At 63.6% G+C, this 137641-nt stretch overlaps 4 protein-coding genes across 9 annotated transcripts; 2 read left to right on the forward strand and 2 right to left on the reverse strand.

The window, feature by feature from the left end:
• Positions 1 to 20808: 20808 nt before the first annotated feature.
• RNF144A (ring finger protein 144A) lies at positions 20809 to 91053 on the reverse strand. 6 transcript variants are annotated; one of them, XM_045844399.1, is made up of 8 exons: positions 90897 to 91053; positions 44649 to 44794; positions 39442 to 39546; positions 39267 to 39327; positions 35293 to 35500; positions 32716 to 32869; positions 30307 to 30396; positions 20809 to 24848 (listed from the first exon to the last, which is right to left on the reverse strand). In XM_045844399.1, the coding sequence occupies exons 2-8, from the start codon at positions 44781 to 44783 to the stop codon at positions 24717 to 24719; spliced, it is 885 nt and encodes a 294-aa protein (XP_045700355.1). In that variant the 5' UTR covers positions 44784 to 44794; positions 90897 to 91053; the 3' UTR covers positions 20809 to 24716. The 6 variants fall into 6 exon arrangements, with proteins under 6 accessions (XP_045700355.1, XP_045700359.1, XP_045700361.1 ...); XM_045844403.1 differs by lacking the exon at positions 90897 to 91053 and adding an exon at positions 78584 to 78689; XM_045844405.1 differs by lacking the exon at positions 90897 to 91053 and adding an exon at positions 71754 to 71775.
• Positions 84464 to 90887, forward strand: LOC123822430. Its single transcript, XM_045844342.1, has 4 exons — positions 84464 to 84537; positions 86876 to 87231; positions 88436 to 88551; positions 88942 to 90887. The coding sequence occupies exons 1-4, from the start codon at positions 84464 to 84466 to the stop codon at positions 89164 to 89166; spliced, it is 771 nt and encodes a 256-aa protein (XP_045700298.1). The 3' UTR covers positions 89167 to 90887.
• Positions 91054 to 94622: 3569 nt separating the features above from the next.
• On the reverse strand, positions 94623 to 110657 carry RSAD2 (radical S-adenosyl methionine domain containing 2). The gene is made up of 6 exons (XM_045844516.1): positions 110213 to 110657; positions 104263 to 104424; positions 102569 to 102798; positions 99377 to 99526; positions 98689 to 98721; positions 94623 to 97190 (listed from the first exon to the last, which is right to left on the reverse strand). Exons 1-6 carry the CDS (start codon positions 110640 to 110642, stop codon positions 97026 to 97028), a joined length of 1170 nt encoding a protein of 389 aa, XP_045700472.1. The 5' UTR covers positions 110643 to 110657; the 3' UTR covers positions 94623 to 97025.
• Positions 110658 to 116736: 6079 nt separating this feature from the next.
• On the forward strand, positions 116737 to 128653 carry CMPK2 (cytidine/uridine monophosphate kinase 2). Its single transcript, XM_045844457.1, has 5 exons — positions 116737 to 117482; positions 118640 to 118754; positions 119653 to 119854; positions 125380 to 125613; positions 127010 to 128653. The coding sequence occupies exons 1-5, from the start codon at positions 116808 to 116810 to the stop codon at positions 127125 to 127127; spliced, it is 1344 nt and encodes a 447-aa protein (XP_045700413.1). The 5' UTR covers positions 116737 to 116807; the 3' UTR covers positions 127128 to 128653.
• The last annotated feature ends 8988 nt before the right edge of the window (positions 128654 to 137641 follow it).

Consider the following 137641-nt stretch of genomic DNA (forward strand, 5'->3'; position numbering starts at 1 on the left):
CGGCCGGCCAGCTGCTGGGAGCGTCGTCGGGCCGCAAATGGGCGAGGCACGTCGGCGAGGATGGTAAGTAGACACGAACGTGCCGCCCACCTCCACCCTTTTTCAGGCGGGAAAAACTCCGGGTAAGATTTTTATCCCACGTGCCCCCCCCCCACCCCACCAGCGCCTTCCTGCTGCGTCAGCATCGCGCTAGTCAAGGGCAGCCGGCACTAATGAGTCACGATTCTTTTGCAGCCCCCAGACGGGCCACACTTGCCTGTCCCGCCCCCAGGCAGGCGCGCCGGCCGGCCAGGAGGGCCTCCCACCGGGACCTCGTCCCACGGACGCCCAGCGGAGCCGCGGTTCAAAGCCCCGTGTGCCTCCACGCCATCGCCTCCACGAGACCTGTGCTCTCGGGCGGAGGGTGACACCTCAGAGCTGCCGCTTCCCCCTGCCCCCTGCAGGGACAACGTGCAGCCTGCTAAACCCTGCTTCTCAGAAACGCTCTGCCGTGTCTTTCGGGGTGACGGCGCGCCCCCCGCCCCTCGACAGAGCGAAGCGTCTGCTGAGACGCGCCTCTGGTTCTCAGAGCGGATGCTCTGACCACGTCTCACGCCGCCGAACAAAGCCGCCGAACACTGTCAACTCCGGCAACGGACTTCCCAGCAGAGAGAACCGGCACTTGAATAGCATTTCTGTGGAGAGGGGTTCGCTCTCTGCTCTGCGTCCGAGGCCGAAGCAACACAGCGCCGGTCGGTAGAAACGGACGGACAGCTGCGTCCCGAGAGGACCGGGGCCGCCGAACTGTCTCTCCCCGAGAAGCCGAACCCCAGCGCTGCTCTCGCGTGGTTCTCGGGACAGGGTCCTCATGGGGGGGGGGGTGCAGGTGACAGTGTTCTGAGGGCTCTGAACCATCCACGTGTTTATTCTTCTTAGAGGTTCTTCGGTGCGTCCACATCTGCACTGCCAGAAAACAAAATTTCTTCAGAGTTGTACTGGGTCCGGCCCGGGACGCCACCCGTAGGTGGCTCACGGTCAGGTGCAGCTGGGACTTGAACTCCTGTGGCCGGTTCCACGCTCGCCCGCCGCGTCCTCGGGTTCAGTGAGGGCGTGGCGCCACCTGCGGGCCGGCCGCCAGCAGTTCTCGTCCTTCCGTCAGAAGACAGCGCTGCCCGTGTGTGTCCTGAGAACTGGGCGCTTTTTGAGGACCGTCAAGGTTTCACAGCGTGTGGGCGAAAACGAGCAAAACGTTGTTTTCGTTAAATTGCTTTCTCTGCAGTCCCCGGAAAGGCATCAGGCTTCCACGGAAGACCTGGGGCTCGGGGACTTAGCAGACAACTACGAAGAAGTGTGTGTGTTTCTCACCGGCCTTCCCCTCCCCTGAACGAGTTCCCCTGGCATTCTCTCTCTGAGCCATCGTCCCTCGGGAAAGTCCAGGCCGTGTCCCCGTTCGTGAGACACGGAGAAGTCCCTGTCGCTGAAGGGCAGACGGTAACCCACCCCGGGACAGGCAGGAGCAGCCTCCGCCGTGCTCCTCCGCCAGCACGGGGAGGTGCCCACGGTGCAAAGACGGAGCCCGGCCTGTCCGCGGGGGCCCAGGGGCGATCCCACGGACATGGTTCTGGCGCAGGAACTGGCTTTCGGCAAACAGAGCTCTCGAGAGCCGTGGGCGGCGTCCGCCTGTCCTGGGCCCCACTCACAGCCCCCCCCCCACTCCGTGGCTGCGACTCCTCACTCCCCCCCCCCCGTGCAGCAAGGGCACACCTCGCACGGCAGAGAAGCGTGGAGCCCTGCCAATTCGTGCACACGAAGAAAAATCCACCAGCGCGAAAATGCTACTAACCCCACGGGCGCTAAAGACTCTGATCCAACCAAAGCATCGCAGGTTCGATTCCCAGCCAGGGCACATGCCTGGGTTGCAGGCCACGGCCCCCAGCAACCTCACATTGATGTTTCTCTCTCTCTCTCCCTCCCTTCCCTCTCTGAAAATAAATAAATAAAATCCTTAAAAAAAGACTCTGATTCACATCTCCCTTGAGCCTTGACGCGATGAAAATCCGGGGCTTGGGAACAGTTCCGAATGTTTCTGTGGGTCCGTCTGCCCGAGGGACGGATGGCCACGCCGGCCCTTCCCCGGGCTCAGGCTAACAAAGAATGCCGGGCAGCCCTCGGTGGCGCCGTGCAGCCGTCAGCCACCGTGTGCGTCAGAAGCCGTGGCTGTGACAACGGGTTTCTGCATCCCCGGGAGCGGCGCGTGTGCCTGCCTTGTAAATTTAATTAAACAGCAGGTGCGAAAATCAGGTCGTATGGCTTTGACGCGCCCCGTGCGAGGATGACAACCAGACAATGATTCCGATGCGAGGACATTTGCATACATTTACATACATTTGCATCGGGGAGCAGAGGGCTGGGCGGCTCTCACCGGCTTCCACGTTTCATCTCCAGGAAGTCGGCTCGGACCGGAGTGAACGGTTTCCACGCAGACCTCGCAGGAGGCCCCAGGACGCCGCTGCCCCGGACGCGGGCGGGGCGGGGCGAAGGCTCAGGGTCCCAGCGCAGACGGGGAGGAGTCCCCGCCCTCCCCGGAGACGGGGGCGGCGCAGGAGTGGGGGGGAACGGGGCTCGCGGAGAGGGGGGCACAGACACTCACGTCCTGTTTCTTCTGTTCCCGCTGCTGTCTCACCCCCATGGTCAGTGTGACTGTGAGGAAGCTCTCCCTTCCTGGGGACCCGTCTGGGTGTGATCATGGTTCCCTTTGCTCCGTGGTCAGGACCCGGAATTCTGAAGGGGCCCACAATGGCAGGGGGACTTTCCACAGAGGGCGAGGAGCGTTCTACATCCCTTTCACCGCGGTGGCCCTCCCTGCCTCGCTGGGCCTGCTGGGCCTTCGACGGCAGCAGGCCAGGAGGGTTAGGACGCACGCCGCCCCTCCCTTGTCCCAGGGGGCGACCACAGCCAGCAAACAGTCCCTGTCGGAGCCCGTGCTGCCCCCAGGGTGGTGCCCGGAGGCCGGAGAATTCGCCCGGCCCCTCCCGCCCCTGTTTTCGCAAACCTCCTCGCCCACCTCCCGAGCCGCCCCCACCACGCACCGCAGACACAGTCCGGGCCGGCGCCTGAGACGGCCCCTCGCCCAGGGGCCCCTGTCGCTCGGGCCCAGCAGGCGCACCGGCCGCCGAGGGAGCCTCCCGGACGCCGTGCGGGTTCTGATGTGACGCCCGAAGCAGAGGCGCCGCTGGGGGCTGCCGGCCCGACGGGGCGGACTGTTGTCTGCGGAAACCGAGCCCTCCCCCGGTGTGTCCTGGGCACTCCCAGAACGCCGCCCCGTAGCTCGCAGTTCTTCCGCCGTGACGTCATACAAGGTGTTCTTCGTTCTGACCACCTTGCTAACAGTTCGCAGTGTTCTCCACCGGGGTCTCGCTGTCCGTCTCTGAGTAACACTCCAGGTTCCGCCCATCCTCCCTCCGCATGGCCCAGCCCGGCCGCTGGCTCGCACGACGGCGACCCTGTCAGCGGGACTGTTCTGACGTCTGGGGAACCGTGCGGAGCTCTGTCTTCTACGGAGAAGCCGCCGCTGCTCTGGGGCGAGGGTGGGGTGGGGGGCTCCCACCCGCAGCACTAAGGCCGTGTGTGCGGGGCCTGGGAGAAGGGGGAGGAAACCCCAAAGGCAGCTACAGCCCCGGGAACGGGCACGCAGCCGGAGCCGTGGCCTCTGTGGGGACTCCTGCGCTCGCCCTGTGTTGTGATGTTTCAGACTGTACCACTGCTCTCCGGCTCCGTGGACAGCTGCAGCAGGGTGCCGTGTGCCGTGTGCCGGGTGCCGTGTGCTGGGTGCCGTGTGCCGTGTGCCGGGTGCTGGGTGCCAGGTGCCGTGTGCTGGGTGCGTTGGAGCCGGGGAACGGGGAAGATCAAAGTGCAGGGAAGAGGTTCAAGCTGAGTCCGGACACAGGGACGAGATGGAGCCGGCACGAGAGTGTGGTGGACCACCCCCACCGCCTGGTTCCAACCTCCTTCCCTGGTGGCGCAGCTCGCGCCGCCGGGTCCCCGTGGCTGAGCTCAGGTGGCCGTGCAGCCTGAAGCCCGGAAGCTTCTAGGAGACCCACTCACTGCTCGCTCTCCCCAACAAACAAACGTCTCCCACCGGACTGCTCTGGGCCCTGCAGACTCGCGACGGTGAGGACACACCCTGGTGCTCACGCGGCAGTGTTCTGGCGGGGGCGGGGGCGGGGGTGGGGGCAAGACAGGAAATGGTTAACACCAGGGACACAGCAGACGGTATTGTCACGAAGAACAATAAGGCGACATGCGGGAGAATGAACGTCCAGACGAGGCAAAGGAGGGGCATGACTACTGCTCCAGTGTCCGAGGCTGGGCCTCTGTAATACAGGGTTATTTTGGCAGAGGCCGGAAGGAGGAGAGAAAGGAAGGGGCGGGGGTGGGGGTGGGGAGGGGGCCACAGGAAGCCGCCCTGGGGTGGGCGCCTGCTGCATGCATCGAAGGACGAGGAAGGACGAGGAAGCACGAGGAAGCGAGGCTGGAAGGAGAGGAGGGGGCCGGCCGACGGGGCCCAGGGGTTGGGCCGGGAGCTGCAGCTGCTCCTCAGGGAGAAAGGGAGACCACCGCCAGCGAGTCGTGAGCAGAGGACCAGGTGATGGGACTCCCCTGTGAAACGCCCCTCCCCTCCTGTGGTTTTCGAGAACAGACCGCGTGTGCCGGCAAGAGGAGGAGAAGCTTGGGTGGGTTGAAGCGATCGCTGGTGATCCCCGTGAGAGATGCGGGTCGAGTGCACCAGTGTGTGGGGCTGGAAAGGGTGAGGGACCCTGGTTCCGGGTGTACTTTGAGCGTGGGTCCCGTAGGGTTGGCCGTGCACGTGAACTCTGAGGCGCAGAGGGAAGGGCGAGGCGGCCGGCTTCCAGGGCCGTGGACCAGGCAGCTGGGAGCGTTGATCGGATGGCCACCCGTTTGTTGGCCGGCGGGGGGGGGGGGGGCGCAGCTGGGTGTGCGTGCGGAAGGGGCCGGTCCTGGACGTGCGACGTGGCGAGCCCGTGAAGTCTCCGAGGGAGTCATCCCGCAGGTGGGTAGCTCCAGAAGGCGGGGCGTCAGGGGAGGGGGGCAGGTTCGTATTTGGGGGCACACGAGCCATTTAAAGCAATGGCACTGGAGGAGAGCAGTGTCCCCAGAGCCGAGGGCGGGTCTGAGGGCGGCGCCAACAGTGACGCCTGCTGTGAGGGCGTCCCCGGAGCCGAGGTGAAACCGAGCATCTGGGACTCTGGGAGCCTGTGCATGGTTAACGAGTTAACTCTGCCCTTTGTGACGCGCAGACCACCCAGCAGTCCCATACGCACGGGGTGCAGTGGCAGCTTCCACCGTGGACCAGCGTTGTGACCTCGGGCACGACGATGAGTCCCTACTGTCTCGATGTTTCCATCTGTAAAATGGGGACAATAGCACCACCTTCCCAAGTCCGCAGATCTTGCAAGAGAACTACATGAGTTGAATCTCTCTGGGCAAGGCCAGACACAAGATGCGTGTTGCAAAAGGGTTGGGCATTGTTATACGTTTTATATCTCGGGGTCATAAACACAATTTCATTAGAACCAAGGGTTTGGCTGCAACAATAGAAGCTGTCTCATAAAAAAAAACAGCGGTAGATGCCTATAAACACAAGTTTACAGGCAAAGGCAAACTTTTACGTGCACACAATGATGCGTTAACCTTGGGAAGACAGAGCTTTGTACGTGAATTACGACAGAAGAATAGGGAATGATGTTGGGGAAGATGAGTGTCTCAGCTGAGGGGGTTTACTGCTGAAACGGGGGAAGATGTGAATGTGTGTGAGTGTGGGCAGCACAAGGCTGCCCCGCTGGCGACACTCTGAGTGTGATCCTTCCATCGTCAGCTCCTGCAGCGTGCGCGTGAGCCCCGTGAGGGTGAGCTGTTGCTAACTCCTCAAAGCGCGTGTGCAATAGTGTCTAAAGCTGCTTATTTCTTTATTGAGCGAGAGGCTTCCGATGCAGACCTAGGCGTGGGGAAATCTTCTCTCTGGACAGCGGGGGGGGGGCGGGGGGGGGCGGGGTGAGCGGGTGGGGACCTGAGACAGACCTGCAGATGGCGAACTGCCCCGGGCGGGAGCGTGCCTGGCCCCAGGTGCCCTGGACGCCGCCCACAGAGCGGGCACAGACCCCACACCCCGGCGCCCCTGATCGGGCTGATTTAACCAGCGTGGCGCTGCCACCCAGGCCCTGGACCGCCTCCTGCCTCAATGTGGATGGACTCTGGGCGTGAGAACTGGGTCCCCTGTGGACAGGAGCAACAAGTCTTGTGAAGTCCCGGCAGCTCCCTGCCCGGGTTTCTGAGCTGTGTGACTGTGCGCGTGTCGGGCGGCCAAACACACTGCAGGAAACTTCAGTCCAAAGGCCCCGACTGTGGGGGCGCGGGCGCCGGGAGACGCACGCCCCGGGCCGTGTGGCAGGGCTGTCGCACACACCAGGGTGACCCGAGTGCTCGCTGAGTCACTGTTCTGGAGACGAGCACCTCTCTGTCTTTGGCAGGTCCCTGGTGACTGTCGGTGGCCAGCTAGTGATTGATAATCACTAGTGATAATCACTAACCAGCTAGTGATTGATAATGAGAGGGAGACACAGGGAACTGGGCATGGAGCTTAGTGACCTGGGGGCAGGGCCTGTCCTTCCCCGGGAAGCTGCAGCTTCACGCCCAGGGTCCACAGCACTGGGCTCCTCCGAGGGGATCAACACTGCTCCCTCCCCTCCCCCTCCAATACGGAACTGTTGGGGTATGGGGGGAGGAGCCGGACCACAGGGGCCTGTCAGTCTAATGAGGGGGCTGGCCCATCAAAAAGCCTGAGAAAGCTGGGCAAGTTGATTGGTTCTTTTGAAAAAGCGCCTGGTGCATCCCAAACCCAAGCTAATATTCAAATGGATCAAAGCAGCTAATATTCAAATGGATCAAAGCAACTCTCTCTCTCTCTCTCTCTCTCTCTCTCTCTCTCTCTCTCACTTACCCAGGAGCATGAGGCCATGTGGCTCTAGCCACCACCAGGGCCCGCGGCAGACCAGCTGGTCTCCGAAAGACTCAGCTCTGACATGAGGCAGGAACTCTGCTCCTGGCTTTTGTTTGCTGAGGACACGGTGGGGCGTTTCCATGATGAGACAGAGCAGGACGGGACGCGGAAACCCAGGGGCAGCCTCCCACGAGCATAAACCACGCCGCACCGCAATGCCCGTGGGGTGCTGGCCCCGTGGCCCCGTGGAAGAGCCCGCTGTCCGCCGACAGCACCTGCCGGAAGCCTCTGAGAGCTCCGAGTCTCTCTACGTATTGTTTGTGGGTGAAAAGGTGGCAGTCGGGAACAGAACCGGCACCTGAGCCTTTTTTTCTCTTTCCAACAATAGTTACTTGACAAAAGTGCATGCATATAGATTTGCGGTCGCATCAGCTGCATGTAATACCTAGGATAAAAGAAACTGCATGCCACCGTGGGGGGCCGCTGTGTCCCAGCACATCCCTCACGCTCACTTGGCCAACCCTCTCTGCTAAGAAAAGTCCCCAGCACCCCACGCGCCCCGAGCTCGCACGCTCACGTGGGCAGGTAGAGGTCAGTACAGGCTTATTTAAATTCACGGTCTCGGCTTTTCAACGCAGCTTCTGAGAGGGGTCATCGGGGTGGATTTGTGCATCTCCCCCGTACTCACCAGGAAGCACCGAGTAACCGGGCCACCGTCCCGCCGGCGCTGCACCCTAAGGGCTGACGCGGGGGATGCCGCCCGTGGCGGAACGCACGGGCCGCTGAAATCAAACCCAAACATGGGCCGGTGTCTGGTCTCAGGCCCCCAGCGAGACTGCGCCCCTTACACGCTCGCCTGGAGGGGGCTCTGCCAATCACACAGACATCACGAAAGACGTCAAAGCAGAGCTCGCGAAATCAGCGCATTTTCCCAAACCCGCGGAGGCCTGACTGAGTCAGTGAGAATGTCTCCTTCGCACAAGTCGCTGTCGCCGCTCTCGGCTCCGGGGGGGTGGGGGGGGCCTTCGTGACAAATTCGCAAGGTGCAACTGTCTCGTGGCCAGGGGACACGCTGGCGCGCCGACACCAGCCCCCTGACCTGCTTCTCGCCAGACTGCTAATTAGTGTTCGCGCCGGCTGCAGAATGAGCTCGCGCTTCTGGGTTATTTCACAGTAAAAGTCTTCCTCCCCGTGCAGCAGGTTTCCATCTGCAAGCTGGCTTTATCTGCCCCGTGTCTTACTCGTGCTGTCGGTGGGAACTCCTGTGGATCATGGATCTGCGCTTGCCGGACCACGAAGGCTCTTCGCAGGCCTCGTATTATCTCAAATGGGGGGGGTGACCATCGGGCAAATCCCGTCACCCCCACTTTGCGGTTTAGCAGACGGAGCCTCAGAAGGTAAAACAGTTTTCCCAAGGACAAGGGGTTGATGAGGGCTGCATCCGAGCGTCCAGCCCCTTCTGTCCCAGCCCGAAGAGGCTCTGATCCAGAGCGACATCCACCGTCACACGGACGCGGGCCGGCCGGACAGAGTGGAAATCAGCGCGAATTCCCAGGCGAGCAGCGCCGCAGCGGGGCCCGCGTTGCTGCAGCCCCTCCTGCTGCGACCAGCGGCTGTGCCAAACCGGCGGTCTAACGGGAAGTGACGTGGGCACACCGGGACCCCAGAAACACAGACGGCGTGCACGCGGGGGACTGCAGGTACCGTTTTGTCTGTTCGCGCGGATCCGTCCGCACCGGGAGCCGCTCCAGACATTAAATACGTATCCACCCGCCCCGGGGGGCTGCCCGGGTCTCCTCTCGAGAGCAGGGCTGGTGCGGGCTCAGACTGTGTGTGAAGTCTCGCGATTCTCCCCCGAAGCGCAGTGCCGTTTCCCCTGCGGTGGAGGGTCACAGCTGGTGGCTGGGCGTCTCCAGCCCGCAGCGCGGAGAGAACCGGGGGAAGACCCAAGGGTGCCCAACCCAACGTCACTCCTAACACAAAGACCAATCCTGTGCCTGTTGGCTGCTTCTTCCAATGTCAAGTTGGCATTTTACACATTTTTATTTTAACCTCGATTAATTTTAGTGTACAAATAATGCGTGCTTTGTTTGGAAAAGTAGAAAATAGAAGAAAAATAGGAGAGAAAAGGAAAAAGAGTGTGTGTAATCTCAGAGATAAGGGGGAGTTAAGACCGAATTGCTTTGACTTCTGTTACCTCACGTGGGGGGAGGTTTCCCTTTATTTCCTCTCATGTTTCCGGAGCTCGCCTTCCTATTTCCTATAGATTCACAGTACACCTACTTATGTCACAGAGTGCAGCCACACTGTATATGCTCTGCATGAAGTGCCACCACCTTTTTCACATGAACAATGTCACCGTAGTCACTATAATATTCATGTCATGTTCCTTTTTGTCTCATGGGCTCCCACGCCCTCACACGGTTCAATCCTGTTATTTGCTAACAGCCTGAAATGATTAAGATCATAGTCGATTAACATTTATCGCTTTTTACTCTAAGAAACGCCTGATGAACATCTTCATGCATGCACATCTTGGTGCTTGGCTAGTAGTTCCCTTCATGCAAACCCCTAGCAGCTCCCAGCGAGGGTCGTTTTTAAGTCTTGGGTGTTGCCTGCAGAGAGGCCACAACCGCGTGTTTCCACACCAGCCACAGCCTCGTGCGAGCAGCGCGCACCCTCCCCCTTCCACACTCTGTATTGTTACTGCGTTTCGTGGGCGTCCGTCCCGGCGACGCCGGGAAGCAGCAGCTCATCCCCAGCTCCCCCTACTGCTGGCGGGCCGTGTTCGACCCACAGACGACATCCGGCCCCAAACTTCAGGAGATTTGAACCCTCTGCAATGCTTTTTTCAAACCACCACTTTACATTTTTTCTTTCCCAGTTTCTCCCCATTTCCTGCCTCACTCTGCCTTCCAGACGCCCAGCATCTACTCCAGAAAGGGCCAGCAGAACACAGCTCGAGAGCTGGGAGCTTCCTGGCCCTTCTCTGCTCAGAAGCACCGCCCAGGGAGCCCAGGGCCCGGCAGTGTGCACAGTGTCGGCCTCCTGCTGAGAATTCCCGGGGGGGGGGGCTGCTCCCCGGGCACCCGAGGCTCTGCAGGCTGGACGGCAGCTGCCCGGGGGGCATCTTGTTTGCAGTGATCGCCGTTTTCATTTTCCGTCAGTGGTCATCCGCTCAGAATGGACGGTCGGCGGCTTCGACGACACACCGTCCTCTCCCGGAAGACAACGCCGTGACGTGCGGACTGCAGGGAGCCGGCGACAGTCCCCTCGCTCGGGGCGGATGAAGAGTCCGTCCTCGGTGGGACGTGCCTCCGCAGGGACCTCCCCAGCCGATGGGGAGGACGCGGGGGCCTCAGGCCTGTGAGGCTCATGGGGTCTGTACAGACAGCCTCGGCCCCCCAAGACCAGCCAGCTGGGTGGGTGGGGGCTCCGTGGGAAGGGGGACTCGGGGTGCTGAGTGGGCTGCTCCTCCCGGAGTGGAAGAAACTAGAAGAAACCCCAGCGGACCTGTCCGGCGACCCCTGGGCGGTCCATCACCCGACAGGAAGTGGCTTAGCATTAGCGTCCGGAGCCGCCCCCACTGGGGAGCCGGTTCAAGGTCAACGACGTGGGGATGGACAGCTCAGAGCCAGACCTGGAAGTCACCGTCCAAACAGCAGTGCAGATAAACAAAGCAAACCCTAGGTATTTAATAATAATAAAAACAAAACAAAACAAAAACAGAAAACCTCTTCCTATATTTAAGGAAACAGAGTGTTTAAAATGGGTCAGGTGAAACCACGTGGGCAGAGACTACGCTGGCACCGCCCCGATAGAAAGAGAAATAATCGCTCCCCCACCTGACCCCCCGCCACTCCGCCCCGTCACCCACCGAGGTCTGCAAAGCAGAAGGAGGGACAGGGGCCTTTACAGCTACCCCAGTGATAAGAACGAGCTGTTTACGGGGACATTTTACCGGTGAGAGCAGAAGCCAAGGACTTTCTGGACATTATTTAGAAAAATAGTGGAAGGAAGCAGCACCCCTGTGCCTGCTCGGGTGGGACCCGGAGGCAGGCGCCCGCAGAGGCCGACCGCAGAGCTGGCTGAGAGCGCGGGGGGCCCCGCGCGGACAGCTCCGGCCGCTGACCGGCACGGCCGCGCCTGGCTGCGGACACCGCGTCAGGAACCCCCCCCCACGGAGACGGCCGTGTGCAGCGTGAGCGTGGCCTCTCTCACCACTCCGCGTGATTTTCAGGTATTGGGGGCTGAGGAACCCCGGAGTACTGTGAGAAATAATTTTTTTAATGGGCTAGAAAGGGAACTTGGAGCAATGCAGTCAAACTCCTGGTGACCAGCCAGGGGAGACCTGGGCTCGAAGGAGGGGTGAGTCTGGGACGTTTGGGGACCGGGACGCGCCTGCCTGGGGGGTCTGTGCTGGGAGGACCACGGTGCCGTGTTTCTCACCCACAGAGAACCACACGGCACCAAGGGGAGCGCCCCCCCCACACTTCCGTCACTACTGGTTCGGCGTCACTTTCATTCTAACAAACACGCTGCACGGAAGAAAGACGTTCACGGCCGGGGAGACCGTGACAGAGAACCGGGGGCGCGGGGGGACCCCTTAGCCAGCCCCGCCGTCGTCTGGGCCACGCACACTGTCCAAACAAGTGGGGGTGAAGTGACGGTGTGCGTGTTCACCCCGAGAGGCAGGGGGGCGGGTGGGAGACCCCGCTGGAGGGGCGCGGGGCCCGGGCAAGCCGGCTCTTTAAACGACAGCACGGACTGCGTCTGCAGAACCGGCTTCACCATAAAAACCGTGACGGCGGTTTCTGAAGTGAAAGTCCGCACCGGCCGGGTCAGACTCGGAGCCCCCGTCTGTGGGTGGAGCGGGAACTCTCCGCCCAGCACGGCCGCGTCTCCGGCCACGGCTGCCCCTCCGGCCCCGGAGGCGTCCCGGCCCGGCGCACCTCGGAGTTCACAAACACTCTGGCTTCTCTGCCCCCGACGCCAGAGCCAAATGACCCCCCGTCCCCACGAGCGACACCCGGGGGCTGCTGCGAGGCGTCCCGGGAAGCCGGGCTCCTCTGAAGAATGAGCCCCTCCCCTACCTGTCAATCACAGACCGCGCCGGCCCCCCGGGCTGCCCGGTGGGGACCGCAGGTCCTGTTTGGGAAGATGAGGGATCACACTGCCTGAGCACCAGCTCGGCCTCTCTGGGTTTCGCTGCCACTATTTCGTTTTCCCCATTTGGTAGGAGGACGGTCTCCTTACGCCCTTGGGTGATGCTCAAAGCTGCCCGGCAGCACTGGAAGCCCCACCGCTGACCGAAATCGGCAGGCGAACTCGGACTTCGTGTCCGCGTTCCACAGTGCTGGACTTTACAGGGCCGGCCGTGTGGCTAACAGCAGCATGAATGTCCAGAGAAGGTCTGGCTTTGAGCTGCGTCATCTGTGCCAGTGAGCGGTCCTGGCCCAGCCACACCGAGTCCCCGAAGAGCCACCAAGGCCTGTCTGTCCTGGAGTCACCGACGCCCCGGTGCTGTGTGCCCGGGAGAGGTCAAAGGGGCGTGCGTGCGCTGGGAAGGACCAGCCGGGGCCAGCTCCGCCCTCCCTGGGCGTCCCTGGGGGGATGAGGCCGACTGGAGCCTTCGGGTGCGCAGCTCCCAGCGACACCGTCCTGGGGAACCTGGGCCTCCGGTGTCAGCACACTGGTTGGTGTCTGGTCCTCCCTGTCCCTCCCGGGCAAGGACAGCAGCGCTGGGCCTCGAGGACCTGGTCAGGGTGCTGAGTTTGGGGAGAGCACTGGGGTTGCCCGTCACTGCCCCTGCTCCAGAAGAGGGAGGCCCCAGGCCCACCACCATCAGCCCCTGAAGGCAGGCAGGCCCTTTGCAGCCGGTTGGGAGGTGGGCTTGTTGGGAGGCGGGCGGGCCAGACCCCGGCGGGGATTTCTGCTGCGACAGCGACACCTGCTGTTCGGGCAGAGCTGGTGACTTCTCAGAGAGAAGGCAGTGCCGGCCACGCTTGCTCCCGATTCCCAGCATCCAGGCGGATCTGCGGGCTTCCTCTGCCGGGAACGGGAACTGCTGTGCTGAACCAGCAACATCTAGGGGGCGGCCAGGTCGGGGGGGGGGGGACCAGGAGGAAGTGGGTTCTGAGCCGGAACACAAAGAACCGAGGGCCCTCTGGCGTGGCGCAGGGCCCCTGGCCAGACCGGCTCCCGCGGCAGCTGAGGCTGAAGCAGAGGGGCCCGTGACCCCGGGGTTTCTGAGGTCAGAGGGCCGTGCTCTGGGTGGCGGCCAAGGCCAGACCCCCGAGAGCCCACCCTGACCCAGCCAGGAGCGGACGGGTTTCTCCAAGGAGCCCTCCCCCAGCAAAGGACCCCCGGGGTTCGCAGTCCCCTCTCCGCAGAGCCAGGGGCGAGGGGGGCCCTTCTCCCTTCTGTCCTCCCCCGTGCTGCGACGTGAGCTCACGTTACATCCGATCCCCTCAGAGCCCAGTCTCCTGGTGTCTTCACAGCCCTGGCAATCACGACAGGAAACGTTTCTCATCAGTGCCCGCTCCCGTTTGCGTTCCCTCGCGGGCAACAACTGGGTGTCACTGACTTCACGATGTGTCAAATCCTTACCTCATACTGAACAGCAATAGACACGACTTTAAACGACCTGCTCTCCGAAGAGTTGTGGAAATACTTTCAGAATGGTTAGTTTCGGGTCCCTAAAGCACCTCCTCACCCCCGGGGCTGCGAAGGTCAGCTTCCATTTCGACGCCCACGGGGACCCACGCGTCCCCTGAAGGGAAGCTCTGCCATTGGGAGGGGGGGGGTGTCAGTGCTGGCCTTGGGGTGGGCGCAGGCCCCGGGGAGGAAGAGGGGCCGGGCGTCCTCTGGGGAGGTCTCCAGCTCCCGGGGTCACCGTTCTCTCTGTGTCTGGTCAGGGGACCCGCACAACCGGAGTCAGAGTCAGGCTGGCGAAGAAACCCGCTTAGGCCTGTTCGCGTCGACCACAGATCGGAGCAGAAGCCTCGTTCTAAAACCGGACAAGGTGGGGATCCTTCCTTTCCCCCAAAGCAGGCCTCGGAAAGGCTCCTCGGCAACTCAGGGGCCTCCCTCAAGGGGGCGGTTTGCCAAGCACGAGGGGAGCTGCGGTGGGAGGCCTTGTTCCGGCCCCGGGGTGTGGGGGTCCGCAGGTAACGGCCCCCTCCTGCGAGGAAGGCAGACCCCAGGCCCGCGGGCACGCCCTCCCACGGGCTGCCGGAGAGCAGCTCAGCCCGCCTCGGCGTTCCCTGACCACAGGGACCACTCACCTGAAAACACCTTAAGTAACGCAAAAAGCTGAACAATGACCGTTTTAAAGGAAAATGCTAAGGTGACTTCCTGGGGCTTCCCTTCCCCCGGCTAGAAAAGGAGAGGTCAGGCCAGGCGATCATGCGCAGTTCAGAACGGCGCCCGGCGACCTGACGGTGATGCACGAGACTCTGGGTGTCCCCGCCCCCCCGCACCCCTGCTCTGTGGCACCACCCGCAGCTCCGCTGCAGCCGGACCACCAGCCCCAGGGGGCCTCCGGAGCCCACCGCCAGCTCCCACGGGGCGGCTCTGTGCTTCCCGGCCCAGTGCTCCCGCGGCACCCTGCCCCCTCCGGCAGCCGCGCTCTGGCGTCCAGCGCCCCCCGATGGTTCCCTGAAACACTGTCCCCGTGTGCTCCCCACGGAGAGTGGCAGCCCCGCACACGGAGGAGGACCCGCCAGCGTAGGGACCCCGCCGGCAGCGGGGGTCGGCTGCACCCCCGCCCCAGGCCGGCGCACGTAAAACCCGAGCGTCCCTCCCACGCGGCCGCCGGGCCAGGCGCCGCAGCGGCTCCTCCGGCGGCTCCTCGAGGCGCTTTTGGCCTGTCTCCGGGGCCGTCCGGCCCCTCCGCCCACACGCGGGGGCGTCCGCAGCTCCGCCAGCACCCCTCAGGGAGGGGCTCCCGCTCCCCCCCACACCTGGGCTGGGCGTGACAGCCAGACCCAGTGGGGTTCCGTCTCCCAGCCCCCCTGCTGCTCCCTGCCCCTTCTCATCCCGCCGACCGCCCCCCCCCCCACATCACTTCCTACGTCTTCCCCCTTCCTGGCGCCCGCCGAGAGACCACATCCAGATCTGAAAAAAGTTTTTTTAGAAAAGAGCAAAATATCCCCATTTCAGATGGAGAAGCGGATGGGGATCTTGGCCCTCCCGAGGCTGGGAGCTGACCCCCCCGAGCCCGCTGGGGAGGCAGGGCCTCGCTGCTGAGCAGGTGGTGGAGTCCAGTCTCATCCCGGCCGCGGGGGCCGGGGGAGCTCTGAGCTGCAGCGTGACTCGTGGGGGTCCCGAAAACGCAGCCGCAGGCCCAAGGCAGCCTTGGGCACAGGCTCTGCTCTCCCCGCTGCATGCTCGTGGTCCGATCTGGGCCCTCCAGCCTCCGAGCCCCGCCTCTGCCACTTGAAGATGGTAGTAAAGCCCCCTGCCTATCACCATCGAGGCCCGAAGGGAGGCCACCGCAGGTTGAAGGGCCCAGCATGTGGCGCCTTGCACGGAATAAGGTGGCGCGTATGCCTGGCTCCCTCCTCCGTTTTGATCGTGCGGAACCAGAGACGTGAGTGTCTCTGGAAGCTCCCTCCACAGCTGGGAGGGGGAAGGGCCGGGCGGGCCCCGCCAGCCCCCCTGCGGATGACATCCGTCCCACAAACGCTGTCGACACATAGGACGAGTGCCATCGGCGCTTCAGGCAGAAGCCCCTTCTTTTGGGCGGGGCTGGAGCCTGCCTCCAAGTCTGGAAGAGAAGGGGGTCTTGGGCAACCCTCCGTCGCGAGTCCTGAAGCGGCCCCTCCTGCCCAGTCACCGAACCGGTCCCAGGTCCCCGTCTGCGCGGGCTCTGCTGTTCTGAGCGCCGGCTCCTCCGAGTGGCGCCAACTGTTCGTTTCAATGACACAGCCGCCTGCCTCCGCCGGATCGGATGCTGCGCGAGCCGCTGGAAAAGAAGCGGCGTTCACCAAGACAAGGTAAATGAAAGGGTCCCGATTCAACGCCTCAAGCCCAAAGACAGCGGGCCCACTTGGGAGGTTTATAAACGCAAGCGTCTGTGATCAGAAAGATTTGCGGGACGACCAGGGACACGGCGAGGAAAGAAATGAAGAGAGAGAGAGGGAGGGAGGGAGGGCGGGAGAGAAATTTGGTTAAGGGGCCCTCTTCCGGCGCTGGCAGACCCCTCCACGGCTCCATGCCCGGCACAGGCGCTGCGCCCTCCGCAAAACAAACTCGGCCTCCAGGGCACGGTGCAGGGCGACCTCCCCGGGGAGTCTGCGCTGACCTCGCTGACCCAGCCCGCAGAGACCCCCTGCCTGCCCCCCAGGCACGGGTCCCCTGCCTCACGGAACTGCCCACCTGGCACGTGGCACCTGGTAGCTGGCACCTGGCACCTGCTCACTGTTCTGTATCCAAACAAAAAGAATTAACCACCGTCGTGCGCAAAAGTCAGTCGTTTCGTAAGGAGACAGAAAATCCCAGGTAAAGAAGCTGCCCCTTGTCGCCAGAAGCAAGAGCAGGGGCAGAGGCTGGACACAAGGACTGGGAGACACCCAGACAGGCAGCAGGACCCCAGATGCACCCCCACCCCAGGGCCGCAAGGCAGCGGCAGCCCCAGCCCCGCCCAGCTCCTCCTGGGCGTTCCCGGACGGAGGAATCCGGGTGCTCTCCAGACCAGGGCACGAGGAAACGCGAGGACGAGGCTGACGGCACAGGGACGGAAGGAGGCCACGCAGTCCGGAGCGCGTCCTGCCGCGTGCCCGGGCCAACGCCACACGCTCGCCAGCACACACCTGCACGCCCGCCCGCACGGCACCAGAGGCCGCCCGCAGCCCACGGGGGTGCACGCACAGCCTGCCGCAGTGGCCGTCAGAGGGGGGCCGGCCCCTTGCTGACCCGAGTCGGGGTGCTCGGGCCACGGGGGTCAGAGGCCCAGAGCATCCTGGCTGAAGCCAGTCGCACCTGCGCGCCGCCGCTCTGGAGCCGCGTAAACCAGGCACAGGGTGCGTCGAGAGGGACCCTTCCCTCGTCTGTGGAGGTTTAAGGTTACACAGCACCAGTGCCGAGCCCTGGCCGGGTGGCTCAGCGGGTGAGAGCGTCGTCCCCGCACACCAAGGTTGCGGGTTCGATCTCCGGTCAGGGCACGTTCAAGAAGCCATCAGCAGATGCATCAATGAGTGAAACCCCAAATCCATATTTCTTGCTCTCCCTTCCTGTCTCAAAAATCAATCAATAAACACTTAACAGTCAGAGAACACATATTGCATCTGCCTAAACATTGGCCTGCAGGTTCGCTGAGCTGTAACAGTTGTGCTGTGCCCCACAGATGAGCCCTGGGAACAAGGCAGTCATGGGTGGGGTTCACAAAGGTCAAGGTGCAGCCCCCTCCCTCTGTCACCCTCCTCAGCTGTCCGCTGGTCCCCGTGTGCCGCTCCCACCCCTGCCCCGTCACCGACACCCTCCGCTGACCTGGGACGAAGGTGGTCGGTCGTCCCAGCCGAACCTGTTCCGCCCTTGGCGCACTGTGACTCCCTGGACACCACGGGGACGGTGGCCTCTCCAGGGCGTCTGGGCTGCTTCCTCACTCTGGTCCTGTGACCCCCCCCACACCCATAATCACCTGGTTTAACGTACACACCTGAGCTCAGACACCTCTCCGGAGTAGTTCTCCCACCTGCCACCTCAGAGTTCAACAACTCTCTCCAGCCCACCTGCCGCCCACCCCCTGGGCCCCCGTCCTCCCACTGCTGGGAGCCTGAACAGCCCCGGGGCCGGAGGCTGGCCCAACCCAAGGACACTGCCTGAGACCGCTCCCCTTGCCCCGGCCCCTCAGAGCGGGGGCAGGGGCAGCCGCTGGACTCCCGCCCGGGGCCTCCTTGCAGCCAGCCGCAGCCGCACGGCACTCGCATGAGTGCGTGTGCACACATCACAGCCGCCCGGTGCCCCCCCCCCCCCCGCCCCGGTTACTCTTCCCCGCTCTCGCGGGCACTCCGCTCTCTCCCGCCGGCGGCCCGCACACCGTCTGTTTTCCCGCTCAACCTCGTCCCTCCGGGCAGGAAGGAACAGGTGCCGTCCCCAAAACACGCCAGGCCGGTGGGCGCCCCCGCAGGGTGGAGATTATCACACCCCTCAGTTGCACACTCACTGTGGGTGCCGGTTGTTTGCTCACACACGTCACAGATGCGAGAGCGAGGAACACCCGGAGGGGCATGGCTGGGCCACCCGGGGCCGTGGGCCCTTACTCACTCAGGACCCGGCCCCGGCCCCCGCGGGGGCTGCAGGAGCGCAGACACGGGATCCTTCCCCCCTGCCGCTGGGGAGGCCTGGAGACGGCTCGCCTGCGTGTGTCTTTGGGCTTGTCAGGGACTCGGACCCCCAGCCCCAGTGGAAACTGCACGCGACCCGTCTCACAAGAACGGTGCCCTGGGGCGTGCAGCCCCCTGCCCGCCCGGACCCCTGGGCGGCAGCCCCCTCCCTGGCCTCTCTCAGGAGAAAATGGGTGTCGGGGCTTACTCCGGGCTGCTGTGCCCGCGGACCCGTGTTGTCCCCTCGGACGCAGTGCAGCCGTCACTGGAGACCGGAGGCCCACGGTTCTGAAGGGCGGGGGCCGCTGACCTCGGCTCGGCTCGGCTCGGCTCGGGGTGTCTGGGGAACCCGCCGCCCAGCCCGACCCGCCCCCTCCGCGTGAGGAGTGTACTTGACCGGGGCCGAGAGGCGGAAAGCAAGGCACTCGCGCCTCGCGCCTCTGAGAGAGAGAAGCAAGGACCTGCTGCGCCTGCGTCCCGACGGGGCCGACCTGCCCTGCCCAGGGCTCGAGTGTCCTGCTGGGGTGTCACTCGGGGGCAGCGAGGACAGGAGCCCAGCACCGCGCTCAGGGCCCCTGGAAGGGCTGGAGTGACCGGCAGCCTGGGCGGGCGGCGGCACAGAGGCCGGAGCCCCGCTCAGGCGGTGCCCGAGGCAGCCCCCTCCCTCCCTCTACTGCGAGGAGAAGCCACCGACCGAGTGGGCTGGTCTCTCGTCCTCAGGGCCCCGGTGGAGCATCCTGAGGACTGCTCCAGCGAAGATTGGTTTTGTGTCGTCCAGAGCAGGCGGGGGGCCGCCCAGGACCCCTGAGGAAGTGGGCCAGTGCGTGGTGGAGGGGCGCTGGTCCGCCTCTGGCTGCCCGAGCCTGGCTTGCCCCTGCCTGAGGTCCCGGGTGCCGGCAGTGATGACCCCTCCGCCCGGGGGTGGGCAGTGGCCACAGAGGGCTGTCCTCCCCCCAGCGCGCAGGTGCAAAGTGGGCACTGCGCTGCCCCAAACGCCACCAGCTCCTTTCTGAGACCGAGCACTTGTGGAACCTGTCTGCTGCTCTGTCTTATTCCGATTCATCTCGGGGCGGATGTACTGTAAATGACGTTGGGTGCAGGGTGGGAGGGCAGGAGGCAGACACAAAACTCCAAGCAGCATGAAAAACAAAACAATACACCAGCATGAAAAAATAGTAACAAAAACTGCCCAGGCGGAAACCGGATACAGGCAGTGTTGGGGTGCCACCTGCTGGCCGCCCTCTGGCACTGCATGCTGGCCAGCTTCCACCAGGTCCTGGGTCCACAGCCCCAGGCCCTCCGACGCCCCAGCAACCCTGCAGTCAGTCTGGTCCGCTCCCACCCAGGGGCGGGGAAGTCTTTCTAACTGCCACTGCCCACCCCGAATGACTCCTTCTCTGAGAGAGAGAGAGAGAGAGAGAGAGAGAGAGAGAGAGAGAGAGAGAGAGACTGGTTGCCTCCTGTACACGCCCCAACCAGGGATCAAACCTGCAACCTAGGCATGTGTCCTGACCAGGAATCGAACCTGTGCGTGCTTGAAACGATGCTCCAGCCAGCCGAGCCACACGGCCAAGGCTGATTGCTGGGTTTTAAAGTCTAACCTTCTCCTGTGAGTGAGTGAGTGGGGTGTCTGTCCGTCCCAGAGCTAATGGAAGTCGAGGCCACCCACTGTAACGGTAGCGTCCCTGTCGTGTCTCCCACCTAACAAGAGGCATCCGTGTGTAATAACACACTGCCTGCCCAGCAGAGAAAGAACACTCACGGATCTTCAAGAAAAGCGAACCCCCGTGGCCCGGGAGAGGTGTTTAAGCGCTGGGGTTTGCAGGGTGAGGGGGGCGGGGAGAGGGGACGGGACGCACAGCTCCCGATGCGGAGACCCTGCCTGGAGCTGGCGCAGGGCGGTGCAGACGAAGCAGGCGCGAGGGTGCGGGCTTCTCCAGGACCCAGCTCCCGCGGGGGAACACCCAGGGTGAGGAAACCCTAGGATGCGGAGGCTGCCTTCCCAGCTGGGGACGCCCCCTGCCCCGCCCACAGAGCCTAAGGCTCCGCCCTGCTCCCTGCCCCGCCCACAGGGTCTAAGGCTCCACCCTGCCCCCGCCCCACCCACAGAGTCTAAGGCTCCACCCTGCCCCCGCCCCGCCCACAGAGCCTAAGGCTCCGCCCTGCTCCCTGCCCCGCCCACAGGGTCTAAGGCTCCACCCTGCCCCCGCCCCGCCCACAGAGTCTAAGGCTCCGCCCTGTCTCCCCACCCCCGCCCACAGGGTCTAAGGCTCCGCCCCACCCCGCCCACAGAGTCTAAGGCTCCGCCCCTGCCCCCTCCCCCGCCCACAGGGTCTAAGGCTCCGCCCTGCCCCCACCCCGCCCACAGAGTCTAAGGCTCCGCCCTGCCCCCCGCCCCGCCCACAGGGTCTCCTTCCGCCTCCCACCCCGCCCATCACGTCTGCGGTCTCCCCGCCCGAACAAAAGATGCATCCAGACAGAATGTACAAAAGTAACCTGTATTCCAGCCAAAATATCTTTAAAAAGAAATCCCTTCCAAAGGGGGGACAAACTACATAAGACACAATACATTTAAAATATGTATTGAAATTACAAATCACACTTTCCCATAGGATCGCAAAGTACAAAACACGACGGACGCGAAAAGGCATTCGGACAGCGCCCCTGTACATCACAGTGTTCGCGGCGCGGACGCGCGGCCGCGGCCTCGGGCTGCCGCGCTCCCACCGCCCGTCAAACGCGTCACGTCTACAAGCGCGTGGCCCACTCATGCAGGTTTGATACAAGGTTACGACGACGAGCAGGGACGGCAGGGGCCGTCGGGGTGCGCGGGCGCGCCCCCGAAGGCCCCTGCGGGGGATGCGATGGCACGGCAGAAGGGCGACCGGGACCGTGGGCTGGACTCGGACGGCAGGGCTCCCGGTTCCCAGCCGCACCTGCCGCTCTCAGTGAGCCCAGGCCGCGCGGCCGCTGCTCTTCACGTCAGCTCCCTCGGGGCTCGGGGTCATGCCGAGGAAGCAACAAGCTTTGGTATTTCTTTTAACCAGACCTTCCTGGAGCTCTACACATGCACCAAGCGCTCCCTCCGTGAATTCGCTACGATGTGTCTATGTCTATGTACAAGGGTGCTCATTAACGCAAGAGAATCTGAGAACCACACAGAAAGCTCGCCCTGGTTCCTCCCAATCCCCTCCTGTTCTAAAGACCACCCAGGGGAAACCGCCCATTCCAGTTTGTGAAATAACCTTTTAATTTTTGTCGTTTAGGGGGAAAAAAAAGATAAACTCGTCTCGAAGTAGTTCTTGCATCTGTGATGACCCCTTTCCCCGTGAGCCTGGGGCTTGAATCAGGAATCGGCCTGGTCCCTCAGCTGGTTTCCGGGAACAACATGGGGTTAGCAGACGTGCCCCCCCCCACACACACCCCTGGCGGAGAAGTGACGAGTGTGGGTTCCGGCGGCTGCTGCCCGGGGGCGGGGAGAGTGGACCCGGGCAGGTTCGTGCAGCGGAGGCCTCGTCTGGGCTCAGCCCTGACTCCGTCTCCGCTGCGTGACACGCACAGTGACCCCTTCTCTGAGGCACGGGCCGCTGGTGACAATGGCAGTGCTCGGCTCCCGGCTGCAGGACACGCGACGGAGCCGGCCGGACAGAGGGTCACACCCATCCGATCTCAGGAGGCGGTCAGGTTCCCACGGGACTCGGATCACCTTCGGGCTGGCGGGGCCTCTGTCGCAGCCCTGGTCAGTCTGGGGGGGCTCTTCTTCCCCGTCCCCTGGACTTCAAGGCCTCTGGTGGGATCAGTGAGCACGTGGTTCCAGAGGGTCGGTCGGCGTGACAACCGTCTGTGACGGGGGTGTCATGTCACCTGAGCAGGAAGGAGTCCACCCCCACAGTGGAGAACTCCCCAAGGTTTCTCGGGGACGGATGGCGAGCTTCAAATCCAAGCGCAGGCCCGCTCCCCACGCTCCGCCCACATTTTACATCCAGCCTGGTTGGTGTCCCCTCCCCACGGACAAGGGGGCGGCGTTCCCGACTGACAGACGGTGGAGGAGGGGAAACGCAGGGTGACGTGAGGACCTGGGGCGGCCCGCTCGTGTCTTTCCGGGGGATGGACGGTTTCGGTTTTGTCGTCGCTGAAACACACCGGGGCTCGCTTGCTCGGGGCCAAACCTCAGGGCAGGCAGGTGCCGCTTCGCCCCCCGCCCCCAGTCTCGGTGGGTGGTCCCACAGGGGGTCGGATGACGTGCTTGTGAAACGCGCCAGTGGCAAAGGCACAGGCGGGCAGGGTTTGGCCTCGGACTACTCAGGACAGACGGACGGCCTGCCCGCTGGGAGCAGAGACAGCGGAGCACTTGCTCCAGGAATGCGATCTTTCTGAGGCTCTGGCCCCCACCCCGGTGGACAGAGGAGGGCCGGTCCCTGTGCAGGGAGCAGTGAGCAGCAGCCAGGAGAGACAGAACGGACTGGGGTGAGGGTGCAGCCCCCCAACTGTGGGCCCCTGGACACAGGGCCACGCGCCGGCTGCTCCCACACACACACCAAAGCACAGCGGCCAGAGGGAGGCGGTCACCGATCCCCCCACGCGGCCTCAAACGCAGGCCACCGGCTTCAGCTCCGGGCCTCACGGAGCCGCTGGCCTCTCGGAAAAGCCAGTGGCCACCAGACCCCAGCGCCCCTGCTCCGGCACTGAGACTCGCGCCCAGGCCTCTGTCCCCCAAGGGCGGGGGCAGGCACGTCCGTTCATGTAGACACTGAGCTTCTAAACTACAGTTACACGGGGAAGCTTTGACACGGACCGGACTCCTGAATGGCTTGTTTGATAAAAGAAATAAACACCAGAAGGAAACAATGAGGTGATCCTGTTTCTTCTCGCCCACGGACCCTTCAGGAAGAGAGAAGCGGCTTCTCCGCGGGGAGGTGACCCAGACCTGAGATGACACACACGCCGCCCCTCCCGTCTGCACAGGGCCCCCCACGGGCGGGCGAGCGGCGGAGCGCAGAGTCCGACTTTGTCTCCCGTCGGTCCCCGGTGGAAAGCTCACGAGTAGGCTTCCGTGAGTTCCACTGTAGGGAACCTGCGGCATCCGCCCCTCCGCCGTGTTTGGAAGCCCCGCGTCGATGCAGCCGGCTCCCTCTGTCCAAGCGCACGGGACTTCGGCGGCCGCACGGACACCCGCTCTCTGCAGATAACGCGCGCTCCCCGCTTTTCAAGGTTAATCGGTGGGGTGACGCGTCTCGCCGACCCGTGCACGCCGCTGCTGCCGCGGGAGGGAGCAGTCCCACGGCCCGGAGACGACCTAGTGGTTGGCCCGGTCAGGATGAATGGAAGGGGCTTCAGCGGGGGCAGATGGTTAGGGGCGGGGCCTGATGGCTGGGGGCGGGGCCTGATGGTTGGGGGAGGGGCCGGGAGCTCAAGACAGTAACCAGGTTATGAACAATCTGCAGAAACCCAGGAAGCGCCCCCACCAGCCCCCAGGGCCCCCCTGAGGACCCAGGGCCCCGCTCCCTGCCTCCTGTCCACGAGGGGAGACACAGGCCAGCGCCAAGCCGTGGCGACGCCCAGCACAGCCACGTCCGAGCAGACCCGTGGTTTCTGAAGACACGAGGGGTGTCTGCAGACAGCCGGGTGAGGAGACATAAGCTGATGACGAGCGGAGTTGGCTCGGCCAAGAGCGAAGAAAGGAAAGGCAAGCCGATGGCGGCGAGGGTCCTCCCAGCACGGCCGCGTTCCCGGAGGGAGGCCGGGGCGCCCGGGGCTACCCCCCGGGGCTCGCTGGGCACAGCTTCTCAACCTGCACGTCTCACAGAGAGAAAGGCATTGGGTGGCGTGGACGCACCTTGTTGATTTTCCACTACTCCGCTGGGGAAGGAATGCCTTCTGAAAAGGGTGCTACTAAATGCCATTAGGAATAAAAACGGTTGTCCCAAACAGTGCTCTTCCCAAGTCAGAATCCCCGGAGTCTGTCCGAAGCGAGTGGCGATCCTTCCAAGGTTTCCCTCGGCCACATGGCGCCACCTGGAGGCCGAGGGCGGGACAACAACGCCCGCCCGAGAAGGTCTCTGGTGCACCTGCCAGACACTCCCAGTCCGTCAGTCACCACAGGGAGAAAGCCGCCCGCGTGCTTCCCGCAGCAGCACCTCCCGGGTCGAGTCTGCGGAGCCAGGTTCTGCCGGGACGTGCCCTCTGCCCGCCGGCCCCGGCGACGGCACTGGGGCCCCGGCGAAGGTGCTGACGTTGGTCCCTGAAACCACGGCGTCCAGCGTGACACTGTGAAGCTCAATGGGGCACATAAGGCAAGACCGATGTTTAGTGGGGGGGCGGGGAGGGGGGAGGGGGAGGGGGGCACCACGCTTCCCGGAGGCAGGGGTCCCGTGCTGGCGTCTCGCCTTCCTCTAGGTGGGTAAGGGGTCGTCGTCGCCTTTGCTGCACTTGCACTTGCAGCAGAGCACGAACGGGGTGGCCAGGAGCAGGAACGGCGAGGCCACCAAGAGCAGGAGCCCGAATCCGGCAAAGATGCCCACGACCTGTGAGGAGGAAGCACCAGAGCAGAGGGTAAGGCGGCTGGTCTGCGGGTGCCACGGCTGAAGTATGAACCATGCAGCCACCCCACCCATCCCGCATCCACCTGCACCTCATCCTCCCATCCTTCCATCCATCATCCATCCATGCACGCGACCATCCATCCATCCATCCATCATCCATCTATCCATCCATACATCCCACATCCTCCCACACCTCATCCATCCATCCATCCATCTATCCATCCATCCGTCCATCCATCTATCCATCCATCTGTCCATCATCCACCCACACCTCATCCTCCCATCTGTCCATCCATCCATTATTCATGCAACATCCCACCATACAGTTTTTCATCCACCCTTCCACCCTTTCATCCATCCATCCATCCGTCCATCACCCACCCTCCTTTCCACCCATCCACCCATCCATCACCCATCCTTCCATCCACCCATCTACTCATCCATCCGTCATCCACCCCATTTCCTTCCCTTCACTTTCTTCCCCTCGCTCCTCCTACTTCTCCTTTTCCTTCGTCATTCTCACTTCTCTTCCCCTCCCTCTTCCCCCCGAGCACCCGAACACCCGCCCATTCACACAGCCAGTTAGCCCGGCAGCCTCGCCTGAGCCAGACGCTGCCCTGGGGGTTGCAGACACAGAGATGCTTACGACCTCGGCCCCCAAGCAGCGGCCAGTCTGGGGGAAGGAGACCACACAGTCTGACCAGCAATGACAGTGCGGCGAAGAAGCCCTCCCAAATTGGGTCTGGGTGTGGAGGGGGCGCGAGGAAGGAGGAAGGTTTTCTCAGGGGGTGACGTGAAGGGAGGAGGTGGCTGGTGGGCTGGGGCTGGGGCGCTCCGGGTAGGAGAACGGGAGAGGCGTGAGCACAGAGCATCGGGGATGGCCAGACCCGTGCGACCTTGTTTTAACACACACAGTTTATTTTCACAACCTGTGTTACTTTGTTTTGGTGCATATCTTTACCCCCAGGTGTGAGTAAACGCTGGGAGAGATAAGCCTCGAATGTAGACCTGGGGCCGTCCAGAGTAGGCAGGGGGGCTGGTCAGAGGAGCAGGAGTCTGCTTCGGACAGGCGTCCTCCCTCCCCGGCAGCCAGAGCCCGGGACGGAGACCTGACGATGGAGTCACAGCGCCACCTAGTGCTCGCTCAGAGGGGTCACTGCACAAACGCCTCGCACCTGGTTCCAATCCTGACTCAGGTGTTACTTCTCTCTGGGCCTCAATCATACAGCCATCGTCTCAGTTATACAATGAACAAACGAGGGGAAGATCTCTAAGGACTGCCAAGAGCTCTGAAACACTGCAGTGTGCAAAGCATCCCAGACGTGTGGAGGAAATACGGGCTCTGTGCGGAAGAAGTCCAGCCGTTGTTAATACAACCAGAACCGTTTGTGCAAATCGGTGTCACCTGGCAGCCAAGGAGAGGGGACTGGAATGCACACGTGTGGACAGTGACGACTTCACTGTGCTGGTCAGTGGGGGCGGTGCACTGAGTGAGCGTGTGCACTGTGTGGCTGTCACATTAAAGTGACCAAGCGAGTACAGCAATGCATCTGCATCCAATTTTGCATGAAGTTTGAACATCCCTCCACAGAAACTATTCAGATGACTCAGAAGGCCGCAGCTGTGGGCAGCTGGTGACCGGCAGTTTCATCACAACCACGCCCCCGCTCATGCATCACGTCTCGTGCAGAGTTTTTTGGCAAAACAGCAAATCACCCAGGTGACTCAGCCTCCCCCCCCTCCATAGCCCAGATTTGGCGCCCTGCAACTTCTGGCTTTCCCCAACATAGGGAACCGATCCACGTGGCAGTGGCGGATGCAGCCCAGCCCCTGGTTCAGAAGACCGACAGGCGCGAGGCGGCACAGAGAAGCCGGTCCTACAGATTAGCGCTCCCGTGGGCAACCAGGCTGCATGCACCTGGGCTGCTCTGAGGCCTGCTTTTGCTCAAACTCCCTCACCCTGAGTTGAGGCAGCAAATATTTACCGCATATCTTAAAGTAACTTCCTGAAGTCTGTGCTAATCCTCCCAAGGATGAGTGTAACCAGTTTGACCGCTTCTCCCCTTGCATTTGCAACATTCTTTTCTTTGTTATCTGTACGAAGTAAACAGCAACATCTTCTCCTGTGCATAATAAATGAGGACCATCCTCCATGTAATGTGCCCAGAAAGGCAATGAAAGCCTGTCCAGGCAGGGATCGGGGTGCTCTCTCACTCAGAGAGTGGCTGTGCCGTCCCTTTTTCTCCACAGGACTTCTGCAGTCCGTGCGATTTGGTCGTCGCAGCCACAACACAAGGACCCCGCTGGTCGGAGCCTGTGTCATCCCAAAACTGAAATCCCCTTTGAAAGGGAGGAGATTTCAGACCATCAGAGTCAGGAAATTACGACGGGGCAGCTGATGGCGACTGGGAGAACAGTGGGAGGTCCCGAGGGGCCTGCTTTGAAGGGGACTGAGACCTCGTTGTCCTGTGCACACTGCTTCCTGTGCCTTGCATCTTCCTCAGCCAACGTCTCTGTTTCTCACGGCGCATGGCTGGGCACCTTCTGGGCAGACCCCGTGCACCTGGACTCGGATTTCTGCCCGAAACCACCGCCCACACTCGCGCACGTCCACGACGCTGCGTCAGTGAGTCACACTGTGCCGGTGCTGAGGACCCAGCGTCTGCCCAGCTGGCCGAGCCCTCGGTCTGAATACCCGCGGGGGATGACACGCTGTGAACTCACACCGCGCTTTGTCAAAACCGCAAGCACACTGCCACCCCAGACGCCGCGAGAACACCCAGGGGGTGTCACTCCCCCAGGGGGCGCTCATGAGCACTCCCCACTCCTGTTAGTCCCACAGGAGCCCGGGACTCAAAAACGTGCCAAAATCGCAGCCGAATGCTCCCATGCCCAGCCAGGTAATCTCCGTCCTCGTCCGCCTTGTCTGTTTCGTGAGCGCCAGTTAGTGACCAAGGTGACCCAGCGTCTCACCCACGGGTCCGGGCGATGTCGGAACTGCACAGGACGGGAGAATGCGCCTGTGTCTGCCCTCAAGGAGGGGGCTCTCCTGTTGAGGCGGGGGGCAGGGCGGCAGACACAGCTCATCGCAAACCTCTGGAGCAAACTCCCACCCGCCCTTCAGCGCGGCCTCGGGGGAGGCGGGGCGCAGCTCCATGGGTGCGTGCACGCACACACGCCACCGTCCGGCTAACAGCGGGACCCCCTTCCCTGTGCGGCAGCCCAAGGTTCAAGCGTCTGCTCCCTGCTCAGAGGAGCAGGAGGACCAGTGGGTAGGACTCCCCCCAGTCAGGGGGCGGCTCCCTACGGAAGCGGCAGCACCCCACGAGAGAGAAGCACCCCTCCTGCCTCTTGCACGGGACGGCTGGTCTCCGGAACAGCCCTGGGAAAGGCGCGCGGCCCCGTCACAGTGACGGTGTCTGCAGGGGGGTGAGCGGAGGGCAGGTGAGGGGCCCGGCGGCAGCATCTGCGGGGGGCGGGGGGCAGGTCCAGGCTCGGCTGGGAGTCGTGAGGGAGACCTATCTGCACAGCCCCCTGGGGACCCACGCAACCGCCCGCCACTTCTCACAACAGTCTGCTGCAGCTCCGTCTCAGCAAGAGACCTGCTGCCCCGAGGGACAGTCACGCCGCCTGGCACAAAGTAAAAGAGCACAGAACCTCTGCGTGACAAAGACTGAACATTTCTGTTGCCAGCATGACGTTCTCGCCAGACAAGTCCTCTGAAAGCACGCTCGGTACAAGGCGCGTGGCAGAGGACACTCTCACTCCCACGCAGGCGTGACAGCCGCCTGCTGGAACAGCAGGGGAGGGCACCGCAGTCCTCAGACACCCTCGGAGCCGTGCTACCCGGCGTCACAGCGGACGGCAGGAGGAGCCGGGGGCAGGGACCTCGTGAATCGACAAACCACACACCAGGCGGTGGGTGGCGGACCGCAGCCCGGACACGCTGGGAGCCACAGGACTCAGAGGCAGCTCCTGGGCGTGGGCAGGTCTGAGCCGGACGGGTCCCGAGGGCAGGTGGGGGCTCATGTCCCCGGGGAGCTTGTGACCCAATGCCAGGCAGACCTGTAAGCCATGGGCCGCTCGGTACAGGGGAGCAGTGTATGTGACCCGTGGGGGGCAGTGCCGGAGCGAGGACGGAAGGGAAGGAGAGCTCCAGTCAGCTCTCCGGGCCAGGGCCGCTCCTGGCCGGGCTCCTGTTGGTTTGGTTTCCCAGGGTGGCCTCGCTGAGCTCCAGTCCCCACACCTTCCCAGTCACCCCTTCAAGCGCAGGAGTCCGTGGTTTCTCGAGGTTCCAGACAGGGTGGCCCTCGCCCGTCAGCCCTCCCCACCCCCACCCCCATCTCTAAGGAGCTTTCGAGAATGCGGCGGCCACTGCTCTCTGCTGGCCCACCCTGGGCAGCTGCCTCTTCCCCGCCAGGAACAGGGAGGGCTGGGACGGAGACCTCCCCGCCCGCAAAGCCACACGACCCACCGTCACTGTCCCAGGAAGCACTCCCTCCCGGGCCCTGACCCCCAGGACCTGCCAGCTGGGCCGTGGGGCCCACAGTGGATTGTCAAGGACGCACACACCTGGAGGGGGGGACAGCAACCTTTCTCACGCACCTGCCTGGGGACGGGCTCCCATGCCTCCCGGGTCGGGTGGCGGCCTGCTCCGTGGCTCCGAGTGCAGGGTCCTCACGCCGGCCACCGGCCCCCGGGGTCTGGCCTCTGAGGCCTCTGAGGCCCCTCCGACCCTCTCCGCCCCACTCCTTCCTGCCTGAGCGGGGACCTTGGTGGAACCATCCTACCCCGGACCTGTCCCCGTCCCCTCGGCCCGTCCTCATGTCCTCGCAGCCAGCCCCCCACCCGGCGCTCAGCCTGGGACCCCTCCCGTGGGCCTCCCTGCCGCACCCGCTGAAAGACCCCTCCCCCGCCACAGGCCCTGCACGGTGGAGGTCCCCCGGGTGCCCGTTGCTGGTCTATCGCCTCGTCCGGAAGCGGGGTGTGGGCCCCACGCGAGGAGGGCGGTGCCAGGCACCCAGCAGGAACATGGGTGTGTGGGGAGCGTGCAAACCCGTGTTAGCGACGGGCCCTCCGCAGCCTCCACGGGCGCACACTTCCATCGGAGACGAAGTCCCTCGCCCCGGGGCCTCTGCGGGGGCTCCCTCCTCCAGGGCCGGGAGAACACCAGCTGAGAGACCGTGACCCAGGCCGAGACCTCGGGTGGGAGTGAGGAGCCCCCTCAGGCCCGGGGCCTGCGTGCTCCGTGCGCGCTGCTCTGGCCTCGGCCGCCAGAGCCCGCCCCCCGCCCAAGACCGGGGACCGCGTGTCCTACCTCTGTGTCTCTACGGAACCGGCGAGTCCGCTGAAGCCACCCTCACACGTGCACACGCGTGCACACACACTCGCACACACACGTGCCCGCCCCGAGCCCCAAGCCCAGGTGGCTCGGCCCTACCTGTGTCCGGTGCCAGATGACGGAAGCCCTGGAGTGGCCCAGCTTGTCCCGGCAGGGCCCCTTGTCGTAGTGGATGAGCAGGAAGTCGTCCTGGGGAGCGAGAGAGGGCGGGGGGAGTTAGTGCCGGGGTCCGGCCCCATTCCCCAGGGCCGCGGGGGGCAGTGTGGGGCGGCAGAGGGCGAGCAGGTGCCACCCCAGGCCGCCATCCCGGACTCCGACCTCCCCCGAAGCCGGCGGCCCTGGGCTCAGCGGCTTTCTAGATTTTGGGAGGAGGAGAGAATCGAGTGATGCGGGGTGCTCATCAAGGGCAGGGCGGCCCCTGCTGCCCCCAGGCTGCCCCAGGCCCTGGCTGGGCGCTGTCCTCCCGGGGTCCCTCTCCCTTTGCGGCTCCCACTCCTCCGGGCAGGACCATCCCGGGAGGCAAAGGTCTCCTTTCTCTCTGGCCACCCTCCTGCCCGGGGCAGACGGACCACCCACGTTCTCGTCTCTGAGAACCAGCCTCTGCAATGCCTCCGACTGTCCAGGAAGGGGCAGTCACTCCCTCTGACTCTCAGGGAGAAGGACAACTTGGCCGACTGCCTCCCTCCGCTGCTCACCGCCCAGCTGGACCCCGACCGCCTTCCCGCGGCCTCTCCCGGACTGTCGGGCTCCCCTCACGGAGCCTCCGGTCTGTTCACGAGGACCCCGGCCCCGTGCCTGGCACCCCAAACCTCAACAAGCCCTGACTGAGAGGGCAGGGGGTGTCTCTAGACACAACCCTCGGCTCCGCCATGAGCGGAAGCTGCTGTTCCCCCGTAGTCACCCGTCAAAGGAGCAGCTCCGTGAAGAGCAGAAGGGGGGCTGGTGGCTGTGCATTCTCCGACGACGAGGGTGCAAACAGCTGCTTTCGGAGAGCAGAGGGACCCGCCTGGGCCCGGTGTGTCTGCGGGGACCGCAAGCCCTTCTCCGGAGGGCCCGGGAGACGAGGTGCAGTGACTCTCGTCTGGGCCCACAGCCCGCTCTGCTGGGAGCGCCCGGGGGTGGGGGGTGCAGCCGGGGAGCCCCCCCTCCTCCTGGAGTTTGCTGACGGTTCAGGTCCCCGCCTAGTGCCTGAATGCATGCAGCTGCATCATTACCCTGGATTTCCCGGGGTGGGGGAGGGGTGGCGAGAAGCCATGGAGGGAGGTCGGGAGTCCCTGCAGCCGCCACTGCCCCGCACCCTCACCCCACCCCTCAGGGAGGAGGCCAGCGCGGGCACCGATGGACACACACCCTCCCCCCCGGCCAGACCCCTGTCTCCCGTGAGGCTGTGGCTGAGGCTTCCGTCCACTGGGAGGAACCGCGAGGACACCCTCCCTCCCACCGAGGTTGGGGGCTCGCCCCGGAACCAGCCTCCCCACGTATCGCCCCTCTTCCCAGACTGCCCGTCGCAAGGCCCTGCACTGCAGGCTCCTGAACAGGTTTTGAACTTCTTTTCCCGAAAAACACACCAAACCGTGTGGCACGACCCAGTGCAGACAGGGACAAATCGACCTCATGTGAGTCACCTGGACGGCTGATGGAAAATGCCGATTCCTGGGCCCGTGGGGCTAGGGAGGGCCCAGCTCACCACCCCCCGTGGCTGGGCCAGAGCCTGGGGGGCTGGGTCCCCGTGCTAGAGGCCACCCTCTGAGCTCAGCACAGAGACCCTCGTCACGGCCCCAAGTTCACGGTCTGGCCGAGCTCAGCCCCGGACCCTCTTTGCTCCTCCTCACTGCGTCCTGTTCTGTTCTCTTCGCCTGGTGAAGGGACGCCGCGTCCCCTGTCACCTTGCTGTCACCGTGCCCCAATCAGCCCAGACCAGTCCCTGCTCCTCCCCGGGGCTGCCAGCGGGCTTCACACCCAGCGACCCGCAGCGCGCTCCACAGGGCCGCCGCCCCCAGGGCCAGGGCTCCTCCTCTCCCTGGCGCTCACCCGCTGCCCTGTGGTGTCCGGACCTTGCCCGCCTCCCCGGCAGCACAGCGGGGACACGGGACGTGTCTCTGAGCGGGATGAACATGTGTTTAAACAGGACCTTTCTTCTCCCTCCAGACACGCTCTCAGTGGCTTTTACAATGTGTAAACAATGGTGGAACCAAAAAGCATTGGAATACGGTGACATGCAAAGTCATACACGTCCCTTATATGTGTAAGACATGGACAGACTGTACGCACACGGACTGTCTATGTGCATGAGTATGTACATTATACATGCATAGGATGTACATGGCTACACGTAAATATGTACATCACACAGACGCTGTGTGTGTGAGTCCCGGGGAGCTGTCCCGGGCTCCCAGGCGCGGGCCGGCCCCCGTCCCCCGTCCCCCGCGCGCGCCCGCCCGTCGGCCCTGGGATGCGCCCGCCCGCCCGCCGGCCCGCCCGGCCCGCCCGCCCGCGCGGCGCACTCACGTCCAGGGACTCGAGGCAGTACCAGCAGAAGGCGTGCTTGCAGCTCTTGCACATCATCTGGGCGCAGCCCTCGTCCCGCTCTATGTAGACCTTGCACTTGGGGCAGCGCTTGATGGGCGCGTCGTCCTCCTCCTCGGGCCTGAAGGCCGCCGAGCTGCGGGGACACGTCCGTCAGGGCCCCGCCCGCCGCAGCCCCCGGCGCTGCCCCGCCCCCACTCCCCGTCCCGGGAGCGTGGGCCCGCCTGGAGCGGCCGGGCTGCTCGTTGTTCAGTGAGATAAAGCAAAACCAGAGAGGCCGGAACTCCGGAAAACCACACCAAAACCTGTGACCCGGCCCCTTCGGTCTGGGGGGAAAGGGCAACATTTGCACACACATCCCGAGTTGGCGAGAAGTGCAGGCAAGCAAAGAGCACGCGGCGAACGGCGCGGGGCGGAGGGATCCGAGGGGCGGAGTCGCGGTGGGAGTCTGGGTCCGGGTGCTCGTGTTTGCATACTCCCCGAAGGGCCGATCGTCTTATACTCTCTCTCCCTTTCAGAAACAAAGCGCCCAGAAACGCAGGGGGCGCTTCGCTAGCTCCCCCTGGCCTGTCCCTGTAGCCTGCCTCCGGGCCTGGAAGTCCAGCGCTGCAGGGCGTGCAGGGGTCAGCACACGCCCGCCGTGCCACCGCCCCTCTGGGCTCCGTGTCCTCGCGAGAGCGGGGAGGAGCGCAGGCCCGGGTGCGAGCGCCGGGCGGGGCAGCAGGCGGGGGAGGTGCCGACACGACACGCGCAGCAGCGGCGGTCTGCGCTGCTCAGGGGGAGGTCACGCAGGCGGTCAGGTGTGGCGACGGGACGGTGTCCGTGCCACGCAGCTCGCGTCCAACCACGGCCGGACGGTGCGCAGGGCGCACGCCGCGCTGGCGGCGGCCACCGGAGGTGACCGGGCTCCTGCGCAGTCGGCAGGCACCCACCCCGGCCAGCGAGGCGACGCTCAGCCCCGATCACACTGCTCTGGCGGGGAGGTGCGGCCTTAAAGCGAAGGAGCCGGTTTTCTGGCGGGACTCACAGCGGCTCCGAAGGGAATGCTGGGGACAGAGGCCACGTCAGGGACCGCGTCTCCCCGGGAGCCGGTCCAGACAGAAACAGGGAGGCCGGGGGAGCTCGGGGCCTCCTGGCATGCAGACATTCAGCTGGCACGCACTTCCTGGCCCGGGAACTACACTCGGAATACGACGACGGTAAAGGTTACGGGGGCGGAAGGGACTCTGGGGGGTCGTGGTCCACAAGCTGCACGTCTCTGACTCGGGCGCGTGCGCTGAGCAGGCGCTGCTCGGTGAACCGGCGCAGGGAGGCTGGGTTCTGCAGAAACGGGCTGTGTCACAGACAAGGAGCTGAGCGCACTGTCCGTCCGGAGTGGCACCCGGCCGGGGCCTCAGGCCCAGGGACACCGGCGGGGGTGCTGAGCCCCGCAGCAGCCCAGGGTGGCGCCCTTCCCCCGGCCAAGGGCTGGGGTGACAAAGGTTGGACCAAGGCGGGCCGCGGATTCCAGAAGGACCAGCCAAGTAGACAGAGGGGCTGGACACGGTGCGGCTGGCGCTGCCGTCAGCACAGACGGCTCCTGCCCTGGGGACCGGGAGGGTGGGGTCGGCAGCCCTGCCCTGGGGACTGAGGAGCTGAATGAAGGTGGGGACCTGAGCCGGCCTCAGGGTGGCAAGGAGCCCCAGAACAGGATGGGGTGGGGCCAGGCATGCCAGGCACAAGGGCCAGTGTGGGCTTGGGACAGAACAGGATGTGCCCCAGGACACCCAGGGGTCTCTGTGGGGGTGGGGCGGTGGGGGTGGGGCAGCCGAAAGGGGGGGGCGGAGGGAAATGGGGACCAGCTGGTCACACCTTCCAACCACACGTGGGGGTGGACGGTGGTGGGAGTTTGTCTGTTAGAAATGGGGTCTCGGCGAGTGCAAGGCCGACTCTTAATGGAACCATAGGCCATGGCAGCCTTTTAGGACGAGAAAAGGTGAGCGTTATGCCTTCCCTATGGTTCAGCCCACCACCTTTCCAGGTGCAGGGAATGGTGGCAGTGCCCACCGGGGCACCGGCTGCAGAGCCGGGAGGGGCAGGCGGGCAGGAGCGCAGCAGGGACTGACCAGGTTCTCCTGACGGGCTCGGCCTTGCAGGGGATGTGGCCCCCCGGGACCCGTTGTCGGGGATCCTTCCGATATTCGGAGCCACCCCGCACCCACGGCGTCCGGCTCCTGCACCCACCCTGTTTCGGGTCACCTTCTGCAGCGGAGTCTTAGAAAAATCTCGGGACGTAGAACCCCTCACAGGAACTGACCGTCCACACGTCTGTCTTTCTGGGCGGATAGTGTGGCTTGGTTCCCAGGCCCCTTCTGGTCTCCAGGGTCCTGCCCAGCGCCCCACCCATAAATAGTTCTCAAAATTAAAGAACAAACGAACCAGCCAACCCAGGTGTGAACGAGACTCAGCAGAGGGGCTGACCTGGGTGCAGCCAAGTCTGCCCCGTGGCAGCTGGAGAGGAAGCCCCCGTCCCCACCCCCACCCTCCGAGCCCCACCTCCGCCCCATGCACCGCGCCTACCTGGTCTCCCCGGGGAGGAAGGTGACCGGCACGGCCTCGGGGCAGCCCTGGCCGGGGTGCCAGCTGGCCTTGCAGGCGGAGCAGAACTCCGTGTTGCAGGCTTTGCACTGCACCAGCTGGGGCGTCTGCAGTCCCCTCTCCTGCAGCTGACACACGGCTTGGCAGGTGGACGTGGGGCACCAGGTCCGACAGGGGTCCAGGAGCACCTCTGGCACAGGGGACGAGAGGGACGGGTCAGATCCGGGGAGGGACGGGTCTCGGAGGAGGGCATCCAGTCAGCACGGTCATCGGCAGGCGCCCGCCAGGCTTTCTCCTCCTCACCAGGCAGCCCTGCCTCCAGCCCTGCTCCAGACACCCCGGGGTCCCCTCGGGATGCTGCTGCTGCTGCTGCACCCCGCATGCCTGTGGCCCCTGCTGACCCTCCGAGAGCCCACACACACCGTGGTCCAGGGACCACCTGCTCCGTCCGCCTCCCCCAGGACACGGACAGCTGAGGCTGGCCTGTGCCTGGGCCGGGCGGCCTCACAGCCCGGCCCAGAGCGAGACGCACCGCAGACGCTCGGGCACACGTCCGATGGCCCGTCCCCCTGGGCCGGCCTCCCGCCCAGGGCGCACCTCAGCTGCGTGCTAACTCTGTGTGCGGGGCGCTGGGGTCCTCCCTCCCGCGGAGGCCAAGCTGCTAAGGAGCCGGATTTGCCGAAACGAGCCAGGAGGGCGGTTTGGAAAACAGGATGCCCGGGTGCTGCCGTTTCCCCACATCCTTGCTGGGGGCTGCTCGCGCTCCTTCACACAACGGTCCCCGGCCGCCCTCCCTGTGAGCCTGGCTTTGCGTTCCACTCAGCCCCCGTGCACGTGAGTTCTCGGTGCGGGGCAGTGGGCGGGCGGTGACAGGAAACCTCGGAATGCGGGTGCCCCGCCAAAGCATCCAGGCCGTTTCCAGGGCCTGCAAGGGGGCCACGGGTGTCCACGCTCTGCAGCAGGGCGGCTCGGGGGAGGGGACCCGGGACGACTAAACTCTGCCGGGGAGACTCGGAGGCCGTGAAAGGCCGTGCGTCTGGGCCGTGGGGCCGACCGGCAGCCAGGGCGGACTCCGCTCCCCCACATAAAAAGGGGATCTGTCCTCCCTGGGGACCTGCGGGGGCTGGGGCTGCAGCCCAGCAGGCTGCCACAGGACACGCGTGTTCGCCACATGCCCCAGTTCAGTGGGGAAGCCGGAGTCAGCCACCTAGGAAAAGCTGGAAGCAATCTCGTCGTCGGCTGCAGGGGCGGGCAAGCCTTCCCTGCAAAGGGCAGGCGGCGAGCATCCCAGCCTGGGAGGGCCTTTGGGACTTGGTCCCGTGCTCAGCTCTGCCGCTGCAGCACAGAGGCGGCCATGCTGATCCCGAAGTGGGTGTGCCAATAAAACTTTATTGACAGCACCGGGCCAGGGGCTGGGGGTACTTGGCCCACTGGTCTTGGCTGACTGACTCCTGATCTAACAGCTCCCCACTCTGCCTTATTTACTAACATGCACTGATCAATGGCATCAAACTATTGAATCCGTAGGCCTGGCAGAATATTAGAACAACGTGATAATATAAAGAAACCCTGGAATCCAGAGAAATGTGCTTCTCTTTCATCGACCTGCCTTGTAACAACGGAAAACCCTGATGCGCCCCCTAGTGAGTCAACGAGGAAAAGCTGCCCGTTGTTAGCCGTTCCCAGTTCCAGCGTCTGCTTTCCCGGGACTGGTTCTGGCCGTCAGGCCCCAGGAGGTGGCTCCGTGGGAGAACGCAGCTTCTGCCTCCGGAGAACCCTGCACACGGCAGCTCCCCGCCGCCGGCCTGAGCTCAGGGCACAGGGGACAGGAGGGCGGGCTGCCCAGGCTGGGTGCTGGGGGAGTGCTGGGAGTGCCGGGGGCATCTCGGTGCAGGGGAGACGCCACATGCCCCTCGGGAACCAGAGTCCCGTGATTCCAGAGTGCCTAGCAGTCCTGTCCCCCCTTCTCCCATTCACCCCGAGAACTTCCCTACACAGCCCCCCCTTCCCTGCTCTGCCTGACGGGACCACTGGGTGCACGTGCCCAGGGAGGGCCCTGCCAGCTGCGGGTGCTGCGTGCCCCCGAGAGAAGAGCGTCCCTCGCACGCCTGCCCGGCTGCCTGCTTGCCCAAGACCGGGCCGGGAGGGTGGGGAATCACGTTCAAGTTGAGGCTTCTCCACCAGCTCAGGCGTTCCAGACCACAGGGAGTCGGCATTTGTGACTTGCACCGGCCACAGGTCGTGTGGAGAAACCAGTGTGTTCAGAGAACCCCGGAGCCGCCCGAGTTTCCTTCCTGGGCATTTCAAAGGGGCAGCACGAGCCCACGCGTGTTTTTTTTCTGACCCGATCTCAGAAACCTCCCGACGGTGGCCGTAAACCGTCGCTGTGTTTGAGCTCCGCCGACAAGAGAACGTACAGACGCATCTTCAGTCGCATTGATTGTGGGTCCATTTGCTTTTAGTGTGGCAGAACATTTCACAGTAACAGGTTTGACGGTGTATTGTTTAACCTGAGTCAAATTTGCTTCATTTTTATGCAAAAGAAAAAAAAAACTTTCCAACAACGCCAAGGTACCGCAGAAATCAGAGTTGAAACGGGGCAGGAATATTTACCCAGCTGCATTTTTAAATTAAAGTCAATGTCACCGAAAGGTCACTTTCTTACAGTCCAAATAACTGCCACTTTCTGTTCAGATTCTCTCGGGAAAATGTTTTCCGAAGGGCCCGAAAGTCTCAGAAATCCAAATTCATCAACTTTATAGCCGCACAGACTGACCTGTGTATCGCACGGCCTTATATTTAAGTTATAAACAGTCAGAACCAAATGATATACGCCGTTTAAACAAACAAGCTCTGGAAAAGAAATTGTAACGCCATCAAAAATGTTGCTTTCTGTTTTCTTAAGCTGGCCACTCCTTCCTTTTTTTTTCTGAGAAGTAATCCTCCATGGGAAGTATCTTTAGCGTTTCTTTAAAAAACCACATGCACACTCGGAAATTTTCCACATTCAGCTCAACAGGAGGCCCCTGACCCTCTCCTCGGCCGACTCCTCGCTCACTCCCACGTGGGTGGTTTTCGTGGAAACCGGAGCGCGGGCCGGATCTCGGGAGGGAGCGTCTGACGCCTGCCCTCCTGCGCCCTGAGCTGGAAACCTCGGGATCCGGCCTGTTCACCCCGAGGTTCCACCTACTCGCATGTGTCCTCCAGAGGAGCCCCAGGCCCCCCGTTACAAGTCTGTAAGCAAGGCCGCAGGGGACCCGCAGACTCTGGAAACGGCGTGGCGTGGCCCTGGTGCCACCCGAGGACCAAGGGGAAGAACCCCAGGGCCTGGGCAGGCGGGCTCCAGCCTGGAGGGCTGTGCAGAGTGGGGTGGGAGGGGATGGAGCCCACACCCCACCCCGCCCCCACCACCCCCTGGAGCTGGGGACCAGGGTGAGCCCGCTAGCCTCCGGGGTGTCAGTGTGCAGATAAGGACAACCTGGAAGGGCTGATGTAAAGGACTGAGATAAGACACCCCGCCCCCAGGAGGCCAGGCTTGGGGGGGGGGGGACTTGAGTTCAGGGAAAGGTCGCGCTTTGCATAGGGGGAGGCAGGGTGCGCACCCCCTCCTCCTGGGCTCAGCCCCGGGCCTCCCGCCAGGCCTCCCGCCAGGCCTCAGCGTCTCTTCAACTCGGTGCAGGTCTGAGAGTTCGGCCCTCCAGCTGCCGGGCTGAGGACGAATGCCTCTCTTTAAACCTCCCCCATGAGGACACATCCCTGTAACCCTTGCGTTTCAGGGACCATTCCTGCCACCACCCAGGTCCCCCACAAAGGCCCCCCGACTCTGAGCTAGCTCTTCGGAGAATTCAGATTGCTGTCGCCCAACGATACCCCCTCCCCTCTCCCGAAAACACTCCCGCCGGCTGCCTGGATTCTGTCCCGCGACGTGTAACCGGCGAACCCGCCGGGGCACCTACCTCTTTCAAACTGGAGCTTCTTGTATCTCTGCATAATTTCAGCTGCAACCATGCACTCGATCTGAGGGAGGAAACGCAGAAACAAGGAGCGTGACGAGCTGGAACACGGCGCACACTCGGCCAACACGGAACCCAGTTCCCCCCCCCCCCGCCCCCCACCGGTCCCGGCACGTGCCTCGCTCTCCTGCAGGCGGCCCTGCTTGGGGCAGGCTGCGTCCGGGCAGCTGATGGCGGTCTCCAGGCCTTCCTTGATCAAGAGCTCCACGTACTGTTTCAGGCACTGCAGACAACACACGAGAGAGGGGTCTGTAAACACTTGCTGGTCCCTAAGGCTCGATGCACAGTGATGCGTTAAAAAAAAAAAAAGAGCCACCCCTCAGGCACACTGTCCCAGTGCGGGCTGGTGTCTTCACCCTGCAGCCCAGAGCCACCGTCCAATTGGAGGGTTAATTCACTCACTCGCACGGACAGGGCGACCCTCTGAGCCAGGGACCACATTCTCGGGCCCGGGCGGGATCCCCGCTCACAGCCCCAGCAAGGGGACGGCCGGGGGCTGCCCTGCTCAAGTGCACGCTACTGCCCATTGCGACAGGAACAGTGTGACCCTTTCATGGGTCAGAGGTGAAAGCGCAGTCCCCGGCTCAGCCAGAGAGCCAGGGCCCACCCTGGGTGCAGCCCAGCCCCGCGCCCTGCAGGGAGCCGCCCACACTGGCCCCTCGCCGGCCGGACCCCTCACCACAGCTGCAGGCCTGGAGCCCAGAGGCCCAGGTCAGTCACAGAGGTCAAGGGGGAGGCTGGTCCCCTGTCAGAGATAACGAGGCCCTTTACTCACTCCCTCTCGCATTGCAGCTGTTAGTCTGAGGGCCCAGGCTCCCCGAGAAGTGTTTGCGTTGGAGGTCACGGTCAGAGGGGAAGACACCACCCTCCCCAGGCGAGCTCGCCACCTAAAGGGGCTGAGACACAAACTCTGGGGACCCAGGGGGCACAGGAAGCTGGGCCACGGCATGGAAGTTCTCCCTGCCCAGCACCCCCAGATGCACGTCTGATCAGAGCCCCAGGCGCTCTCGTGTGGGGTAACACCCACACTGTCGTAATCCCACTGCGAAACACTGTCAGAGCAATTCACCAGGAAGAGCCTAAAGCTGTCTCCCAAGCTTCCACCCCCCAAACTGCATGACCATTCATCGCATCTCAGGAAGCCCTGCCCCCGCTCCCAGGGGCTCCATGGCGAGAACAAGTCGGTCTCTCGTAGCCTCGCTGCCCCCACCTACAGTTTGGGTGACCTCACCTGCTCACAGCGGAGGGGTGAGAACTGTACGCCAGACAAGCAGTCTGGGAAATTACCCTGCATTTTGCCGTGTATCATGCGTACCTTTCCCTCCAAACTTTTGAGGGAAAAATAAGGATGTACAGTATACACGGGTAGTACCTGAAATACGTGGGTTGTATCTGTTCTTGTATTTTGTGATTGTTCGTTACATAAAATTTCTTGTATCGTAGTATGTTTAAAAACCCCTCAAATAAGCACCAAAATTCTGTTATAATACAAAAAACAAGTATCTAAATACAAATAAACTAAAAATTGAATTAAGTAGGGGGCATACAAGAGGCAACCACACATTGATGTTTCTCTCCCTCATTTTCTCTCTCCTTTCCCCTCTCTAAAAATAAAAAAAATAAAATCTTTAAAAAATTAAAATGAAAGGTTTTTTTTTTCCTGCAAGTTTGGGCCAGAAACGTGGGTACACATTATACGTGGCAAAATACAGTAGTGCCCGATCAATACAGAAATAGTAACTTGTATATTTTATTTACGCAGGTAATTTGGTAATTCTCACCATTCTATCAAACTAAAAAAAAAAAGTGTCACTCGTGGAAGACCCGAGATGGCCATTTCTCTAAAAATGGAAACCCAAGGACTCCTCCGAGGGAGCGTTCCCAGCGCTCTGCTCGCTCAGGGCCCTGAGCGGAGCGCCGTGACGTCACACGCCGGTGGTGGTGGCGGCGGCGGCGCGTACGACCCAGGCCCCCGCGTGGCAGCCCGTCCCGTTGTCCGGCCAGAGGTCCGGGGACGCAGGGACCCTGAACTGAGCCTGTCCTCCGACCACCTGCGTTTCGCCAACCCGAGAACCGCGAAGAGAGCCCCGGAGGAGCCGGGACGAGCGAGGCAGCCGGGAGCCCGGTCTGGGGTGGGGGAAGGCGGCGCTTCGAAACCAGCCCCAGGTCTCAGGGCAGGAGGCGAGCAGGAGGGGGTCCCGCGGAGCCTCCATCGGGCCTGCGCCCCCTCTGGCGGCACCGGGCGACCTGCGTGGGGACACAGCGCTGAGCCCCTGCACCAGGGGTCCGTTTGCTGCCGGAGAGGTCACGGGGATGTCCTAGTTGTGGCCTCGTGCAACACTCGGAAAGAAAGAGCGAGGCCACGGTCCCTGGAGCTCTGCAGACACGTGGAGCCCTCGTCCTCCCCGGCGGAGGTCCCAGCGGTCCCAGCGGGTCTGGGCCACGGTTCTCTCCACCACAAAGGGGGGGGAGCGGGCTCTCCACCTGGCGCCCCGCCCAGGACGGGGCGCCGGCTCACCGAGTGTGACCGGTGCGCTCTGCGGTCGGTCTGTCTGTGTGTGTCACCTGCTTCTTGCCGTCACGGGCAAACGATACAAATAAAGATAGAAACCTCAGCAACAAGGTCATTGTTCTGCTTCCTGTAATTAAGTTTGTCTACATGGGGTGTCTGGGGGCCACGGGCGCCGTCCCCCGAGAAAGCGCCGACGGCTCTCTCCGTGCCGCGCAGAACATGCAAAACATGCAGAACGTGCGGTGCGTCCCGACGTTTGGGGGGCGCTCATTCGCCCCAGAATGACACACAGCGATTGCACTGGCGGAGGCGTGCGCCCAGGGGGCGCCGACGAGCCTGCACGTCACCACGCCAGGTCGCCACGCAAGCACGCAAGCACGTGCACGGGACAGGCGGCGGGCAAATCTGGCGGAGAGCCACCCGAAGGCGCCAGCAGGTGCCGACACCGTTTACGCAATGACTCTGCTCCGGGAGCGCCTGTCTGTTCGCCGGGCAGCCGGGGAGCACGAACCCGGTCTTCCCCCAGAGAGCAAGGGGCCAGGACGCCCAGGACGCCCAGGCTGCGCTTTCCAATCTCGGTCTCGCAGTGAAAAGGCGTCCGGAAAGGCGCGGAAGGAAACGGGCTAACCGAAGCGTCTGGGAAAGCGAGCGCCCTGTACCTATCCCCCCATCCCCCCAGTCACAAGTGTCCTCCATCAACTCTCAAAGCGCCCCTTAACCCCTCGCCCCCCCCCCCAACACAGCACGAGGCTCGCGGGAGCGGCCACGCCACCAGCCAATGCGCAAACCCAGAGGCTGTTTGTCTTACGTCCCAAGAATCAGAGGGGCTTGGGAGACCCACACGTGCGCCCCTTGGGGTATCTTGCCAGTACGGGGGCGGGGGCGGGGGCGGGTTCCAGGCCCTCGCTGCTGCAGGGCCTGCGCAGCCTCCGGGAAGGGGCGGGGAGGGCAGCTTTGGAATGCAGAGGCGAGCGCTCAGGACCCAGAACGGACAGAGTGTGGGTCCCAAGGGCCCTTCCCTAGGAGGGAGAGGCTGGGGCCCAGGGCAGATGACGCAGGAAGCCCTCGGCCCTTGACCTAGGGGGCAGGGTAGAAACGGCCTCCCAGACGCCCTCCGCCCTTCCTGGAGTCCTTGGCAAGCGTTTCCTTAAGGGGCTTGAACAGGTAATTACGCGGTGGTAAGGCAGGGAGGGAGAGCCCCGGAGCGCAGGCCCCTTCCTTCCAGGCACAGTCCGCACCCAGGGGCCTCCTCCCCCCGCCCCCCCCCCGCAGCGGGAAGAGTCAGGAAGGCCTGCAACATTGTAACTTTTCACAAAGGGTCTCAGAAGCATCACAGCGGCCCTGCTGCTTCCCGGAAGCCCCTCTCTGAGCAAACAGTCCTCTTGTCTCCTTTCACTGCCCTGGTTTCAATGAAGCACTTGACCTGAATTAAGTTGCTTATTTACTTTTAAGACTATTTTCTACAAACAGGAAGCCAAAACCACAACAAAAAGTGAAGGCCCCGGTTAAAAGCCTGGGTGCATGGACTCGCCGAGGGGAAGAGGACACAGCCACGGCACCCGAGGCCCGCCCGCCAGGACGGCAGGGGACCGGCGGGCAGCAGACTGCATGGGGGCACCGGGACGGGGGCCCGGCCTCCACGGGGGGGGCGTGAGGGGGGCCTGGGCACGAAGCTGATCCCTGGGTGCACAGACCTGGACCAGCTGGCTTCACCCTCCGGACAGGGACAGGGGCCCCTTCCGTGCCGATGGCTGCCGCCCTGTCCCCACACCTGCCCGGGCGCTCTCTCCTCCCAGCCTTCCTCAGCTCCCACGCCTGCCCAGCCCGTCCTGCCCTCCAGGGAAGTCCCTCCCCCAGGCCCTCAGGAGGGACCCTTCCTGGCCTGTCGCTGCAACACGGGATCCAATCCCGTGGGCGTCACTGATGGGCTCTTATGAGACCGGGGCGTGGGGGGGGCAAGGATTCGGCCCCGCAGCACACCGAATCAGGCACTGGCAGAAGGCGGGGGCGTACATGTTCCCCAAACCCCGTCTCCTTGTTGTAAAACGGAGACGATGACACCGGATGTGCTGGCTGTGTCCCAAGGAGACCACGGAACACGCGGAGTGGGCTCTGTGGCACATGGGCGTGAACGGAGAGCACGTCTCGTGCCGACGGCAGGAAGGCAGATGGCCGTAACTCGAACATGGACATGCCCACACAGGCGGCCAGCCTGGTTACAACGGGGACACTCCGGAGAGACGGTTTTGGTATTTTTAAGTTTAAAGAAAGTGGTTCGCCCTGGGTGGTATGGCTCAGTGGATGGAGAAATGGCCTGCGAAGCAAAAGGTCACCAGTTCGATTCCCAGTCAGGGCATGAGCCTGGGTTGCGGGCCAGGTCCCCAGTAGGGGGCGCACAAGAGGCAACCACACACTGATGTCTCTCTCCCTTTCTTTCTCACTCCCTTCTCTCTCTAAAAATAAATAAAATATTTTTTTTAAAGTGGTTCTTGTTTGGACTTTTTTTTTTTGCATTCCTTGAATGGAAAGAAAAATTAAATAAACTGAACTGAAAATACACCCAACACCCTCCTCCTCCCTCTCTGAGGGGTCGGCATTGGGTCGGAGTCGGCCGACAAAACAGGCAACCGTCACCAGCGGATCGCTGGGCCCCAGACAGGGCTGCCTGGTAAGACACCCTCACTGACGGCAGGAGGAAGACCTGTGGCCTGCAGAAGGGAGGGAGGTCACAGGCCGGCCTGGCGTCTGCAAACACGAGAGCAAAGGCTCGCCGGACGTTCTCCTCAGTGGCAGCTTCCCCCGGAAACACCCACCAGAGTGCAGAAGGTGCAGCGGCACTGGGCCAGGGTCGTCATCTGCTCCAGCGGGTACTCGCCGAGGCACAGCTTGCAGGACACCAGCGGGTCCAGGGCCAGGTCCCACGTGGGCCGGTACCACGCCGTGGTCATGGCCGGGCAGCCTGCAACGAGAGAAGGCAGGCCGTGGGTCAGACGCTCGCTCCTCCGTCGGAACTGGGGCGGTCAGGGCTGCTGCCTGCCGCGGGAAGCGGGGGGGTGGGCGGGGGCCCAGTGGCTGCGGATGGGCCAGGGGGTTCAGGGGACGCGCTGGGGTCCTCCGAGAAGTCTCAGCCAGAGGCCCCCGGCCTGGGTCTGTGGGTGACTCCTTGCCCACATGGACCGTGATCTCCAGATTTCAAAAAGAGGATACTCCGTCTCCACCCTTCCCTCCATCCCTCCGACGACCGCCGAGGAGGACGCCTCCCACCTGCCCACCCACCAAGCACCCGGCCCAGGGGAGCAAAGCCTTGGCAGCTGGGGACCAGGGCTTTGGCTAGATCAGCGGTGGGGGGGGCCACGCTGCTCTCCAGCTGAGCCAGATGGTGAGCCACGGAGAGGCGGCGGAGCTCAGCGTTCGGGGCAGGGGCTGGGCGGCGGGCGGGCCAGCCTGGTCCCCGTCGGCGGGCACCGGGGAGGAAGAGGCCAGGGAAACCGCTGGGCGAGTGGGGTGGGGCGCCGAGACGAGAAAACCCAGCGAGGCCAGACGGCTTGAGCACCTTGCAGTCCGCTGGTGAAACGCAGGGCCTCGTCTGCCCCAACCAAGGCCACGCGGGAGCGGACGGTTTGCTCCTGTGCTCCCTGAGCGGAGAACACACAGCCCGCCCCCGCCCCCCGCCCCGGCCATAACCGCAGGGTCCGGCGGGAGAGGGAAGCTAACGCCAGGGGAGAGACGACCCCGAAAGAGAGGGGGCGAGCGAGTGAGCCCGGGGGGGGGGGGCTGCCGACCCCGCTGTCAGCGCCCCCTCCCCAGAGCAACAGCCCCTCCGGGGTCCCCGAGTTTCCCCCACACAACCCTGCTTCCGAAAGCTCCGGGGAAGCGGGGTGTCGGGTCTGTGCCCGCCCCTCTCAGGCGGCTGGCCCCTGGTGGCTGTGAAAGTGCAACTGGAATCGGGTCCCTGGCTCTCAGCGGTGACAGAGCGGAGCCCTGGGTGTGGCCTCCCTCCGGGTCCGCCAGGCGCCCCACTGCCTGAGCAACTCAGTCCACGGGGAGTGCGGACGATCCTTTGTCAGCAGACAACCCTTTGATGCCACTCAGGTGACGTTTGCATTGGCTGGGACCTTCCAGATTATTCCAGCAAGCCCCAGTACTTGGCCTAACAACAGGGAACACTTGGACGACCCGGGGGTCACTCTGTGACCTGGGGGTGCCGGGGGCACCGGGGTCCCCTCGGCTCACCTGCCCGACTGCATTTCCCTGGGTCACCCCTCCACACCTTGGGTCTCTTCGTGAGGTCACTGTTCCGTGAGACGCCCACCGGAGCTCCCTGGACCGACCCCGGCCCGTGACCTTATTTCCCTTCTGTGCCTCTGCAGCCGTTTTCTGTTTTAACCCTTACGGATTTGCTCTCAGTGACATCTCTGAAGGCTCGGTGTCCAGAGTGACCATCACGGTTTTGTTTTGTTCTGTGTTTGAAATGCGGGGGCACGGAGCTGTAAGGTGTCTGGGTGACAACTGTCTTCTGCCGACACCCGGAGGCAGCCCTAAGAAGGACTCACCGGGCGCCTGAGGCCACGCGGCTTCCGATGGCTTCAGAAACACACGGGCCTGGAAGTGGCCCCCAGGGGGCAGCAGCGGCTGCTCACCGGCTCCCCTCTGGGAGCTGGGGGGAGGCGGGGCTGTCCCTTCCCCGGAACAGTCCTGGGGTCAGGCCCCTGAGGCCCCAGGGGTGGCGTCTCTAGGTAAAGAGATCGCACTCCGGAACCACGCAGACCCGGGTTCAAATCCTCGCGCGGCCCCCTTGGTGCTTGACTTTGGAGAAACTAGGGAACCTCTACGAACAACAGCCTCTCTCCCCTCCCGTGAAATCTCACCCACCCACCGCCGCCGCCTCCCACGTGCGCTTGTGGCGAACCAGAGCACACGCACCACCTCTGGGCCCTGCCAGCTGCTTGGGCGGGGCCCGCCATGGTTACGTGTCGGGACGGAGGCCTGGGACGCGAACGGACACGGCCCGGGGAGCGGAGGGGCGCCGCGATAAACTCGGTTTCTGAGGCGGTTTGAGCTCACGGCACAGCCGTGCTCTCTCCGGGAGAAGCTAACCCAGCCTCCCGGCGCCTGGGGCTTTACCCTCCGCCCGGCAGCGGGGTCCAGGCCGGGACGTGGGTCCCTGATGTGTTTCGGAAGGGCAGGAACCCGGGGTCCGAGAAGCCCACCCGCTGTGAGCCCCGCCCTCCAGCCGCTGCCTGTCTCCCCCCACCGCGCTCGGGGCCTGCCCCGGCTTCCCTCCAGGGCAGCTCCCCCTCCTCCCCGCCTCCCAGCTCGGCCCCTCTTCCTGTTTACAGCCTCCCCGAGACGTGACCCTTGGCCCGGCCTGCAGACTCAACCTCTCGCTTCCTTCCTCTCCCGGTTTCCACTGGCCCTGGAGACCGGGAGGCTCCCCACTGCCCGTGGCACGAGTCCCAGCAGCCCCTCACCCCCGGGGGCCGGCGGTGCGTCTCTCTCCGGGGGGGCAGGGGGGATCAGAGCCCAACTTCCCCGTAACCTTCCCCCTCCAGGGCGGCTCCCCTCCGAGGTGCACTCAAAATCGTGACTCGGACGCTGCCAGCCATAGGTCGGGTTTTACCAAAACATGAGTGTGTCCTGTTGGAGCCCCTCACGGGCCGTCCTACACACAGGACAGGCTGCCTGTGGCTTGGCGACCGCCGGACAGCTGTGAGCCGGGGACAGGAATCTGCTAAGGGAGTCACAATGCGCCGAGCAGAAAAGCGGCCTTTGTCTTCCCAGCATGACTGTCAAGTCACATGGAACAGCTATTTCAAGCACATCGGGTCCGTTATGGGTATTATTCAATCCAAGCAACTCAAAATGTTTACGAGGCGAGCGGCTTACCCCGCCAGGGCCGGGGGTGTGCACCGCGCCGGGCGTCGGGGCGGGGCAGGTGTGCGAGCGGGGAAAGAGCCGGGAGGAGCGAGAGGAGCCCCCGCTGGTTCGCACCTGGCAGACGGGGCTCCCGGGCCAGACCGCTCCGGTCCCCGGGGTGCAGGGCTGTGGGCTGCGGTGGTGGGCGCCCCTCCCCTCACCGCCGCGCCTTCACAGAAAGTGAGGGGCCACAAAGCAGGTGACAGCCAGTCACCGGCCCCTCCCCCCACGACCTCCTCCCAGAAGCCCCCGCTCTCCGAACGCCAGCCCAGCCTCACCCAGGTCTGCTCCGCTGCCCAGCCCCGGCCCCTCCCTCGCCATGGTGGGCAGTGGGCAGTGCACACGTCTCGTCGGTGATGAAGCGTGGGAGCCCACGGTGCACACGGAGCCCACTGTGATGAAGCGTGGGAGCCCACCGTGCACACAGACCACACTGTGATGAAGTGCGGGCAGCCCGACCCCTGCTCTGAGCGGACCTCCCACTCTCCGCCCCCTCAAAGTCCCTCTGGGGGGAGCGCAGGCAGGTTTACGCTGCCATTGGCACGGTCCCTGCCCCCTCCTGTCACTTCTGGTTGGTGGCAAGGCTGGTGTGGGAGCACACCTTGGGCAGCCTGGACGTGGGTGGGATGGGCTGGGGCTGTTCCCTCCAAGGTGCCGGGCAGAAGCCTTGTTGCGGGGCCCAGGTCTCGTCCACCCCTGGGGTGACGGGGAGGAGACGGGCGGAGGGAGCACACCAAGGGGCGGAAGTCATCTCGGCGCTGCTAGTGAGTGGCCCTGTGGCCCTTCACGGCCTGTCACCGTATCTTCCTGGACCAACGCCTCGCCTTCAGCTCTGGCTCCCGGACCCCTCGCGCCCGCCAGGGCCTGGCGACTGTGAACAGAGCTGACCAATGTGCCTGCACCCTCCCACCCCCCGGGAGCTCCCGCTCTGGGGGGAGACGAGCAGATGAGGGCGGCTGGCAAAGTACATGGCGCGTGAGCCAGCACCGCGGGTTCCGTGGGGAATTCAGTGGGGAGGTGGGGGGGAGCCGGTGCCGGAACTGTGTCTGGGGCGCCCCGCAGACCAGCAGGCTGTGCGACCCGCTGGGGGGTGTCTGCAGCAACGCAGAGATCGGGGGTCTGTTCGCAGGGGGGCAGGACACGCAGGCCTGAGGACCCCCCTGGATACACGTGAAAGGAAGGTCGCTGGGACGTGCTGACAGCGTGGGTGTGGGACAGGGGCAGGGAGCAGTCGGTCGGGACCCTCCAGGCTTTGACCTTGGCCTCAGGAAGGGGGGACGGAGGACGCCCGTGTCCTTGTTCAACCCCGGGCAGGGGGACGGGGCCCATGAGCCGTTAGGGCTCCCCCACCGTCCGCTGGCTGGCCGGGGGAGTTCCGCGGGCCCTTGAGCTCAGGCGCCCCTTTCTGTGACGCAGACACAGGGCCACGTCTTCAGCAGACAGGTCACACGTCAGGCGCCGGGCCAGACGGAACGCCCTGAGTGTCCGAGGTGACCGCGCTGGGACCTGACACGGAGACCAGCAGCCTCCCTGTCCTCGGGTGGGGACGCGGTGATATCTGCCACCTGCCCCCTCGGGCACAGGAGAGGCGGCATGGCCCCCCAGGAGCACAGGCGCGGCCGCCCACCCGGACCCCACAGCGCGTCTGTGACACCCCCCCGTGCCGCCTCCGCAGCCTCGTTTCTGCCTTCGAGGTCCCCCCGCCCCGAGTTCACTTCCGACCACCGGTAAGCGACCGCCCTTTGTGCCGCGGATGGGCGCTGGGCTCCAGGGCGCACAGCCATGTCCCCGTGTCACTCGGGCCTGAGGACGGTGAAAGGGCCCCCCCCCCCCCCGCCGCGTCTCGGAGACGAGCAGGCAGGACGCACCTGAAGAATCCGTGTCACTTCAGCCGCGCGACAGCCGTGACAACAGGAACGCCAAGCATGGTTCCCAAAGCCCAAAGGCCTGCCGTCCTGGCACCCCCCCGGCCCCCATCCGCCCACCTGCACTCCACCGCCGGGGGCCGTCTGCCGCCCCGCCCCCTCCGGGGACCCCACAGCCCTCCTGGCGCCCGCCGCGGGGACCTCCTGGTGCATCTATTGTCTCCTTCCCCTCGGGGCGGCCGCGCCGCCGGGAACCTAGTGGAAGAAGGAACCGCTCGGTTCCGCTCCCCCCTCCCCGCCGGGGCGACCAGGTGAAACGGAAGACAGGTGTCTGCGGGGCGCCGTCCGTCCCCCTGCGGGGGAGGGACAGGGTCTTCCACCCGCGCAAGGATTCGAGCAAACGGAGGCCGCGCCCCCCCGCCCCGAAGCTGGTAGACAGAGGGTCCACCCCCACCCCGATACGTCTATTTTCTGACTGAATCGTGCCGATCAGCGGCCGGGACACGGGGACCAGCGGTCCTGGTTCTGAACGCCCGGTCCCCGAGCCCGGCCCGCAGCTCACCTGGGAACGCGGCAGAGACACGCAGTCAGCTCCGGGTTCCAGCGCCTTAGGGACTGGGGCTGAAGACTGGAGATGGTTGGCCCGCAGTCCCTCGGTCCGGGGTGGCAGGTCCCGGGTTCTGGCCCCAGGCTCCGGGCCTGCGGTGCTCGTTCACACAACGCAGCCCCACCTCCCTGCCCGGGCGGGCGACATTCCTGGAGCTCAGAGCGGCTCCCCCCCCCCCCGGCCCCGGGCCACTGCCCTCAGAGCACACCTGCCCATCCAGCCCATCCACCTTGGGACACAGCAGCGGCCACCTCCGAGAGCAAACTCTGCTGAAGTTTTCACCCGCCACGCTGCCTCCCTCAGAGGGTCTGCCCCGTCGCCCAGCGCCCTCCGGCTACGGAAGGCGGCGCTTGCCTGGTGAGGGCGATGCCAGACCGGCCGGGTGGCTGGGGGGCTGACACCCACCCAGCGGTCACCCGCCCCGGTGAGCAGACAGTCACAGTCACACCGACGAGACAGCCCCTCTGGGCCGCCCACGGCCGAGGCCGGAGACCGTGGTCAACGGCTGGGGAAAGTCCATGCCCCCTCCCGGGGTGCCCCGTCTCCCCAGGAAGAAGGCTGCCCTCGGACAGGACTGAGCAGCCCTGGGAAGGGGGCGTGGCCGGGCCAGGAGGTCACAAGGGTCCGGCCCCGCAGCTGCGTCCCGCCCCGCCCAGGCCAGGGAGACGCCTGTTCCCCACGTCCCACAGCCTCGCACCCACCGCCCCAGAAGGCACATCCCCACGGGGACTCGGAAGACCCCAAGGCCACTCCAGACGCCGTCCTTTCCGACCCCGGCTGGGGAGGCCCCAAGTGTAGGCGAGCTCCCTGGACGGACAGACGGGACCCCAGGCCGCCGCCAGCCCCTGCCCATCTGCCTCTGTCCCCAGGCCTCGCCCGCACCCCCACCCTCTGGCTGGACAACACGGCGGGGGGGGGGGGCTCCAGCGGCCCCACACGCCCGCCACCCACTTACTCAGGATGAGTTCCGACATGGCGGCCGGAGGCGGAAACAGAGCTCGAACTGAACGCGGCGCAGACACCGGAGCAGACACCAGCGCGGTGTCAGGCCCCACCTGCGCACCCGGGTCCTGTGTCCCCCCAGCGAGAGGCTGTGCCCGGAGCCCCCCCTTGAGGGAGTTGGCCCCCAGGGCGCTGACGCAACCCGTCCTGATGGGAAACAGACGCAGACTCCAGTGATTCCCAGGAAATCACCCCCGACAGCCGGGGCACCACCGCCTTCCGATTGGGACACCGGGGACACCGGGGAGTCTGCCCCCCCCACCTGTGCGCGCCGCCCCCGTGTGCAGCCCTGGGTGGTGCGGAACAGGCGCCTCAGGCGTCTGCCCCGGGGACGTTCGGAGCCGCTGAAATAATAACGGGTCCGAGGGGACTGACTACGCTCTCCTAAGGTCGCAAGACTCCCCAAGTCACCCGAGAGTCATGAGCACGGAGCTACGGCGCCAGAAACAACCGACTCTGCTACGTCCAGCCAGCCTCCTCCTCACCAGTGGGTCACCCCCGGCTCCGACACGGCCAGGGCCACTCCGGAGCACCCTGCTGCTCCACAGGGGGGCAGGTCCAAGGTGTCCAGGGCTGGGAGCCTCGGGCCCCCGCCCCTCTGCGCCCGAGTCTCCCCTCCCGCTCTGCTCACCGCGGCCGGCACAGGGGACAAGGGGCGGGGGGCTGGGGGCTGTGTCTCCGGTTCCCCAGACAACCGCACGCTGGCCACGACACTGTTTCATCAGGTACCCCCCCCCCGGTTCCGCCCCTCCCAGGGGCTCCCCAGGGACGCCCGTCTGGAACAAACTCCTCACCCGCCGCCCCCGCCAACACTTCTTCCCGCCCTCCCCTCCTCCCTTGTCCGCCCAGCACTTCCCGCCGCCCTGCCCACCGGGGACCTCGGCCCGTTCACGCTCCGTCCCCCTTCCCAGAATGCCCCGCGGGGGCCGTGGTGTTCGCCCGTTGCACAAGATCTCTCTGGTGTCCAAAGAGCGCGGACGTCTCGGGTCACCTGGGCAGCCTTCGTCTAGAACCACGGCACCGAACACAACGGAACCCGCTAGGTCCAGCCCAAGGGCCCTGGTGCAGGGCAGAGGCGCCACGGAAACGGGTCAGCACGAGTCCGGTGGCACGCCAGAGTCAGCGGCTGGGCAGAAGCCGGGGTGACCCCATTTGAGGGGTCTCCCCCTCCGGAAACTGGAGGCTCCCTGGCCCCCGGGAGAACTTCACGCCCGTGTGACATCGGCCACCTGGTGCCGCGCTCTGGGTGACGCCGCCCGGTGTGACGTGCAGACACGGGGGGCGTTTCCCGAGCAGGGGGCTGGACAAGTACCGGCCCCGGGTGTGACCTTCCCCACCGCGGAGTAAAAAGGCCGACGTCATTGTCGGCCGCGTCCATTTACCTGACAGTCAGTCGCCCAGAGACTCGGCCGCAGTCACCCGGGGCGCGCTGCTGTGGATGCGGGCCGCGCTCTACCTCCGGCACCCAGGACGCCGGCCTCGGCCCAGGCCTGCCCTCAGCCAGCTCCCTGACCCGGGCCCTGTCCTGAGCTCCCCGCACCCGGCTTCGCTCAGGGGCAGAGTGCTAGGGCTCATCATCGGCCTGCGAGACTGAGGGACCGCTGCTGTGGCCTGGGGGGTTCCAGGCGCGGGGAGACTGACAGACGCGCCGGGCTGGTGGTTGTCCGGGACGGACACTTCCGAGAGGCAGTTCGTGGCGTGTGTCAAGGGCCTAAGAAGCTCTGCATTCTTTGGTCAGGTGACCCCATCCCTGGGAGTCTGTGCAGAGCATGAAAAACAGAGCAGGCCCCTGCTGGGGACCTGGCTGGCAGGGCTCAGTGGACTGAGCACTGGCGTGCAAACCAAAGGGTCACCGGTTCGATTCCCAGTCAGGGCACATGCCCGGGTTGCAGGCCAGGTCCCCAGTAGGGGGTGTGTGAGAAGCAACCACACACTGATGTTTCTCTCTCACATCCATGTTTTCTCTCCCCCCTTTCTCCCTCCCTCCCCCTCTAAAAATAAACAAATACAATCTAAAAAAACAACAACAACACTGGGAGTGGGAAATTGTTCGCAACAACGTCTTCTGTAAGGTTAAAAAGGTCTAAGAGCAACAACGTAATTTTTGAAACGGGATCGCAAAGCCGTAAGAGCGGAGGAATGGACGAGCGTGGGCCGGAGAAGGACCCACGTTTTTCACGTTGAACCGGCAGCTTCGGGCTGTGGGGCCGGTGGGGGGAGTGTGGTGGGGGGGGAGCGGGAATACAAAGGGCTCGCTCGTCCCGTGAGCCTCTACTGGACAGGGACGGGGCGCACCGCCCACGCGCACAGCCGGTTTGATGCGTGAGGAGAGACTCCACTTTCCCTGCAGTAGTCCTCGTTACAAATTAACTTCAGAAACTTCTGCAGCGCCAGGGGAAAGTCTAAATACATACCAGAATGGGAAAGAAAAGAAAAAAAAAACAACGTATCCCAGAGAGTTCATCTCCCTAAGACAGAATCTGGGGAGTTGGGGAGTCGGACGTGCGCAGCCCGTGCCTTGTGGGGTCGCGGGTCCGCGCACGAGCGTCCAACCCCCCGATCCCCGGGGTGAAACGGACCCCAAACCCCAGGCCGGGGCGGGGGCGGGGCGGGAAGGGTCCGGGTTTCCCAGGGAACCCAGCCCCACAGGCCCCTGCCAAGAACCAGCGGTCAGTCCACCGAAGACACCAGCTGGGGCTGTGTCCACTCGGCCCGGCCCACTCCAGAAATTCTTCAAAAAGGAAAAAAGTGCGCGGCGAGGGGAGGAACACATGCCAGTGCGAGGAGGTGAGCGGGGGTGAGGTGGGAAGTTACGTAATATCCCCTCGGCAGCCCGGCCGGCCGGGTGGGGGGGAGGCCGTCACCCCGGCTCTGAGGAGGGGACCGAGAGGCTTTGCGGGCTGTCCCTCAGCCTTGCTGCAGGGCTGCCCTGACGCCGAGCTCCCCTGGGCCCCACGCCCCTGGGCCCCACGCCCGGACCTGTAGGAGGGAGTCGGGTCAAAACTCAGAGACGCCTCACGGCCGCAGCCACGTGCAGGGAAGTGGGTGGGATCTGGTCTGCGACTCGGGGAGGAGGGGGCCCTGCAGGAGGGGGCCACTGCCCCCCACCCTGGGGGCCTGCTCCAGGGGACCTGAGGCTCCGCCCCCAGGGCCCGCGGCCCTAGCCTACCGTAAACCGGGCCGAAATCCCGTTTGCAAACCGGTAACCAAAGAGCAGAAAGAAAACTGCCCGCAGGGCGAAGGCGCCAGAAGCGGAAATCTGGAAACAAGCGCTCGGTGCCTCCTTCACCTGCAGTGGGCACACGGGCCGGGCCGCCTGCCAAGCCGAGGGCGCAGGTGGGCCACGCGGGGGCCGGGCCCACGCCGAAAGCACAGGGAGAGCGAGGGAGGGCCAGCCTGGGACCCTGCGTCCCAGACATCCCTCAGGGACAGGGACACGCGGCTGCCAAGCCTCAGGGCCCAGCGGCAGGGCCCAGGGGGGGAACAGGACTCCCGTTGCCAGGGCAGCGGGGCGGCCGCCACCACGTGGGGGCAAAAGCCTCCGGGCCCCAGGTGCCAGCTGGAGCGAGGAGCCTGCCGGAGGGAGGGGTCCAGGGACAGCCTCGTCGTCCTGAAGCTGCACCTGGGTCCTCGCTCTTCCACCTGCACCATGGCGTCACCGACGGTGCTCCCTCGGTGAACGCTGCCGTGCTACCTTTCGGCCCCTGTGCCGAGCGAACAAGGTCGGGGGGGGGGGGGCAGCCCATATGCCAGACAGGCCCCCGCCGGGCCCGGCCCCGCCACCCTCCGGACTGGCTGCAGAACCAGACAACTGAAGGACACTCGATCCGGCGCCGTCCACAGATACGTGGGCATGGAGGGAACTTCAGAGCACGGCACAGCCCCCCTCCCTCGCCCCCACCGGGCACCCCGCCCGCACGACTCCCGGGCTGGGCTCCCCTCAGAGCGGCTGCCCTCCCGAAACTGGAGACGGAAAAGGGGGGCCGGGGACCCCAGCAGGCGGCCGCCGACTCAGAACATAAAACGCTAGACAGCGTTTCTGTTTCCGCACTCGGGCTGGACGGTCCTAGGAGGGCACGCTCTGCTTTGCGACGACGAAGAAAACGGGAAAGGACCACGCGGCCAAGCATCAACCGCTCAGGGCAGGAGGGCAGAGCCGGGCGTGACTTCAGCGCACAGAAGTGCGTGACCCAGGGTGCGTGTGTGCGTGTGTTTGACGACACCAGTGTGCACTCACGCGTATGCAGACCACACTTCGGGGCCGAGCTTCCGGAGGGAGGGGCCGCCGTGGGGTGAGGGGCCCGGGCCCAGGCAGGCGTGTGCCGAGGGGGCTCCCAGCAGCCGCTGCTGGCCTGGGGTCGCCCCTCCTCCCGCAGACGGGGCAGCTTGGACCGCAGACAGCAGCGGTGGTCTCCCAGGGCTGGGGCTGGACGTCCAAGGTCTGGTGGGGGCAGGCCGGCCGCCCCACCCACTGAGGCCTCTCCCGGGCGGGCAGACAGCCGTCCTCTCCCTGCCTCTCTCCCGCCGGCGTTGCTCTCGGCACGTCTCCGTGTGCACACCTCCCTGTTCGATGGCAGCTCCTGGGGCTTCGGTCAGCGCCCCCTCCTGACCTCCTTTTAACTCAATTCCCCCCCCCCCCCCCGAAGGCCCTACCTCCAGTACAAGCACATGGGGCGGGACTCCAACCCACCAGTTTGGGGGGGACTCAGCTCAGCCCCCGACAGTGCCGCTCTCAGAGGGTCGTAGTGAGGACGGAGCGTGGTCACAGACGTGACACCGTGCTGCGGGTGTCACCGCTCCCCCAGAATGACCGCTCTTGTCATCGTCACACGTAGCGTGCCGTCCCCGATGAGGGCTGCCACAGACACGGTGGGGGCCGTCCCAGGCCGGGAGGCAGGAGACCCAAGGCCCAGAGGACGACGCCACGGCTGCCACGGCCCTCCCTGAGCCCGAGGTCTCATCTGACCAGCTGGCGTCCGCCAGCCTCACGCGCTGTCTGCTGGGGAGTGGGGTGGATCCGGGGGGCGGCCCCCCCCCGGGGAGGGAGCATGGTGGTCACCCATCCTGACGCCAGAGGACGACCCACCCAGGCCGTGGCGACAGACCCACCAAGGTCAAAGTGCACCCTTTGTCCTGAAGGAGAGTCCGTCCGTTTTTCCAGCCATCGGGGCTAAATAAATCCACAGGTAATTCGGGTGTTTTTTTGTGTGTGTGGCTGGAGACAATGACGGTCCGGTCGAGTGTGCTGGCTCCCGTGACGCGCACAGGCTGGCCGGGGAAGGGGGGGGCGCCTCCCCAAGGCCAGGAGCCCTGCGAGCGAGCACGGAGCCCTCGTTACGGCCGTGGCCACAGGACACCTCTCGATGACTGCAGCCAGCGGCTCCCTGCGCTCCCGGAATAAACCCAGGGCAGCCAGCCGCGGGGCCCGTCCCGGCGCGGGAGGCGGCCGGCGGCCGGCTGGTGCCAAGCGGGAGTTTGTTCTGGCGTGCGTCCTGACCTGGCTCGCCTCCGTGCCCTCCATGTTCACCACTGTCCGCTGCCTCGGCCAAAACAAAACAAAAAGTACCCTGCCAGCACATTTCACCTCGTGAGTCACGACGGAGGGTGTTCTGATTCTGTAGTTTTCTCATGTAAATATGGAGAGCCAGAGGGTTCTAGAAGAACACGTCTTGCGGCCTTCCCAAGGTGGGGCGCAGAGAGGGGAGGGCGGCGGACGAAAGCACGCGGTCGGGGCTGGCGGGCTGGGCTGGCGGCCGCCCACGAGCCCGGAGCTTTCTGCCCGGGCTGCTGTCCTTGCAGAAAACCGTCTCCACAGGCTACGTGCCGTCTTCCCGAGAACGTCACTTTGTCCGGGTCACCGTGACAGCGCTCCGTGGTCACAGCGGCACACGGGGGCACGCACGGCTGCAGAGCATCCAAGGATCGTCAAAGATGGCAGCACCGAGCGGCCTCTCGCGAGGGAACCCTCGTCCTACGCGGCGATGCCAGCGGCCCGGCGCGGGCAGTGACCCACTTCTGCCAACCCCGGCGTTCCTGGAAGGGCCGCAGGCGGCCGGCCAGACGGCGGTTCCAACCCCAGACAACGTGCTCCTGCTCCGAGTGAGTCTGACGGCAGACTCGGTGCGGGGAAGCCACAGCCTTGGGCTGGAGGGCAGCCCCGCGGGACCCCACGGGGGCCGCCGCAGGGAGGCCGCCCTCGTCGGGATCCCCGTGTCTCGGTGCCCCGTGCCTCTCGAAATAAAACACAAGTGGTGTCGCAGCACACGGGTGTCCCTCTCCAAACACACGAAAACCCCTGTGGGGGCCGGGGCCGGGGCCGGGCCACACACCTTTGGATCCGCAGAAGCTCCCGCACGGAGCCTTGCACACGCGTGTGGAGGAGCTTAGCACAGGTCTCCGCGAGCAGCTGGGGCTCTGAGACAGAAAATGTGCTTTCATGGGAAGTTAATCTCAAAGACCAAACACCTCCACCCCGCGGAGACAATCGGGCTGCGCACTGTCCTCTTAACGTGTGAGCGCGGCGGCCCAGAGGAAACAGAAGGTCACCGTGAATCGAACACCCACCCCCCTGGGGGGGGGACCCAGCTGGCCTCCCCTCAGACTGAGAAGAAGGAAGGCGTGTGTTACGTCTTTTCCGACTGCAAAACCATCCCACGGATGTTTTACGGGAAAACCCAGGAAGAGGCATAAAGAAGACAAGTGACGAATCCACAAAGCCAGAAAGACATCGGGGCCGGGGACCGGGGAGTTTATGTCAGACACCAGACCAGGGTTATTTTTTTAAAGTTTTTTTTCAATGCCAACCCACCCTCCCCACCCCCCCTTAGCTGGCATTGCACCGACCAGTGACTTCACACAACCCCTCCACTGCCAAGGTCAGAACGGAACGCGGCCAGCACTCTGCTGGGTTCTTTCAGGCTCAGGAAGTAAACAAATCACTTGTGAGCGTGAAAGGCACTCCCGAAACCCGGCAGCAAGGCGCGGGGCCTGCCCGGGGCTCCGGAGCAGAGATGCACAGCCCCCCTGCAGCCCGCACCCTCCCGGACGGCGCCCCACGGACCCTCCTTGCACGGGTGGAAGCTCAGGGCCGGAGGGAAGACTCGCGTGGCGGGAGGGGGGCAAACCCGGGCCCGCCGACTGCAGGCCGCCTGCCCTCACCCCCACCCCCACCCTGAGTCTCGACGGCTGTCTCTCCTTCGCCCTCAAGGCTGTGTGACGTTTCTTCTCTGGAGTGTTTGGTCGTCACTGCCCCGAGCCCGTCCGGGTCAAGCTGGCCAGCCCGATGAAGCAGCAGCATCGGGGGTCCCCAAGGACACTGGCTCCGATTCAGCTCCTCCAGCGAACGACCGCGAAGACCCCTTCCTCCCTTTCCCCTTCCGGTTTGCCCGCCGACGGGCCGGGCCTTGAGACGGGAGAGCAAAGCAGGTTCTGCCCCTCGACGTGGGAGCCTCCGGTGGGGTCCGCGGGTAAGGGTCCTCCTGGCGGCAGGGACGCCCGCCCCGACCCCTCCCGGGAGAGACTCGGTGTCCACCCAGCGTCCCCCGCATTGTCCCCTGACCCCTGGAGTGTGACGGGCAGTGTGCACAGTCCCCCGAGGTTCTCGGAAGCTCAGAATGCGAGGGCGGAGAGGTGTCAGGGAGCAAAGGGGCGCTCACAGAGAAGTGACCTCGGCCTGAGGGTGGTGTGTGCGGTGCACGGCCCCTCTCACACCAGACGCGTCTCGGGGACACCGGGGACCTGGAACCCTGCTGCTCCGGCAGGTCCTGCCACATGCACGTGAGCGTGCACACGCGGTCGGACCCGGGGGAGCCGCCTTCTTAACTCGCCGTCGCACAATTCCACAAATGCCCGGGCTGACCCTCCCTTCCCCAGCCCCCTCCTTTTCACCTCTTCCGACTCCCGGCAACACCCGGACCTCCCCCTGGGGGGCCAGAGCTGAAGGTGACAGGCCTCACGACCCCCAGCTGGCCCAGGACAGGGAAGGTCGTGGGGCCTTGGGGTAGGAGGGACGGGGCGTCCAGTCCTCGCCCCGGCTCAGGTCACGCGTGGTATCTGATTTCGGGACAGAAAGTTCTGCCCAGGCAGAAGCTGTTGGTGTCCGTGTGACCAGCATGCTGCCGAGGCCCCCGCGCGTCTGCGTCTGAAACCCTCGGGCTGGCACCTGCCGCTGTGAGCAGGCTCTGGTAACGCCACCACCCTGGTGGCCAAGGCCACGCGGCAGGGACAGACAGCACGCGTGCACCTCTGCATTCTGCACTCTGCGGCACAGGCAGCCCAAACGTGGGCGAGTGACGCACGCAGCAGGGCGCTCAGCAGGCCCTCCTGCCGGGGCACCGCACACCAGGCCTGACCGGAAGGAGGGGCCAGCCCGGGGCCCTCTGGGAGATCAGTGACGGTCACACGGACATCCCCAGAACAGTGGACACGAAGGCTCTGGCTCGGCACAAGAAAGCCACATCAGAGTCCCCGGAATTCGCCACCACGACTCAGGAGAGAGGCGGGTGGCCCCGGAATGGGCTGAGGGTTCCCGTCACAGCCTGGCTTTGGGAACTCCCCGGGGGGACCCGGAGTCCCACCAGCCGCTTCATCAGTGCGTTGTCACCCGGGTCATTTCTCCAGGTGCACACGCTGGGAGGTCTGCGGGTGGGACCTCCCCCTGCAAGGCCGCCCTACTGACACACGCCCTCACGTCCCCTCGACTGGGCGAAGGCTCGGGGTGGAAGGAGAGTGCGCAAGGCCTGCCCTCCGTGTCTGTCTGTGTGTCCGTCCGTCACAGCAGTGAGGGCGTGGGCAGCGTTTGTCTCCGAGTCGTCCCCTTTGACTCCCTGGACCCCTCACCAGCCCTCCCTCCTCCTGGGGCAGCCCTCCTCCGAGCGGGCGGCCAGGCGACAGGGTCGCCGGGCAAGGCGGACGGTGACCGAGTTCCGGCGTCCTGGGCGTGGGCCCACCTGGCGCCCCGCGGTAGCCACAGCGGCTGCTGTGTGTCCATCTGTCACCCTCCAGGGCCACGGACCCAAGCCCTCTGGTGACCCACATGCTTCGGGAACTTCACCCTGCCCCCCGTCCCAGTCTGTCACTGCCCAGCGGGCACGGTCTAGACAGGGCGGCCCCCACTGCAGCCTCAGGGAAAAGCTGAGACCCCCGTGTCTGCTCCCTAAAGGCGGGGAAGCTGGGGTGGGATGGAGGGCGGGGCTCAGAGCGGCCCCTGGCACCCCCAGGGGACAGGTCACTCAAAGAGCGGAACGGGGGAGGGGATAAGGACACCACTTAGAATGACAGCGTTTGCAGAGCATGGGGCGGGGGGGGCGTTGCTGGGGCCACAGGAGAGGCCCGGGACCAGAGGCCCGAGCACCTACGCAGGGAAGGCAGTGTAGTTCTGCTCCACAGACACTGCTGAGGGCGCTCTGCCCCAGAGACCGTCCAGCTGCCCAGACAAACCCAGACAGACGGCGCAGGCCCCGCTCCCCCCTCAGGCCCCGCCCCCCGCAGGCCCCACAGCTCCCTCTGCTCAGTGGGCCCTTTAAGCCCAGGACCTGCAAGGCCAAGGTGGACAGCAGGGCGACCAGGCTCCCTCTAAGGACGCCCAGCACCGAGCTCTGTCCTGTCGACGACATCGGTGTGCCCACAGAGGGGACGCATTGTCTAAAAAGGGGATGTTTTCAGGCAAACGTTCAGACAGTGCATGCCGGCCCCACGCTCTCTGAGCCTGAGTTCGCGCTCGGCCTCCCGCGGTGAGCTCGCACCCAGCCGGGGAGGGGTGGGGGGACACGGCTCCGACAGTGGCCAGCACGGGGTGCAGAAGAGGGCGCAGCACGGGGCCCAGCAGACGGCTCTCGGGACGGGCCTCCCGCAGACACTTGGCCGAGGCCGGGGATGACCTTTGAGACGCCAGCCCCTGGACTGCAGCCAGCTGTCTGCGGGGCCCAGGAGTAGGTGAGGCGTGGCCGGGGGCCGCTGCGGGGGTGCAGACAGAGTCTGAACTTGGCCCTTGAGGCCCCGGGGGCCACGGAGGGGGCTTGGAAAAAGGAGTGGCTCCTTGCTGGTCGCTCTAGAAAGAGGCTCCATAGCAACTGTGTCAGAGCTTCGTGCAACGGGTGAGAATGTGCAGTGGCCTGGCTTCCGCCATGTGTGTGCATGTGTTCCATCATGTGTGTGCACATGTTCTGTCATGCGTGTGCACACACAGTGAAAGGCTGCGGGATAACGGATGAGGCAGGGACCACAAACCGCCCAGCCTCCCAGAGGGTGAGGCCGAGGCAGAGCCGAGACCCCAATGCTGGGTCTTCGAGGCCCCCCCCCCCCCCGCAGTGGGCAGTGACGTGGAAAGATTTCTGTCTAAGGCCCAGCTGTGAGTTAAATGCACGAGATCCCGGACGGTTCCACAAGCCCCCGGGACCCTCACAATCATCATCTGTAAATCGGGGTCCAGGACAATTGCCCCACCACACACAGGGCGGTCGCGGGGTGGAGGAGAGGACACATACACAGCACAGGCCAAAGGGCGGGGCACCGGGCCGGGACGGGAAGGCCCCTTCAGCTCCCAGCTCCCCAAGTCTCCAGCACGGCCGCCCCACAACTGGTACCCGGCCCGGGTGGGACGATGGGGCGCAGAGGACCGTGCAGGCAGGCGCCAGGCTCAAGGACATTCCCGGGAAGTAAACAGCATTTACACGAAGGACAGACGCAAGGCAGGAACGGGCCCGTGGGCAGCCAGGACCCCTCGGCGTCCAGCACGATCCTCTGTGAGTCAGACCCCCCTGCCCCGGAGTCAGAGCTATTCTGGAACACCCCACAAGCCTCAAGACGGGTCAGAGGGGTCCCCTCCGAGTCAGAGGGGCCGGAGGGCCCACGGCCACGCGGCGTTTTTAGAGCTTCCTCGGGAGTCGTGCGCCTGCGGATTCTGCACTCGCTCCGAGTCTCGCTGGCATTTCGGCGTGCTGATTATAGCTGCAAACACACTTCCTGCCCGCCCCGCGTGCGGTCGGGAGGGGGGCGGGGAAGGAGCTTTGGAAATTTAAACTTACAGCACGGAGGGAGGGAGGGAGGGAGGGAGGGAGGGAGGGAGCGTGGAGTCCGCCCGCCTGAAAGAGTCCATCCTCTCGCGAAGGACCAGCGAAGGACTTGCAGTCAACGACAGACAGAGGCCGGGACGAGGCTTGGTGTCACGGCGTCCCTGGTGCCGGACACGCAACGGGCTTCTCCCCCGTCCGAGGTCCGAGGTCCCAGGCCGAGGAGGACGCCGGCAGCAGACCCGGGCGGGGCCTCCAGGAGACCCGGCAAGTCGGGCCCCTCCCCCCCCCCCAAGCCACCACACACGTCTGGACGGGACCTGGACCGAAGGGGAGTTAGCTGATGTGGGGACGTGCGAGCCACTCGCTGCCTGATTCCCTTCCTAACTCTAGTACTGAGGGGGCCAGGAGCAGAAAAGCGCGGTTGGGGCCCGGACGGGGCTGCGAGGAGCCGAACGCCGGCCCACCCGCAGCCACAGCCGGGCCGAGGGCCCTCGGGGCGTCCCGTTGCTCCTCCGCTGAAACGCGGGGTTCCGTGCGGAGGACGTTTGGAGGGTTCTGTGGATCCCACTGCACCGGGGCCCCCGAGAGTGTTCCAGGGTGAGCCTCGGCTGGGCGTTAGTTCTGCCTGTTTCTAAGGCGAGGGCTTCCCCAGGCTGCTTCGGGGAAAGGACCCCTGGGCCGCCGGCGCCCGGCCTCACTGGGAGGCGCTGCACCGCACGCGCCCCGTGACCTCCTTCGAGCCGAAGGCCTGTGGTCCCACGTCCACGCGTCCCTGCGGCCTCGCCGCCGGAGGCTCCGGAGGAAACGGACTCTGATCCTGCCCCAGTCGGGGCTGGCCCAGAGCCACGGACACCTAATACACACACTTGAGAATGAAGCCCTCACGTGTCCTAGAATTCGAGTCACTGAGAAAAAAATGGGACAAAGGTCTCCTTAAAAAAAATACACAACTGACCTCTTTTTTTTTCTCCTGGCGAGGGGCGGGGGAGGGTGGTGTGACTGTCTTTATAAATGGTGACACGCTGTACAAGTAGAGCCGTAATGAAGTTACGGAATAAAAAAGTCTAAAATGCCGCGGGGACAGCAACTGAGTTTAACGCCGCTGTGTGCTTCCTCCGTGTGTGTGTGTGACGTGCGAAGCGGCCCCTCTGCTCACACTCGGGTCACATCCGGTCGCTCGGCCAGCCCAAGTCCACCAGCCAGGGTTTCTTTACACGAGCCCTTGCCGCACCCACGGGTGGGCCGTGGGCCCAGGGGGCGCGAGACCCTTCCAGCAGGCCGGAGGGAACCGCCCTTGGCGATGCTCCAGACAGAGACGCGGGCGGGGGCTGGGGGCCCAGGGGACCACCAGGTCTTCCGGAGCGGCCAGGGCCAGGTCAGTCCCAGGGGGAGAGAGGCCTACCGCCCGCCACACAGTGAAGCAGATTCTCCACAGTAACTAAAGCCCCGCTAAAACACCGCACTGGAATAAATCAAATAACCGGAGCACCGGGCTGGTAAGCGTCTCAGTCAGGTACGACGCGCTGAGGCGTTCCTGTGTTTCGAGAACTGGGAGGGGAGGGTGTTCCTGTTAGACGTTCTGGGCCTGCCCGGTAGCGTCTCGGCGGCACCCTCTGGGCGAGGAGAGACGGAACACTCGGCTGCCGGGCTGCGAAGGGGAGAAATGGAGTAAGAATGCACGGAGACAGAGATGTGCTTTTGAAAAGCCAGACAAGCTCCAGGTTTATTAACGCTCATAAAACAGGTGGGTTGAATTGGACAGCCAGAAGGAAAAACGGTAAAACCGTGAAGTGTGAGACCACAAGGCATTATTGGGAAGGTGGGAAGTCAAAGGCGACCCCAGAAACCCCGACCGAGCCCAGCTGCCGCCCGACCAGGTGTAACCATAAAGGCCCCTGCGTCACCAAGCTATGAAAGCTCTAGGTCTGTTACAGCGAACAGCTTCAACATAGAAAGAGCAAACACGCTACAGTTACTGAAAAGTGGCAAATATACCATCACAGGGGGGAGGTTCACCAGGGATTGCTTCATACAGCAAACCTGCAAAATTGGTAAAAATCTAGACGCTCTCAGAGGCCCTGCGGCAACGACGTACATTTCACGGACGCCAGAATTCACGCCCTCCCCCGACACAGGTGGGACGTTCGCACACACTCACGGTGCGCGGGGGCGCGAGGACGGGCTCACCGAGTGTCACGGCCCTGGCGTCATAGGGGTTTTGTGTCCCGACACAGTGCAGCTGAGAGAAAAATCAAGAGTGCAAAGACTCTAAAAGCATCTTATCAGTAACTCCTGAGTTTAGATAAAAATAAAGTACTTTAAATATCTGAAGAACTGAAAAATAATGAGAAGATTATTTAACAAAACCTATAAGATGCCGTTACTGGGAGGGAGAGTCCTAATCTTAAATGCTTATATATATATTTTTTTTAAAAGCCTAAAAACTACTAAGCTGTCTCTAGCTTGAGAAGTTAGAAAAGGAACTGAAGAATTAACATACAGAAAGTACGAGGGAAAATCTATGACAGATACAAACAAACATAAATAAAAAACCAAAATGAAGTTAAAAGAAAGAATCAATAAAATCCAAAGTGTTTGCCTCTGGAAATAATCATGAACAAACCCTTTCTGGTCGAGGAAGACAGAAGAAGCATGACTCAAACAAACTGTATTTTGTTGGGAAACAGAAAACAGAGATTTAAAACTAAATGAATCATTCTAATCTTAAATTGTAATATAGGAGGCAAAGAATGTACACCTAGAAAAATAAGTAATTCAAGAAAACTGACTCCAAAGGAAACAGGAGTTCAAATCATTTTGCAAGCCTTGAAAAAAACTGGATAGAAGAAATCTTCCCACAAGGAAATGACTAGGTCTTGTTTTCAGCTGAGTAAGCCCCAAATTCCAAGGTCAGATAATGCAAGTCACACACAAGATCTTGTGAGGAATGGGAAAAAATAAAAATAGGAACCAAAACCCCTCCTCCTAAGTCAGACAAAAGCAGTTGAGGGAAAACACAGGCCAACCCCACTCATGAGTAAAGAAACAAAAATCTAAAGCAAAATAAAAGCAAATAGAACCCAGATGTCCGTGAGATGCACAGTTGGGGAGAAAACGGGGGTAAGGGCGACGGAGCGAGAGTCACCCCAGGAACACGCGAGCGCTCGCCGCTGGGGTCGGCCACGCGTGGGCGGTCACACGGGGAGGGGAAGCCGCCGGGTCGGACTAGGGGCAGAGCAGCCTCTGACGAAGCTCAGCGTGCACCCTGATGGATGACATAAAATGCGCCTCAGCGACGTAAGGGGGCTTTCTTAACCCGATGAGGAGCACCTGGGGAAAGGTGACAGCAAACATCACCCTTCCTTCAGCCAGAACATTCCTCACCAGAGTCCGGACAGGGCGGGGGGTGCGTTCTACCCCTCCAGTCCACGCCGCACCGCCGAACCAAGAAACAATGTACGAGAATTGAAAACATAAACAATGCGTTATTCACGACTGAATGGTGACACATGGGAGGACCCACAAACTGTTACAAATACTCGCTAAAGGGTTAGTAACGCGGCTGGATGCGAGAGCAAGACGAAAATGTCAAGGACACCCGTACGCTCCAGCAAAGGCCTCCCGGAGCAAACGTACCCAGCATCATACAGGAGGTGAGACCGGTCACAGCAAAGCGCAGAAGTTCACCCCCAAACCGTTACGGAGGCAAACATACGGATAGTGATACAATGTTGCGGATACGAGGACTCAGTATAAAAAAAGGCCACTCTTTCTAACTGGATCTATAGACGTAACACCATGCAAGCCAATCCACAACCGGCTTGGTGGTTGTTTCTAGAGCTGCTGTGGCTGTGCCATAAACAGACTGAAGTTTCTACAGACGGGCAGAGGCCCACGGACCCCGGAGCAAGAGGGAAGAGGGAGGGGGCGGCCCCGCGAGACTGGAGACTTCGTAGCGAGCTGAGCTGCGGCGATCAGCACCAGGCCGCACCTGCTGCACACAGACTTGCTCCTTTCAGCACAAAGGACACCCTCCGTGTCCTGTCCCCCACGAGAACGAGAAGCTTCCTTGGACCAGGCACCTGTGATTTATCTTCAGTTCCACCGGGAGCTCTCCGCTCCCCCAACAAACAAAAGGGAGCACCCTGAAACACTTCCCCTGCCCCACCCCCTCTCCAGAGGTGAGGAAATGGAATGTTTCCCCGACCTCGGCACAATTGTCACACAAACATCCTGGTTTTAGCTAATCCTCCCGTTCGGTTCTCTTACTCCTTCAGTAGAGAAACCTTCACGATGCTCTTCGTTCTGGCTTTTCCAAACTCCACATTGCACGTGATTTTTCTTTCTGGGGGTGCCAGAAGCGGTTGCATGCTCTGGCGTTCCCTTCCGAGGGCACCACACCCTCAACCTTGACCCGGGCAAAGGGGATCCAGAGCAAAATCCCCGAGTACACAGAGGCCCCGCGGCCCACTGGCAGCTCTCCCCGCCTCACGCCAGCCACGCCCATCCGTGGACGTGACATGGAGTCCCTACACTCCACCAGCAGTCCGCCGCACGCCACACACTAACACGCACACACGGCCGCCCCCGCAGCCGGGCACGGTCACCGCTGCGGCTGAAGACGCCTTTGGAAGCCCGTAAAGCGCCAGCCAGTACTCCGTAAAGGGGCTCTTCCGAAACCCCAACATCCAGAGACAACCCCATCCCATTCCCACCGCCCACCAGCCCGCCGGGACCCCGCAGCTGCCTTGCAGCCCCAAACAGCCTCCGTTCCGAGCCAGGCCTCCTCCAAGACCTCCCAGTCCTCCCTGACTCCCTGCTGTCCAGAGTCACCCCCACACCCCGAGACCTCCCGATCAGGCGGAAAGCTGCCGGCCTGCGCGTGGAGCACCCCGTCGACCGCCAGTCGTGGGGCTTGCGACAAGGGGCTTTCTTTCAGCCTCGGTGTCCCCAGCTGGACGGCGGGAGGAACAGCGGTTACGGTCACCGCACGCGGCGCACGTGAATGTCTGCCTGCAAACCCCCGGGCGGCACTCGAGTGACGGCGATCAGAGCGAGCGGCGACCACGAGCCGTTCTGTTTCCCCCTAGACGTCCGAACGGCAGCTTCCGGGGCCTGGGATGGAACTCATGCTCCTCCCAGGCCGTCCCCTCCTCTCGCTGGGACGGAAGACGACCCTGAGCCAGACCCTCCCCCTTCCTGGAGCCCCCGCCCACCCCCGTGGTCGGCATATGCCCCCTCGGAGGACAAACACGCACGACCAGGGTCACGTCGGCCCCAACCCCAGCTGTGAACAGCGGTGCCTGCCGTCAGCTCGCTGCATCTCCTGGGGTTCCCACAATCGGCAGGGGCGCCGCCGGCCCCCACACGCCCACCCCTTGCCCTCCCCTCAGCCCCCAGCGGGGCCCGCCACTGACCACTCCACCTGCTGTGCGTCCCTGACCGGTCCCCCGTGTGTGAGTGACAGGTGTCCGAATGCCGCTGCCCCTTGGGGAAACCGTGTCCTGCCTGCAGGCACCTCTGACCCTCCCAAGGGACCTCCTTCCGGGAAGGTGGGGGAGCGCCGCTCCATCCCCATCGACGACCATGTGGAGATCCACGCGGAGATCCACGCGGAGATCCAGGCTCTGAGCGTGCGGCGACGTGCCCACGCTCCCAGGGCAGGAAGGGGCAGAGCTGAGCCCCCAACCGCCTTCTGACCCGTCCGTGCTGATCCGGCCCCACGACCGGCCCCACAGCGCCTCTCGTGGGCTCTCTGCGGCCCGATTAAAACAGGGACACGGAGTCGCACGGACGTTTTTCCAAGGGGGACACACAGACGGCCAACGGGGCCGTGAGAAGGTGCCCCCCGGCACCAACCGCCAGGGAAACGCAACTCAGAACCGCAGAGAGACACGGCCTCCCACGGGTCTCCACGCAGAAGACCGGCGACCAGGACAGGCGGCGAGGACGCACGGGGGGGGGGGGAGGCCCGCGTGCGCGGTGGGTGGTGGGTGGGAGCGCGGGCCGGCACGGCCACAGCGGGGGACCGCATGCGGGCTCCTCAGACGTGGGAAAGAGCAGTGCCCGCACCCCGCAGCCCCGCTTCTGGGTGTGCACCCCGAGGAGACAGATCACGAACTCGAGGGGCGTCCCCCCTGCGCCCCCCCCCCCACCATTCACGCAGCGATATCCTCCGTGGCCGGGGGACAGAGATGACCCAAGTGCCGGCGGCGGGAGAGTGCGTGACGTGGCCGTGACACACACAGCGGGTTGCTGCCCGGCCTCTACGGGGAAGGACATCCTACCGTCTGCGACCGCGCGGACGGGGCAGGGACTCGGGCTCCGACTCCTTCTGCACTGTGTTTGCGGGATCCCCCCTCTCCCTTCACAGGCGCCCTGGTTCTCCACGGGCCACGGGCAGGTGCCGGCTCCAGACCCCGAGGGTCCCACCCCAGAGGCTCCGAGGATGCTGTCTTCTCACCTCCCTCGTCTCTCCTCCCCACCCACACCCCCCGCAGACTCCTCAGCACCCAGGGGTCCGCCCACCCCCAGCACCCGTTTCTCTCGACACCTGGGCTCCGCCCTGTCCTGTGCCCACAGCAGCTTCCTCTTGTGAACATTAGAGAAAAACATCAGAACAGAAACCGCCCTGTTTCCTCTTTTCTGCCCCGACCCCCGGCCCAGGGCCTCGCAGGTCACGGACGCTCGGTGCAGGTCTGCTGCCTGGCCTGTCTGGGGAGGCCACCCTGTCCTGGGGGCCAGGGACCCTCCCGTCTCTGACCGGCTGCCCTCCCCGTCGCGCAGATCCGGGGTGTGGGACACCAAGATCGCCGGCACAGCCCAGACAGCGCAGCCTCGGCCGGCCGCTTACGGAGACGACCGGGGCTCGCCCACCAAACGCAACGGGAACCCCAAAGAGGAGAGAGAAGCCGGAGCCAGGGTTGCTGTGGACAACGTGGCCGCTGTGGTTTATTTCCACAGGACCCCCAGCCATGCCCCCCGGCCTCGTGTCTCAGCACACAACCCGAAGTTTCTCCTGTGCACAGATGTTCCCGGTTTCGCCGCCTCGGCCGTCTGGAGCCCGCAGCCGCCGCAGGCCACCGGCACCATCCGTGCCGGGAGGGGTTTCCACCGGCCTCTGCCTGGAAGCTTCGCCGGCCAGACACGGCGCCGCCGCCGTCCGGCAGCGGCCCTCCCCGGGGCTGGCTCAGGGCCTCGGCCGGATTCACGCTTCTTCGCCGAAGATCTCTGTTTTTACCCATGACATTCTCCGCTCGAGGAACAACAAAGCAAAACAAGAAATGGAACAAAACCAACTTCTAGATGCAGCTCCGTCAGTGGCAGACATAAACGCGCTCGGGTGATCTACCTCCAGGAAGACTGTTTGTGTGTGTTTGCAAGTCCTGGACATTTAAAAGCGCCCGAGCTGCGCTGGGAGGTCACGTTCTGCTGCCTCGGCCTCTCCAGCTGGAGACTTTGTAACGAGGGCACCACCGCACAGTTGCAGGAATTTGCTACAAACAGACGGATCCTCCCGGCCGCGGCAGGCAGGGCCGGCAGCGGCCTGTCCCGAGCGTCAGTGCACCCCCCCACCCAGCAGACTCAGCGTGTCTCTGGAGCAGTGAATGCACTGACCCTAAAACGTTCAAGTGCAGGTTCTACAGCACGTCGTGTCCGAGGAATGTGAGGAGAGGGAGGAGCAGCTTCCGGCGTCCAGCTCACGCGTCCCTGCCGCAGCCAGGACGGGGCGGCAGCCTGCCCCGCCTCAGCAGAGAGATGCGTGGGTCCCGGAGCGGCCGAGTGTTGATGCTGGTTCATGGTCGGGGTCCGAGGAGACCTCCCCCACAGGCCCTTGTAAAGTGCAGGCAGCGAGGGGCAAACGGGGCGATGAGGAGCTGGGCTGGGGGGGGCTTGGAATCGAGGGTCCCAAGGGCCCCCCACCGCCAGGTCCACATCCAGCCTCCGCCCAGCTCCTCCGTGCGCCCAGCCTCCTCCTCCAGGGCCCCTAGCAGGGCAGCTCGCCCCTCTCTCCTGCACCGACGACCCCGCCCGGCCCCCGGCCCCCTCACCTCCGCGCCCCGACGTCCTCCCTCCTCACGTCACTGCCTCGGTCCCCACGTAGCTGGTGTCACCCCTCCCCTGCACACGCGGTCACCGCAGACCCAGACCGGCCGGCCTCCCGCCGTGCCCTCTCTGCTTGGCTGAACGGAAGCTCAGCCTTTGACCTGGCACGTGCCTCCAACCGGCCGCTGTGCTGCCCGAGAAACACAGGCTCACGCCGACCGCGGGCTCGCGAGCTGTGGCCTCCGGGGTCCAGGGTGGGGGCTCCGAAAGCAGCCGGGTGACCCCTCTGCACCCCCTCCTTCTAGAGGACTTCTCACGCCTTCCCTGTGCCCCCCAACTTTCAGTCCCGCCCCCTGCCCCGGCGATGGCTTCCCAGCCGCTGCCTGGCACTGTGTCCTGGGTCTCGGGGTCACGAGGGAGCCAGAAGCAATCGGGGGACCGCAGGAGCTCCTCCTCTGAGTGCCGCAAGCGGGCCACCCACAGACACGCCACCGTCTGTCCCCACTGGAGCCACCTGCACCCTCCCGTCACACGGACCTCCACCTGCGCCCAAACGTACCTCTCCCTCTCCGACTCGAGAACCGAGTTCGGCAGCCTGGGTCCTGCCGCAGCCGCACCCCTGACACCTCCAGAGAAGCGGGGGTCCTGTCTGCGCTCTCGCTCACCCTGCACCCTCTGCACGGAGCTCCTCAGGGGAGGTGCCAACCACCGGCACCTGTGCCCCTCCCTTCCCGCTTCCCCCCAAACCCACACCGCCCCCTCCCTTCCCCCTTGCCCCCAAACCCACACCACCTGGGCTTCCTGCCACAGCCACCGGACCCACGTGGCATTTCACCGCGTTTGCCCAAGCCACCCAGGACCTGCAGGGCCCAGACCCGAGACCCGGTGCCCGAGCCCCATCTCACGCGGCCCGTCAGGAGGCCAAGCACACCCCTCACTCGCCCGGCCCCGGGTTCTCCCCACCGCCCGGGCGGGGGGCATGCCCTCCTGGCCTGCTTTGCCGACTCTTCCTCTCGACCTCGTGCAGCTGCAACGCCCCAGGGCCCGACCCTAACGACTCTCTCTCTCACTGGGACCCCACTGGACCTCACTCCCCTGTAGCCCAGCCACAGGCCGACCCCTCCGCTGCAAGTCCAGCTCCGGGGGGAGGCCTTCCAGGCGCGTGTCCGGAGATCCCTGCCCCCTCGGCACCTCCCTCTGCGTGTCTTACAGTCTCAAACCCGGCGTGCTCAATGATGACCTTCTGGTCCCTTTGTGCGCCCAAGCCTCTGCCACCTGCAGGCTTCCCCACCCCAGCGGGTGACGGCTTCATCTACAACCCTGGGCACCACTGTGGACTCCTCGTTTCTCTCCACGCCACACCCAGCTGCTCCCCCAGAACCGCCAAAGGCCCCATCTTCAAACGCAGCCAGGACGTGACCACGGCCCACGACTTCCCACTACCGCCACCAGGGGGGCCGCCGCCCTCACCTGCCGCCTGAGTGGCTCCCGTGGGGTCCTCTGGTGGCCGAGCGGGCTTCCGACCTCCCTCCCTCCACCACCCTGCGCTCTGCGACCAATGCACGCGGAGCCCCCGGAATGAGCCCGTGCAGACGGAGTGCGAACCCCGCCCCTCCTCTGCGTGGGGCCCTGCGCCGACTTCCCTTCGTAACCCCGAATTCCATCGCCAGGGAAGGTCAGGCTCCTGCTGCTTCCCGAGGACCGCGCCCCGATTCCGGCCCCCTGCTGGCCCCGCCCAGCCCGCGGCCTCCTGGCGCTCCGCCAGCAGGCTGGCCTGCGCGTGGACACGGGCCTCTGCGCCCACCTGCCCTTCTAGCTGTAGTACTCCTGCCCCCGACACCCCGTAGCGACGTCCCACAACTCCCCAAATCCATGTTCACACGCCACCTTTTATTGTATTATATTTTATTTAATCTTATTTTTGTTTATTGACTTAGAGAGGGAGGGGCGGAGAGAGGCAGGCGCTGCGGTGCCGTTCCGCTCACTGGAGCATTTGTTGGTTGATTCTTGTCTGTGCCCTGACCCGGGGTCGAACCCGCAACCTCGGTGCATCGGGGCAATGCTCTAACCAGCTGAGCTACGCGGCCAGGGCCAAACGTCACCTTTTCCAATGAGCCCCCCGACCCCCACCAACTATTCCATTTAAAACTACAACCTGCCCCCGCCCTCCGAACTTGGTCTACTTTTGTCTTTTCTCCACAACATTTATGCCTCGTGACACCAAAGCATGTGACAGCTGCTTCCTGTTGTCGGCGGTCCACGGTCTGTGTGTCCCTGCCCGTCCCCTCCCCCGCCCTCCACTCGCACCTCCCAAGCCCGGAGTCCCGTGGGAGCAGGGGCGGGGCCTGCACGTTCAGCGGGTGCTCTGCGTTAGCAGGGCGCCGGGCGCAGCAGCCAGGAACCCGATCCAGGCCTGCTGGGGTTTACCTCTTAAAACTGAGAAGAGTGTGAGTCAGGGTGAGCCCTGACCTTCCCAAGGCTCTCTCTTCTCCAGCACAGCCTCGGCTCGTCAGAAAGGCCGTCGCGGCACCTGCACTGTGCTTATTCCTAGGACTCGCTGGCCAGGGGGGAAAGACCAGGATCAATTCTGTCCTTCCCGTCGCCTCCCAGCGGGGCAGGCGGGCGCCGGCAGCCGGCTCCGAGGAGCAGAGGGAGGGGCCCCCAGCAGGGGGGTCCACGTCTCCTCCCTCACTGCTCTCTCCCCAAAGCAACCAGCTCGCCCACCAGCAGCCCGGGCGGGAGAGGGAAGTCTCTCCCGACGCCCACCAGCAGGCTGCTGAGTTCTGAAGGCTTCAAGGTCAAGGCGGAGAACCCCGGCCCACCCCAATGTCACCTGGCTCCGGCAGGGAGCGACTCCCGAGAACGTGTTCCCCCTTTTTTTTTTGCAACTCCACTCCCTGCCTTTACCTGACAGTACAGTCAGGCCCTTCCAACAAAAGAAAATACGATACAATCCGTTTCACTCCACGTTTCTGCCTTTTTTCCCGGGGAGGAGCCATAAATAGAATAACTCCAGGCCTCAGCAGGAAAGACAAGTGCCCTGTTTGCTGGTGCACTGGCCACGGGAGGCTTTTTTAGCTGCGTTATAAAAAGACTCCCACAGAGAGGCTGCGCACAGAGCTCTCTGCTCAGAGGCTGTGCGGTGAGACTGGGCGGCTTTCAGGCTGCTGGCGGGGTGCACGGCCCCCCCAACCCCCACCCCCTGGTTTCCAGAGCCACTCAGCACACCACACTCGGACGGAAGAGCAGCAGAGCTGCACCCGCCGGCTTTCCCACCGTGTGCTGGCCGTGAGCTGCGGCCGCCCGGCCCCGCTCCACCTCCAGGAACCAGAGGCTGCCCTGGGCAGTGCTCCGTGGCCTCCCAGGCGCTCCCCCTACCCCGGCCCCGCTGTTCCTACTGCCCCACAGCAACTGGGCCTGAGCAGACACACCTGCAGTGAACATCCAGCCACTTGCCGGCCTGCTGGGGCCCACCGAGCACCTGCGGGGGCCGTGTGCAGGACTGCGAAGGCACTCCTGCCTTCCTGTTTCAACTCCTGCGTGGGCCCGCCCAGGTCCTCACCCACCCCACGCGCCACTGATGGGCATCTCGAAGGCGGTAATTAAGGCGTGGTCCTGCTTCCCGCGGGAGAGACAGCGTGGGAGTCTTCACACGCCCACACCTTATCCACCGAGAGGCGAGGAACACCAGCCACCGCAGTCTGTCCCTTGAAGCCTGAGTGTAAGGTTAGGCTTCTCGTCTGTGAGAGTGCGCTCCTCTCCTGATCAGGAGTTCGTGGGACCATAATGTAAACGATTCGCTGCCTGATATGAACAGGGGCGCTCCCTCCCAGTACGAAGGGAAAACCCGACAAAGCCAGCCTGGTGCAAACGGGCTGAAAGAAGCCGTTTCCGTCGTCAGTTGCGGTCCCCAGCTGCGGCTGCACCAGCACGTGCCCGTTTGAGAAGACCCGGGGCTCACGCACCACGAACAGGAGTGAAGACGCAAAGACACCATGTTTCACCTGCCAGGTCAGCAGTGGCTACACATTCAAGGCTGCTGAACGAAAACTCAGTGCGCTTGGCTGTGGTAGAAGAGAAACAGCAAAATAATAACAACAATAACAACACACACCGTAGAAAACAATGTATCTGAACGCAGTCGGAGAAACCAACGTGAGCGGAAGCCGCGCGCACCGACCTTTCCCAGCGGAATGTCGGAAGAGGCAAACACCTGTGGCAAACCACCTGCGACGAAAGGGAAGTTCACTCTCCGTGTTATTCCTCACTGGACTTACTTTCTCCACCGGCTGCACTTACCACTCTAACATTTCAGAGCTACAGATCTTGGAGGTAGTCTCTGACCCGTGAGCTGATGGTACGCATGGAGGGAAAATAACTATTCTCCCTTTGGCCTCACAGAAGATCGCGGATGTACAGCACTTCGAGAACCTCGTTAAAACCCCACCACCAGGCCCCACTGCCCTGCGCGCTGGGCGCCTCGCAGCAAACCCTCAGCACGGGGCCTGCTGGACGTCCACCCGGCGATTGTCCCGCAAGCTCTCCCCTCCCCCTCCCGCCTCCCCCTCCCCCATAATAAACGGACCTTAGACTCGGGGCCAACTAATCACCAGCCCAGAACCCCGCTCCGGAAGAGAGAGCCCCCTCACCTCCCCTGCCTGACCCACCCTCCCCAAAAGGGAGCTGAGGGCCCTCCCCTGCAGCCTCCCCCCGCCACCCCGAGGTCCTTGAATCTCCAGGCTGGGACTGTCTGTCAGCTGCCGCCGAACTCCCAAGTCCCTGTTCCAAGAACCCACGCAGCTGCGTGCCTGCCGGCGTGGGCAGCCGATGGGGTGGGGGGTTGGGGTTCACGTCTGCAGTGGGTCTGCCCCGGATGAACAGAGGCCCTGTCCGCCCTCCACACAGGGGCTCTGTGTGCGGGCGGCAGACACGGCGGCGTGCACGCATGCTGGGAGCCGGGGCCACAGTCCCCCCATCCCCCCAGAGCCGTCCTGCGGCCGGTCGGGTCCCATTTGTCTTCTCTGGGGAAATAAACTACGTTCTCCAGGAACGGAGCTGAAACCACACTACGGAACACACGCACTGGCTGGTGGACTCTCAATTAATCGAGGGTTTTTTTCTTTTTAATTCTCTCGCTGGGAGAGCAGGCACGTGGCTGACGCTGCCATCACTCCTGAGTCTCAGAGACGACTGAGAACAATGACTCTGATTCTTGGGCTTCCGCCCGCTCACAAGGGGCGGACGGACTCACCCGACTGAATGTTGAACTGGGCACAGAAGAGAAGCTTCTCACAGCAGAGGCATCAGCCCGGGAAGAAAGAGGCAGTTTGGGACGGTGGGGGAAAAGACACCCCCACTCTCCAACGTGGAGGCACTGAGGAGGAAACAGCTCCTTGCACGGTGCAGTTTGAAGAGAACGGTGGGTTCCGTGTGGCGACGGGAAGACCCTTCCCGGTAGGTGGGAGTAAGCAGGATGCTGCGGTTCCACCCGAAAGGGGAGGGAGGGGGCCCGCAGGCCCAGGTAAGAAGCCACGGCAGCACCTGCCTCCCACCTGGGAGGCCAGGGGCCCAGGTGGGAGAAAGATGGCTTTGCACGGCCCAAGTTCTGTATGGCGAGACTTTTTACTCGTTAATGCCTACTTTTTTATGGAGGTGACATTCACAACACAGAACACTGAACCACTTTAAAGTTAATTCAGTGCCATTTAGTACATTCAAAATATTGTGTGATCATCCCCTCTTATCTAATCCCAAGACAGTCCCCTCACCCAGAATACAACCTGTTACCCATGAGGCAGTGACAACCCAGTCCCCTCCGCCCGGTCCCGGCCACGGCAACCTGCTGTCCCTCTGTCCCCCTGGCTCTCCCTACTCTGGGTGTGTCCTCGAAATAGGACAGGACGGTAACGGACCTTTTGTGTTGGCTTCTTTTGTACTTCTTCAAAATTAAAATTTAGATAAAATATTTCCTAGAAGAATTCCATCTGAGTCGCTCATTACACTTAGAAACCACTTGAATACCTAGTATCTGTAAGTCGATGCCGTGCCCCACAGACGTCGGAAAGATGAAAACCACCCACGCCAGCCAAGCTCGTCCAGGAGTTTTTGCTCGGTGGGGAGAAGAGTGACCCGCCAACAGGAATCGGTGAGCACTCGGAGTGCGGTGAGTGATTCAGAAGAAACGGGACGTTCGAATCAATGCCGGAGGGGAAGAGAGCATTCGCTGCCTTTCCCTGATGAGTGGGGGGCCCCAGGCCCAGGCCCACGGAACTGCCAGCCCCCCCACAGCGGTTCCGACAGCCCGTGTCCCACCGTGCCTGTGCCCACCAGCACGCCAACGCCTCCACGGGCTCACAGCTGCATGCGGGAGGATTCCACAGGCAGGGAGGGCCAGGGAGGGCCAGGGCGGGGCAGGGAGGGCCAGGGAGGGGCAGGGCAGGGCAGGGCGGGGCAGGAAGCGGTCTGCCACCACCTCATGAGAAAGAAACGCCTGAGGCACTGGCAACCTGAGAACGGAAACCCCGGGGGCAAACCACCGGGGGCAGCTCTGCGGAGGCAGGTGGGGAGGGCCCCCTGGCCAGACGCCCCAGGGCCCTGACTGATGGGGACTCGCGCAAGGGAGGCAGTTTCCCCCAGAAGGGTGGAGGCTGGGTGAGAACTGGCTGTGAGTGAGCAAGGGGCTTCCAGGGGCCGCAGGCAGGCACCTGCAGCGGCCAGTGGTCCTGGGAGCAGAGCGGTGGGTTCCGAAACATCCCCACGGGAAAGGCTAGGACAGAAACGCCTGCGTCCAGGGGAAAAGAAGGCAGTGGGCCCGGACACAGGTCACAGAACGTTCCCCGATGAAATGCAAAACAGGAAAAAAAAAACCCCACAGAATTTAAAAAAGGAACATCCACGAACTGTAGGGTAATTCCAAAATGTGCACCTGTGCACGGCTGGAAAACCAGAAGAAGGGGAGCGAACAGAGCAGAAAAACAGCTGAAGCGAGAACGGCCAAGAGTTTCCCGAAATCAGTGAGGGACACCCGGCCGGCCGCAGCTCACGGGGCTGGGAGAGGGCCGGGCAGGACAAACGCCCGGAATGCCTGTCGGGCCGCCCGCAGCCCGGGCACACACCAAAACCGACGTGCAAGTTCGGACAGGTGCGGAGGGCGAGGGGTGAACCCTGGGCTCACGGGGAAACGAGAGCTCGAGTTAGACCTGACTCCCCCACAGACTCCGGGCAGGCGAGGGAAGGGCAGAGTGTGATTGTCAGAAAAGTGTCGGAAGGAAAACGCCGCCAGCCCAGAACCCTGGGTCCAGGAAAACCGCCCTGCACAGGCGGAGGAGAAGCAAACGCCTCCCGGACGGACACGGAGGAGGGAGTCCGTCCGTCACTGCTCGTCTGCCCCGGGGGAAGTCCCCAAAGTTCTGCAGAAAGCAGGACCACTCTACATCAGGGACCCCAATCAACCTCCAGCACAGGAGAAGAGAGAAGGAAAACATGGAGGTCAAATGAAGCATCTTACTTTTGTTATTCCTCATCGAGCTGCGAGAAAGCCGTCTGACGCAGGAAGGAGAGCGCCGCGTCCGAGGGCTGTGACTTACGGGCGGCAGGGGAACGCACGGCAGCGCGGCCGTCGGGGAAGCGGGAGGAGCAGAGCCACCAGCTACCTACGAGACGCCATGGCTGCACCCCGATGGCTCGGTGTTTGGAGGAGAGCTTAGTTTTACGTAAAAACATACACATTGCAAACTCCAGGGCAGCTGCTGGACCATAAACATGTTTTTAAAAAGCGTAACTGAATGCCGATAGAAAAGACAAGAAGAAATTACGTGAAACGTTCAGAACCCACGGAGTCAGCCAAGGGGGAGGAGAAGCACACGGACACACAAACGGGGTGGAGGGAACCGACGCCAGTCAGGGGCGCGGCGGACGTAACCCGGCCCAAACAGTGGTTGCTGCAGGCGGGAGGGGCCGGGACCCACCAGGGCGCATGGAAAGACCGCCAGGGCGGATGGACAGGAAAGCAAGACGCAGCAATGCGTTGTCTGAAGGAGCAGACTTTGAACAGGAGGGAGAGTCTGGGTGGCAGCGGAGGGAGGGGCACAGAGATGGCACGCCAAGGCGGACCCCAAGGGAGCCAGAGCCGCCCCAGCCCACGCGGACGGCAGAACCGGGGACATCGTCAGGGACGGGGACGGCCACTGCCCAGCGACGAAGGGCCAGTTCTCCACGGACACCTCGCCACACTGAGCTTCAAAATGCGCGGCGCCAGCACCCACAGGCCTGAGAGTTGAAGCAGGCACAGCGACACTCACCTCACCACCAGAGGCCCTGCCACACTCTCTCCCTCGGCGAGGGGCCGGTCCAGCCGGCAGCACGTCCGGGAGGTCAGAGCGGACTGAACGGAACAGCACTGGCGGTCAACCTGGTCTGCCGCTCGCCGGGACACTCCGCTGGGCCGCGGCAGCAGGCACGCGCCTCGGGCCCGCAGGGCACACTTTGGGCCGTAACACAAAAAACCGCAACGGATGGTCAAACGACTCAGATGACACCGTGCACAGCAGACTTCCCCACCACACGGGGGCTGAGCCGGACGCCAGCAGCAGCAGGATGGCTGGAAACCCCCACACAGCTGGAGAGTAAACAGCGCGTTTCCGAGCGCCCGGGCCAGACAGGAGGTCTCAGGGGAACCTAAGACACACTGTGCACTGAGCGAAATGGAAACACACAACTTGTCCCAACAAGCAGGAGGAGGCAGAGGAGCGGAGCGTCATGGGAAAGTGATCGCATCAACCGCGCCGCAGGTGTGACGGGGGAAGAAATCTGAAGTCAATGCCCTGGGCTTCCTCTTCAGGGAACGGGGCTGCGAGGGGCGGCCTGAGCCCGAGGCAGGCAGAAGGAGAGGCACCATGAACACGGGAGCGGAAACCGGTCACATCACCAACAGGAAAACCACAGAGAAGAGCGAGGGGGACCCGGGTCTCTGGAAGATCAGTAGAACTGGAAAACATCTGGGTGGGCCGCACCGTCCTGGGTCGGGACGGGGACACGGGACGGAAGGGTGCGAACCTGGGAGACCCGAGCGTGCTGTGCGGCTCGGCCCCCAGCCGGGCACCCGCCGCACCTGCCCGCAAGGCCACGGTTCGCTGGCGCTTCCCCTGCAAACCTCAGGCGCGGCCACGCCCGGGAGAAAAAACTCGGCCAGGAGGACTGGCCGCATCGTTGCACGCGGGCCGTCCCGTCTGGAGCTGGGGAAGTAGCCACGGCCAAGTCCTTGGGGCTAACACTCTCCGTCCCCGTGGTGCGGAAGTGCCGCGTTTTACCCGCCGACCGGGAGACGGTTTCCAGGTGGGAACCGAGTGGGCTAGACGGGGCCTGAACACAGCCGCCAAACTCCCGGGGCCCTGGCCACTCCCCCCTACCCCGGCCACCCTGTCACGCCGGCTGCCTCCCTCCCCGAGGACATCGAAAGGGCTACTCGTGAACCTGCCTTCTGGAGGGACCCCCGCTTTTTTAGTTCACGTCTTCTTACTCCTTCAAAGCTTTCCCTTAAAGATGTTATGTACTGAACCCTCAGAGGAGCCCCGAAGAAAGAAGAGCCCCCAGCACTGTGCCCATTTCTCAGATGTGTGTCCCACGGGAGCTCTGGCCGGGGCCGAGGCCGCGGCGGCAGGCCGTCTCCGGTAGGGCCGGCGGTCTCAGGTGGGGCCTGCAGTCCGGAGCAGGGCGGGAGGCCCCCGGCCCTGAGGTCCCTCGTGTCCTGCTCAGACTGTGACCGCCGCCCCCGGGCCGCAGACGAGGCAGCTGGGACACCGAAGGGCCGCTCCGTCCCCATCCAACACCGACTCACTGCTCGCACTCGCAGGGACGCAGTACAAAACAAGCCCGAAAGCACCCCTTCCGGAGCGGCGCCGGGGTGCTTGTCAGTAGTGGGAAGGCCTTCTCTCCACACATCCCTCGCCCCCCCCCCACCCCCCACCCCCCACCGCACCTCGGCCACCGCACCCCGGCCACCGCCGCAAAGTGCGGGCTGGACGCTCGGGGCTCACTGCCGGGCTGGGAGTCCTACTGGCTGTGCGTGAAGTGATACAACAGTGAGTGTCGGGGGCAGCAGGCACATTGTGGACTCTTTAACCAACGTCACCCACTTCACCACGAAATGGAATGGACCCACAATGAGAAAGCAAATGTAGCGGAAAAGTCACAATCCTTGTGAGCCACGACTCCTTCCCTTCCTCGGCAGACTCTCCTCGTCCTTGTGTCTCTTCCGCGTACGCTTCCGTCCGAGGGTCATCCCACTCGATGATACGTTGTAAGCGCATTCCCACGTCCGCAGTCTCCAAAAACCTTACCTAATCACAGACTATTAACCGCATTCAGATGTTCTCCATGTGAGGCCTTTTTTCTTAAAGAAGCATTTGTGCATAAAGCATCTCTTTCCCTTCACGTCTACTAACACTTCCCTGGGCTGGACTCCCCAGGGCGCCCGTCCGAAGGGGTCCCCCCCGGCTGCGGATGAACACGCCTTCCTCCTCCGGCCGCTGCACCCCCAGCCCAGGCCTGGAACGTCGCGCCTCCTGCTGCGCCGGCAGGATGGATACATAAATGCTTCCTACTCTGCGGCTTGCACGCGTTCCCTATAGCTCGCTTGGCTCAGAAGAAAACTATAAAGTAACAGTTCCGTGTGTGTACCAGGAAGATTTTTACCCGACGACCCACGACCCACGGTGTTTATTTTCGCAGCGCGGCACGCTCAGCGTCCGCAGGCTGACTTCCAGACGAGCGAGCAGATCGGGGCGGGCGAGGTGCAGGGAGGCCCCGCACGGGGACGGGCCGGGAACGGAAAGTAAAACCTCCTCGCGCACGCCGCCTGCCGCTTCCAGGTGCTTTGATCGCCGGCCTCAGTCGCCCGGCGACTTTGTTGCCCCTGAGTATCGTTCACAGACGTCAGTGGCTTTAAAAGCCCCGAGCGTGGTTTTTCAGACAGGACCGAGTGTTGTTACTGTTCTCTTTACAAAACAGTCTTCTCTTTTTTTAAAAAATGGTTTTTAAATTTTTCAGTTACAGTTGACATTCAGCATTTGATGCGTTTCAGGTGGACAGCACAGGGGCTCGACACTGATATTGGTTATAAAGTGGTCCTCCCAGCCTTCAGGTCCTTCGACCTTGACACAACACGGAGTTCAGGTCAGTTTGCTGCACTGAAGCTGGGAATTCAAACACGGGTGGGATGCCCCCCCCCCCCCCCGCCCGCTGCACGGCCACCCAGGACAGCGTGACGAGGCAGGGCCCGCGCCTGCGTCTCGTCTCTGCGGTCAGGGCCGGCTGGGGGCAAGGCAGGCGCGTGGAGGGCAGCTCCGACTTGGGGGTGTCTCGTTCCCGGGGCCTCGCCGGCATCGCGCCAAACCCGAATGAAGCCAACCCTTTCACTGACACTGCGGGGGAAATGTCGTTTATGTAGCTGGCTGCAGGACACTTGGGTTGTGTCGGCATGAGGACACTCCAGAGCTCACACGTGTTCCCAGGACGGGAACACGCTTGTTCTGTGCGGAACACATTCGACCTCAGGTGCGGTGGCCGCCGCATCCAGGGAGGGACGGGGTGTGGACTCAGCCGACGTCGTGCTCGAAATGCCAGAGCAGGTCGGGGGCGTGATGAGGCCCGAAGGGACCACATGGGGTCCCGGGAAATGACAGGAAGGTCCGTGGTAGGAGCCAGGAAGGCCTTCAGGAAGGGCAAGTTGTGCTGAGGCCGGGATGGAGGAAGAGCAGGGGACCCGAGGGCAGGGGGTTCCCGGGGCCGCCCAGAACCACACGGGCCGTCAGCTGGCCGCAGGAAATGCAGCCGGCCACGAAGCCCAGGCCAGAGAGGGACACGGGCCAGGAAAGCCAGGCGTGTCCGCGATGCGGCAGAAAATACGGGGCGTCTGGGAAGTGCGGGTGCAGCTGCCGGAAAGGAGCGGGGCGGCGTGGGCCCTGAGAAGGAAGACACCGACCGACCGGGAAGGGCTCCCGGCGCGAACCGGGCTCACACGGAAAGGCGGAGCCCAGCAGCCCCTGCCAATCCAGGGCCCCTGGTGCAGACGGTGCCTCGGGCCTAGGAGGAGCCTGGCCCCAGGGCTGCCCTCTCCGACCCCGGTGTGCTGGGCGCCCGGCCCTGCTGCAGCAGCCCTGAGCTGTCTACACGGACCGAAGTTCCTGTCCTCACCGCACCCCGGGCGGAGCATTCCTGCTGGCCCTGAATCGATCTTTGGTTGGCAGAGGCAGTCGAGATACTCCCTGGGTGCCGGACAGAGCAGCTGGAGGACAACGCATGTCAGGACCCTACGCTGGGACACGGAGACACGGCCGGGGGCAGAACTCACACGGGACAGGTGCCGGTCGGGGAGAGGCCTCTCTCAGCCAGTCTTCGGGGGGCCCCTGTCCGTGGGAGACCCGGCGGGCGCCTCGGACGTGGAAGGCAGGCGGGGAACCGGCAGTGTCAGGGAGCAGGCGCAGGGGGAGCAGGAGACAGGTGGGTGGGGAGCTGAGGGGAGCGAGGGACGTTTCGCCCACGTGAGCCCAACGTCCAGGGAAACGGTCGTCACGGAGTCTTGTAGGGAAAAGTGTGAATTCCTCCACACCAAACCCCTCGTTTTACACATAAATAAAAGCCCGAGGACTTTTGCATCTGAACTGACACCCAGCGGAGCCGAGCCACTCCTCGGTTGAGCCCAAACAACAGAGGTGACAGAGAAGGGGGTGCGCGCTCCCCACGTGGGCACGAACGTCCCCAGCTCAGCTCACTCACGGCAGCGAGTGGGAGCGGCCACTGGGGGCAGTGGGCACAGCGCAGGGACTGGGCCGGGACCTGCTTCCGTTCGGGCCGGCGCCGCTGGTCACTCTGGGCCCCGGTCCCCCCCAGAAGGGGCCAGAGGAGGCTAGGGGCTGCTCAGCACACAGAGGAACACACGTCTCCAAGTCTGTCCCAATCATCCGTCCAGGGAACTGTGCGGGCCGATACACCATTTTTAAATGGTCTAGTGTCCGCATTTACACAACAGGACAAACCAGCAAGGAAAATCAAGGTTCGTGGTATGTTTTGCTCAAGCCAAGGGGGCCCGACTGAGACCCCTCAGCGCGTGAGCAGGATACAGGCGCCTGCTGCTGGGACGCTTCACACTCTGTGCTCCACCCCGGTCTCGGGGCTCGGAGGATGCGTTCCACACCCATAGCATGGCTCCCTGGGGAGCAGGGGGGGGATGGCTGAGGCCGGGGCCAGCCCCTCTGCCGCCCCCCCCCGCCCGCCCGCCCGCCCGCCCGTGCTTGGTTCCTACTGTGCCAGGAAGGGGTCCCGCCCGCCCCAGATAAACACCGCCCTTGAGAGGGCAGCCTTATCTGCGGGCCAGCGGGGCGCGGCCAAGGCCTCCGAGGAGCGGCCCCCCGAGGGCAGAGCTCCTGGTCCCGGGGCAGGCTGCACCCGCTGCCCGGGGCCAGGGACGGAGGGAAAGCAAGGTCACTGCCAAGGAACCATGGCTTCGGGCCAAAGGAGAAAAAATCCCGGGGGTGATTCAAGTACGAGCAGACACGGGCTGGTCTTCCCTCGCGGCGGGAAGAGCGCGCTCAGCGGGGAACAGGCTGCGCCTGGCACGGCCCAGCGCCCAGCCCGGGGAGTGGCCGTGCCCGTGTTTACGCGCCAGACGGGAGGGCGCGCACCTGAGATGCCGAGCTGCTTTATAAATGGGGCGCACGGACGTTACGAGATATTGCTGGAGGGAAAGGGGCCCCTCTGTGTCCCCTCGGGCTGTTTTTACTGGAGGGAGACGGGGATCCACAGGACCCCGAAAGTTGAAGAGGTTAACGCCTGCCCTGCTGCTTCCAGAAGACCCCTCGCCTCGCCTGGTTCTGGGCGCCCCCTCGCCTCGCCCTCCCCCCACTGTGCATCCCTGCGTCTGCCTTTGGAAGTGCCGGGCTCCGAGAAGGTCTGGCCGAGTGAACGGGTAAATAGACGGACAAAGGAAAGAAAGGACGGGTGAGGTTGCTTCTGCACGTGGATGTCTGTGCAGGGGAAAGACGCCTGATGAGTTCAACGCACAGCAGGTGACCGCGCACCTGCCCTGGGCCTGGCACTGCGCGGCTGCGGAGGGACACAGAAATGCCCAGGTCGGGGCTGTGACTTCTCGGTGGTCCTCGCTGCCCCCGAGGCTGCACGGGTTCATGGGAGATTCCGGTGTGCCCGGCACCAGGGACCTTTCAGCCGCGTGCACAGCGGCCTGGACCCCGGCCATAAGGTGAGAGAAGCAAAGACCGGCTATTCAGCGGCCGCCTGGCCCGGGCCACCCGGGGCGGGGTCTCCCCCCTCTGCCCGGTCCAGCCCTCTCTCCAGGAGGGGCCCCGGCCCCCTGCAACCTCACTGTTGCCTCTGGGCCCTGGGAGCTGCCACGGAGCCCAGACCAGTGACACAGACCGACAGCCACGGTGCTTTTGGAAGAGGCTGTTTATCCCTGAGGACAAGGGATAGAGGTGGGCAACACCGACCTCCCCCACCCCCTCTCCTGCGACCTTCTGCTCGGACATCTGCGGGCAGCCCTGGAGGGGGCCCGGTGCGCCCCGGCCACCGCAGGAGGGCAGAGGGGCACCGGCTGAGGACAGTGGAGCCACACAGCAGCCCCCGGGTCCGCGGTGACAGCACTGAGCAGCTGCACCAACGCCAGCAGCCACGGCTTTCGTTGCCCTGTCTCCGAGGACACAGAGCCCGTCTGTCTGAGGCCTTGCTGGCTAGTGTTCTGCTGCTGGGCGAGCACGCAGTAACGCACAGTAACACACAGTAACGCGCAAGCCCCGCAAACACGCACTTCCTGACCCCGGTGGACGGGCGTCAGGGGTCCAAGTGGGCTCCCCAACAGCCACGTGGAACTCCTAGCCCCGGGACTGGGAATGTGACCTCGCTAGGGCCTTCGCAGACCGTCAAGGTCAGACGGGATCGGAGAGCGGGCCTGGCTCCCACGTGGCTGGGGTCCAGCCACCTTTGCCCGTCTCAGTCTACTGGGATGATTGCTGTGGGGACAAGCCCCGTAGCACGGGAGTGGGGGTGGGGGGGGAGGCTGATAGACAAACGACATTCACTTCTCACAGTCTCAGGGGCGGCAAGTCCAAGGTCAGGGTGCCAGCGGAGTCAGTCCTGGTGAGCCGTCACTTCCTAGAAGACAGACGGCACCTTGTCCCTGTGCTCCCATGGGCAGAGGGCCTGGGGTCCCTTTCACCAGGGCGCTCGTCACCTCCCCGCACCTCCCCCCTTTGTGGCGGAGACAGAGCGCCCTGCGTCTCCCGCTCTGCCCTGCGTGGGAGGTCAGGGGCAGGTGGGGTGCCATCGGGGTGGAGCCAGAGGCGGTTTCTGAGGGGCACGTTAGCTGACGGGATAAGACGCCTTTTCCTCCTTTCCCTGGCCTGTCCGGACCTGTCCACCACCCTGGGCCGCCCCCCAGACCTGCTCGGCTCCCGGGGCCAGGCCGAGCGCCTCCCCGAGACGGAGGGGACGGAGGGCCGTGGTCTCTGTGGAGGGAGCCAGCGCTGCGTCTCCCTCCGCACCCGAGGCCGGCGCGGCTGGGCCCTGCCGCGTGACGGGGGAGAGATACTCAGGGTCAGCCAGCGAATTCCGTTCCCGCACCACCGGCTCCGAACGTGTCCCGGACGCCCCTGGGTCCCCTCGCCCCGACGACTGACCGCCGGCACGCCGCGGCCGTGAAGCGCCGCTCGGCAAATGCATCGCTGGGGCTGAGTGTGCCCGTGTGTCCTCGGTCACAGGACGGCCGGCCTGCCGCAACCCCCCCTCCCCCAGGGCCTGCACACTCCCCAGAGCGAAGCTGCTCTTGAACCACGCACCCTCCAGATGTCTTTGAACTCAAACTTGCCCCCCAGACTGCAGGAGAGAGAAAGGGACCCGAGAAACCAGCTCCGCCACAGAGACAGCGACGGCGGCGCGGGCCGCTGTGACTGGGTCACCCGCAGGCAGGCAGGGCCTTCCGCAGCAGTGGCGGCCGCTCCGGCCCGGAGGCCACACGGACCCACGCCGCACTGCGCTCCCCAGCAGGCGCTCCTTCTAGGGGCTCGGGCCGCCTCGCTCCCCGGAGCACCCCAGGGTCACAAGGCCGAGGGCGCCCCACGCCCTCCCGTCCCCGAGGGCCCACCCACCAGCCCGACTGCCCCGTGTCCCCTGGAACAGACCCCGTGCTTCCACCCTGGGGCCTCTCTGCACCAGCAGGAGCCCCCCCGTCTCCGCGCCGCCCTGAGTCCCCAGCTGCCTGCAGGGACGCCCGCCCCCATCAGCCACCCCCTCTCCCGACGGCCGGCCCCACTCACACTCGGATGGGCAGCTCACCTCCGCTGCCGCACTGTGGGCCCTGCAGGGCGAGCCCCGTCTGTCCCTTCCCTGCACCCCGGGGTCCAGGCATGGCCTCCAGCCAGCCTGCAGGGCCACCGTCCTGGGAGCTGGGATTGGCGTCATCTGCTGCCCCCTCCGCCACAGGGCCCAGGACGGTCCCAGTCTGCCTCCCGCCTCCCGGGCCGGAGCCGCGCACTCGGACGCTGCTCAGCCTGCACCCGAAGCTGACACCCGCCCGCCCTGCGGAGGGACGGCCGCCGGGTGGCTCGGCCTCCCACAGGGAGGACACAGTGTACCCTCGGGCCCCCTTTCCCCGAACGAACCCTCCGGAACCAGGTTTCTCTGCCTTGCGCTCGGCCAGGAAACAAGAATGCGCGGAGGAAGTGCCACGCCAGGCCCGGAGGAAGCGCAAACCGAACACACGTCTGCCCTGGTGAGACTCGTGGTTTCTCGGGGGAAGTACCACGGCAGCGACAGAGACCGCCAACGGCAGAGCTGCGGTGCGATCGCAGAGGCTGGGACACCCGCCTTCGAGCCCCTGGGGTGCCAGGACTGGGTGTGGCGCCCCCCACGTCCACGACTCCCCGGCGGCGGCGGGAGCGAGGTGAGGCCTGTGCCGAGCCTGTGGGGATCACCCACGGCGGGGTGGGCCCCAACGGGGGGAGGCTGTGAGAGACAGGCAGCAGTGACACCCAGCAGTGACGGAGGCCCACATCCCCCCTGGGGGCACTCTGTGCACTTCACAAGCCGGGCGCTGCGGCGGGGGCCCGGCGGGGAGGCGACAGGGGTCAGCGGGCAGAACGATGAGGACACCAGAGGGGTCCGTGCACAGCACCCCAGACAGTCCCCCAAAACCCGCCTGGCTCCTGCTTCAGACGGCTGTGCACGAGGAGTCCCACCTCGAGAAGAGGGCGTCTGAGGCGGGGGTCTGCAGCCCCCCACCCCAGCTGGGGGGGGCAACCGGCAGGCTGCTGGGCTTTCGGGGGGATGTGGGCGAACCTCCCTGGAGTGGGGGCCACAGGAGGCACCACGGGGTGCCGTTCGGAATAACAGAGACAGGCAGACGAGCCAGCAACACAGGGCAGGTTGGGAGAACCACGGGCCAGTGGCCCCTGGCCAGCGACAGATGTCCCGGATGCAGGGACAGACCTCGAAGGGATAAAGGGACAGTCCTCGTCACCCGCACGGCCCCCAGGGCCACGGGAGTCAGAGAGAGGCGCCCTCCCCTCGGGTGGTGGGGCCGGCACAGCCCCCCCCCGGCCCCCCACCAGAGCTCCTCACAAGGCAGCTGCCCCCCAGGGCTCGGGAACAGGAGCGGCCCCCGTGCTGTCCTTTGGGAACGTGGGAGAACGGACCCCCGGCCCCGCCCAGCACTCGCCGTCGGCACCTGGAGGCAGGAACGCTCACTGAGCGTTCACAACGGTTCCCCTCCAGCGCCAGACACAAGGAGCCTATACGAACAGTAAGAAATGCAGAATGCACGAAACTGGAATGTAAGAAAGTGTCCCCCTGGCACCCAGCTTGTCTGCCTGCTCCTGAGAGCACCCCCGGCCCCGGGGGCCTGCGGGCCGTCCTGGAAGCGAGGTCCGGGCAGGGGTCCGACTCCGGGGAGAAGGAGGGTGGGAACCCCTCCCGGCCGAACCGTCCGCCCCGGAGCGCCCACCTGTCTGCACGACGTGCTGGAGACAAGCCTCCCTCCCCGGCGCCGCATGGCGCTGCGCCACCAGTCTCCGGCGCGGGGGACCCCCACCTACCACGTGCTTGTCCGGGTCCCGGAACTCGGTTTGGCCCACACCTTTGTTTTACAGCTGCAGGACGGGGGGCCGTGCAGAGGTTCAGACCCTCTCCCGGGGCCACCGAGCTGGGCCACGCAGGGAGCTGTACCTGCTCCGTCGTTCGCGCCTGGTCCCCGGCAGGCAGGCAGGTGTGTGAGCGGTTGCTTCAGTTCAAGGCGCTCCTCTAACCAGGCGGAGGCGTCCCCGCGTGTCAGTTGTGCAGACGTGCAGACGCAGAGGACGGGGGGGGGGGGTGGGCCCTGGGGACGACCCCCCCCAGCGACTCTGCTAGTCTCAGGGAAAAGCACGCCCGACTTGCTGCTTGGGTGTGAGGCAGGAGGTCACCCGGAGCGGCTGTGGAGGCACCCCACTCCGTTCACAGCCTCTGGGCCGCCTCTGCTACGCCGCACCCTGTGAATCTGGGGCGCCCCTGCTCGGCCACACGCCTGGGAGAGTCTGGGAGCTGCACACTGTCCTGAGCGGCTCCAGCCCGCAGGCTCCCAGAGCCCCAGGCAGCTGACACGCCCCTCCCCCCCCAGCTCCAGTGCACAGCAGGGACCAGCAGGGACGCCCTGGCCGGGGCCCGGACCTCTCCTCCGAGTGTCCACAGCGTCCTCCCGGTCACAGGAGCCGGGAATCTGAGAGACTGCCCGGCTCTGGTCCCCAGCCCCGGAGAACAGGCCTCCTCCAGCCTGTCCCACAAAGAGAAGGGCTCCCAGGAGGAGGAGAACCATGAATCACGGTGGAAAAACCAGGGGACGTGATGCCCAGCGCCTGCCCTGCCGAGTGGCACGTTCCCCGGAGGGGTGTCAGCCGCTGCACCCGGACTGTGCATGGGCCCCCTCCGAGTTCCGTGGAGCTCTGACTCGGGGACCCCGTGCTCCCCACCTGTGCCTCGCCGGGGGTGCCCGCTGCCCCCAGCACTTGGGCTCACCCTTCTCTAGTTCCCTTCCCCAAGTTAACGGCACGAGGTTCAAGGGCCCCTTGAAACACAAAACTTGCAGAGTCCAGTTGTGTGAACCCGGGCATTCTCCCTGCCGGCCGTCAAAGTGAGGTTGTTCCCGTCCCGCGTCCTCACGAGGACCTGGTCCACGCCGGGCCCGCTGGCGGCAGTGCCGGTGTGGGGGCCTGCCCCCCAGGCCCACGTTCCGCAGCCCTGCCCCCTCCGAAGCAGGCTCAGCTCACTCCTCCCACTGCCACGGGGTCCAGACCAGAGCTGGCCGGGAACCCAAGGATTTCTTCATTTGTCCCCATCTGCCCTCTCCGGGCATGATCTCTCCGCACTCTTAAAGAACAATTAAAGCAAAACTTACAAAGAAACTGGGGAACTGCAGAAGACAGGTCCTACCGTCGGCCCCGGGGAAGGGAGCACATCACAGAGTGCCCTGGGCTCCGGCACCACGGGACAGCCCCCCGCATGCCCCTGTGCGCCCCCTCCCCTCCTCTGTAGGCAGCGCCCCTGGCCAGCGCCCCTTCTTACCGCCTGGGAGGCTCCCCCTCAAGCGGGCTCTCCCCCACACAGCGGCCCTGGGCCTCTGCCCGGCCTCCCCTCCAGGCAAAGCCCCCAGGCATCCGCACCAGCCCCCATTCCGCCTGCCACTCACAGACACGTTTCATCTGCCGGAGAGCCCCTCGCCAAGGGCCAGCCCCGGCCAGAGTCCCTGGATGTGCCCTCCCTCGGTCCCCAGGCCCCCCTCCCAGGAAGGAGCGTCCCCTCCACCACCGGTCAAAGCAAGACTCGGGGCCACTTCCCAGCACAGGCACTGAAGGCTCCCCCAGGGCAGCAGGGCCCACTCCGGACGACCACCTGGGGCTCAGCAAGTTCCTCCGGCTCGCCCTGCCCCCCACCTGGCACAAGGGGACCACAGGCCGGGCAGAGAGGGCACTTCAGAGGGACCGTCGTGGGACCTGTCTGCGGAGACCATCAGGGCACAGTGCAGTGACCTCTTCCTCAGGGCCTGGGGCCTCCAGCCGGCTCGGCGACCCAGGCCGGGCGCCCAGGATGGTGCGGGGCAGCCAGGCTAGGACAGAAGTGGGGAGACCCGCCGGCACCGTCCCCAGCCCCTCGGCGGGGTAGGCTTGGCCGGAGGCGGGCGGCCACGGTCCTGCGGGCTCCCTGGATGTGCAAAGCGGGGACGCGCCGAACGCGCCGCCTCCCGACGCCCCGGCGGGGCGCCCTGCCCGGCCCCCGCCATCCGCGGCCTGCGAGCGGCCGCCCTCCGCCGGGCCAGCCCAAAGCCAGGGGCGCAAGCAACGCTGCAGACCCGCGCGCGGGCCGGGGCGGCGGGACCCGCGGTCCTCAAGTGTCCGCGGTGCCCAGGCCACCGCGAGGCAGGCCAGGGCCGGGGCTGCGCCCTCCGCACGGAGCCCGCGCATCCCCACGGCGGACCCCGATCCGAGCGCCCGGGACCCGGCTCCGCGCGGCCCCGTCCCTCGGTCCGCCTCCGCCGCTCCCGCCCCGAGATGCCGACACAAAGGGGACGCCGCCACCCACCTGGTCCCGCGCGGCCCGGGCTCCGGGGGCTGTCGCTGCTGCTCGGCCGCGGCAGGGCTGCAAGCGCTCCGCCCGCGTCTGGTGTCGCGGCCGGGTGTCCGCGCCGGGTTCCCGCCGCCCCGCGCCCGCGCCCCGCCCAGAGCCGCCCTTTCTTCCCGGCCCGGCCTCCAGCCGGGGCGCGCAGCCGGCGGCGAGACAGGGCGGCGGCGCGAACGGCACAAATACGCGGGCGCGGAGTCGCCAGCTCCCGCCGCCGCGCAGCGCCCCCTGCCGCCCGCCCTCAGCCGCGCGCGGGCGGGCCGGGCCGGGTCACGCTGGGCTCCGGAGGGTGGCCTGCCCCCTGCCTTGGGGGTGAGAATGACCAGGGAGGCTCCTTGCCTGGTCGCCAGCAGAAGACAGTCCCCCAATGCCGACAGCCCCCCAGTGTCAGCAGCCTGGGGCGAGGGGGCGGGCTCATAAGCAAGCCAGAAAGAAACGGGTGCGCGATCAGAGGCCCTTTCCCCACCGGCATCACGTGAAAGGTCTTCCCGTCCCCACTCCCTGGGTCCTTGGAGCCGTGGAGCTGAAGAGGGCCCACGACAATCCACGCCCCGTTGTGAGGGCCCCCACTGGTCCGAGTGGCAGGGCTTGGAAGGCAGAAGTCCTGCACGGTTCTGGGCCACCGCTTCCCCGGGGAGCTGGAAGTTACACAAGCGTCCCGGGTCGCTCAGGCGTGCACACTGGACCCAGCGTGCTGGGGTTGGGCAAGGAGGACCCCTCTCTCCAGAGCGACCGGGAACCCCCTGGCACCTTCCCTCCACACCGCCGCACCCTGCCTGCCGCAAACGCCGTACGGCGGTGGTTGCATCAGTGGTAGCAAAGCAGGAGTGTGCTACTGTGTTAGGGGAAAAGTAAAAGCACTTTCCCCGGCACCCTCCCAGAAAGTAGGGACCCTGTCTGTCCTGTGCTCCGCCGCGCCCGGCGCTGGAGGAGCGAGCCCGGGCACTCACAGGCATTGGGTGAAATAAATGCATTTGTTTTCTAGAACCTTCTGTGACTTAGTGCGTGCCTACGACTCAGGTGCAGATGCCACAGATCCTAATGGGATGCTGAGGCCAGAGAGAAAGGCTAGTCTGGTCTTCTTGTTTCACACTAGGAAACTCGGAGCTGGGGCACGGCCTTGGGGGCTGTTCCAAGGTCACGGCCAGCGAGGGGCGGAAGGTGGCCCTTGTGGCTGGACAGAGTTTGAGAAGGCCTCAGAGTTCTGCAGGAATGGCCAGATCGCATTTGGTGGCGGTCGGGCGTCCCTGCGGGCAGACACGTAACGCTCCCTGAGCATCTCTGTGCTCCGGCACGCTGCCCAGCCCGGCACTCGGGCAGGACCCTGTGACTCATCTGGGTCACCAGACGCTGGCAGGAGTGTCACTGCCGGGCTGAGGCAGAGACGACAGGCCAGGCACCTTCCTCGTGCCTGTCCCCATCCACGGCGACGGCTGAGCCACAGAATGAAGTCAGCCACGCCCCTCCATCACCAAGTCCCAGGAGGGTGTTTTAGGCTGTGTTGTCACTGCCGCTTGGTCTAGTTTTGTTTTGTTTTGTTTTAAGATTTTATTTATTTATTTCTACAGAGAGGGGAAGGGGGGAGAAAGAGAAGAGAAACACCATTGTGTGGTCTCCTTTCGTACGCCCCCACTGGAGACCTGGCCCACAACCCAGGCGTGTGCCCTGACTGGGAATCGAACTGCCAACCCTTTGGTTTGCAGCCCGCACTCAGTGCACTGCGCCACACCAGCCAGGGCAGCTGGGCCTTGTTCAAACTGACTGACACCTTCGTGGTAGACCCTCTGGAAGGGGCGGTGTGTCCGGAGGAGAGCCAAGGGCGGGGGTGCCAGGCAGGCGGAGCCCACTGTCCAGTCTCAGACCGGAGAGCCCCTGGGGGGCCGGGATCCGGGTGGGCCCCTGGAAGGAACGGGGCGGGGGCGGGCCAGCAGAAAGGATGCAGTGAGGAAGTCAGGCCTGGGTCAGGACACAGCCGCAGAACGTGGGGCACCCAGAGCTCAATCCCCGTGGAAGCGGCCCCAGGTAGAATGTCTCTGAGGTTTAAAGTAAGAAAAGGGGGTGGGAGGGGCACGGGTGTCACCCACGGAACAGAGATGGGTGAGACTGGACCGCTGTGATGGGTGCTCAGGGCCTGCACAGCCCCAGCTGTGTGGTTGGAGGGCGGAGGCCTCAGTCCCACGCCCCCGCCCCCCCCCCCGCCTTCTGGGCGGGGACGCAGCTGGACCTTGCATCAAAGGCCAATGGCTCAGTCGAGCCTGACCGTGCAGTGACGCCTCCGCGAACACCCCAGGGGAAGGAGCTTGGAGAGCCTCCGGGGGGGAGGGGGCGCACCCTGGGCCCTGGGGAAGAGTGGGGGCCTGGAGAGGAAGCTCCGTGCCCCCCCCCCACTCGGGGCCTGGGCTGCTCCTGAGTTACACCCTCTCACAATGAACTGATCTCGTAAGGGACAGGAAGGGGCTGGGGACGGTCCTCTTGTGTGCATCTGGGGGACCTGGCGCTGCCCCCAGGGCCACAGCGCCTGAGATCAGCCGAAGGGCAGGGCGCCCAGCTGGTGCGGAGCGCGGCCCGGCGTGGGAGAAAAACCACCCACGTCGGAACCGGGGTGGGGGGTGCAGCATCAGGCGCGCACAGGCCGCGCCGGCTGGAGGAAGACTAAGTCCCTTTGGGCAGTTCTCCAAATCTCCCAGGAACCGGCTTGCTCAGGGCTTTGTTTTTACGGGGTTTTTTTTTTTTAGCTGAAGTGAGTTCCCCGAACATGAGAGACACTCACATTCATAAGCGAGCAGGTAAACAACCCAAAACCAAACCGGCGTTTCCCTTTTTCAAACGCACTGGGGTGTCTGCGGCGCCGCCGGCTCCCTCCTCGCCCGCCAGCGTGGACGGTCGGGGCCTGGGTGTGCTCTCCCTGAAGCCCGAGCGTGCTCCCCGGCCTCGGCCTCGGGAGCCTCCAGAGGAGCCGGGCAAGTACAGCCGCGCGGGGCCGCGGTTCTGCTGAAGTGTGTGCGGCCGGGAAGCCGGGAAGGGAGTGGGCAGTGAGCCGCGGGCGTTTTTATTGGCTTCCTAGTGCTTTACTCTGTGTTTTCCCCAACATGCTCTGCGCACGTGTGATTTGGGGCGTCACGAGCAACACGTCAAAACCCTCCTGGTCTTTGGGGCCCCCGCCCACCACGTCCGGGGGGACCCGCCCTGCAGGACTCTGGGCCGTTGCCCCCTCCCTCCCGGAGTGGGAAGTGTCCGCCTCCTCGGGGCCCGTCTGGCTGAGCGCCCCGCCCCCTCCTCCCCAGGTGGCAGTCAGGGACCCGGCCACCAGGACGGGGCGCGCCTGCTGCCCCTGGAGGCTCTTCATGGTCTTTAAGCTCCCGGACGTGACCCCCATCCCGGGGTCTGGGGCCCAGGGTGGGCGCATCGGGGTGGGGAAGGTAGGGATCCCGCAGCCTTCCTGAGGAAGTGGGTGTTTCTAACCAGAGGGCAAGCCCGAGGAGGACCACTCGGAGTCCGGAGGCCGCGAGGGGGGCCCTGGGGCCCGGCGCAGGGCCCCCTGGGTGCAGAGGGCCGGAAAGGAGGGCCAGAGAGAGTGCAGGCGCCAGAGGGACTGTCAGCCGAGTGGCACTGTCGGGGCAGGCGGGGCCCCGGCTGCTCGCGCACACTCCACCACACTGACACGGAGAGGTTTGTCATGCAGGATAATAATTTATTTAATATATTAGAATAACTTACAAGATGTCAGACCTACGTACAAGAGCATCAGATACAGAGCGACGTGCACACAGTTCCCCGCCCCCTCAGCCCTCCCAGGCACTCGGCCGAACCGTCTCACCCCTGCTCCCCCGGGAGAGGGAGCAGGGGCGTTTCTCACCACTCGTCACCGACTAACAGACGGTGCTCGCAGAGCCCGTGTGCTATCGTCACTCCTGTCTGATGCTCCTAAGATACAATGTCAACCATAATATTAAAACACAACTTAAGCAGCAATTAAAAGCGCGGAAAACATTCGCCCCTTCACCCTTCCATGAGACGCCTCGGAGACATCAACCATTCACGTTCCCGATGAAAAGGGCGCACTCCCTGAAACTGGATGCTCGTACTTAAAGCGGCAAGAAGCAAAGCCAAGCGTTACATAATTTAAATAAGAGCACTGCGGCACGGCAAGCAGGAGAGGTGAGCGTGGACTGTTGTGAACCACAACAACAGCCCTGAACCTCCCGCCGGGGTGTCCGGAAGGGAGCGGTGAGGTGCTAGCAGCTGGAAATGGATTCGAGTCCTGTAGCTTATTTCTGATATGCAGCGTGTTTCTTAACCTGTTTTGTTTCCTGTTTCCCTTCGGGGAAGGAGAAACGCAGTCCTGTGCGGCTTGAGAGAGTCCACCCCAAGTCAGAGGGTCTGGGGTGCGAATTCCGGCTTCGTTTCGGGGGACGCTGGCGGAGCCCCCGCCCCGTGCCACGCGGGGCTTTGTGTGTGTGCACACGCGTGCACACGCCTGCCCGTTCCCTTTGCCCTCACCCCCGTGGAACGCTGGGAAGGTCAGCAAGATGCACACGCGCTGAGTGGAGAAAAACTCCGTCATGTTTGTGCGGACCATAGCAGCAGCATCGTAACTTGGAAACCATCAAAACCCGGGGGGGGGGCGGGGGGACACTTCTCTCATTCTTTTTTCTCTCTTTTCTTAAACACCCCGGCGCTCATTCGGGCCCCGACTCGGCAGCTGTTGTGCGTGCTGGTGGGCATGTTCTGTGGCCAGACAACGGACCCAAGCAATCCAGACAGCGGAAAATGTGCGCGGACTAGGGGGGACGGAAACCCTTCGGGCGAATGAGAATGGCTTAAAAGTCGGAGTAGGAATATGTTTTCTGAGGGAAAAAGAATCACACACACGAGAAACCAAACCTTTCCACACCCGCGTCTTGAAGACAGATCAGGAAGCGGACTTTCCGGCCCAGTGGCCTGTGCCAACGGGCCCCCCTCGGCCGCCCCCTGTGGAGTGGCAGCTGGGTTAAAATAGCTCTTCCTTTGTTTGGGAAAAAAAAACCTTTTCCATGATTTTGCCCCTTTGAAAGAATGACAGGAAGTCATTCCTTTACAGGCCCCGAGATCGCGTCCCGGTCACACAAACAAGCTGCCTGCGATGTGTGACGTTCCTGCTGGGGGAGGGGTTGGTCCCTGGCGCCGTTCGAGTGACAGCTTTCCTCCGAGGCTGGGGAAGGGAGGCGGGGGCCCTGTCATCCTGACCTAGATCGTGTTTGACTTCAAGCGGCTGGGAGTTCCTTGAGAAACGTGACCCGGAGCCAAGCTGCGCTGGCTGGAGGCCCAGGCTGGCCTGGGCTCCTCATCACACCCTCGTCCACGCTGGCCGTGGGCTCACGTCCACTCCGGAGCTTCTGCTGGACTGACTCACACGGCTGGAACATCAGGCTCACACAACCACCCAAGCAGAGACCCCTGGTCCCCTTCACCATGAAATGGAAAGCGTACCTTGGTTGGGCTAGGAATTTTGGAAAGAAAAGGAGAGCGAGAGAGAGAGAGAGAGCACGCATTCAAGGAGCATTCGAGTGGGCCGTGGGCTGGGCTGGAGTGGCGTGGGTGGCCGCCACTCCATCCTTCTGCGTAGTCCCTGAGGACAGACGAGATGGTCATCTCCGGGCCTGGGAAACACCGACCGACCGTGGACTTGTGGGAGGAGAGGCCCGGGTGGCAAGAGCACACGGGCAGGGGCGGAACAGTGTTACAGCGAACTGAAACGACCTGTGATTGTTTGCAGACGTGGAAACGGGCACCGCAATGTTTGGCAGAAAACAACGGACTATGAAATGAACACACCGGAAAAAGAAATGGAAGTGCGGGGGTCACAATAAACAGTGCTCACAAAATCAACTCCAAACTAAGGCGATGAACTGAAGCTAATGGGCTTGCGCTACCTACGGATTTCAGCTACTCAAGCGCGCGATCGGCGACCGCAGGTCACCAGCTATCAAGCAGAATGGGAGATCCCAGCGGGCACCGCTGGCGCGTGCCAGCAGGAGGCGCTGCACATGATGGCAGCCTGAGCTGGGGTCCCATGTGGGGGGGGCGGGGGGAGGCTGCTCCCCGCCAGCCCTACCAATCCAGCTGCAGGTCCACCTTGCTCCACACGTACTTCCCCCCGCGCTTGCGGAACGCCTCCTCGTCGAAGCCGCTGAACTTGATGGCCTCCTCCACGCCCACGTCCAGGATGGACTTGGAGGGGTCCTTGCGCCCCTCCCTGCAGTTCAGGAAACGCATCTAGAAAAGTCATGACAGAGGTCGGCGTGGGTCCTCGCCGGTTATCCCGCGGAGCTCACCTGTGCAGTTTCACCCAAGGATCTTTCTGGGGCTCCAGTCCCTTCCACAAGGGCCCCCCCGAGAACCCGTGGGCCACCCTGAGGGCGCCCGACTCCTCGGACACCTCGTCTCCCGCCCTTCGGCTCACCCCCACCCACGCACACACGTGGCGTCGGCTGGGTGCATGACAAGCGGGACTGCAGGCGTGTGCCCCCCCCCGGGGCAGGGCGGGAGGATGGGGGGCTGATCCGGAAAGGCTTTGGAAAAACGGGGACGTCTACAGGACACTTGGAAGCTGTGAGCTGGAGGGGGCAGCGTGGCGAAGGCAGGGGTGCCCGGAGTGGTGCGGGGTGTCTGGGCTGGCTCGGGCAGAGCGTGTCGGGTCAAATCCCCGCTCACGGGCGTCTGCGCGCAAACCCGACCGAAGCCGCTCTGGGGGCCGGGAGGGAGGACCACGGGAAGGGAGCTGCAGGGGCAGGGGCCGGGCCGGGCAGCGTCAGAGAGGCCCTGCTGAGGGTCCCGGGTGGCCCTAACTCGTCTGCCCCGTGGGCAGGGGCCAGGTCCTCACGCTCTGTGAGCTGCCGGGGCCCTGGGCGTCCCTCCACCGCCTCCGGGAACACTTGTGGAACCAAAATGCTCTTAAGTCGCTGAAGCAAACTCGGTTCCACTGTGCATGTTCCAGCTGCGTGGAGACCCGGCCGTCCGCTGAGGAACTTGGGACCAAATCCCCAGCCGACGGCGACCATCTGGGTCCCAAAAATACGCTCTGTTGGAATTCACCTCCCTCTCTGAACCCCTAAACTGAACCTTTCCTCTATGCTCCCCTTTCCTCTGTGCACCCCAGAAGGAAAAAAATTGAAATGGCTGATTGCTCGAAAGCAATCAAATGCTAAAGTCACAATAAGCATTTCTCAAAACGGCAGATCAGTTTAAACCCTGGCGCCATGGTTCTTGCTCGAGCTCACTTCTCAAAAACGGGTCTCTGAATGGAATTGTTTGCTCTGTTCTAGAAAGATTGGCAAAGTTTTATAAACCCAGGCCCCTGCTTCTCCCCCAAAAAACTAGGCAAAGGGAAAAGCGATGTGTTTTTCAGTTTTGAGAAGGGTGGGTTTTCCTTGTCCTTCATAGGGGCGGTGAGGGTGGCTTTGGGGAGGACCTGTCACCTCTTCTCACCAAAGCCAAGGTCGGATGATGAGCTGGCACCATCTGAGGCCCTGAAGGTGCTGAAACAGGGGGTATGGCTCCCCTCCAAATGGCCCGGGTCAGGCTCCTGCCCGCTCAGAACCCGACACGGTGTCGTCAGGGCGCTGTCACGCGAACAGTGAGCCCTGACAATCGACAGGTGCGCGGCTGGCCTGGGACAAAGGCCGACTAAGTGGTGACGCGGGTCACTCCGCCCTGGCCTCGCCACTCGACTCGTTTTTAAGCGGTGACCCGATGACGCACGGGAAATACTCACATACTCATCCAGAATCAGGTAGGAATCCTTCATCTGCAAAGGAGAGATGGGGCCCAGGTTTAGTTCCGAGCGTGCGTCTCGGTGTGGGCGCTCAACGCTCCGCCCCCCGAGGCTCATGGGGGGGGGTCTTTCTACCCGTTCGGGGCTCAGCCGTCCCTGCATCGCTTGTGTATCTTTGGGTGCAGCCCTCACGGGGGGGGGGGGCCTCCCCCACCGGGCACATCTCCGGGGGCACCTGCTTGGGTCCCACGGGCTGGATTCTCTGCCCCGTGGGGTGCAACGTCACCCTGGAACTCCTCTGACAGTGACACCCCCTGGGCTCGTCCCCCCATTCCCTCGAGCGGTGGGCGGTGGGAGAGCCCTGCCCTCCCTTACTCCGTTCTCCCTGCAGGGGTGGGGGAGGCTGATCCCCCCCCCCCACCAGCCTCCAGTGACCCTCTTTTCATCGTATCTGTTACCAGAGAGGGATCACAGCAGCCCTCCCCGGGGGCACTCGGCACCGGCGGGACCCCTCGGCTCATTCGGGGGCCCCGAGGCTGGAAGGGGGCCCCAGCCCGGAGACGGCACCCCCCTCTCCTGGAGCCCCCCCCCATCTAAGTGGCCCTGCGGAGCCCTCGGGGAGAGATGTCCCTCTTTGGACCCAGCCTCAAAGCGTGCTGGGGAAGGACACCGCGACTGCTGGGCCTACCTTGTCGTTGCACTCGGGCACCATGCAGGCCACCCCGCGGTGGCGGTCCAGGAAGCCTTGGAACTCCTCCTTGGTGATGACGAACTTCTCGGCCTCGCGCAGCGCCCCCTCCCCCACGTTCTCGCCCTCGATGAGCAGGCACTGGAACACCTGGGGGAACAGGGCGCCTGGCGTCACCGACCCCGCAAACCTCGTTCCCCGGAAGCAGGCGGCTGGCCGCCTCCCGCCGAGGAACCTTCTAGAAAGACGTTGCTCTGGGGGAACGAGAGCACGCCCTGACGTTTAGGAAGCGTGAATATTTTTAAAATATAGATGCACAAAAGCCGGCCTGGATTTCACATTCGATCTAGCCTCACAATCTCAGTTTTTAGACTACAAAGTTAACAGATACTCCGTGGAGGGTGTACGGGCCACACAGAAAAACACCGAGAAAATGAGCAAATCGTTGGCAATCCCCGAACCAGGAAATAAGTACTTTCAAAATGCTGCCATTTCCGCCGAGTTTTAATGCACCCCGACAGAGGCCTCGGAACGGGCTGCCCAGAAGGGCAGTTTTCCAAGGCCATGGATCTCGTTGTTCAGCATTCTTCTAAGTAAGTAAACAGGGGCGTGTGTGTGTGTGTGCGTGTGTGTGTGTGTGTGTGTGAGAGAGAGAGAGAGAGAGAGAGACACGTTGCCCCATCGCAAGGAATGCACCATCTGAAAGGAAACCTGCCCCAGCGAGGTGTTCAGGTGACCCCAGGTGACAGCTAATCACAGGGCTGTAGGCCCTCCACGCCAGAAGGCTTCTGTGCTGCACTGAATTACCTTCTCATCGCCACACAAGCAAAAAGTTGTGCAAAAAAGCGTAATTTTAAATGCCCCAAATGTCGCCTCCTTTGCTCGCTCTGTCTCCCCGATCACCTTTCTTCTCGTGCTCCCCGGGCCTCCCACAGCCCTCCACTGTTTGCCTTGAGGGCTGTCTTCCTCTGGGAACCCCAGCTGTCTCGTGGTCTCTTTGTCGCCCGCCGGCACCTCCCACTGGCTTCAGTCTCCGGCGGGAGGGGGCAGGGGCCTGGTGAGGGGAGGGGCGCCCTCCACAAGATCTGGAATCCCAGCCCGACTGGAGGATGGGACACTGAAGACGCACACGGGCATTCCGTCCCCCCACCCCCGGATCTTTGGTTCCAGGGCCCACCAGCGAGACTGGAAGGGGTTCTCGGGGGACAGCCAGGTCCCAGGGGCTTGAAGAGAGTGGAGGGCGGTGGGACTGGAGCCCCACCTGCTGCGGAGCCCCACGGGGTCCTTCTGCAGCTCTGGGGCCAGAGCGGGCAGGCCCAGGCCTGGGAGGGAAGGCAGCCGCCCGGGAGAGCCGGCTCTGAAATGCCGGAGGGGCTGAGCGGCTGCAGGGCGGGCGCCAGCTTGCGGCGGCGAGTGGCCCGCGGCACCAGCCATCTGGGGAGGACCTGCTTTGCAAACAGGCCGAAGCTGGTCCTCGCCCAGCGAAGAAGTGCGGAGTGTGAGAAGGCCACTCCAGAGAGACCCGGGCAGCGGACAGCCGGAGAAGGAGTCGGAAGGGTGGAGGAAAAGGCCGTTTCTTACGCTGTGCAGTGGAGAAGGGGGGACAGGAGCCGTGAGCAGACTAAGACTTTGAGAGAAGAAAGACACACACATGCACAGACGTGCAGATGCACATACAGGCTGAGCAGAGGGCGTGAGGGGACGGCCAGTGCGGAGGGGGAGGTGGAGCGGAGGTGGCAGGAGACCGTGACCCCAGGGACCCCAAGAGCTCGGGCTGAGCCACTGGCCCGGCCTGGGGCTGCCCGCCCTGTGGGCACATAGCCTCTGTTTCTCGTCCCCCCTCCTCACGATTTTTTCCTTTTTTTTTGGAGAGTGGCTAATACTCTGCTTTCTCATATACGTAACCAATATTTAAATTTCACATATCCATTTAAACAGTTTAAAAAAGTAACATTTCCAGCTCCCCCTAACCCACTTCCACACATGTCAGGGTGACGTCAGAAGAATAAGATAATAGCCCTCTTCCCTGCCTCGTGAGGTCTGTGCTGAATGACGCGTGGATTTAAACGCACCCCGGGCAGCTTTGGAAGGAGCGGCTCCCTTCATGGGGCGAGCCCTCTACCCTGGAAGGGACCTTCTGCCCCAGACCTCCCCCAGCCACAGAAGTCCCATCCATTCTCCAGCGTGCAGCTGAGTGCCACCCCCTACATGAAGCCCTCCAGGCACTCGGGCAAAATCAAACTCTGCCTGGCCTGCCTTCCCGCATTACCCAGCACACAGCCTTACTGTGTACAGTTCCTTGGTCCTCTCTCCTCCCTGGAACCGAGTTCTGCCCCTGACCCTTGGTGGCAGGTCCTTGGGGGCCCAGGCCCAAATACGGGTCAGCTCTGTGACCGTCACCAGGGCAGCTCATGACTGTACATACTGGTGCCAGCCCCTGCCAATGTCTACCCGCCCCCGACCCCCAGGCCCAGGGCCCTATGTCATGGGCATGGGGTGAAGTTCAGGAAGCTGGGGTTTTTTTGTTTGTTTGTTTGCTTGCTTGTTTTTTTTTTAAACAGTTCCCCGAGCTGATTCTGAAGAACAGCCAGGGGTAGGAAACTTTACCTTATCATTATCGGCAAGTGTGGCTACACTGTGGGTGGGTGCTGTACCTTGAATGGGTGTGTGTGTCTTTGAACTTCAGACTTTCAGTAGCTAATCTCGGGGCCGGTCCAGAAGCATAGCCCTTGGTGAATGAATTTTGCTACAACTTGGGAGTGGCCTTGTCTGCACTACCTTTCAATAGTTCAGTGAACAAATGTGTTGACGGAGAGTGTGAAGAGCACACACCCACTCACAAATAAGCCAGGAGCTGTGAAGAAGAAACCCGGCCTGGTCTGCATTAGGACACACGGGGGAAGCGCTCTGGGGGCGCCTGCTTCAGGACATCTCCAAGCCCCTCGTGTGTCTCTGGCCCTTGTCCTCAGAATATTCCAGACAGGAATCAGCCCTAGCTTTTAGGACGGACAGCTGAGGCGAAGGGAGTGTAAGCAGTTTCCAGTTGAGCGGATGAAAGAAAGACCTAGGACCCAGCTTCCCGGCTGGCGCGGTCGCTGCCGAGGCCTGTGGACCCCCAGCGTTTCCCGCTCCCCGGGAGCGGTCCCCCGGGCACGTCGAGGTCGCGGCCGGCGACAGCAGCCGCACGCTCACCTTCCAGCGGACGGGGTTCAGCGCCTTGATGTTCTCGGTCATGTCCTCGTCCAGGTTGAAGCGGTTGATGACCGAGTTGATCTTGAAGGCCACGCGGTACTCCCGGCACCAGCCCCGCAGCTTGTGCAGGTTCTCCACGTGGTTTATCTTGCCCTGCCCGCGGCCGATGATGACGTTCACGTCCTCGTTGAAGCTGTCGCAGGAGATGGCCAGGATGTCCAGGTACCGGCCTGGGGGGGAACGAGCATCCTTAGGACGTGCACCCAGGGACCAGGCCCCTGCGGCTGTCCTCACACCTTGAGCTAAAACACCCCCGGTCCGTACACCACACACTTTCATTTCTTAAAAGCAAAAAAAAAACCCTTTTTCCTCATGCCCCCACACTCACTGAAGTGTGCGTTCTACTGGGCACTTCTGTCCACTGACCGTGAAAACCAGACACCCGTGAGAGGACGGCTCTCCAAAGCGCTTCCTCCACGTGTTTCGTTGGCGCTGCCCCGGCCGTGGAACTCCGGAGGCAGGCTGGGGCTTTGGATCTGCGCACACGGGGGGACCTACTCCTTTTCTCTCGTTGCAGAAGCCCAATGAATGGCTCGGCCACCCTCATATCCCTGCTCTCTGCCTTCTCCCTGACCCCTACTCTCCATCTGATGCAGCGCCTGAACATCCACGGAGACCCCACGGTGGTGTGCCGGGCGTGGCCGTGCTAGACGCCGAGGAAGCCCAGCCCAGAAGACGGGAGTCTCGGGGTGCAGGGTGCAGCCGCTCCCTGAAACAGCGCAGAGGAGCAGCCGGGACAGGGGGTCCTCACGGGGCACGGGGTCAGCTTTGTGTCGGTGTCTCTCCCACCACTCTCTGCTGCGCCCCCTTCGCCCCTGCGCCTCCTGTTCCTCCTTCAGTTTCCCCTGCTGCTCTAAGCCACCCACCTGGCTCTTCCTTGATCTCTTTTTGCTATTTTCACTGTGATACAGTGCACATTCAACATTAGTCCCTGGTAGTTGCAGATACCCAGCGAAGCGGTTAGAAAACCACGGACTAGACAGGGCGGCCCCCCACCGCCTGGCCCTGAAGCATGGCCGTTCTCCGCCGCCCAGCCAGGCCCCGGCACGGGACCGAGTGTGGGTCTGTCACCCTGGTTCTCGGGGCCGCGCAGAGCAGACCGCAGAGGTCGGTTCTTGGAACCGCTCTCCCGTTACAGAAAGCAGGAGGTACGGTGAGAACAGCGGTGCTAGTCCAGTCGCTCACTTCAGACGAGACTCAGTTAAGGAATGGTTAGTTCTTTATGCATATAAAAAAATGAAACGTTGATAGCAAAGGCACAGTGCGGTGGGGGGCTGTGGGCTGGCAGCTGTGCTGGTGTTCCCCGACGGCCGCTAAGCTGGGTCTTGGCGGCGCCTGTCCCCTGCCGTTGTGCTTTGGAACTCGCGGCAGGCCGTGCCCACCAGGGCGTTCTGTTATCTGTGTGGCCCGGCTGGCTCGCCGGCCGCTCCGGAGAACGTCAACGCCCAAAACCCAGTGCTCAGCTGGCAGCTGGCAGGGAGGTTACCGTGAGCACGTCTGGTGTCCTCCCCACCCCCGACCTGGGGCCCCAGCGGGCCTGGCTCGCGGCCCAGGGCGGCAGGAAGCGCAGCCCCCACCCCGGCGGCAGCAGGTGCCCGGGGGGGGCGCAGAGGGGGGCCCCCGGGGCAGCTCACCGTAGTTCTGGAACCAGCGCTCGCGGATCAGGCTCCCGTTGCTGACGATGCTCACGCTGGGCAGGCGCAGCTCCCGCTTGCAGAACTTCACCAGCCGGCCCAGGAACTCGCCGCGCTCGTGCAGGAAGGGCTCCCCGCCCGAGAAGTTGATCTTCTCCATGCCTGGGGGGGGGGAGGGCACACACGTTCCTTCTAGGGCCCCGCGCCACAGACGCCGCAGTGGCGTTCGCGGCCAGAGCCGGGTGCTCTCCACGCCACGGACGTGAGAGGAGACCCCTCGGCACCCTCCCCTCCCCACGCCCGGCCCCCCGTCCACCCCATGGGAAGGGGACGCCACGTATGGGGTCCAGAGCTCCACACACACGAAAACCGCCTGAGGTTGTTGTTTCTCTTTCCTCCCTGTGTTGCCCTGGACGCGTGTGATGCAGGTAATCAGTTGCAGGGACAAGCGCATTGCTGAGAAGCCCACGGCTGCGAAGAGGCAACTCGGAGATTTGCAAAGCAGAACTCTCACCCCCCTGCCCCATCCAGAACAATCTAGAATGCTCGTCTGTTTCAGAGTAGCGCTGTGCTCAGCAGTTTGGCCACGTACAAGGTTCAGGGGGGCATCGCCCAGCGCTTAGGATTTTAAGGGCCTTGCTTATTGTTGCCTCCTGGGTTGGCATAGCCTTGTTCAGACGTGTGATAACACACACTCTTAAGAACACAGCCCTTTCTAAGGGTAGTTTTTCCCTTCCAGAAGCTTCCTTTCCGGTGCTCTGAAATTTCAAGACGACGCGCCTCGGTGGAAACGCACAGTACGCCACGGAGTCCCCCGAGACTGTCGCTCGTCAGTCCACACGTGTGGCAAACATGGTGCCCGTGGAGGAGCGGGCACCGTGCGTGGCGACTGGATTTCTGCAGTGGGGCTGTCACGCAGCCTTTAAAAGGGCTGCCATGCCCCCCGTCTCCGGGCCACCCTGCCCTGTCCGTGCCTTCCCCCCGAGACCCCCATGAAGGCTTCTGCCCAGATGTGCCCTCCCCGCCTGGTGATGGAACCCAGGACCCCCCTGGACCCCCGTGGCAAGTTGTCCTCTCCCCAGGGACGTTTCTAAGAAGGGCTGCCCCTCGTGCCGCCGGGCCCAGAGCAGTCCAGGGTGAGAGGGCACGCCGGGCCGTGTCTCTGACGCGACAGGGATGACTGGCGCCACCGCACCGCACTGCCTGTGAGCCAGGAGGCTCCCTGTGGACAGTGGTCACGACCCTACAGAACGGCGTGTTTCACGAAGCACGAAGAGCGTGCCGTGGCGAAGTGCTCAGTGAGTGTGAGGAGCAGGGGGGCGGGGCCGAAGGGACGAGACCCCCGCGGGAACAGGCGCAGAGACGTGGCGACGCTCTCGGACCAGGGACAACGGGTTCGCAGCGGCGTCAGCCTGCGAGGAGCCACCCCAGTGCGGCTCATGCCTGGAACGTTCTATGGGCCTTCTCCGTGTCAGAGCCAGAGAAGCGAACGCTGTAGAAGCGCCTTCAGCCAGACTACCACGTTTTAATTTTAAATATGCTGTATGTTTACAACAGAAATGAATTTTAACTTTCATGTAAATTTAAATATTTGATTATCGCCCAAACAGTTTTCCCTCTAGTAGCCAGAAACCTCACTCACAGGACACACCACCTATACTAAACCTTAATCTTTTTAATTCTTTTTTCTTTTTGCTGCTCTGCTTGGCTGTGCCTTTCCACCTTGTCCCCTGGATTGCTGACTCGATCCTCGGCCTCGTCTCGCCTGCAGCTGACTCTCCCAGGGTGTATCATCTGTTTCAGAGAGGGCATTCTTCATTTCTGCCTGGGCCTTTCGCACAGTGTCCGTGTCCTTTTCCGTGCTGTTGAGTGCCCTCATGGTCACTACTCCGAACTCTCTACCTGGTACATCCCTGGCCTCCCGTTCACTTAGTGCTTCTGGAGAGTTCTCTCGGTCTTTCACCTGCAGCCCGTTTCTTTGTCCCCTCGTGTTGGCTGCTCCCGTGTGTCTGTTTCCGTGCGTGAGGTGGACCTGCCAAGACTCGGGCTCTGACCCATGTCCGACTCTGCCTGCGACTGGCCCTGGGCAACCCGAGTGGCTCCCTCTGCCCGGCCTGGGGGTGGGGGGTGGGGGAAGGATGGAGCCGCGGCACAGAGGCTGACCTTTACGAGCACTGCCCCAGCGAAGGGTCAGCTCGAGTCTCAACGTGCCCGGGGCCTGCCTCTGCTCCCAGACCGTCTGTCAGGCTGGAGCTTGAAAGTAGCCCCCAGCTGCGGGGCCTCAGCTTGGCGGGGGGGCGGTGCGGGAGGGGACCTGCGGGAGGGGCTGCGGCTCCCCCCAGGCGGCTGTGGCCTGGGGAGCAGTGCTCTGCCCGAGAAGGGCAGCTTCCACAGTGTGTGGAATGACTCAGCTCAGGGGTCCCCGTGGCTCACCCCTCAGCTCTGTCCCCAGAGCCACCCACCCCCAGTTCCTTCTGTGGCTCTAGTCCACTCTGCCCTCCCTCTGCTGAGGGTGAGCAGCTGCAAATGGAACTTTGTGTGGGCCCTTAAAGAGGCGCTAGGTCTCTCTTCCAGGTGGGCAGAAGCCTGGCTGTTGCGGGTGTTACTGGGGCTCCTTTCCCTGTTCTGGTTCTCCAGGCCGGGGATCACGGCATGGGGCGTAGGACCCCACGGTTCTCAGGGGGGATCCCACCCAGCCGCTGAAACATCCCACCCGTGGGAGCCCAGCCAGCCCTCTCTGCACTCCCTCCCAGTCTCCATGGGGTGGTGCTTGTCTCCCATAAGGCCTTGGTTATTGGGCCGCTCTGCAGCTGGTGCTCAGCTGGTTGTGCGGGGTGATGTTCCTATCATTTAGCTCTAACCCCAGCTGGGTCCTGGGGGGGGGGTCAGTGTAGCTCCCACCTGCTCTGCCCCATCTTGGGTCCTCTGCTTCAACCGTTTTAATCCATTTGGCTTCTATTGGCCTAAAACTGAGAAGTCATTGAGAAGTCATTATACGAACGCATTAATTACAACTCTTTACGACAGTTTATGAAAGTACAGAAGCACGCACTCATCAGTGCCTTGGAAACACGGTTGGAGGTTGGTGTCGGAGCTATGACTGTTATCCACGTTTTAAAGAGGTGATTAAACCTACATTCAGAAAAGTTGGATGTCTGGGTGAACCTCATACCCGAGGACCCCAAGCCCAGTTTTGTGAATCAAGACTCAAAGACCCTTCCGCAGGACAAGATTGCTTCTCATTCATTCACTCATTCATTCGTCCATCCGTCATTAACCCACCTAGTCTAAAACATGTTTAGGGCCCTCTGGCGTTCTAGACGCTTTGCTGGGCATGAAGATACACAGATGCCGAGACTCGGCCTCAGAATCCAGACGCTTTGAGGACTCAGGTATTTACAACCAATGAGCCAGACAAACCCCAGGGCCCAACTTAGAAACCGCCCTAACACGCGTGCGCGACGAGGGCCATGAGACCACGGGCGAAGGGGAGAAGACCTGGATTCTGCCCGAAGAGGACCGGGGGTGACCCTAAGGAGCTTCAAAAGCTTGCCCACAGAGACTGGGGCGACCGGACCCCAGGGAGGGAGAGCTACCTGATCGTGCACAGGCTCTCTGGGGCAGGTGTGAGGGGCCTCGAAGCCTTTGCTGGTGAGTGGGAGGCTGGGGACCATGTGAGACAGTCGGATGGAGGCATCCAAGCACCACAGGTGTGTTTTAGTGCAACGGCAGGCTTTCCTGGGGGCACGGCAGACACAGGGAGATGGAACGCCACTGTCCCGCTGAGAATGGGGACGCCCTAAGTTGGACCCCACAGAACAGCCAGGCAGGTCTGCCGTTGGCTCAGCTGTGGAACCAGGAGCAAAACAAGTCATACCCAATAAAATGCAAACTGTGCGACGTGATAATGCAGAGTGCCAAATCAGGCAAAACCCGTCTGTGTGCTGGGAGATAAGCTATGGGCTCGCCTGTGCGAGGCTGGAAGAGCAGCCCCTCCTGGGGCCGCCATGGCTCCGCCCCTAGGTGAGCAAAGTGGTTTCCCTGCCCGGGGTCTTGAGATGGACCCTCGGGGTCCTGGGGCCGCCATGGCTCTGCCCCTAGGTGTGCAAAGTGGTTTCCCTGCCTGGGGTCTCGAGATGGACCCTCGGGGTTCTGGGGCCGCCATGGCTCCGCCCCTAGGTGTGCAAAGTGGTTCCCTGCCCGGGTCTTGAGACGGACCCTCGGGGTCCTGGGGCCGCCATGGCTCCGCCCCTACGTGAGTAAAGTGGTTTCCCCGCCCGGGGTCTTGAGACGGACCCTCGGGGTTCTGGGGCCACCATGGCTTCGCCCCTAGATGTGCAAAGTGGTTTCCCCGGGGTCTTGAGACGGACCCTCGGGGTCCTGGGGCCGCCATGACTCTGCCCCTAGGTGAGCAAAGTGGTTCCCTGCCTGAGGTCTTGAGACGGACCCTCAGGATCCTGGGGCCGCCATGACTCTGCCCCTAGGTGTGCAAAGTGGTTCCCCCGCCCGGGTCTCGAGACGGACCCTTGGGGTCCTGGGGCTGCCATGGCTCCGCCCCTAGGTGTGCAAAGTGGTTCCCTGCTCGGGGTCTCGAGACGGACCCTCGGGGTCTTGGGGCCGCCATGGCTCCGCCCCTAGGTGAGCAAAGTGGTTTTCCCGCCCGGGTCTCGAGACGGACCCTCGGGGTCCTGGGGCCGCCATGACTCTGCCCCTAGGTGTGCAAAGTGGTTTTCCCGCCCGGGTCTCGAGACGGACCCTCGGGAGGGGGCGGCCGAGCGCTCCTGTGCTTTACCTCCGTGAGAACGTTAGGACCCGTTGAGAGAAAAGGGGGTGGTGAGGCTGCTGAAATCGCTAGCCTGGAGGTGCTCTGGGGAAGACGGGACGACGAGGAGTGCGGGAGGCAGAGGTGGAGCGGAAAACGTGGACCCGGAACGGCCCGGCCGAGCTAGCTCGGGGGTGCGGGCGAGGGACTGGGACGGCAAGGCCAGCTCCCTGTGGGCCGAGCGGACGAGCGACTCGTCGCCATGTTGGAGCTGCAGCTTCTTCCCGGCTCGTGATCGGGAATGGAAGGCGCCGCCGTGGCTCCCAAGTGAGAGTCCGTGTTTGTCTCGGTTTCTCGGACTCGTCCTTCCCCGTGTCCAGGAAACCTGACCCGCCACTGCTTTGGGGGACCCCAGGGGGCGCCACGACCTGCCCGCCGATCCGATGGCTGTGCCCGTGCCCACGCCACCGCGCCGACCGCCCGCTGAGCGCCCCATTGGCTGCCCCACTGACTGCCCAACTGACCGCCGCACTGGCCACCACACTGACTGCCGCGCTGACCTCCGCGCTGATCACCACACTGACCGCCCCGCTGACCGCCGCGCTGGCTGCTGCGCTGGCTGCCGAGCTGATCGCCGAGCTGATCGCCGAGCTGATCGCCGCGCTGATCGCCGAGCTGGCCGCCGAGCTGGCTGCGGCACTGACTGGCGCGCTGACCACCCCACTGGCTGCCGCGTTGGCTGCCGCTCTGGCTGCCGCGCTGATCGCCGAGCTGGCCGCGGCACTGACTACAGCGCTGATCGCCGATCTGGCCGCCGAGCTGATCGCCGAGCTGGCCACGGCACTGACTACAGCGCTGATCGCCGATCTGGCTGCCGAGCTGATCGCTGATCTGGCCGCCGCGCTGATCGCCGAGCTGGCCACCGCACTGACTACAGCGCTGATCGCCGAGCTGGCTGCCGTTTTGGCTGCCGCTCTGGCCGCCTCTGGCTCTGGGGTCCAGACAGCCTGGGCGCCCACCAGCCAAGGCAGAAACGGCGTCTCCCCGGACGCTGTCCACAGCCTGTGATAGGGGGGACCCCTCGGGTCCTCCGTGTCCTGTAGGCGCCGGCCCCCACCCCATCTCCACTCGCCACCTGGTCCGGCCGGAGACGCCCCCGCAGCCCCATCTCCTCGGGCCGGGACTCACCCGCCTCCTTCAGCAGCCGCAGGCCCCTCTTGGCCTCCTCCAGAGGCAGCACGAAGGACGTCTTGGCCGTGTGGAAGCAGAAGCCGCACTTGTAGTTGCACTGCCGGGTGAAGTGGTAGTTGACGCTGGTGGGGGTCAGGCGCTCCTCGCCGCTGGCCTCGCTGCTGTCTTCACCGCTGTCGTCGCCGCCGCCGCTGTCCTCGTCGCCGCTGCTGTCCTCGTTGCTGCTCTCCTCGCTGCTGTCCTCGCCGCTGCTGTCGTCCTTCTTGTCCCCTCTGGTCCGCCGGGCCCGGTCCCTGCGCTGCAGCCACTGCGGTTCCCAGTCGCTGCCCGCCAGCCAGAGGAGCAGGCGGACCAGGCTGACCACCAGCAGGCACAGGGCCTTCCAGAGCAGCCTCACCAGCGCCAGCAGGATCTTGACGGTCCACATGGTGCCAGGGTGCCAGTGCCTGAGCGTCTGTCGGGCCGCCGAGGTACGCCCCTTTATATGTGTGCGGGCAGCCCATCCCAGGGCAGGTGGACACACCTCCTGCGAGTGAGGGACGCCCCCCCTGAGTCTGAGTTTCGGTTTTTCTCTTCATGGAAATGAAAGTTGGAGCGGAGCCAAGGCTGGCGGCCCCGAATTCGGGTGGGAGCCGCCTGCCTCGGCCGGGGCACCCGCCAGCAGGCCCTGCCGGGGTGCAGAACAGGGGCTGCCGTCTTCCTGTTCCTGGGGCTCGGCGCGACGGGGCTGCAGAGAGAGCCACCGCTGGCGTGGCCGCCGTGTTACTCGTGCATGACACCGCAGTTGGGAGCCACCACCCCCCCTCCCCCCCCCCGCCTCACACACCAGGCTTTCGGGGAAGTCGGTGGTGGGGCCCGAACGGTGAAAAGGGTGGCGCCCCCCTTCCCCCCGCTCCCCTGGGAGCCCGCCCAATGCACCCGTGGCCTCGCTGCTTCCTGAGCTCTACCTCCCAACTCACGCCTTATTACAGTGTGAAGATTCAGGCCTGTGTTGTGCTTCCCTGGGTTTCTGCACCATCTTTCACAGATGGCAGGGAACCGGGTGCCTCTCTAAGATGCTCCTTCAGGGACAGGCGTCCCTGTGGCTTGCTGCTCATTTTTACAGTGTTCTTAGGAAGCGGGGCTGAGTTCTGTACGGAAGGTGGCCTTCCTTCAGCCCTCGTTGGTCTGGTCTGCGTCAGAGCATGCGGTGTCCGGCCTGTGTGAGGCGTGTGAAGGTCCGTGTGTCCGAGGGTGGGAGCCGCTGGACCCTCTGCCCTGAGCTCATGGCCGGCCAGCCTGTGGCCCTGAGTCCGTGTTTATTCCCCAGCCCCAGCCCCCAGACGGCCTGTGAGGTTCCCCGAGGTATGGGGGTCGCTGAGCACGGGCGTGGGCGTCCGGCAGTGCCGGGGAGGGTGGGCTGCAGTGGTTTCTGGCAGGGCTGCAGTCTCGCGGAGACGGAGCCCCTTGTGTGTGGGCCAGAAGGGAAACCGAAAGCCAAGTGTGGTTGCCGGCTCTGCGAGGATGGGCGGGGGCCAAGCGGCTGCAGTCGCGGCCAGACGTTTGTAAGCTGTCACCCCCGATGTTTGTGAGGTGTCGTAAGCTCTCACCACGATTGGGGCCCCAGCAGGACCAGTTGTTGCTGCGTCACATGGGTGTGAAGAAACGGAAAAGGAAATCAGCCTGCATTTCACATCCAGGACTGGGGTGGCGGCGGGGCAGAGGGGGCAGGCACAGAGGGTGACCTCGCAGGCTTTAGACACTAAACCTGTTACGGTGTGAATTCTAGTTTGGCCAATCGTATTTAATTTGGGGTCAATTTCTGTGCCTCCTTGATTGCTCAGCACATCTGGGAAGTGTGGGGGTCAGTGTCTAACTCACACAGGACAACACTTTAAGGGTTACATGGCATAACACGTGCTGTGCACTGAGAGTGGTGGGGGCAGCAGACACTACACACGCCTGGGCCCAGGGAGCCTGGCACACCCGGCACTGGGCTCACTGGGCCCACTGGGCCCGCCCGGTTTCCCCGAACTTATTTTACGCCTGGACAAACTCCCACCACACGGGGCGTGGGGGGTCGAGCTAGGATGTAAAAACTCGCAGTGCTGCTCCGTGATGGGCTGTTATGATCACATTCGTCTCTATCATGACTTTTTTTTTTTTTAAATCAGTGACTTCCCGTTATTCAAGGTATTTCTCTCTCGCTAGGCTTACTAGGCTCGTGAGGAGAGGCTGCTACCACTCCTGAAGTCCGCTGGGCCCGGGTCAGTGCCCTTTCCTCACTCACTCACTCACCCACTCACGCGTGGACTCAGGCGCCCCTCCCTCCCCGCCTTCTGCAGCTAGTGTTTGTGGGAGCTGCCTGTGTACCAGGTAAGAGATTAACAGAGACAGGAATATTAATGAAATAAAGAGGCTCAAGTCCCTGCTTGGGGAAGGGCTCATGGATATCACAGTCCCCGTGGCATTTTTGGAACACGCACTCATTTCTTCCTAACCTGTCTCCCTCCGCCCATCCACGAGGAAGGCTCAGGACTAGGAGTCCTTCTTTTCAGGGTCATGACTTTTAAAGGTCAGAGAGGGTTTTTTTTCCTCCCCTAACTGAGTGAGGCAGGTGGGCCGGAGGGGCGTGGAGGCAGCCCCTCCTGCTGTCCTGTGCTCCGCGGGCCAGCCTCCTCTGAGGGCGCCCACAGAAGCTGGGTGCCCGTGAAAGGTCACCAGCGTTTTTTCTTAACCCTGGGACATTCTTCTCCAAACATGTCAGCCCTCCTGACACACGCCGGACTCTCCGATGTGCACAGTCCCTCGGGGCACTGCCAGACGCTGGCTGAGGTGCACGGGGCGGGGGGTGGGGGGTGGTTGAGGAACCGGTTCAGTTGCTTGCAGCAACCTCCTGTCTTGCTCTGGCAGGCCTGTTACGGGGGCACAGTGGACCTATGTCATGCGGGCACCCCAGTTTCTGGGTGTCAAGGCACAGAGCAGCAGTTTTGACAGAACGCATGTGTATGGGGGACGGCCACCTCGTTTAATAAAAGAAAAAGAAAAGGAACTTGGCCAAGACCTTAAAGCCTCCCACACCGTCTCCCAGGCCCTAGGGCCTGCCCCTGGCCCAAGGACAGCCCTGTCCTGTGTCCCCCCCCCCGCACTGCGGGGTGGCCTGCCGTTCAGTGTTGGATGGACCCACCCAGCAGGCTCCTGTCACCCCATGTCTGCAGGTGCACCCGCCGTGCTGAGCCCCGCAGCGGCTCGTTGGCATCCCCAGCCAGCCGGGACCCCCCCCCCACCACCACCACCCCAGTGAGAGTGGGCCGGCGTGCGCACTGCTCCGGCACCACGCGCATTTGGAAGGCTTTGCTCTCATGTTCCTCCTTGTGGTCAATGTACACGTGAGTTTGTGAGCCGGGGGGGGGGTGTCACTGCTCCACCAGCCACACGCGTGTTCCCCTCAGGACAGGGCTGCACGGCGGGTTCCGGTGCCCCACTTGCCTCCCTTCTCCCTCGCCATGGTCGCTTCGCGGCCGTGGATCACCACCGTTGCCGTGTGCGTGTGGCGGCGGCACCCCTGCCTTTTCGGCGCCTGGCTCTCCGACGGCCGGCGGCACGAAGCACCGGTCACCGGGTTTTAGTCCAAATCTCACGCTCCTTTCTGTCCCGGCCGCCTGCACTTTCCGGAGGGGCCTGTAGGCCTCGGCCGCCTGTCCTGCCCTGTGCTGGTCACGGGCGCTGCGAACGTCCCCTCGAACTCTGGGCTCTCGTGTTCACTCACTTGCTGCGTGCGAGTGGCTTCGTTCTTGTCACGAGTGTAACTGTACTAGCAGCTGTCACTGCACAAGTGTAACTGTAACCACACTAGCCTGCAGACCTGTGTGTGTGTGTGTGTGTAAAGAAATGAAACGTGTCCCAAAGAGCTTCACAATGACAGTGCTGCTCCTTGAAATTTTCACTTGATGTCCGTGTGTGTGTGTGTGTGTGTGTGTGTGCACATGTGTGTTAGGCTGTGTTTCAGCAGTCTCCAGAGGACCCTTGTGTGTGCTGACCGGCTGCGCCTCCGGAGCGGGCCACCCTCCCAGGCGGGGCTCCCTCCAGGGAAGGGGGTGCGGCGGAGTGGGAGCAGAGTCAGCCAAGGGCCCACGTCACACAGGGCCTCGCGAGGCCCGAGCAGGCGTCTGAGGCCTTCGCCCCCTGTGGCCACGCAGGCTGCGTGTCCTCTCCGGCAGTGAGCTCCAGGGACCCGTGGGAGCCGGCTCCGGGGAGCCGTGGCCGCCCGACGCCAGGCCCCCAGCTGTGCAGGAGCTGCCCAGCCCGGGCCCCGACGCCTGCGCGCAGCAGCAGGACAGGCTGGGGAGGGTGCTGCCAGGCCCCAGGCCTGCGCCTGGTCCTCAGGGGTTGATATCAAGAAGCTTCCGGGGCCTGGTTGCAAGGCATGGCCAGGACCGGTCCTGGCTCCAGGCTCCCCGGGAGAAATGCCAACGGCGAGCCCCTGCCCCTACCCCCCTGCCATGGTACCACTTTCCTCCGGGAGCCCGGACGCCGGGTTCCTCCGAGAGAGCAGCGACCCCACAGGCTGGCCTCCAGTCAGAGCTCCCCACCCCGGCAGGTCCGGGGGGCTCGTGTAAGGGAGGAGCAGGAGGCCCTGGTGCCGGGGGCTTTACCCCCTGGGGAGCAGCTGCTTAGGCTGCTGGTCATCGTCCCCCCGACCTTCGTCCCCTCTCTCCCGGACTTCCACCCCAGAGTCCTCACTCCTCCTCGCGTCCCGAGTTCGCCGTCACCGTCAGACGCCCCCAGTCACGGATGCTGACTCATGTGTGTGACAGCCTTTCTCTCTGGGGGTCCTTCTGAGCCCACGCTCCTTCCCTGCCCTGCTTTCCTGGCGTGCTGGTTTCCTCTCCTTCCTTCCCTCCAACCCGAACAGCCTACCCAGACGCCCGCCTACTTCAATAGGGGTTCAGAAGGCACTCTTTTTCAAAATAAAGGTTATTTTTTCATTTTATTGTTTATTAACTGCGGCGTTTACATCTGTGGACCCGCCCTCTCTGTTTCATCCCGCCGCGAGCAGAGCGGTGCGCGTGGTTTCCCCTTTGCCCGAGTGACGGCGCAGGTGCGGGAGACCGGGGTTCCTCTGAGTGGGCGACGCCGTGTTATCGGTCCTTTCGGGGAAGTCTCTGAGCTCTCTGCGTCCCGGCTCCAGCATCTCTGTGTCCTGAAACTATGAGCAACCGTACTCAGCGCAGCCGCCCACCCACGTTGGAGCCTGAACTTATGAGACATTTTCAGGACAGGAGATGCTGTGTCTTCAGTGGGCAACACCGAGCTGCCCTTGACTGAGCTCAGGCCCTGCAGTGCCCTCCGTGTCACCGTCTCCTGGCCGGGAGGAGCCCGGTGGGAACGGAGAGGAAAACTGAGATGAAGAACGGGGGGGGGGGGGCAAGGACACAGAGTCAGGGGAGGGCCGCGGGAGGGGGCAGGGCTGTCCTACGGCACAGAAAGGCGTTCGCCCCTTTTTTGTTTCCCGGTGTGCCACCCCCGGGCAGACCCCTCTGCACGCTGACGCCCCAAAGTCGAGCGCCTCACAGAGCGTAGACTGGGCCCAGGCACGGCCCTGCTCTCCAGGGGCTGGGCGCCCCTGACCCCGCTGCCTTGCTCCTGACCAGGTGCGCGTCTCTGAGAGGTCACGGTGGTCAGCACGGTTCTCCTTTGGAATCACACACAGTCCCGAGGCCGAGCCGATGACGCAGTCTGTTCACTCCCAGAACACCGCGTGTTTCCACCCTGAGCTGGGTGCTGGGTGCTGGATGTTCCAGATTTTTCTCGGGGCGTTCTCTTCTGGGTCAGTGTGACCACCGCTGCCGAGATCAGGGCAGGAGCACAGACAGGAACAATTACGTCAGTCCCGACCCTGGCGGTGGTCCCGTCCCAGGCGGTCAGGCTGCGGCAGCTTCCTTCCACTGGGGGCGCAGCTCCACCAACCACCCCCCACCCCCCGCCCCGGCCTCAGTCAGGCACGTCTCCCCGGGGGGCCTGCACTCCTGAACGGGTTTGTGGTGAAAGCCCCTTTACAGGACAAGTCTGGGGACCTCCCCCGGCAGTGCCGGCCAACAAAGAGGATGCCTCCAAGTATTGGGGAAACATATGAAGGGACGTGAAAGCACTCGTTTAGGCAAAAAGCACCTCCTGGTGGAACTCGGGCCCGGGCTGCGCCGGCCAGGGTGGTCCCAGCCGGGAGCCAGGAGCGGGGGTCGGGGAGAGGATGCAAGGCCGGGGCCCCGCGAGTGAATTGGGGCTGAGGACGAGTCACACCGGGGCCGGGCGGGGGTGGGGGGCTGCTCTCCCCGAAGCAGCGCCACTCAGTCCCGTTCAGCAGCCCCTGCGGGGCTCACCCCGGGAAGGCAGCCCTCGGGGCGCCCGCGCGGCCCGCGGGGACGAGCACCTGCGGCGTTTCCTCCCACTCCCAGTCCCCGGGGCCGCCGGCAGGACCTCGCCGCAGGCAGGACCTCGCCCCCGGCTCCCCGCCCCCGCCCCCGCGGCCAGTTAACTTTCGTTTCCTGGAGGCACCTCCCGAGCGCGCCCGGTTTCATTGGCGAGCGCGGGGCCCAGGGACCCGGAGACGCCCATGGTCTGGGCCGGCCGCCTGCGCGCCCTGCCGCTCCGGATCCTGTCGGGGCCGCGGCTCCGGGCCTGTGCCAGCACCATGGCGCCGCCGCGCTTCTTCGCGCTGGAGCTCCCCGGCTGCACCTTGGCGCACTTCGCGGTGGGCGCCGACGCCCCCGGCGCGCCCGCCGACCCCCGAGTGGCCGAGCTCATGGCCCCCCCGGGCCGCAGCTACTCGCTGTGCGTGCCGGTGGCACCGGGCGGGGACCCCGGGGCCCGGGTGCGCGCGGCCCGGCTGCACCAGCGCCTCCTGCAGCAGCTCGACCGCGGCCCCCTCAAGCGCTGCCAGCTGCACCGGCTGCTGTGCTACCAGCCCGGCGGCGGGGCGGGGACCCTGCAGCAGGGCGTCCTGCTCCACGACCCCAGCGACAGCCCCGACACCCGGCGCGCGCTGCTGGCGCTGCTGGACTCCTACCTGGAGGCCCCGCGCCCGAGTCTGGGCGAGTTCTTGGCCGACGACGCCACCCGCCAGCTGTGGCAGCGCCGGTGGGAGCTGCTGGACGGCCAGGGGTGGCGGCAGGTGGAGCCCGAGCCCGTGGGGCCTGCCCCGGAGCCAGACCTGCATCCCGCGGTCCCCGACCTGCCCAGCGCCGGGGTCTTCCCCCACCGGGAAGCCGCTCGCGCCGTTCTGGAGGCGGTAAGAGTTCCCCTCCCTCCCCAGCGTCGGGCCCTTCACATCTCAGAGTGGGCCCAGCACTAGGCAGCGGCTGCCTGTCGAAACCGCTGCGGCCCGGGTGGTGGGCCCACTCTGGAGGGCACGCTGGGGCCTGCAGGCGGCCTGCGGGCAGGCTCTGTCCGGACTCCTGGCCCTCTCTCGGTTCCCACCAGCCAGGACCCCCCCGCCGACTCAGGGGCTTCCACCTGAGCCACTCAGGTACGCTGCACGTGTCTCTCCACGGCTCACACATGGAGACCTGCCTTGCGGTGTGGTGGCAACTAAGGGGACATGGGACGCACAGCAGGTGCCAGTGAAGGGGAGCCGGGCAGGGCAGGGGTGTCCGCGCATGCCTCCTGAGGCTGGGCGCGCTTTCCAAGCTCGCGGGGCAGCCCTGCGGACGGGCCCCAGACACAGGCGCAGCCGCCGGGGGCGCGACCCCAACGGTGGCCTTCACACCTCGAGCCACGTCCAGCCCGTCTGTCAAGCAGCCTGTGCGACAGCGTCCTCACTCCGCAGCAGGGCCACCCCTCCCAGGGTCGTCATGGTCAGGCAGACAGACTGGCCACGGCAACACCCCGCCCGCGCCCAGGGCGTCGCCTGGCTCAGAGCCGAGCCGCACGTGAGTCAGTGTCTGGGCCTCGGCCCAGAGGTGCCAGGGCCTGGCCTCGGGGTGCAGCAGGGTGAGAACTCTGAACCCCACGGCCCCTGCCCCGCTCCCTCCCTGGTGCCTGCTCAGCTGCTCCCTCTTCTCCGCCCCACACGGCCACCCGACGAACCAGGACCCGAGGCCTGTGCTGGCTGCTGTCTTGGGGGCCGCCCCGCGGCTGCCTCCCCGCACGGGACACACTGCCCCCAGCGGGCCTGCTGCTCCAGCGTCGCTGTGTGACTGTGTGTCACCGCTGGGCTGCCCGCTCTGGAGGACAGGGGCCTGCAGGGCTGCAGCCCGGGCGACCCTGATGGCCACCGCCTCTCTGAGCTGGGACCACATGGTACAGCTAAGGACACCCCTGTCCCTAGGTCCGAACGCTGTGAATTTGGCGTGGCGCCGGCAGAACTCGGGCCTCCGCGGTGGCGGGTGGCCACGCGTTGCTGCCGCTTCCCCGCTAACCTGCCCATGCTGCCTTACTGTCTTACAGTGCACGGCCGTCATCCCGGAGGCCCGGGCCATGCTGGAGCTGGTGGACCGGTGCCCCGCCCGGGCCCAGAAGGGCGAGTTCCCTGTCATTGTCATCGAAGGACTGGATGCCACAGGTGAGAGAATGGTCCCTTGTAGGTACAACAAGGAGATGAACCAATCCGTTGTAGGGAGACACGGGTTTTGGCCAATGGAACTTCCCACGGAGGTCAGATGAGCCTCCTGGGCACCCCTCGCCTGCGCTGGCAGGGAGCCGGGCAGCCCCGGGACGCTCTCGTGTGTGTGCGCTTCCGCGTGTGCGGCCGCCGAGGGCCGGGGACACTGGGTGCAGCCCGGGGGTGGAGGTCAGGGGGCCGCGGACAGGGTCCGGGAGAGCGCGGGAGGGTTCCCAGCCCGAGTGTGCGTGCAGTCCAGAGCGGGGCTGGCCACGTGAGGAGGGCAGGGTGGGCAGGTGGGAGACCTGGGCCGGCATCGCCTGTCTGGGGACCCCGGGCAGGTCAGAGGTGCTTGTGGAGCCCGAGGGGGCAGAAGCAGGAAGTGGGGGGGAAGGCTTAGGGGCTGCCCAATGGCTGTCACAATACAGTGGAGGGGCCCGCACTCAGCCCTGGACGCCCCGGCACAGGCGTGGCCCCAGGGCCGCAGGAGAGACTGAGGGGGAGGCTGAGCTTGGGGCGCAATGCAAGAGGGTCGCCTGGTGTGGAGGCTGGGGGGGCTCCTTCCCAGGGCAGCTGATGGGCTTTCCGGGGAGGGGGGCAGAGCTGAGGGCAGCCGCCACCCCGGAGTTCACCGTCTGCCAACAGACAGGCCGTCTGCTTTCGTCCCTCGTGGTGTCCTAACACCACAGAGAGGGGCCCTCGGCTCCCGAGGGTCTGCGACTCCCCATCATCAAACGAGTAGTCAGCTCCTTGGGTTGGCAGGTGGGCAGAGTGTGTGCCCTTCTGAGTTGGCAGGACTTGGGGGAGGGAGGCGGCGCGGGGGTTAAGGTGAGCTGTGCCGTGTCCGCATGACCTGCAGGTAAAACCACCGTGACCCAGGCTGCTTCGGAGTCTCTCAAGGCCGTGCTCCTGCGCTCCCCGCCTGCTTGCGTCAGCCAGTGGAGGAAAGTATTTGATGACGAGCCTACCATCGTTAGAAGAGCTTTTTACTCACTGGGCAATTACATCGTGGCCTCCGAAATAGCCGAAGCATCCGCCAGATGCCCCGTGATTGTGGACAGGTGGGTGTGACGATGAACTTGGCATCTTCCTCCCACTACATGTGTGCATGTGTGTGTGCATATGGATGCAAGTACACCCGTGTGCCTACAAGTGAGCCTGTGTCATCATAGTATCAGAAATAATGTCTGTGACCTATCAATCACACCACTGCCTGGCATTTCCCTAAGGACACAATGTGCGGTGAAACTAAACGCTGCAGCAGTGACTGGCCCAGGTGGATACTGAGCTTCTTCCCGGGGAGAAACGCAGGTCCCAGAAAATGAGGTGATTTGCCACAGTGCCCGAGCTACAGTGACACTCGGGGGACAGCCCCGGGGCCCCGTCTCACAGACCCACGCTCTCCGAGGCTCATCGGGCTCTGGCTCAGTCGGCAAACGTTCACTGGCCGCCCGCGGCAGCTGCTCTCCATGGGGGCTTCCGTGGGAAAGGAGCTGGGGGGGCCCCACTTTCCCGGGGCAGGCTCAGGGGAAGGAGAGAGGGGGGCAGTGGAGAGCATGGACCCGCAGGGTCAGGTCAGAGCACGGGGAGTGTCTGAATGAGGAGGATCCACGGAGACACGCGAGGTGCCGCGTGGGAAGGCCTGTGGGAAGGGGCCCGGGCTGACCGTCCCCAAAGGGACAGACCCGAGCCTCGGAGAGCACCGTGGAGAGAGGGAGCCGTGCGACAGGGCAGAGGGGGGAGAGGGTGACCTCCCTGAGGACCGGAGACAGGCCAGTAGCCTGGGTGCTCTCTGGAGGAAGGGAGAGGGAAGGGCGGGGACAGGGTGCCGGGGTGCGCAGCTGTGGTGAGGGGGGTGGCGGTGATGCTGAGTGCGGCAGGGAGCCAGTGGAAGGTTCTGGATAAAGGAGCACCATCAATGCATGACGTCATTGAGAGTTCACGCACAAGCAGTAGTTTTATGCTGCTACAAAGAAGGGGCCGAGGCAGGTCATCTAGGCCTACCCACAGCGACTTGGTGACAGGGAGGTGACAGTGATGATGAGACCAGCTTCCCTCCCACCAGGCGGGTGCCAGCTCATGCCACGGGCCCCGACACCCAGAGTGCGGGGCGCAGGGGGTGGTGGGGGCGGACCCCGGCACGGGCCGGAGAGGAATTTCAGAGGACGCAGCCGAGTGCGGGAGGGCGGCCAGCGCCCCCCATCCCTCGGGGGGGGTTCTCCCCCAAGAGCTAGTTCCAGCTTTGTTCACCACATGGGAGGGCCGGGGCAGCCAGGAGCCCAGCACAGGGGGAGCGTGAATAGACACGGGCCGGCCTTTACAAACGGAGCGCCGGTCAGCGGTGCACACTGAGCCGCCGGAGCTGTGAAACCTCAGAAGGAGACAACCGAGGGCAGGAGGAGGTTCCCCAGGACGCGGGCCGGGAGGGCGCGGGGCTGAGCACAGAGGGACCGCAGGCGTGAGCGCGGGTCAGGAGCCGGCCGGCCTCGGGGGAGGGGGCCGTGAGGCGGGCGCGAAGGGCGGACGGTACCGGGGCTTTTGTTCTACTGTCCTCTCTGCACTCGCACTTTCTGGGGGGCGGAAAGACAAGCCACCGTGTTGAAGCGTGACCGGCATTCGGGAAAGGGCATGGTTCCCAAATGGAAATCCCAATGAATTTCAAGGAGTGGGCACGTCTGGGTAGAGCCTGCACCCCGCCGTAGACTGGGGGCCCCGTCCAGGCCCGCGAGCCCGCCGCCGCCTCCTCCTTCTGGCCCCCACCCCCCGCCCATCACCGCAGGGGAGGTCCACCTGCTCCTGAACACAGGCAGGGGGCCGGAAGTGCCCTCTGCATGCGACGTCCTCCGCACTGCACGCGAGATTCTTCCTTGGTGTGAGGAGCGTCCGCTAACACACTCCCGCGCACACGCGGGTGCAATCCTGTTGCGTCGAGTCCCGGAGTGGAGCTGGGGGTCTGCGGGGCTCCAGGGTGGGCCTGCTTTATTTAGTGGGTGTTGTGGAAGTGGGGGAAACAATCCAGTCCCCCCCCCCCCACACACACACACCTGCTGGAGAATTAGTTGCCTTAGACGTTCGGCCTAGCCAACCCTCGGCCCTGCCCGCTTAGCCACCTGCTCCAGCTTTTCCTACTCGTGCCGGGGGGCAGCTCAGCCAGTTAAGGGCTTTTTAACTGACCAATCTGGGCAAGGAACGTCTACCCCTCTGTTGACCTATCTTTGTACCCCTTTCTCTGCCTCAGAAACGCTCCGAGAAGAATTCGCCGTGCGTGCTTGCAGAGGATCAGGTGGGGGCGGGGGACCACGGGGAGAACGGCACAGAGGAGGGTGCGGGCCGGCGCCGTGGCCCCAGCCGCCCACCCGCCCGAGGGCCGCTCTGGCTCATCACGGCCAGGCGGCACTTCCCGCTGGCGAGGCGCACGGGGTCCTGGGAAGGGGGAGAAACGCGTCCCTCCCTCCGTGGGGCTCCTTTGCCTGGGTGACGCTTTCGCCCGGTGGCGAAAGTGCCTGATGCCACCGTATCCGCCGTCTCTTCCTTTCGCACGGTCCCCTGTGTCCCTGAGGAGGAGCCCCTGCCCTTCCTGATGGCGGCACAGCCTCGGAAACCCGGGGAGAGTCGTGCGTGAGCCAAGTTGGCCACCCTCGATGGGTTGTTTTTAAAACTGTTTCGGGGCAGGCACAGAGAATCAGAACCCTAAGAGCAAGCCCAGTCGGCCCTCCGGTTCTCCGACGCCCAGCAGAGCAGGCCCTTTCCTGAGCAGCGGAAGGCCGGAGTGGCGCCAGCCCCCCCCCACGAGGCCTGTGCCCCGCTCCCTGGGACTGCTGGGGGTCCGCATCCCCTCCCTGCTGACCCCCAGGCCTGGGGACCGCCAGCCACGGAGGAGTGCAGGGGCAGGCGCTCTGAAAGCAGCCAGTTGCCCTTCAAACCCAAGGCAGTGCCACCTGAGCTGTGGACAGTGTGCCGGCATGTGGCGTTTGATTGGCACTAACGTGGCTCCCCGAGGGGCAGGAGCAGAGGACACTGAATCGGGGAAGGGTGCGGCATCCGTGGCCGGGGGGTGTGGCTGCTTAGGGGCAGCCGCGGTGTTGTCGGCGAGAGAACTCTCCCGGGGAGAGCAGGGCCGGTTCTTCCCGGTGTTTCTTCTCTGTGCCCATGAGTCTGTTCTTCGGAGCCACGCCGTGTCCCGGGGGGGGCCTGGGTGGGCTTGTTCCTGTCCAAAGGGCTCAGTGAAACCCGTTTTAGACAGCACCATTGTCTAGCTTCAGGTATCAGGGAGGCGGTCGTTTTCAGTGGCAATGGTAGGGAAGGTCTGCAGCTGAACCATCCTTATTGCTTTTATTTTATTTTATTTTTTGTTTTGTTTTGATTTTTTAAATTTAATCATTGTTCAAGTACAGTTTTCTTGTCCTTTACTCCCATCTCAGCCCACCCACCCAGCCCTCCCCAGCTCCCTCCCATTCCTAGCCCCCCCAGTTTCTGTCCGTGTGTCTATACTTGTTCCTGTGTACACCCTTCCTCCTTCCCCCTGAAATCCCCCTGACATTCCCTCCCCTCTCCCCTCTGGTCCCTGTCAGCCTGTCCTCTATTTCAGTGTCTTGGGTTCTATTTTGCTTGTTCGTTTGTTTTACTGCATCCTTATTGCTTTTAAAAACCTATTCTTGCTCACGGTTTTTCTGCAGTAAAGAAGACTTTTAAGTATTCTTAAAAGTATTATCAATACTTTCAATGCAGGGGGTGTTACCCTCTGTGTTCACAGGGGGTGTCCAGTCCCCGGGCCTGGGCCCTGTGGAGAGCGCAGGGAACATAGTTGCCCGGTCACCGGCGGGAGGTCACGGGCGGGAGGAGCCCGGCCCTGCATGCCTTCGCTGAGCTCGGGAGATAAGATGTGCCCGATAGAGAAGGTGAACCTACGAGTTTTCAGGGGCAAGACTGACGTAGGCGACCCAGAGGAATGTTCCAGGCAGAACCCGGAGCTGTCAGCTGCAGCGGCCTGAGGAGCTCAGAGCAGGGCACCCCTGGGGGGGGGGGCGGTGGACAGGGCCTTGCGGGGCGGACAGCGTTGGAGGGGATGCACCCCCAGATTAGTTTGTGACGTTTGTCCTTTGCGGGACTGCCTGTCACGTTAACACAAGTTACCATGATGTGGCTTCGGCCGGTAAGAGCTAGAAGCTTGAGCTGGCAGTGGGGGGACAGTGTTTCAGGCACGAGTGTATTTTTGCAGCACCTGTGGGGGAGGAGGCTTGCAGGACCCCCGTTTCCCGGGCGAGGAAGCCGAGACCACCTTGGTTTCCGTGGCTCAGGGACACCCACACAGCAAGCAGGTGGCGGAAGGTAGCACAGTGCTCAGCCCGGGTGACCCCGGGTGTCTGTTCTGCAGGTGCCTGCCAGCCTCACCGTGCAAGCAGTTCAGCCCCGCAACGGTGACGGAGTTCAGGTCCTAACCTTGAAGGCCGGGAACGGAACATGGGGATGGGTGTGGAGCTAGGAGCCCCTTTTTGCCGGAAGGTGTCTGTGGTTCCCTCCCAAGTGTTTGCTGCAGGTGGCTGTCCTTTGGGGCCGGGCTGGGAGCTTTGCACCGAGTCACTGAGTCATAAGCTGTGCCAACAGGTAACATAAACCACACCACCCTCTTGTCCCCGAAGAGCACACAGCGCACGCGCCTGGGGTGCCGGATGGCGCATGGGTTTTGGACGCGGGCGACTGGAGAGGCCTCTCCTCAGGGGGACGCAGGGGCACACACTTGTGAACAGGCAGCTCTGATGTGCAGAGAGCTCTTGGGTGGTGTGCGGTGCGGGAAGGGGCAGGGGACTGGGCGTGGGGGCTTCAGCTGAGCGTGACCCTGAGGGACCCGGGGGGAGTTTGCCAGTGGAGACCCTCACTGCAGCCAGAGGAAGGACTGTGGGAATGGTGCCCCCACCCCACCCCGTGCAGGAGGTGCGGGGGAGGCCCTTGGGCACCCTGAAACAGACGGCTGGTCTGATTTTCTTTTATGGGTGTGACTTTCTGTTCCTTCCCCCAAACACTTGAAAACAGCCCGTTGAGAGGGGCCGGCTTCGCTCAGGGACGACGTCCTGGAGTTTCGTGGGTGGCGTCTGGGTTCGTACCTCCCCCCCTGCCCGACGCAGACGCGCAGTTGCCCGGCTGCAGGGTGGGCATGGACACAGGCTGCTGCCGTGTTCCCAGAACGGGACCTCCCTGGGCAAGTTCAAGTGTGAAACCAGGCAGGCGGGTGTTCGTCCGGCCACGGCACAGCAGGACGCTCGAGGGCTCACACACGCGCCCCCCGGCCCCGCTGTTCTGCCTTCGCAGAGGAGCGCACGGTGGAGCCCCACCCTCAGCCCGGCTTCCACGGAGCCGCTGGCTCCGTGAACAGCCCACCGCCTTCTCAGTGTGGCCGTGGGTTTTATCCTTTCCATTTCACAAATGCTTCCAATAAGCAAGAGTTAGCTTATTTGATGGATACAATGCTGGGAAAATGTGAGCAGAGTCATCTCTGGGTTCAGCATCCTCAGGGGCTGATTTTCTCATCCTCTGGGCCTGCCTTGGTTTCTTCTGCAGACGGGGACCTCACCCCTCCTTCCCTTCTCAGGTACTGGCACAGCACGGCCGCCTACGCCATCGCCACCGAGGTGAGCGGGGCTGTCCGTCACCTGCCGCCGGCCCAGCACCCCGTGTACCAGTGGCCGAGGGACCTGCTGCGGCCCGACCTGGTCCTGCTGCTCACTGTGAACCCCGAGGAGCGGCTGCGGAGGATCCGGGACCGGGGCCTGGAGAAGACCAGGGAGGAGACGGAGCTGGAGGCCAACAGCATATTTCGTCAGAAGTAGGTATCTCCGTGCGGCACCGTGAGTGACAGGGGTCCCCGGCCGTGGCGGGGGCCAGGAAGGCCACCGACTTTGGGAATCTGGCAAAACGATCTTGTTTCTGTTTTTCAACCCCAAGGGCCAGTAGTCTCCAAGTGAGTTCAGCTGCTTCCAGCGGGGTGGCCACATGGGGCTCCAGCACCACGGGATGTCCCCGGGGGGGCAGCACTTCCTAGCCCCCCTCCCCATACCTGAGAGGCCAACACACGAGTGTGGGGGGTCCCGGCTCCCCCCTCGGAGCACCGTGACCGCAGCGCGCTGTCTGCTGAACTCGGGGACTCGGCCTGCTCGCCGCCCCTGCGCCAGGCCTGCTGGACGAGAGGCTCTGTCCTCCCCGCGAGGACGGCGGCCGCGTCCTACAGTTCGCCCATCCGAGGCCCAGAGAATTCAGTGGTCGGTCTGCATTTGCATAGGCCCTCATCGGAGGCAAAACTGGGATTAAAACCAAGCTCCTTCTGGCGCCAGGCGGTGGTCTTGTGCTCACGGGAAAGCAGGAGCGCCCCAGTGCACCCCTCCCCAGTGCACACCCCCCCTCCACCCCGGGGCGCGGGAGCCCATGCTGTGGGGCGGGCTGCAGAGGCCGCGGCAGAACGGCTTACGTAAGCGCACACTGACAGCACAGTCACCCCGACACGCAGCCGTCACAGCGTACACAGGGAGCAGCCCTGCCGCGTGCGGAGAAACCTCGTCACGCGCTGGGCTCGCGTCCAGCCGTGGGCCCTGGTGACGGACTCCCAGGGCAGGCGTTGCCTGGGTCCTCGTTTCACAGAGGGGGCGGGGCCTGGAAGCCCCATGCCGTCCACTTCAGCCACGCCACTGTGCATGCGTACGTGCGTGCGTGGAGGGGCTGCACGGGGCAAGGGGAGAAAGGGAGCCCCGGCCATGGGTGGGGAGGCTCCGCGGGGAACACGCGTGTGCGCGGGGCCTCTGGCTCGTGTCATGCCTGGCTCGTCGGAAACGCTTCAGGACCCAGACTGCAGAGACGCTCGCCACGGGGCAGGTCACTCCACCTCCTTGGGCCTCCGCTGCTCTGTCTGCAGAATGGGGGGGTGGGGGGTGCCGGTGCTCCCTCCCTGCGGCCCCCTCTGAGCACCAGACGGGGAGGATCACGCAGGATCCTGCTGCGTGGCACACGGTGGGCGCCCGCCGTGCCCGCCGTAACCGGGGCCGCCGGCGGATCGTGCGCTGAACGCGATGCGTCGGGCGCGTCCTGGGGCAAAGCCGGCGGCCCAGGGAGTGCGTGGCCAACCAGACGGGGGCTGCAGGCCCCGGGGCTTGGACCGCGGCGGGCAATGCCAGGGCCGTGGGGCGCTGCGTTGAGGGGCGTGCCAACCCTTCCCTTCTGCCGGCCCGCAGGGTGGAAGAGTGCTACCGGCGGATGGACAACCCCGGCTGCCGGGAGGTGGACGCCAGCCCGCCCCGCGAAGAGGTCCTGCAGACGGTGCTGAGCCTGATCCGGACCAGCTGTGGCTAGCGGCGGAGCCCCGGGCCCACGGACACGTGGGACCGAGCGTGGCCTTGTTCCCCACGTCTCCGCCCACGGCCGGCTGTGCACGTTTCCCGATGGCTGCTGCGTAACCCTGTCGTGTGGCAGGAGACTGGGGACCGGACATTCCACTTCATGTCAATCACTGTATTGCTTCTGACCCATGGGCCCCTGTAGCTGTAGACTGGTCACATTCTAGGGAGAGGCGGGGGGTGGCTTTCTGCCTAGTGTAACCCACATTTTCTTGGGATGTATTTTAGCTACTTCCTCCCCAAAGGCCTCCCAGGTTCTTGTCCCCCGGAAGGCATGTGGTGTGTGCGGCCATCAGTAAGGTGTTCCCACTCCACAGACGCCCCACCCCGGCCTCTGCCAGGCCGCCGCCCCTCCCTGGCTCCACGAGGAGACCTCAACACGGAGGGGTGACGGCTTTCCAGCCTGCCCGCACCCCGTCCGTCCTCCTGACTTAGCCAAGCACTCCCGCAGACCCGGCCCTGTGTCCCGGCTCCCACGGCGCTGGGCTGTGGGTCGGGGACACCTTCCCAGAAGCCATCTGCCCACTGGCTGCCCCCAAAACCCTGACAGGGTCCTCTCCTCAGCCCTCTCGAGTCCACCGGGGAGACAGCCGGCCCACGACCCTCCCAGGACAGATACACCCGCCCTCCTGGAACTGGTTCTGCTCACTTCGACTCCCGTCCTTCCTCTGCGAACAGGCCTTGGACACAGTGTGTGTTCTGCCCTGCCCCCGCCCCCGCCCCTGCCCCGGGTGCGGTGCACTCCGCCGACGCAGCAGCGGTGCATTTAGACGGTGTTTCCCTGTCGTGCAGGGACGGTGGGTCACTGGCTGCAGTGCCAGCCAGCGGGGGAGCTGAGGCGATGCCCGCTCCGTGCTTTCCCTCCACAGTGGACTGAGTTTGTCTTCCTGAGTGGAGCCTAGACTGAGGACTCTCGGTGAATTCTCTCGCACGTGAGAGTCCGCTGGCCGCACGTGGAGTCAGGGTAGAGATCTGTGTGGCTGGAGAACAGCCGCTCGGAGGAGGGGACCTTGACAGTTCTGTGGCCTTGGGCGAGTCCTGTAACACCAGCAGCCCGGGCCACTGGGTCTGCAGTGGGAGAACGACTCTCCATTTGTCCTAAGGAGGTGGCCGGACCAGGCGGGTACCTCCAGTCTCCTCCAGTTCTCAGATGGGTGAGCCTGTAAATTGCTTAAGTCCCCATCGGGGTTATAATATGGGATCCTAAATGACAATGGAGTTTAGCGTTAGCTACAGCATACTCGTGTTCAAAAGGACAGCAGGTGATTCATACACGACCTATCCGTGTGTATAAATATGTAATCGATTCCAGTTGAGAACGTTTCTGAGGCTGATAAGCAGTGTCGGGGTTCTTTGGGGGGGGCACCTGGCGATGTGACTGGGGTGGACCCGTCAGGCGGCCTGGGGGGCCGGCTGCCTGGCGGAACACGCATTGACGGCCTTCCCTGGGGGCCTCGCACACCAATAAACTCTCTGTGTTTTCTGATCTGAGCCGTGGTCACACGTGTGTGTTGGTTTCCTGAGGGTGCCCCTGCAGTGCGGCTCTGGGGTGGGGGCCGGGGATTGGGGCAGGGAGCGGGGAGGCACAGGCTCCCGGGGCCAAGTGACCTGGGAGGCAGGGAGGCCGCTGGGGAGAGTGCAGGCCCCTCCTCACCGCACATGCCAGTGGGGTCGTCTCCCCACCCAGTGAGACCTGATTCTTCGGGCCCTTGGGCCCTTCCCACACCGCTAGGTGTGTGATCTGTGAGTCTGGGACGAGAGGGCGCCCCTCACCCTGAAACTGATGACAGGGGCCGTCTGCCTGGCTGTTTTGCGACAAGGTGAGCTTCGTTTCCGTCCCTGTGCCAGACCTCTCGCTGGCCCAAATGTTTATTCTCCCTTGCCGCCACGGTGACAGGCTGTTTTAGCTGCACACACAGCTGCTGAGGATTAGGAGAACGTTTCCAAGGCTCCTTACGTCTGCAGTGGCCACCTAACCACTTCCAGGGTCTCCCCTAACCGGGGCGCAGAGGGGCGATGGAAGGCCGGGGCAGGGGGTGACCCTCTCCCCTCCTCACGTTCACACCGGTGGGAGAGCGAGCCATCGGGGTGGTGGGGCAGGGCTGAGGGCGGCAGCTTGGAGGTGGAGAAGCAGCAGGATGAAGGGAGGTCGCCCTGGCTCAGGGAGAGCAGCCGGGGACCAGGTGTGACGTGTCTGGGGTCCTGCCTTCCTGACAGCGGGCCCGCCGACCGCCCGGGACAAAGTGTGAAGGGGACACAGGGGCGCAGAACGCCCACCTCCGCCTGCTGTGCTCCTGCCCACCCACCCGGGGTGCTGGGTGTCCACACCGGCTCGGGGGGACTGACAGGAAGTGGGTGCACTCCTGCCACTGCTCTCAGGCCTGCCTGGCCGCCCAGTGCCGGGGCCACCGGTCCCACTCGGCCAGACACTCTGACCCAGTCACCGTCATCGACGGCTGACATCCAGAGTCTTGTGAGCACTAGTGGCACACACGGCGTCCCCCTGGGACCTGCGTGTGGCATCTGCTTTGCACATTTCACTGTTGACACTGAAATTGTAAGGAAGGGCGTGTGGGGAGAGCCCGTGACGAGTGTGCTCCGTGTGACCCCCACTAGGGGCCGGCTCTTTCTCTCCAGTTTGTTGCAGGAGGCGAGGGCGGTGAGGGGGGGCAAGTGCCCCGAGATTCCATGGGGGGGGGTGTGAGGCGGGGGGAAGGGCCCCGGTGTTCCCACTTCCCGAGCTCCCCACTCTGCTCTGCGTGTCACCCCTTCCCCGACGGTGCGCAGACCTGTGCCCCGGAGAAACCACGGAGACCCCCTTTCATTTTAATCTGAATGTCTGTTCGGGAGGGAGAGCGGAGGAGGAGCAAACGCAGGGCCTTTCTGGGTCGGAGGAGCAAGTCTGTAGAAGCGGCTGACTTCTGGCTTCAGGAATTCTAAGTACAGCCCCGGGGTCAGAACAGCATTCCAAGAAAGACCCGAGTGATCCCAGGACTGGCTGTCTTTCTTTAATGACTGTGGGATGCGGGCCGTCTGGCAAGGAGCAAGGCAGGCCGGGGCCAGGGTCAGGCCGTTTGTGGGGAGCAGATGAGAGACTAAAGCGTTTCCCCGGCTTTTTCCAGGGGCTCTTTGTAAAGCAAGGGACGGCCAGCACCCCCCAGGTCCCCAGCACCGCACAGGCCCCCGGCCCGTGAGTGTGCATTTGAGCCCTTACGAGGCTGCACATTCGCTTTCCTCCTAGCTCATGACCTACGGTTTGAGAGGTTTACAGCGTGGGGTCTGGCATGAAGGAGCCTTCTGGGGCTTTTACACGTCCTTGTTGATTTGCTCTTAAAGCCTCCCCACCTCCCACCCCCCGCCCCTACGTGGTGCCGGTGCTTACCTGGGGGACAGCTAATGGCTTCCCCTGGGGCTGAGCCCTGCCCAGGACTGACCAATCCCTGAAACACCATGGTGTAGATTTCCCATCGTCACCCTCCTGTGAAGTCCCCCAAGTGTGTGTCAGCGTGTGTGACATTGACGTGTGGGTGCTCATGGGGCCCTGGTCGGAGGTGCCACCATCTCTCTCTCTCTCTGGGACAACCAGGGCTCTGAGTGAGCTGTTTCTCTGCACCGTGGGCTGGGCCTGGCCCGCAAGCTCCTCTGACTGTGGTGCCTTCGTGTTTACCTTTGAGGTAGGAAAGGTGGTTCTTTGGGTTCTCTTTTTAAAAAAGAGTTTATTTCCAGAGAGAGGGGAAGGGAGAAACAGAGGGAGAGAAACATCGATGCGGGAGAGAAAAAATCATCACTCGGTTGCCTCTCATACGTGCCCTGACCGGGGACCGAACCCACCACCCAGGCCTGTGCCCTGACCCGGAATCTGACGGGCGGCCTTTCTCTCTGCAGGAGAACGGCCAACCAACTGAGCCACACTGGGCACAGCTATTATTTGAGTTTTAATTGGGGAAAACAAAAACAAATCTCCTATGTGAACATTGTTTAAAACAAACAGCCATCAACAAACGTTTACTTTTTTGAGGTGATAGAAAAATATTTTCTTCAGCCAGAACTTGTGTTAAGGATGTTTCCTCGTGCCTCTGAACATTCTGAGTAGCAGCTCTGGTCTGCTTCCACCTGGGGACGGTTTGTGGAGGTGACAATTAGGACCAAGGCTGGGGAGAGGGGAGATGCACTTACAGAGTGAACTGTGGGCCGAACTGTGGGCCTCCTTTGAATAAGAAATTACTACACTTCCCTCTTCTTTTTAAAGATTTTATTTATTTATTTTTAGAGAGAGGGGAAGGGAAGGAGGAAGAGAGGGAGAGAAACATCAGTGTGTGGTGGCCTCTCACATGCCTCCCCACTGGGGACCTGGCCCGCAACCCAGGCACGTGCCCTGACTGGGAATCAAACCGGCCACCCTTTGGTTCCCAGGCCGGCACTCAGTCCACTGAGCCACACCAGCCGGGGCTACACGTCCCTCTTTTGTGAGCATAAACACAGAGCATAAACACAGAGCAGCGTGTGACAGGCCCCCGGCTGCCGGCCCACCTGCCCGCAAGTCCCGGCCGAGCGGCTGTCACTTCACATGGGCTGCTGCGTTTGCAGCACACGGGCCGGAAGACCCCTCCCCCCCAAACACACACTTCTAGCCGGCAGGACTTTATAACTGCAGAGTGAGTGCGGCTCGCCGATAGTCCCGAGTCCTGCATGATTCTTAACAAGGTCATAACACAGGTGTGCAGTTTTCAGACCGTTTTGTTCTGTTCCAGTAACCTGGGAGGGTCTGGTGTTGCTCCATAAGGTGTCGCAGAAGGCACGGGCTCCCCCAAGCCTTCAGGGAGTTAGTGTTTTACAGGCACCATTCGCTTTACGCTCCCCAGGGAAAGCTAAGGACAGACAGGTGAGCGCCTCTCCTCCCGCCCACTGTCCCCCCGGGAAGAGCCCAGGCACCTGGCCAGGGGCATTTCACCGGCCCTCTGCTGCCCCCTGCAGTCCAGCTCTTGTGCGGCACCCAGCGCCGTCCCTCCCTCCAGGGCACCAGTTCAGGGTCTTTCTGCTGGTCGGCGGTCTCTGTGGGCGTGGCTCCCAGGAGGGGCCGTTCCCAGTCCTCCGTCCAAAACGCCTTCCATCGCCCTCTCCCCTCCCCCGACTCACACCACCGCCGGCCCCCACGCATGGCCGCCCCGCACCCACGTCTGCGTCAGCGTGTCCGTCCGTCACATCTGTGCCCCGCCCACGCCCACGCCCAGAACCGCATCCTGCCCAGGCCCATCCCTGTGTCCGCGGCGGCATCTGTAGCCGTGGCTGTGAGTACGTGTCCACGTCCACATCTGTCATTATACACACACACACACACACACACACACTCCCACACACACTCACAGCCCCCCCACCCCCCCAATACACACCCCACACACATACCCACACACACACCCCCCACATACACACCCCCACATACACATACACACCCACACACACATACCCACATACACACCCTACACATACACCCCTACACACACACATATACCCACACACACCCTACACATACACCCCTACACACACACACACTCCCACACACACTCACAGCCCCCCCACCCCCCCAATACACACCCCACACACATACCCACACACACACCCCCCACATACACACCCCCACATACACATACACACCCACACACACATACCCACATACACACCCTACACATACACCCCTACACACACACATATACCCACACACACATCCACACCCAGACACATCCACACACACCCTACACACACACCCTCACCCTACACACACACACACCCACACACCCTACATATACACACACTATAATCCCCCCATACACCCACCCTACACACACCCACCCCCCCACACACACCCCCTCACCCTACACACACACATATACCCACACACACATCCACACCCAGACACATCCACACACACCCTACACACACATACCCTACATACACACATACACACACACACACACACACTCCCACACACACAGCCCCCCACACCCCCATACACACCCCACACACACATACCCACACACCCCCACACACACACACCCCCCACACCCCCCCCCCACACACCCCCCCCCCACACACATACCCACACACACCCTACACATACACCCCTACACACACACACATACCCACACACACCCCCCACACACACACATACCCACACACAGCCTACACACACCCTCACCCTCACCCTACACACACACACCCCCCCCACATACACATACACACCCCCCACACCCCCCCCCCACACACCCCCCCCCCACACACACCCACACACCCTACATATACACACACTATAATCCCCCCCCCCATACACCCACCCTACACACACCCACCCCCCCACACACCCCCTCACCCTACACACACACATATACCCACACACACATCCACACCCAGACACATCCACACACACCCTACACACACATACCCTACACATACACACACACACACATACCCACCCCCCCGACACATACCCCCCCCACACCCCCACACTGGGTGGGTGCGTCTACACTCCCGCCCGGGACCCGCACTCGGTGCAGGCAGAGTGGCCCACTGCCCCCGCTGTGCCGACCACAGGCCCTGGCGCCAGATGGAGAGGGAATGTCCTGCCCGACCGTCGGCCACGTCTGCCCTGGGTTTGCGCTTCGGCTCTTACTAGCCCTGCGGACAAGTTACTTCCCTTCAGAGCAGCTTAATTTCCTCGTTTCTCCGCCCCAGGCACTGCTGGTCCCCTCCAAAGCTGGAAGGGAGCATGAGAGGCGATAGAATGACAAGGAGATCTCAGTCCCGGCCCAGGGAGGGCCCCCCACCAAGGTCAATTCTCCGCTCCCCCACTCCTCCTCCCTGGCTGGCACGGCCAGACTTCCCCGATGTCCAGGCCCACGGGGAAGCACCGTGCGTGGTCACGGGTGCGTTATTTCCTCGCCAGCCCCAGAAGACTGTAAACGTAAACGCTATTTTCCGCAGGAGGGGGACCACCGGGAGGGCAGATTTATCCAGGAGTTTAAGCGTGGGGATGGTAAATATGTATTTTTCCCAAGTCAGAAACAGTGGTGGTTTATTATTCAAGGTTAAAAATAGACAAAAATAGAGCTAACTGCCACCCTCTTAGCACCTAGGTAGCCTGAGCTTAGGCGTTTACCCCAGGGCCCAATGCACGAGGCCGTGTGTTATAAACAAAAAACTTTCAAACATCTGTAGTTAAAACCAAGTACTTTCAGAGCAGAGAATGCACTCCCCTGGAAATAGGAACCGCTCAGCTCAGCAGGTCACGGGCATTGAAGCCTCGGCTGACGGTCTCACACGCGTTCGCGGGCAGACTGCGCGCCCCAGCCCTGTGCGTCGGCTGTGACGACTGCCCTGCATCTACTGTGACGGAGCTGCCGGACCCGCCCGGGCTGCGGGGCGGCGGGACAGTGCTGAAGCCCGGGGTCGCCCTGTGTGTGTCTGACCTGGGAACCGCTGCAGGCCCCTTCCCGCCGTGCTGGGGTCCCCGTGCGCGGGCAGCTCTGTGTGAACCCCCAAATAAAACCACAGTGGAAACTGAAAAACAGAACCTGGGGTTTGTTTGACGTTGTTTGTGTGCAGCTCATTCTTATTTGCGCAGCGGCCCGGTATAACTCGTCTCAGCTCTCTCTGCGTAGGGCGGGGCGAGACTCCGACCACTTTCCAGGGGAGGCAGGGGAAGCGAGGCGCCGCCCCGAACGTCCCCAGCTGGCGAGGAGCAGAGCGGGGGGACTTCCCCTTCTGCGGGGGGCGGGGGGATCGTGGCCTGCCCGGGCGAACAGTTTCCGTCCCCTGGTCGGGGACTCGCTGGTGCAGGCACAGAGTGTTGTGGGCACAGGCTGTGACCGGTGGGGAGTGCTGCGGCCCTCGGATAAGCTGGGGCACCAGCCCTCCTCCGTGGGGGGGACACACACGATAAACAAAGAAACACGTGCGATGAGATATCAGGGGCATTAGTGCCGAGGACAGCATGCGAGCACGTGAGGGGGACGGGGAGGGCCAGACGGGAAAGGGCTGGGCGGCCACACTAACTGGTGCGCAGGGCCCCTCTGCTGGGCCGAGGCTGGAGCGGCCGCGGAGGCGGGGAGCCGGGGTGGGGCGGCTGGGCAAAGGCCTCGCCGGGGAGGTGCTCTCACCGGACCCATTTCGGTTTTCACGCATAAAATAACCACACGTGGGTATTTGTACTCTCTCTATGCTCTTCCCTAAAACGCATGGCACTTTACAGTGAAGTTTTTCACACGTCACACTCGGCACCATGTATTTAAATGTTTCCACACGGGAGCACAGATCTGCCTCATGCGTGTGCACACCCGTTCAGATCTTCATGTCACAGGGAAGTCACACTTCAGTGGCTTTTGATTGGTGGGAGTCGCTTCCAGCTGTGAGCTCTGGCCGTCACTGCCGCAAGTGAATGCCAGTGTATGTGTGTGTGCGTGTGTGCGTGCATGTGTGTGTGCGTGTGCGCGTGTGCGGGTGCGGGTGCACATGTGTGGACGTGTGTGGACATGTATGCACACACATTGTGCACCTCATTGTGATGAGTTTATCTGCAGAGTACCTGCACCACCAGGCGACAAGTGAGTCAGAGAATACATTCTTTTTATTCATTTTGAAGTTGTTCAAAATCGATCCATTTGACATCCGGAAGGTTCTACCAATTTAGTCACACCGCCAGTGTGTAGTTCCCCATTTTAATCCGCAGGTTGTGTAAGTACACAATCTTATTGCATTGTTTTAATTCGTATTTTTAAATAGAAATGAATCTGAGAACCAACTTATGTTCTCAGTCTTTTGTATCTCTTTTTCTGTCTGTTCCCATACATTGCAGAGAGTTCTACTGGGAGTTTGCTGTCTTGGGACATCGCTTTGTGAGATTTCTTTGTATTTTGGCATTAGTTCTATGTCATGTTCTGCAAATATCTGCAGCTCGGTTTTACGCTTTTCTGTTTTTGGAAGAAGTTGTAATGTTTTTATGGATTAACATCTTTCCCTTGGTGGATTCTTTCTCTCTTTCTCTTCTTTCTTTCTTTCTTTCTTTCTTTCTTCCTTCCTTCCTTCCTTCCTTCCTTCCTTCCTTCCATCCTTCTTTCCTTCTTTCTCTCCCTCTCTCTCTCTCTCACTCCCTCCCTTCCTTCCTTCTATTATTTTTTAGAGAAGTTTCTGGTTCACAGCAAAATTTAGAGAATGGTACAGAGATTGTGGTGCAGCCCTCCTGCCCCTCACGTGCGCAGCCTCCCACCCTATCGACCCCCGTTCGAGTGGGGTGCTCACCAACACGCCCTGATTGCCCAAAGCCTGTCGTTTCTACCAGAGCTCGCCGTAGGCGGTGAAAACCTCCTGCACCAGCCTGTCCATCTCTTTTCCCCGTCAGCCCCCGGGAGCCATTACCCTCACTGACTCTGCTGCTTTGCCTTCTCTGGAATGTCACGCAGGCGGAGTCATTCGGGATGTAACCTTTCCGGACTGGCTCCTGCCCCTGAGGGATGAGCACTTAAGGTTCTCCCACGTCTGCCCGTGCCGGGGTAGACCACGCCTTTTCAGCGCTGACCCCCACGCCCCTGTCCGGGTGGGCCACCGCACCTTCACCTGTCACCCACCGAGGGCCGTTTTGGAGACCGGGCGCAACACTGCCATACACGCCTGCGTGCTTCTGCCTCTGCAGTTCTCCCCTGAAACGTTTTCTCAGCTCCCAGACACATTTTAAAATACTTTATATCTTATTTTCTTCTAGTTTGTGGTCTTAGATTCAATGTTTTTTTTAAAAGATTTTATTTATTTATTTTTAGAGAGGGAAGGGAGGGAGAAAGAGAGAGAGAAACATCAATGTGCAGTTGCTGGGGGCTGTGGCCTGCAACCCAGGCATGTGCCCTGACTGGGAATCGAACCTGCGATGCTTTGGTTCGCAGCCTGAGCTCAATCCACTGAGCTATGCCAGCCAGGGCTAAGTTTTATTGTTTAATCCATTTGGAATTATTTATTGTGCATATTTGTTTTTGTCTCCATCTTTCTTGTGAGTTATTTTGACGGCAAAGCCCCACGCAGCCCCTCTCTGGCGTCTGCCGGACGGAGATGTAGCGGCGTGCGGGCTCGCTGCCAGCTGCAACGACGTGTGTTTGCTGTAGTAAAGGCCGGGCAGACCGCTAGCACGAAGAGCCTGCTCTGCTGGCAGGTGGCAGCTGCCGGCTCGGCAGCAGCGGCTTCCGCGGACTGAGCAGCTACCCCGTGCCGAGTAGACTCCGCTCACGCTTCTCTCGTTCTAAGTCTAACGGCCGTGCGAGATGTGGGTGATGTGTGGTCTCTGCCGTGTGCACGGGGGAGGGAGTGGCCTTGAGCTCACACGCCCTGAAGCGGCAGAGCCTGGACGTGCACACGAGCCGGTGTGTCTTCACAAACCCCGACTTTCCCGATCCCCGGCGCTGCCGATGGCAGTGGGGGAAGGTGGTGAGGGACGGG

The sequence above is a fragment of the Phyllostomus hastatus genome, unplaced genomic scaffold (genome assembly GCF_019186645.2).
Source record: "Phyllostomus hastatus isolate PE091 unplaced genomic scaffold, TTU_PhHast_1.1 phas_contig_402, whole genome shotgun sequence".
NCBI lineage: Eukaryota > Metazoa > Chordata > Mammalia > Chiroptera > Phyllostomidae > Phyllostomus > Phyllostomus hastatus.

Bases quoted from the DNA above. Each gene is read 5' to 3' on its own strand.
- RNF144A (XM_045844399.1), bottom strand. From the start codon at position 44,783: ATGACCACGGCGTGGTACCGGCCCACGTGGGACCTGGCCCTGGACCCG. The intron at 39,547-44,648 runs GTGGGTGTTTCC...TGTTGTCTGCAG, and splicing joins GCTGCACCTTCTGCACTCTG to TGCCTGAAACAGTACGTGGA. The intron at 35,501-39,266 runs GTAGGTGCCCCG...CCCCTGTGCCAG, and splicing joins GAAGCTCCAGTTTGAAAGAG to AGGTGCTCCTGGACCCCTGT.
- LOC123822430 (XM_045844342.1), top strand. From the start codon at position 84,464: ATGGGAGATTCCGGTGTGCCCGGCACCAGGGACCTTTCAGCCGCGTGC. The intron at 84,538-86,875 runs GTGAGAGAAGCA...CGCCCTGCGGAG, and splicing joins GCCTGGACCCCGGCCATAAG to GGACGGCCGCCGGGTGGCTC. The intron at 88,552-88,941 runs GTGTGTGAGCGG...CTCCCCCCCCAG, and splicing joins GGTCCCCGGCAGGCAGGCAG to CTCCAGTGCACAGCAGGGAC.
- RSAD2 (XM_045844516.1), bottom strand. From the start codon at position 110,642: ATGTGGACCGTCAAGATCCTGCTGGCGCTGGTGAGGCTGCTCTGGAAG. The intron at 104,425-110,212 runs GTGAGTCCCGGC...CCCCCCCCCCAG, and splicing joins GCGGCTGCTGAAGGAGGCGG to GCATGGAGAAGATCAACTTC. The intron at 99,527-102,568 runs GTGAGCGTGCGG...CTGTTCCCCCAG, and splicing joins TGAACCCCGTCCGCTGGAAG to GTGTTCCAGTGCCTGCTCAT.
- CMPK2 (XM_045844457.1), top strand. From the start codon at position 116,808: ATGGTCTGGGCCGGCCGCCTGCGCGCCCTGCCGCTCCGGATCCTGTCG. The intron at 117,483-118,639 runs GTAAGAGTTCCC...ACTGTCTTACAG, and splicing joins CTCGCGCCGTTCTGGAGGCG to TGCACGGCCGTCATCCCGGA. The intron at 119,855-125,379 runs GTGGGTGTGACG...TTCCCTTCTCAG, and splicing joins TGCCCCGTGATTGTGGACAG to GTACTGGCACAGCACGGCCG.